Below are 135000 nucleotides of genomic sequence, written 5' to 3'. Positions count from 1 at the left end.
CTCTGTCTCAGGCCGCGCTGGCGTCGGCACCGACCGCGGCCTGCGCTGAATGTGGTTCCTCCCACTCCGCCCAAAACTGGTGCCAAGATAGGGAATCGTGTGAACGCAAGTGTGTTCGGAGGTCAAAGGTCAACCCCTCTCTCTCTCTCTCTTTCTCTCTCTCTCTCCCTGCTCTGTCTCTCTCTCCTCCCTCTCGCGGGCGCTGGCATTGTTTTATGGGGAGTCTGTGTGCGGTGATGGGGTTGGTGGAGGAAGTTGTTGTGGTGGTGGTGGAGGGAGATGTGCTTATAGGCCTGCACAGCCGAGTGCGTTCCCAAGGTGAATGGGTAAGAATGGTGTGTGTGTGTGTTTGTGTGTGTGTGTGTAAGGGGGTTGGGGGGGGGGGGGGGATTCACGTATCGATTATTCCAGAGGAGCTGAGGCGCAGAGAGGTGTCATCATGTAAACAACAACCATACGTTAGCCCCACGGTTAACACACACACACACACACACGTTCCCCCAGGGGAACGTGTGCCTGCAGGCCTTGTGTGTGTGTGTGTGTGTGTGTGTGTGTGTGTGTGTGTGTGTGTGTGTGTGTGTGTGTGTGTGTGTGTGTGTCTGTGTGTGTGTCTGTGTGTGCGCGTGTGCTTTTTTTGTTTCAGCGCGGTTCCTCATGACCTCAAGCAGCCTGCGGGCGGGACCCGGGCGTGTTAGCCTAGCGCCAGCTAGCGGCGGTGGATGGCGGGCCACATGAGTGCGCCGTCGGCGGGGAACACGCAGGAATACATGTATGATTAACGGGCATTACCTCCACCACCGTGGGGGCCAGCTGGTGGTTAGCGCGCCTATTGATTTCAGATCAGCTCCATTGTGTGCGTGAGCGTGTCGGTGAGTGTGTGTGTTCAGCTCGCGTGGGTGTTAGTGTGTGTGTTGGTGTTTAGTGTGGGTTTGTGTGTGTGTGTGTGTGTGTAGCGTGCATGGGTGTTGGTGTGTAGTGTGGGTTGGTGTGTGTTGGTGTGTGTGTTGGTGTGCAGTTTAGCGTGCGTGGGTGTGAGTGTGTTTGTGTGTGTTTAGTGTGGGTTTGTGCGTATTGGTATGCAGGTTAGGTGTGTGTGTGTGTGTGTAACTGTGTGTGACGTGAGTGGGTGTTGGTGTGTAGTATGGGTTTGCGTGTGTGTGATGGTGTTTAGCCTGGGTCTGTGTGCGTTGGTATGCAGGTTAGGTTTGTGTATGTGTGTACCGTGCGTCGGTGTGCAGTGTGCGTTTGTGTGCTTGTTGGGGTTTAGCTTGGGCTTGTTTGTGTTGATATACAGTTTAGGTTTGTGTGTCTTTCTTTGTCAGTGTGCATGTTTCGACAAGCCTCTCTCTCTCCATCTATAGGTCTCTCTATCTAACATCCGAGCCATGACATTGCGTCTGATTATCTAAATGTCGCACACGCTGCTCTACCGTTCATCACTCGGCCAATGATAATCTGATGTCCCAAGACAGGCCGGAGGTTGAAAACACGCTACCTTTGCGCGTGTTGTGTTGAATCAGCATACGGTGGAGATCTCTCTCACACACACACACACACACACACGTAAGGCCAGAGTTGCCACTAACATTAAGATCATCTTTATCTCCCTTCTGGGCGTGCAAGCTTCCCTTCCAGCTCTCTCTCTCTCTCTCGGGAGCTCTCCTCCCTTCGGGACACTAATGGCATTCTCCATGACAACAGCCGCATGACACCGGCGTGCCCTTGAGGTCCAGGTGACCCCTCCTGGGGAGGGCTGCCGCCGTGGCAACCCAACAGCAGGGGTCGGAGGTCGCGTCCCGTCATTCCATCGCATCACCCTTCCGAGAGAGAGAGAGAGATAGAGAGACAGAAAGGATTGGGAGAGAAAAGAGAGAGAGGATTGGAGAGAGAGCGAGACAGAGACAGAGAGAGAGAGACTTGAAGCTTGCCCACCCGGGAAGCCGAGCAGGGTTTTAGCCAGGGGCGGTTTTGGCTCTGGACTCGCGTACCGGCGCTCCGCACCGTGGCTCCCAGGCCAGGGCCAGAAAATCAATACCTAGAAATAATACCGCAGATTTCTTTTGGCACCCTCGAATAGGCCAACTTCCCTAGCATCGCCTCGAGTGTTCCGGTCAGTTAGACGCACACCAGTGTGTGAAACAATATTATAAATAAAGAAGGAATAGTGGAATTTATTCCGAGTGTTGAAATTCATGGACTAAACTTCAAACTTGGCTCATTGTTGTTATATTGGTTTATTTATTTTTTTGCCATCATCACATTTATTCACGTCCACCATGAGGTTTATTAGTTTACATTTATATATGAATATGTATGTGTGAAATCTCTCTGCAATATTGCATGGACATTGAAATGTGCTTTGAAAGGAAATTAGAGTGCATTTTTTACACATTGCATATAATGCTTTACTTAGGCCAACACTGAAAGACGCCGTTATATATATTAAGCCCTAACCAGTGTCTCTGGAAGCTTTCATACAACACATGAGCCCCATGTTCATCAGCAGCCAACACTGCCATCGAGTGGCTGAAAACACACTTGCATTTTATAGCCTTGTAGGTTAAACATGGGTTCACTTCCACTCTATTTTACAGCATAAATAACAAAACGCAAATACATTGTCGAAAGCAACATTTGACCTCAGGTCCACATTGTGATTATCTTGAAACACAAGAAAAGCCCCCGAAACAAAACAAAATAGATACTTTCATGTCACGCACACATTCTCTCAAGAGAAACTGAAACAGGAAGTAAAAGGAGAAAACAGGAAGTGAGGCTCTAACAGGAAGCTATGCGCTCAGCCTCTAGCGTGCCATACCTTTGGTCATGTCGATAACAAAAAGTATTGTTTACGTTCCCCGTGTGAACAAGAGTCACAAACACGGGACGGGACAATCCATAGCGTGCCAAAACTAAAAATGTTAATAAAAGGAAAAACATTTCAAAGATGACAGACATTTTGAATGAAGTCACTCAAGGCTAACCGGGTGAGGCTCTGTCTCCATGGCCACCTGTGGCCCACTTCAGGTCACCCCGGGCAGGAGCCGCTGTTGACCGAAGACTGGGGGAGCCAGGAGGGCACCTGAGAGAGAGAGAGAGAGAGATCTGTAACGTATATAAACATTTTTTTTATTTTATTTTTTTATATCTATCTCAATCCATATAAAAGATATCTAGGCTAAATCATTCCAAATGATATACCATCTTTGAGTGGTGTTGTAAAGTCATGAAATTAAGATATTGACTTATTGCAAGAGTGTGAATTTTGACTTAAAGAGAATATGCCCCAAGAAGTTTTACTCTAATACCAACCTCAACATATACTACCACCAAACTATTAACGTAATGAAAATTCAGTTGGACACTCAAAACATCATGTTCTTTATATCGATCTTAAAAAGTCTTCAACCAACGATAAAAACGGAGGCCCCTTACTGGGTTGGCTCCGGAGCGGCTCCTGAACAGGCTCCCGTAGCCACGCCCCTGGACCTGGGCCGAGCGCGTCCTCTGCACCGCCAGGGCCACCGCCTGGGCGAAGCGGGACGGGGCCGTGCTCACCCTCTTCAGGGGGGACGAGGCGTCCTTCGTTGGGGTCCCCGGACCGCCAGGGGTCTGGGTGGAAGAGGAGGGTGGGGGAGGGGGAGGAAGAGCCGAAGACGACCGGAGCAGGGTGGATCGTTCGTCTGGCACGCCGTCCTGGTCGTCGTAGGCAACGGGCGGAGGAGGCGGAGGGAAATGCTCGTCGTCTTCATCGGGGACTTCGTCGTAGTCCCCCTCCCCCTGGATCTCCTCCTTTTGGACCCCCTTGTCTTTCACCACCACCGCCTCGTGGACCGACACCTTGGCCTCCGTGTCGCGGACCACCTGGTCCTCCTCCACCTGGGCAGCCCGTGTCTCAGGTTCTGGACCGGGCCGGTCCACCTCCGCGCCCCCTTCTTGAGATCCGGAGTCTTGCGGTGCGGGACTGGCCACCTCCGCCTGAGGGACGTCTACCTCTCCCTGGACCCCGTCGGAGTCAGCGCTCAGCGAGGTCTGGGCCCCCCCGTCGGCCACGGGACCCCCGGCGGCCGGAGAAGAGGTCCGGGGCTCCGGGCTCCCTGGGGGGTCACCGTCGGCCCGGCTCTCCCCGTCCTCCGGGTCCCACCTGGTGGTCGATATCCGGTCGTCCGGGACAACCAGGCCCTGATCCACCTCGTAGAGGCGGTGCTTCTTTGCGGGCACCACCTTGAACGTGGTCATCCCCTTCCTCTGCAACGCATCCCCCCACAACTCTGGGTGTGGGGGGATGCCACCTTGCCCACCAATCAGACACCTGGGCCCCAGCAATGGCTCATGGGTAAGGGAGAGATCCTCGTCGCCTTCATCGCCGTGTGGTTTAGAGAAGGAAGCGTCGCCATGACGTCGGTTCGGCAGCTTCCCATTGGACAGGGAGGAGTTGATGATCTGGGAGAGGACGGAGTGACCCTGAGAGAACACTTTGCCCGCACGCTGGGGTTCGGGCAAAGAGCTCGGGCCCGAGTCGCAGCCGTCGTCCTGGGGTGGTGGCAGGAGCTGGGTGGAAGAGGAGGAGATGGTCGAAGAGGAGGAGGTTGATGAAGAGGACGGGAGAGGGGAGCCCGTTCTGCTGCTGTCGGCGGAGTCGCCCTGCGGCCTCAACTCCCATGTGCGATCGGAGTTAGAAATCCCTGAAAGGCAAGGGACAGTTTCAAAACATAACACGGATACAGTTGAGTGTTGGGTTAATATCGCTTAAGAATTGGTTGGATAAACATACCACCTTGACAGTTTTGTTTCATTAAATCAGATTAGATTTCCATTCATGAAACATAAAGACAGATATCAACTTTCATCATAAAGTCTCAAAAAAAGACATGCGATACATCACAATGATATCCATATCCTATAATAGAAATTTGATTTTTTTACTTGCTAAATTACTTTATTACCGAATCAATTTAAACTTGATTCAATTCAAGGCAATTAAAATGTTCATCATTATGGTTCTGTAGGCGTGTCAGTGCCAATAATTAATACATCATCCCATTCCAGTGGAAACACGTTTCAGTGTCATTAAGCTGATTCATAGTTTACTCAGCACCTGAATAGGAAAATGTAAAATGTAGTCTCTTCTGATGAAGACATCAGCTGAATGACTAAATGTAAATTAATTCATGTTTTAAACAGGATCGCCTCGATTTCCAGTCTCTTCTTGTGGTCGTAAAAGAGAGCCTGGAGGAGGAACCTAACCGGGAGGGCTGGCCTATCACTACTTGTGATTGGGCGGATTGTTCTAGACAAAAGTGGAAGGGAGGAATGGGCAGCTGGATGAACCAATTGGTCTGAAGGGCAATGACAGTCAGAGGCTGAACGGTAAAAGCCACACATCGGGTCAGGCGAGAAACTTGACACGTTTTGGATCTGGTTTGTGTCTTGATGTCTTTTTATTTACATTAGATCACCTTAGGGTACATGATTCTAACACTGTTTTATGATGGGAGGTTATTACTTAAACTTATTTCTGAAACACGCACACAACTTTAGAAAGAACAAATGAAAAGAAAAATGGTCAAATGCACAATATTCCCTTGGATGTAAGAAAGCGCAAAAACAAAAGAAGCTATTCTATTGTTGTTCCATGTTGATCCAAAAAAGGCAACAGTCCACCAGAGTGAGAAATGTCGAAGATCTTTTACAAAATAATAAGCAAGCAAAATACATTGAGGAAAAGCAGTTGAAAATCAGTTAGATAAAAAATAGAAAATAAAAAACAGCATGGGGCGCTGACAGTAAACACCACACAATGGTAGAAGCCTCAAAATAAACCACAAAAACAATCATACCTAAACCACACACACACACACACACACAAGAAAGAAAAAGCAGACACAGGAGGAGACCACAGCAGCATGCGAGTGAAGACCGAGAGGAGGAGGAGGAGGAGGAGGTGCTGGAGGAGGAGGAGGTGGTGCTTGGACAGGAGCATCAGAGGAGGTTGGAGGAGGAGAAAAAAAGGAGACAGCAGGAGCAACCCCCCGCCCCTCCTCATTCAACCCCCCCTTAGGGTTACATCTGAGTCTGGAAGGAGAAAAACACCCGATTATGGACGGACACCACCACCACCACCACCTCCAACTCCACCAACACAAATACCAGCCCCCCCTGCCGACCCCCCACAATCACCACAGCAGTCAAGAATGTCTGTGGTTATTGCTGCTGCATGTTCGGCCCTTGTAATTACCTCAATGTTTGTTTTTTGTACGTACTCAAGCACTTAACCATTCTAAAATGTACCTTTTTTTTGTAAGGATTCATGTGCAGTAAAAATGGCCCTTTGTCATCGTCGTTGATTCAACTCGATACTTTTCATGATTTAATAATTTAGCAATGCAATTGAGTGGTATACGTTAGCTTGTGGCTAAAGCCGACACGCCAAACCATGTCCGCAAAAATGTTGCGTTTCCCGCCGGCGCCTAACAGAAGCACGTTCACAAAGCCAGGTCACGCTTGTTGGCTGCGGTACATAGCTGAACCCCGCTTTAATGAAGAAGGCATCCATGGTGGACCGTTTGGGCAAAGTATTCAACAGCGTGTACTCCCAGTCTCAGCGGCTGGTCAGACATGTGTAGGAGTACGAGCTCGTAGGAGCGCTAGGTGAAAGAGTGATCAACAAGTAGGGAGATGGGAGTCGCATTTTCACAATGGATTTGCGCCAACGCAATGGTATAACACACACACACACACACACACACACACACGCACGCACACACGCACGCACACGCACACGCACGCTGGGGCAATTAGAACAAGCGATTGCTGTAGCAATTTGAACAAACTCTATAGGAGAACCAAAATAAAACACATCTAGCTAATTATATTTAACCCAATGGCAAATGGCCTTGCCTTGAGTAGCACAAGGCTATGAATCAATGAATAAAACAGTCAAATGAACAAGGGCGGGGTCAAGTGATGGTGAACCCGGCCGGGGTAAAGAAAAGGCACATCAGATTTATTTAGGCATGAGGATTTACAGCCTCAGACAAAAGACAGATTAATCTTGACCTCGGCTCTCAAACATTTCATGAACCGCCCTCGGTTGGGGGGGGGGGGGGGGGGGGGTTCAATGTGACGGGGTTAAAGGGGTCGACTGACAGAATGCCATGCAGTCAAGTGGATTACAACTCCTTACTCTGCAATTTGGTGCCATTTGGCATGACATTTTAATCTTTATTAAACTTCTGCCCCTCCGCCTTCCTGACCTCATGTAACTCTAGTGTGAGTTGGGGGGGGGGGATGGGCTTTGAAACGCACCACTCCAAATAAACCTTTCCTCAGATTACTGTTAAAACTATCTATAGAGATTAGGCGTTGGCTGCATTTCGTCTGCGATGTTTCCCCTCACCACCAGGGGGCGTGTGGTAAGTGGCAGGCTGCTTGTGTAATAAAACCACACCGTAGTTACCATCAAGTCCTTTAGCAGTTTCACTCATCCATAAAACTTTACGCATATTTGCTTTTGCGAACCTTGTTATTAAAACATATACTTATTGTCGAAACACACACACACACACACACACACACACACACACACACACACACACACACACACACACACACACACACACACACACACACACACACACACACACACACACACACACACACACAATGCCCTCGTGGATGTAGAAAAAGAAAAAGAAAAAAGCTATTCCATCTTTTTCTAAAAAAAGGCAACAGTCCACCAGAGTGAGAGACGTTAACCAACTTCTACAACATAATAACTTTGTTATTACAACTTGGGTACAGCATGTTCTGCGGAGCTTAAACCAACACAAGGCCCCTTTAGAGAAGGCTCCTCCACGGCCGCGGTCAACGGTTTGTTTACCTGCACTCCCTTCAGTATCAGCAGGCAGGCTGGCATGGGAACCGGCACAGGGAGGTAGCGGTGCTTTCCTCTTGGTCCTCCTCAAGGTCGTGTTGGCTGAGCTCTGGACGCACAATAGACAGACAGACAGTCGGAGTGTCACCAAGACTGGCTTGGGGCGGTTTCGGAGCCGTAACAGTCTATTTTAATGTGTTCTTTCAGTTCGGATTGCTAACGTGACATTAATGGCCGACCTTCGGTGGGTGTAGAGATCTTGGCTGACATTTACAGAAACTTATTTTTCTAATTTTAATACTGGAACCGAAGGCGCCATTTTACATGCACGAGACAAAAGTCATGTTCTAACTGTACAAATATTTGAGTACAGTTCAAACACAAAGTTAATATCCAAAGATACATGCTGTTCTCGGCATGGCAACAACAGGTATGAACCCTAACTTGAAGCCATGCATCACAATGTAAGGCCCTTCAAAAAACCCTTACCAACGGGCTTTAGCACTTTTACATTGTCACGTGATTTCTGTGCCCCTCTTCTCCAATTGCCCCACCTGCCATACCCAATTGCCTTTGTATTGCACTGCCCCTTTGCATCTGTGTATAAAACAGTATTTAAAACAAAACAAAAACAATGTCTCTTTCATTTGAAACTTAACATCTCATGAAACCCATTGGAAACTACAAGACGAGCCACAACCAGCATTCATCCTATACCTAGATTTAACCATTACAAATGCATTATGGGAAGTGTACACCCTTAAACATTTAAAATGCAATGACTACATTTAATCGGCTTATCCTAACAACCCATAATCCAACACCTAAACCTAAACGTTTCAAATGAATCATGTGAAATGGACATTTAATAAGTGTTTTGTTTAACACATACTTATGTCCTACACTGTTGTTAGATGACAAATGTACCAAACTTGCCCGACGACCCAACCCAGTTACCTGGGGCTCTGTGACCCGGAGGCCGCTGATGTTGTCGGGCACGCTCCGGGACGCCGTGATTGGCGGGCGCGGGGCGGGCCTCTTCTTGGTCGTGCAGGGCGTGGACGGGTCGGCGGAGCAGAGGCCCGAGGTGCTGGCCCTGACTGATGGAGCCTCCTGGAGATCCTGAGATACAGGCATGTACACCCGGCCGTCCTACAGAGCAGGGAGATCATAGCGCTTAGTCCTGCAGGTAAAACCAACGTACCGTTCAGGTTGCCATGTTGGAGAGAGGCTAGCATGCAAGACGTGTTATGAAGTATTATTATTCTACTGATCATATCATTAGTAAAATCAGTAAAATATAGTTTGGGTCAACTCGGAGACGACTGGTGTTGGTGTCGTTATTATTTGTGGATAGCCTGACATAAAAGTGGGACAAAAGTAAAATGATATGTTCTGAATATTATCAAAGGAAAAATTAGAATCGAACCTCAGAGTCTGAATTCGGTCGCCTACCTTGTCCTTCTTTCTCCGGAACAAACTGAGGAATCCGATGTTTCCCCCCCTTTTCTTCTCGTTTCGGGAAAGCTGCTGGCCTTCCCCACACCCTGTGTCAAACACGTCAACGACTACTAAACGTTTATCCAGCAGCCTTAAAAGACAATGAATAAAACACGCTCACATCAACATGCCCTCGAAACGGTCCCCCGTTCATCCCCACTCTACAGCACAGCCAGTCATCTGGCAACGTATGGCAAGCGTGTGGTACCTGTTGGTGGATCCGTCTTGGGGGTCTCGGATGCGTGGAGGACCTCGAATGACACTTCTGCTGCTGCTGCCGTTTCAGAGCAGAAGGACAACTTGATTAGTATTCAGGTGTGTGTGTATGCATACTATATAGTACTATACACTTGTGTGGAAATATTGCCATGACGTTGCAGGTGTTGGATCAACTGCATTGTCCCCGAAAAAAGAAGGCCATCTGTTTTTTGGGCAACATCCTTAAAATGAAAATACTTTTTGTGAAAAAATAGGTGTATTTTATTTTTTCAACAAGTTGAGAGGTTAAGAAGGGACTGTTTGAAATAGTTTGTTTCAGAGGACATCACCAGTAGCATACACCATCACAAGCCGGTATTCTACTATACGACAGGACTTGTAAATCAGAATTCATCAAAGGGGTTTAGCTAGTGATCTTCCACCATTTTGAGAGCACTCAAGAGAGCTGCATTACTGTAAAAACGTATACCTAAAAATACCATAACCCAGACTAATGAAAACGTAATTGTGCTACCTCTAGCATGAGAAAGGTTTTGGCAGTCCACACAACAATGTCTCTCCATAATGACAAATCATTTAGGATTTAATAATAAAAAATGACTCGCATTTTTTAATACCAAAACAATAACTAACATTCAAATGCTCTTATGCTTCCAAGATGGAGGCGGTCATTGTACAAGCCCTGTACTTCTTAGTGGGCAACATTAGTGTTCAAGCAGCTCACCGGCAGTATCTTTGGCAAACAGTTCCCTGATCCCCAGGTCATTAAGGGACTTCATCAGGTCCAAAGGCTCCTGGGTCAGGGAGTCTCTCAGCAGAGCCGTCGACGCCGGCTGGAACTCGCATTTCTGGCTGATGGCCGACACCAGGTCCTCTAGCGGCACGCGGGGACTCACACGCACCACCGTCTTATGGGACTTCCTGTAGTTCACCAGGAGACGGACTGTCGCCTGTGAACAGTTAGAACTACGTTAGACTTTAAGTTGCATGGGTAAACTTGCTTATAAACTTAAAACTAAACACATATATACACACACACACACACACACACACACACACACACACACACATATATATATATGCATGCATGCATATATGCATGCATGCATGCATGCGCATATGCATACATACATACATACACACACACATATATATATAAATTGATGAAATACATATTTGCCAGTAAGCTCATTTAATCATTATTACAGTGTATGCAAATTCCCTGAACTTTTCCAGTAACTTTCATTAGTAAATAAGTCTTAATTTTCATGATATAGTTTTAGCGAGTGTCCACACAAAGTAAAACGTCAGAGTAATATATATATATATATATATATATATATATATATATATATATATATATATATATATATATATATATATATATATACACACACACACACATACATACACACACACATACATATATATATATATATATATATATATATATATATATATATATATATATTACTCAAGACGTTTTACTTTGTGTGGAACACTCGCTAAAACTATATCATGAAAATTAAGACTTATTTACTAATGAAAGTTACTGGAAAAGTTCAGGGAATTTGCATACACTGTAATAATGATTAAATGAGCTTACTGGCAAATATGTATTTCATCAATTTGTATATATCGATATAAAAATATATAGAAACATATATGCATACACACATGCATATATCTACATAAATGCACACACACACACACACACACTTATTTTGACAGTATTCCTTATTATAAGGTATTTTGGGGTAAAAAGGTTACGGTTGGTTGACCTCCGGCGTATAAGGCCTCCTGGCCTTGTCCTCGGACACTTTAGGTTTCAGTACGATGGTGTCTGCCTCCAGCAAGCCAATCAGAGAGCTAGGTTTGAAGCAGACGTTGTTCTTGTTGTGCGACAGGATCTCCACGGTGTGGTCGGAGGGGTTGAGGTGGTACTTTGCACACAGCGTGACTAGCAGGTCTATCACGGGTTTACTGTGGACACACGATTCATGTCGTCACCTAGCTATTAGCAACGGAGCATTAATGTTGTCACCTGGCTAAAGCAACATGCACATATAGTCAGCTATAGTAGTAGCAAGGCAGATGAACAACTGTTCTTTATCTGGATGATAAGTTGTATGATAACGTGTTAAATTTAATTGAGGTCTAATGTTGAAATGTACGACAGGGTCATATGACAATATTGTGAATATTCATTACTGTGGCCTAATGTCAGGCCATGACATGTGGCCTATAATTATAACCAACTAAACAAAATACTACCCTGCACATCTTACAACAATGACAACCATTATACAATTCATCCTCACATTAAATGGGCACAAAACAGATATTAGCACATTTTGTGAACAAACATTAACATAACATTAACAAAGAGGCGTTGGGGAGCCGAAAGAGCCGGCTCTGGTGAACAGAGGGAGTCAGTTCCGAACTTCCGCCCTCCAACACGTGTTGCTGGCCGGACCTAATTGCTTAACACATTGCAGTCGTAATACTACCGAACTTACCGGACATCCTATCATTACGAGAGAGCATCAAACAACAATTAACATCCACGTGAGCAATTATCGTTTCTCTCTACCGGAGTAGAGGTATGTAAGACAGCCTACCTGCCGTGCACCGTGACGGTCCTCTCCAGCCCCGAGGGCAGCACCACGGACAGATCGTGGTCCCTCTCCGCGGGATCCCCCTGGTCCTCCATAGCGACATGCAGATCGGGCTGCTACCGTCGCGGCCTATCTGGGACACCTGACGGCAGGGGAGTGAGAGGGTCGTCGTGAGCCTACTATGTGTTTTGTTTATATTATTTAAGTACCCGTCCCAGTGGCGGCGCCAGGGGGGGGCTAGGGGGTGCTAGAGCACCCCCTAGATTGGCCATAGCACCCCCATAGCACCCCCAAGAAAATAATGGTAAAATAAGAAAAAAAAAAAAAATCATTCTGAGTTCTTAATAAAATGTATTGTGTGATAATAATATTTTAATCACAAAAGAAAATAACAGATTGAAATAAACAGATTGTTCACGTAGCACGACACAGACACGTGGCGTGGCGTGCCGCGTGCGTGAACGTGATTGTTCAAATGAGTAGTAGGCTAACGGCTAAGTAACAGTAATCCTGGCGATCGGTCAATTAATTTTAAATCAAGTGGTCACAAAATCACGAAAATGGATCGGTATTTGATCCGAAAAAATCCTCGAGTTGAAGGAGACGTTCAAGAGGAAGAAAAAAGGCAGGAGGTAGTGGATGATTCTGATGTAGAACAAGAAGAGGAAAGTCCTGGTCCAAGTAGTCAACCCTTCACCTCTACTGAGGGCGCTGCTGCTAGCCATGATGCTAGCACCCTGGGTGACTTAAGCATGAACGCCCAGGATGGTCCGAAAATACCAACATTACACAAATATCCAACTCGGATGTTTGGAGTCCAGCAAAGAAGTTTCTGCAAGGGCTGGATGGAACCATATCCGTGGTTGGAATACAGTGTATCCCAGGATGCCGTCTTTTGCTTTGCCTGCAGGCATTTTCTCGGTGGAGGAGGGCACGGGTTTCATCGGGAGCCAACGTATACAACCAGTGGCTTTCATAACTGGCGGAAAGCAACAGCATCTTTTAAGGGCCATCACGAAAGTATGGGACACAAATTTGCCATGGAGGCATGGACTGAGTTTAAGCTAAAAGCAAAAAGCGGTTCAAAAATAACAAATATGCTGGATAAAGGACATTCGGTATTGATCCAGGAAAACAGAAGGTACATGATGGGCGTTGTGGAAAGCTTGCGCTATACTGCCTGTCAGGGGATCGCACAGCGAGGCCACATTGAAGATGAGGATTCAGCAAACAGGGGTAATTTCCGCGAGTTGCTGTCTGTAATTGGAAAATTTGACAAAACCGTTCAGAAAAAGTCAGATAACAACCCGTCAAATGCAAAGTATGTGCACCATGACGTGCAGAATGAGATCATCAATGTAATGGCAGAAATGATTAGGAAACAATTAAGGGATGAGGTTAAGGACGCTGAACATTTTGCCATTTTGGTGGATGAAAGCAAAGACATCAGCAAAAAATAGCAAATTTCAGTGATCGTGCGTTATTTGAACACGGAATCAGAGAGAGTGGTGGAGGAATTCTTGCATTTCACCCCAGCTGATGGACTAGACGCAAACTCGCTCTTTGCAAGCATCAAGCAGACGCTCAGTCGGTGCGGTATTGACCTGAATTGTTGTGTTGGCCAGTGCTATGATGGTGCCTCAGTCATGTCTGGATGTAACAACGGAGTCCAAGAACTTTTCAGAAGAGAGGTGCCGCAAGCAGTTTATATACACTGCCATGCTCATAGGCTTAACCTGGTGTTGGTGGACTGTGTGCATAATGTAGATGCTGCCGCTGAGTTTTTTGAGACGTTGCAAACACTGTACAAGTTTTTTTCGGGGTCAGTGGTGCACGATCTCTTTCTGAAGAAACAAAGGGAACTTTCAACGGCACAGCGCATAGAGCTGAAGAGACTGAGTGACACTCGCTGGGCATGCCAGTATGATGCTATCTGTGCAGTCAAGAGAACTCTCCCGGCTATCATCGCTACCCTGCGTGACACTGTTCGCGACAAGAATGCGAAACGGAGGACAGAGGCTAAATCTGTCAGTTCCCTTATGGATGAGCAGTTTGTTCTGCATTTAATTCTTTTTGAGGATGTTTTTAGAACTACCAAATTCATGTCCGATGCGCTACAGTCTCCCAATTTCGATCTCTTGACAGCGGATGACCTGGCCCAATCTGTGATCACGGCCATATCGGAGAAACGTACAGATGACAACTGGGCAGCAATCCGTAAGCAGGCAGGAGACATGTGCGTTAATACCGGGATAGCTACTGTACATCGTGAGAAAAGGCAGACCCAAACAGCTAAACATCTGGAGGGCTTTATTGTGGAGGCCCCGATAGAAAGACCAGGCATGGGCAGCATGGATGAACTGAAAACTCAGTCATTCTATCCTGTCTTAGACAGGTTGTTAATGGAACTCCGGCGACGCTTTTCCATCGAAGCAAATGGTGTACTGGCAGGCTTGCCAGCCCTAAGCCCTAATCACCCATCATTCCTTGACAAGCAAGTTATTCTGCCCATGGCTCGCCATTATGGGGTCAGCGAGGAGAATTTGTGTGCAGAACTCCATCAAGTTCGCCGGCTCCTGAAAAGGAAGGAAGAGCAAGGATGCACCATTAACAGCAACCAGGAGTTCCTATCCCTTATGCGGCCTTACAAAGACGCCTTCGTGGACCTCTACAAATTGATCTCCATATCTCTGACCCTGCCTGTAACATCTGCGAGCTGCGAGCGCAGTTTTTCTTGTCTGCGTCGCTTGAAGAGCTACCTGAGGAATAGCAGTGGGGATGGCCGAACCAGTGACCTTGCACTTCTGGCGATTAACCCTCTGCGAGCACGGGCTTTGGACATCGACAGGATCATAGATGCCTTCGCTCTCAACCACAACAACAGGCGCATTGTCCTGTTATGAAGACGTAGGTAAGTGAACGATTTTTCCGTGTTGTCTGTTGCATTCTGCTGGGTTTTTGCAATTGGGTTTACAATGTGTTTTTCTGTCACATTGTTCTTGTTTAGGTGGAAACTGACACCTGATCTGCTGGCTTGCCTGGATTTTGGTTTTTCTTAAGGATTTTAAGCATAGTTTTGTGTGCACTTTTTGATACACTTTTTGATATCTTATTATTGTGGTTTTGAGTGCCTACTGTTTGGTTTCATGTTTTGATTGTGACCTAAAATAATATAATCTATTTGAAAGCATTTCTGACTCTTTGCCTGTTTAAATTAATTATATCTGACGTTCTAATCTGCCGTCTTTAGTTAGAAGTGTATTGAACTTGGTATGTTTAGTTTAATTTGTCGCTCATGGTAGTGGTGACCTGGTAGTCATCTGGCGCAAACTTTAATCCACACACTGAAGTAAGTGAAGTATTTCGGATTACGTTATCTATAACATGCTGCATCCATTTTGACCGTCGGATGTGAACGCGGCTTTGTGCGCGTCCGTCAGAAGTAGCCTACTGACAATAATAATACGATCGATTTGAATGGCGCTTTTTATGTACCCCAAAGACCCGTTAGAGAGCAAACGTGTAAACATATGTGACGATATGGTGGGGAGGTGTTGTAGTAGAGAAAAATGAGACTCATATGATATCACCCTAATTTCATAGCACCCTCAGTAAAACGCCGAGCACCCCCATAGCACCACCAGAAAAAAATCTCTGGCGCCGCCACTGACCCGTCCGCTTTAGTAGCGTGATAGAAAGGTCCGACCCAGCTGCGGTCTGTGGCGGGTGTGAACGTCAGTGTGAGATGCCCTTTATGAACGAAACTGATTGTGTAGGAGCAAGGCCTGCTCTTTATGGGCTTGTACATCATGAATGCATCATGGGAGTTAACGTAGGAACCGGGAGTTGTAATACTAAGAGCATAAATCAACGTAAATATACCGTCACCAAGGCTACTATGAACTCTGTTTTGCCATGTCTGACATGAGAAACGCATGACCGATCATTTCACATTAATAACTAAACTAAATTACCCAAAAGAAAACATGATCACAATCAAATAACTGCCTGCGTCCAAAATGAAGGCCGCCATTGCGATGTGACGTCATGCTGTACAAGCTCTTTAGCTTGTGTGGAGTTTCTCACTATGGAATAATTCATGGCTAACTACAAAGAGACAGTGACACCCGTTTATATTTATCAATTACAACTTGTACCTTGTTTGTTGCTTCCCTTAAGGCGTTAACTAGAACTGTGCGAACCAGTTGGACTTACAATGCCCGACATTTAATGTCAATGTGAAAGTCAAGCCTTCCTGGGTGAATGCCAATAACCTAGATTACCAGGAGCAACATAAGTTAAACATTTTACTTCAAAAAGTAAGCAAATAATTTATATATTGTAATGCTTTGAGGCTTTGACATAAATGTACAAATGGGATGTGATTCTTACAATGGCCCACATGGTAAGATAAAACAATTCTCTGATCAAATCACTCATCGCTGCTGCCTGTGTGACCGCACCCCGGTGTATCCTAACGTCAGGTTCACTAGAGCATGTTTTCACAGTCAGCTGTTCAAATTAGATCATGTGCACTGTTCATGGCCTAGCACCCTGCAGCCAAGGTGCAGGCATGGCTGAACGCACGCCACTGATAACCCACAACCCGGGGAACTAGAATTGCACCTCCCGTTTGAGTGGGTTGAACAGTTGAATAGGTGGAAAATCCTGTTAACACTTGAGAAAAAAAGTCAAATGTTAACACTTTAGAAGCGATTGTTATTTAATGACTTTAAATAAATATCATATGTTACAACCAGAAGTCACAATAAACACTTAACTAACTTTAACTGTCCACTGACAATTGCCAAATAGTCTACAAGAGAGCCAGTTTGTCTTCAACCATGCTGGCTGAGGACTGTCTAACTCAGGACTCTAGACAAGATTATGGTTCCTCGAGTAAGAAGGATTAGTGTTTTCCTCTTTTTAAATTCACACGTGTCTCTTTCGTTTAGTCTGTGTTGTATAGACAAGACATTGTAGCCCACTTAAAGCACCGTAAATAAAAAAATATAGCTCTTACATGCTTACCTGTATGAGACGATGTTTTCCATTTTCAGTTGACAGCTGTTGGGTGTTACCAAAGTGGTCGGGGCCGGAGAGAAAGAGAGCAAGTGTTCCTTCCCACTAATCCTTGTTTATCCATGCCTTCCACTGAGTCTGCCTCCTCCCACTCATTGGATGACATCACTGACTCTGTGATACACACACACACACACACACACACACACACACACACACACACACACACACACACACACAGAGAGAGAGAAGATAACATGCTGTTATTTACTCCCTTTTGACAATGCCCATTGTAATTTGCCACGATGTATTTAAAGTTGAGCTCTTCTGTGATAATCATTTTATAAATACAAGTGCATAAATGGTTTACAAAGTTTATAAAAAATAATTGAACGAATCGTGAAATTACTCATTTCAGATGAGTGAATGATGATTGCATTTTTTGCTTACATTTTATTTATTCACATTTATGTTTTTTATTTTGTTTCAATACATTTTGGGATGGGTAATGGTTGAACGATAAATAGTTACAATACCAGATGAATAAGCTTTGAAGATGGCTGATCTGAGGAGGAACAGACATATATTTGATTCATATTTGTTCATCGTTCAATGTTATACGTACTTTTCACATTTCCTCTAAAGATAATGAGTTGTAACATAATATATGGGGCACTGAATAATTGTAAACGTGCACGTGCCAATGGCAGTAAATATTTGTCACGTGGCTGTTTCCTACAGCCCTCAAAATACATTACAGAGTTCGTGGCCCCCCGAGCGAGCCGTACATTAGGTTTTAATCATGTTAAGCATATGGAGCACAGGTTCACAAGGTATTTTGATCATATAATCCTATTTCTGTGTGTGTTCAGTGTACAGAGCTAGTCAGGCTAAGCTAACAGATTGCAACGACTGACCAGCTGGTCTCACCAAATACTTCGGTTTAGCCCTACCTATACTAAATCATCAACACTTAACACTTTAGTTATGATTCAAGTGCTCTATTTCTGGTGTTTAGGAAATCAAAGTGGCAGCCAAAGGCCCTTGGTATGTAATATTATTATCCACTAAAAACCTGCTATTGTCTGACAAGGCTCATGTTTACGTTAATCTGCGTCATTCCAGTGCGAGTTCTGCCACCCACATGTAAACTCCGGAAAGATGTTTCCATTCATCTTGAACTGTGTGTCCACTCAGACACACGGCTGTTTGCATCTACAGAAACAACATGGGGTTGTGAGTAGTAGGAGAACATAAAGCCACTTACGTATGCCTTTAGATGTGTGGTGGAAGACTGGCTTTCACACTACTGTCATTTCCATTATTTGTTTGATTTTTATGTGGAGTATGGGTTAAATATTTCTGTATGTCAACAAATGTGCTCACGAAAAGGACAGGGTAAGTGTCGAAGAGTGTCCAAGCCGAAGGTTCAAATCCTAACGTCCACACCCTAAATGAAGTCACCCTTGAGCAAATTAAATAAGCCACTTGGGATAATCGTGTGCCAAAATAAATAGCTAATGGAAACGAGTGGTTTAATTTCAGTTCATATTGTCTTTTAAAAACATAGAATGATTCAATTTGCGTGGGTGTAGTAGCTCCTCTAAATAGCAATAGCAGTGTAAAATGTTAGCCTGCACGCCCTGAACGTGGTTAGCAAATTCCCCGCTCTACTTCTAATTAAACCCTTGCTGGTCACACGCAGGAGCAAAGAGTGTGGAGGACACATAGTTAGAATAGTTTGCCTCAACTTGGCGCACATATTATATATGGAGGGTTATTTTGTGTACTTTATAATAATAATGTTAATAGTTTTTCAAACTGCTTTGTTATAAAACTATAGAGACCTATTGCAATGTTGTATACCACTATGAACTCAACACCTTACTAAGATCTGTTTGGCGGCTAGATATTGGTTTTTACTTTTTTATAAAAAAGAATTGATATAGGCTATCTGTTTATGTATACCTCCGAAACATAATTGTAGGCCTTCAATAGGCTATTGTTTTACATATAAATTATGCTAATATAATGCCTGAAGTATTTGCAAATGCTCACTAAAGTAGGTATTTTTGGAGAATTTCTTTTTGTTAATTGGAGTCAATGATCTCGACAGAACAGTTATTTATTATGTGACACAAATGAAAACAACGGAGTGCTGAATCTCTTCAGTGTATCCACTAGTGGGCGATTGTTGCGCGTGTAATTGAACAACCCAACCACCAGATGGCGTACTTTACAAAAAGAAAGACCAGCTCAACGACGCGCTGGGGCGTGGGCGCTTCATCACCTTTTACTGCTAGCCTTCCGAATTCACCCCGGGTTTTTGCATAGTCTACGCCAATAATTTTGAAATTGCACACGTTTTAATATTCAGTTTTTATTAAAAACATGTATGCTCTCAATCCCCGTGTAATGCAACAAGTGTGTGAACGTATTGGAAAACAACAATCCGTTTAGCTTTTTTTGAGGCAATTTTAGTAATACGGCCTACCAAAGACTAGTAAAATATTGGTGTGTCCAGATTTACAAAAAAAAAAATAGATTTCAATAATTGTATTATAGCCAACGAACATAGGACCCTTTGTTTTGACTTGCGCTGTCCTGAAGTTAGTTGCCATCTACATTTCGTTGGCATTTCAGCTTTAAATGGCTGCAACCTGGTTGCATGAGGATGAGGAATTTATTGATGGCTTTGATTTCAAAGCATGAACTTTAGGTCTGAAGATGAGATGAGATTAACTTTTAGCAGAGGATCCATGGAGGTAATATGCGGGGGGAGGAGTGGACCTGGACATCAAGGGGGAGGACCTGTCCATGCAGGGCGAACCTGGCCATCTTGAACTGGGGCTGTGACATCCCCACCCTGCGTGCGACGCCTTCACAACCGGAAACGCGGATCGATTTTTTCTCTGTTGTTGCTGCTGCTGTATGCTTGGGCATTGGAAAGAGCGCCGAAACAACACGAGTGCACTCGGATGTCGCTGTCATCCGTCCAGTGATAGCGGTGGGGAGAACCGATTCAAACCCCTGATCCGTGGCTCTGAAGGGATTTGTTCTCCCCCCGGGATGGGGTCTACATTGAGGACCGACCTGTTGGGCACCGTGAGGCGGGTGAGTCTCCGGGAACACGACGCTCCCCACCATTCAGGCCATTCAGGGTTTATTTCATGGGGACTGAAGCCTTTTTTATTATTTTAATAAGGATGTCATTTAACGAGGACAAACGTCGAGTAGCCTACACACACACACACACCGACACACCACATTCAGCACCATCATGTCAGGGGTTTCTCGATTGTTCTTCGCAGTTTATAACCTGTAGCGATTCAATCCAGTAGTTTAATATTTTATTTTGTTTGTTAGGTTATAAGATCAACTGACACGTGTTGATGGTGACAACTAGGTCCACGTTTATAAACAGCCTATATATTTGTAATATGGGAGGAGCTGACTGCCAAACTGAGATTTTAACCGACCCAGAGAATACAAAAAGAATTACTTTTAACAGTCGACCTACTTTACACACATGTTGCCCCCTTACAACATGCAAATGTTACTGATGTTACAGCACCCAGGCTGTTACAGATTGAGAACAAATTCCCAGGCTAGCCATTAGCCCAACACACACACACACACACACACACACACACACACACACACACACACACACACACACACACACACACACACACACACACACACACACACACACACACACACACACATAGAGGAGAAAGAAGCCCACAGCCGTTTCATTTTATTGGTTTTGTTTCGGGGATAACTCTAGCGGCTGACACACACACACACACACACACACACACACACACACACACACACACACACACACACACACACACACACACACACACACACACACACACACACTCTCTCTCTCTGCAGGTCACGCCCAGAAGGGCCCATCATTAGGGTCCATTTAGGGGGCTTCAGGAATGACTGGGAGCGGCTGCTGACGCGGTCCCCACCTTCAGTGCCTTCGGTCGGCTACTTTGTGCGATCATCACTGGAGATCGCAGCGTTTGCTTCTCTTATCAGTACATCTGATCCGACTCGGAAGGGCGGTGCTTGTTGTTGTGGTGGAGTAGGAGGGGTGAGAGGGTGGTGGAGACGCTGGGAAAACGCGGAGACATCAACATGGCGACCGCCTGCTCCCCCCCCCGGCACGGCTCCGTTTGAATACAGCGACCATTAAGATATTCTTGTCCCCCTCAACCCTACTGTCCTTACGTCGTGGGTGGGGGTCGTTTTCCCCCCCCCCCGATGTCTCTCGAGGGTTTATCGTTTCTTTCTGATTTCGCGACTTGGCGACGATCGCGTCCTCATCAAGTTTTTGCCGCCACCTTTTGTCCCCCAGCCATGCGTGATTGAACGATTCGATGTAATGCTTGGCTGTCGGTGTTCGGGGTTTACTGCGAGGCGCTGTTCCTGTCTGGTCTGGTCTTTGAGGGAAAAGGGATTGATCCCACAGAACCGGTTTTGCAACGCTCTCTTCTTCAGCACCACGGACAGCGGAGCTGAGTTCTTTCCGGTGCTTTCTCTGTTCACAGCACGACGATGACGTGCTGCCATTCATTAGTCAGGAGGAACCGGGATAAACGTTCTGATAATAGAGTGGCAGCCATCTCGCACGTCTCTGTTGACCACCCCCACCTCCACCAGCCAGAGGGGAACGCTCTTGAGTTGGGTACCCATGCAGTCACAGTGTGTGGATGCTGTTGCTGCAGGCCCTGAGTGGAGTCGATGAGACACACTTCGTGTACACAACCCCCCTCCTCCTCCCCCCTCGCCTCTCCTCCTGCTCCACCGCCTCCATCTATGACCCTAAATATCATGCCAGACACACCGTTACACCACGCACGTCTAAACACTGTGTCCGGGGGCAGGGTGCAGGGATGCAACAGCAGATGCCGGCGTGTCTGTGTGTTCTGTTTATAGAGCGGCTCTGGCCAATGAAATGAGGGCATTAACTCACTGATTGAGCATTGATTGTTTATAGGGAGACTTTGTGGTTTACGGTGGCCAGGCCCAGTGCCTGGCCGTCTTGTTGGTGGAATGATGATAATGATGAAAGTAATAAAAAAATGTTGCACTTTTAGTGTTTAGTGTTTTATACAGAACAGGTTTTAGTTGTTTACTTTTTCAAGCGTAGCAACCAGCAATGTACTGGTTACTAGTGTTTGAACCCAGAACGTGTTGACGGGTAGTCAAACACCCTTTCCTGCCTGTTTATCATTGGATAATTATTATGTAGTTATAGTATAATAGAACTCATGCGTCACAGAGATACCTAATGGAACTTAGTATAAAATCTTCACAATTTGTACAGTGCCCCTCTTGAAGTAGTTCTAGTGTCAACCTTGTCAGCCGAATGAAAACTAGTTCTTACTAGTACAGATAAGATGTAAACGAAATACAAATCGAAAAAACCAAGTTGTGGTGACATGAAGCCTGTTTTGTATCGTGGTCAACTGGTGTCCCCGGTCTCCAACGGAAAAGCATCAGTAACACAGCAGGACACTCTAATGGAACGTCATCATATCATTCAAGTATCCTGTTCAACTGTTGCTTTTTCGATGGAGATCAGAGACAACCTGTTGCTCTCGGTTGGGTTTTCAACCGATTTCAATGGTCCCCTATATCCGCCACCGAATCAGAGCCAGATACCTCCCTAAAGCAATCAACGACGTCATCCGCCAATTGTGGTCTAGCATTGATGTCATCGTCGGTGGGGGTTGTATTGATGTCATCATCATGTCGTCAAAATAAGGCTGGTCAGCATCCAGCTCGCGTTAAACAAATAAGGAGAGACCGACCCAGCCGTGAGATGTTGGAGATATCGGTGGCCCAGGGGGACAGATCGCACCCTAAGGAGAAGCAGCAACAGGGAGAGCGAGAGAGCAGTGGAATGAGAGAACGAGGAGGAGAGAGAGAGAGCGTTAATAATAGGTCTCCGGGGAATGCTTTTTGTTTTTTTGTGGATTAGTGATCTTGTTTGTGTCTTCAGCCGTCTATTGGTGGAACATGCTTGGCCTTTTGGAAGAGAGACACAGACAGACATGGAAAGAGGGCTGTGTTTATGGTGGTGAGGGGAGGCAGGCCGTGCGTCGTGGCGGGGTAACTTGAGACATGAATCGATGTTCAATGCGGCGTATGTCTTCGCAAAGCCCGCTAATGTGTGGGTAATTTACTGCAGACTAGAGTGGAGTAACTACATACCGTACATGTCGTTTACCGAGCCCATCATCGTCGAATTATGGTGTGTGTGTGTGTGTGTGTGTGTGTGTGTGTGTGTGCGTCTGTAGGGTGATTGCATTTAATTTATTTTAAATGCAATGTAGTTTAAATCTCAAGAGTTTATCATTTGACGCTTAGTTTAATCATCCTGGTGTTGAAACGTCTTGAAGTTGAACAATCCTTTCCTTCAAATAGGTCAATTGTCCTGGGACTTGTACACAAATGCACTTGTTGTAGGAATATCTTTACTGTACAGACAGCAATACATTGTTTCACTTTCTTCTGACAGATGTACAACTGTAAGTCACTTTGGATGAAAGCGTCTGCTCACTGCCCTACATCTAATTGTTATATGTAATGTTTTTTACTCAAAGTGTCCTGTACTTGAAGTGTCCTGTAGTAGAAATAGCCTGTCGTGAAAACATTGTGTTGACTGAGTTTCTTGCTGGTTAGGTTTCCTGTCCCCTGCGGTCATGGCTGATGACCGCAGGTGGAGTCTTATTCGTGTTATCGGAGTTCCCTAGTTTCTGTCCCTAGTCCTTAGTTCAGTTTTTTTTTATTTGTGAATTCTCTACCTTGCATTCTCTGTGAAGGACTCTAGCGTTTGCCTTGTGTAGCTTTATATCATCTAAACTCCCAGCAAAGTTCTGTTCATTTTGGTCTAGTATTAGCCCTTATATTGCTAAGTGTAAACAATAGTTTCGTTTCACAGACAGCTCATCTGTCTGTTTATGTGATGGCAGAAATAATTTGGATTATGCATTACGTAAACACGATTTTTGAAGAACATTTATTATCTGAAGTGTTGTGTTTAGTTTTTGTCCACTGGTATTAGAGGTTGTTCTTTGTACATCAGATAATGATGTTCCGTGTCATCCATCCACTATTCCTTTAAAATGGGTGGAGTCTATTGTCTCTCCAGGCTACGAAGCCAAGCGGGTGACCATTTACCGTGGACACGTAGACATGATGTTTCGGGCTTTGAGGATGTACAAACTGCACAAAGCAGCAAGGGGGGGTTGGGGAGGTTCAGACCACACCCAAACTATCTCTCTATGACTGAGTTTATACGCTGACTTTGAAATGCATATTTATTTGTCTTTCTGATACTTGTCAGGTTCTGTAGTGGATACATCCCTTAGTGATATGTAATGGGGGGTTTTATGTTTTGAGATCCCGTTGCTAAGCACTTTAAATACCTACGCTAATTTCGCTAACCTACTCTGATTGACCTCGTTATCTCTTTTCTACTTGACCTCCCTTACCTATGTCCCTCCCTCCTTCCCTCTCTCCCTCTTCCCCTCCCTCCTTCCATCCTTCCCTCCTTCCTTCTTTCCTTCCTTCCTTTCTTACCTTCCCTTCCTCCCCTTTGTGACATCATCATCACTGCCCCCCCTCCCTCCCTCTCTCCCTCTTCCCCTCCCTCCTTCCTTCCTTCCTTCCTTCCATCCTTCCCTCCTTCCTTCTTTCCTTCCTTCCTTTCTTACCTTCCCTCCCTTCCCTTGGTGACATCATCATCACTGCCCCCCCCCCTCCCTCTCTCCCTCCCTCAGCTCTCCACCCCCTGCTAAGACCTCCCCATCCCCCTTGCTAAATCCTCCGCCCACACCACACCACCCTTGACCTCCTGCACCCCCCCCCCGTCCCCCAACACCCCCAACACTCCCGCCCTCTACACCCTCCCCCCTTCTCCCCCGCCCGCCGCCCCAAAGCCAAGCAGCAGGATGTCAAGATGGCCCAGCTGCTTGTACCGACGGGACCCGACAGCTTCCGCCCCTTCGTACCCGAGTCGCTGGCCGCCATCGAGAGGCACATCGCCGAGGAGCTGGCCCGCCGGCCGCGGGCGGAGCGCCGCGGGGCCGACGGCGCCGGAGGAGACGAGGACGACGAGCCGCGGCCCAACGGCGACCTGGAGGCGGGGAAGTCCCTGCCCTTCATCTACGGGGACGTGCCCCCGCGCCTGGTGTCCACGCCGCTGGAGGACCTGGACTCCTTCTACTGCAACCAGAAGGTGGGCGGGCTGACTCGCACATACATGCGTGAGCACACGCACACGCACACACACACGCACACGTACATGCACGTGCACATACACGTATGCCCCGCACAAAGTCCTATTGATCACGTCTGGCCCATCAGAGACCTAGCTCCTCCCACTGAGTACTTCTTTATATGTGTGGGTTGTAATGGCGCCCTGTGTGTCTCTTCTTGTCTCTCTGGCCCTCCCCCTCCCTCCCTCCCTCCCTCCCCCCCTCCCTCCCTCTCTCTCTTTCTCCCCGGCCTCCAGACCTTTATAGTATTGAACCGTGGGAAGGCCCTCTTCCGCTTCAACGCCACGCCTGCATTGTACATCCTCAGCCCCTTCAACCCTCTGCGGCGGATCTCCATCAGAGTCCTGGTCCACTCATATCCTTCCACCGGCAGAGGGGCGGGCCTGGGGAGACAGGGGGCGGGGCTTAACGACACATTGGGAGAAATCGAGCGGGTCTTAAACACCTTGGTAGACAGGGGGCGGGGCTTACAGATTCACATGGGGAGAAAGAGGGCAGGGCTGGCACGCCTGGGGAAACAGGGGGCGGACCAACGCGCTTTGGGCTTGGGGGGCGGGGCCTACACACCTGGGGAGGCACAGGGGATGGGCATCGACGAGGGTGGAGCAGATACACCTGATGAGACACCTGGCAGAAAGCCTATGGGGATTATTATAATATTTATTTTTTATTTCTTTTCCCTAAGAAGTCTGGTAATTGATTATCACACTGTGGGGCACAGTGACTCAGCATTTCTTAGCGTGTGTGTGTGTGTGTGTGTGTGTGTGTGTGTGTGTGTGTGTGTGTGTGTGTGTGTGTGTGTGTGTGTGTGTGTGTGTGTGTGTGTGTGTGTGTGTGTGCGCATGCATCTGTGTGCGTATGTGCTTTGTACATTCCTTTAACGATTATCGTGATTGTGTGACGATCTTGCGTAATGCTTCCTTGACCTGTCGGCCGTGCACGATGTTCAGCGTGTTGATCATGTTCACCATCCTGACCAACTGTGCGTTTATGACCCTCAGCAACCCCCCCGACTGGGCCAAGAATGTGGAGTAAGTTCTCTGCCCTCTCTTCTGCTCTTTTATCTCCGAGCTGCTAACACCAAAGGCCTCAGCCTTATACACAGTTTACATATATATGTATGTAAACTTATAATCTCACGCTGTGTGCTTTTGAGTTAAGGCTGTTTACATGGCTGTCATTCCCAAATGTCCTGTCTGGAATTATTTCAGGTTCTTCTTCAGGTTTTTAGGATTATGATTATTAAGGTTTTTCACCGTGCACACCTTTTAATAAATGGGACATATTCACACTTTGCCTATTCATATCATGGTAAATGTATCACTGAAGTCAAAGATTAGGCCAAATGGTTTATTAAGATGGGATTTAAGTTTAGCCAGCCAAAAACAAGCTAAAGTAGACTACTCACTGATAGCATATGATTGGCCATTTCTGCTTATGCTCTATAGTCAGGAAATAGGCACTGTTCCTGGAAAGCAGGAGCGTGCAGTCACCCTAATATATAATATATATAATATAAAGGAATCGAGTTGATGGTGACTGTGTCTGCCTGTTTTCTCTAAGTGTCTGGCAGAGTGTCTGGGTCAAAGCTGACTCACACTCCTTTTCTCTCTGTCTCTCGTCTTCTCCCTTCTCAACCTCTCACTCTCACTCTCTCCCTTGCCCTTCTCCGTCAGATACACTTTCACAGGGATCTACACCTTTGAGTCACTCATCAAGATCCTGGCCAGGGGCTTCTGTGTGGGCAAGTTCACGTTCTTGCGCGACCCCTGGAACTGGCTGGACTTCAGTGTTATCCTCATGGCGTAAGTATCACTCACCGCCTTAGCACCCTGCTAGCGTCCACGTTGGTATCTTAGCTCTCCCCTATGCGTCTGCTCGTACCTGCGTTAGCAGCCGTTAGCTTTTGAATTACTTATTAGCATCCTGCTAGCATCCACATTAGCATCCTGTTAGCCCCTATGCGTCTGCTCGTGCCCACGTTATCATCTGCCAGCACTCATCAGCATCCTGCCCGGGCTCATGGGTGAGGCAACCACTGGCGCCTGTGTTGGCATTTGTTAGCATCCACTCGCGTATGCACTGTCATCCGTTAGCTTCCACAAGCACTTATTAGCAACCTGCTTGCGTCCATGGGTGTAGCATCCACTAGTTGGTATCCGTTAGCATTCAAGCTTAAGTGCCTTCTAGCGCTCAATAGCATCCCGTTGGCACCGCGGTAGCGTACTGCTAGCGCCCTGTTGGCATCTATTGTCCAGCTGTATCCTCTGAGATATCTCTCAGATAAATCGCCTCCAAGTAAAGGATAACATACAGCGAGATCATTATTTCATAATAATAATCATACAATAATACATGTAATGATTACATGACATAATCTCCTGTATTGGACCCCAAACCCATATATGGGTTGGTTGCTGTCGACGGGTACACCCTCCGGTCATCAATTTATTCAAAGGTATTATGATATGAAAATATGCCATGTCAAATATGAGCATCTGAAAACACAAGAATATCTGACCCTGCAGGCATATATAATGTATACTGTACACTATTTGATGTATTGTGTGTCTGACACTGCATATATATATATATATATATATATATACACACACACACACACACACACACACACACGCACACGCACACACGCATAAATATTCTGTTGTGTTTGATGAATGTATACTGTACACAATGGCAGTATTTGATGTACTTTGTGTATCTGCCCCTGCATGAATACATATACAATATGTGTGTTTACCGTATTTCATATATTGATGGTATATATACAGTATATGATGACACTATTTGATATACTGAGTATCTGACCCTGCAGTATACCATGTGGGCATTTAATGTATTGACAGTATATATACTGTACATAATGACAGTATTTGATGTACTGTTTGTATCTAACCCTGCAGGTATATATACTGTACACAATGACGGTATTTGATTTAATGTGTGTATCTGACCCTGCAGGTATACGTATATACAGTATATAACGTGTGTGTTTACCGTATTTAACCTATTGACGGTATATATTCTGTACATAATGATGCACTATATATATATTGATGTCCTGTGTGTATCTGACCCTGCAGGTATGTAACAGAGTTTGTAAACCTAGGCAATGTTTCCGCTCTGCGTACGTTCAGAGTGTTGCGAGCTTTGAAAACTATCTCAGTCATTCCAGGTAAGGCTGACCTCCGCTCGCCCTCCTGTTCGTTTGTGACGGTTTGTCGTTACCACCTCTCCCTCCCTCCCTCCCTCCCTCCCTCCCTCCCTCCCCCCTCTCTGTCTCGTCACTGCCTGTGTGTGTGTGTGTGCGTGTGCGTGCGTGCACATGTGTGAACCCCAACCCCACCCACGCCCCGCCTACCGGACACTTACCTCTTCCTCCTACCCCCTTGCTACCTTACCCTTTCGTCCGACTCCCCCCTCCGACTCCCTCACCCTGCTACCTCACCCAAACCTCTCCCATACCTGTCCCAACCCCCTCCTCCTCCCCCTCCCCCTGCTACTTCAACCATACCCCCCCCCCCCCCCCCCCCCCCCTCCCTCCTCCTCCTCCCCCCTACCCCCTGCAGATATGTCACAGAGTTTGTGGACCTGGGCAATGTCTCAGCACTGCGAACCTTCAGGGTTCTGAGGGCCCTGAAAACTATTTCTGTCATCCCAGGTGAGAGGGAGCTTGACTGAGCCCACCCCCCCCCCCCCCCCATTACCAGGGGTTCAGAAGGTCAAAAGGGCTCATGAAATGCTAACGGCTAACCGCTAGCATTTTGGTGTTTCGCTAACATCTGAGCAAAACCACCTTTGCCCCCCCCCCCCCAAACCACCTCCATCTACTCCTGCCTACTCCTGCCTACTCCTGTCTCTCTGTCTCCTCCTATCTCTCTGTCTCACTATTGCAAACCCGTCTCTCTCTCTCTCTCTCTCTCTCTCTCTCTCTCTCTCTCTCTCTCTCTCTCTCTCTCTCTCTCTCTCTCTCTCTCTCTCTCTCTCTCTCTCTCTCTCTCTCTCTCTCTCTCTCTCTCCCTCTCCCTCCTCTATCCCAAGGTCAGTAAAAGCTGGAATCTAGCTCTAATCTACACGGATTGGCTGATTCGTAGCTTTTAGGTTTACATTCGCTACCAACCAAATTCCCTGTAGAGGAAATCTGCTCTTGCCTTGGGACTCTCACTTAGAGTTGTAGTTTAAAGTTTTATTTTGCGTCCATTTTCTGCATGAGACATTGCAAAAGGCTATCATCTTTTGGCAAAAGCTCCTCCTCTCCTCGTTTCCATGTGGCCGTTTCCTTGAATGTCGTGTGGTTTTGTGTGTTTTTGGGGACATTTGGGTGGTGACATGACGACACATTGTGAACATCAACAAATCATTTAGCAAACTGCTATGTAACTGTTTGTTTGTTTAAAAGTGTAACTGGACTGAATTGGATCTGTATAATTATTTCTTTATTTTCACCATTGTTAAATATGTGGAAAATAAGACCAACATGCTATATATATATATATATATTTATATATATGACATGTTGAAGAGCACAATGCACCACTATAATGAAAAGGAAATGTATTTATATCTATAATAGATATAGATAAGTATAGATATAGGTATATCTATAGATATATTGAATTTCATTGTCATTGCATCAGAAACGTACAATTTAAGTTAAATTTAATATATTTATAGATATAGTAGATTTCTATCTTAGTCATTGTTAGAATACAATCCGTATCTGTATTAGAAAATAAGCTTTATCAATGTTACCATTAACATATTTAGCATCAGCAAATTTTGCATTAGCAAATTGTTCATTACCAAATTTTGCATTAGCAAAAGGCAAAATGTATCTTTTGCCAACACACATCTGGCAATATTTCATCATCAAAGGATCATCAGCGCTAGCATTTGGCTAGTGCTAGCCACCAACAGCAGTACTAAGCAGCCAGTAATGTCCCTGTGTTCCCATCCTTTCCCCCCCCCGGCCCCGGCCCCAGGCCTGAAGACCATCGTGGGGGCTCTGATCCAGTCGGTCAAGAAGCTGTCGGACGTCATGATCCTGACTGTCTTCTGCCTCAGTGTGTTCGCCCTCATCGGCCTGCAGCTCTTCATGGGCAACCTGCGCCAGAAGTGCGTGCGTTTCCCGCTCTGGTACAACTCCTCTGTCAACGACACCCTCGACAGCCTGAGCGATAGCCTGCTGCTGAACCACAGCCTAGCGCTCAGCGATAGCCTAGCATTGAACGGGACCTTCAACTGGACCGAGTACATGAACAACGACAGTGAGTAGCAAAAGCTTTCGGTGCGCATCCCTCCACTTGACCCCTCCCCCCCCTTATTATTCTCTTCCCTCCCCTTACTATTCTCTCCCCCCCCCCCCCCCTCGGGCAGGCGGGGTCGGGTTTCAGCGAGTTAGTCTCTAATTTGTATCGCGGCGAGAGGTGTTAGGGCGCTGAGGCCCCGGGCAAGGGGGATGGAGGAGGAGGAGGAGGGGGGGAAAGGGTCTTGGTACTTGGCCGTCGCAGCTGACCTGTTATGGGGAGTGACGGCGGCCGCCCGGAGCTGTGGGTCATTGCTCGCTAGTGAATGGCTGGTTGGTAATGTGGTAAATGTGGCGGATAATCGCCCGCACAGTGTGTGTGTGTGTGTGTGTGTGTGTGTGTGTGTGTGTGTGTGTGTGTGTGTGTGTGTGTGTGTCAGAGAGAGATGGAAAGGAGGTGATGAAGGGTGAGGTGAAGAGGAGAGAGTGAGGGGGGATAATAGGAGAGAGGGAGAAGTTGAGACTGATTCTAAAACATAAACTCTTTCGGTAATCCTTCCGTGACATAGCAACAGTGTGTCAGCTGATCAGTCCAGAAATCCCATTGAGGCGAGATCTGGAGAAACGCCCCAGTTGGCCATTAATCCATATCCTCATCAAAGCATCATCACAACGAGCATAATTGCAAAACACTGTACCAGCCCCAAGTGGCGTTGCGTGATCTCAACTGACACACCGTTGCTATGGTAACGGAGAGGAGGGGGGGTTACCAGGCACCGGTTGAGGCTGACGTTAAGAGCCTACAGCGCAATAGCCATTAAAAGACCCTCCATGTTGCTTATTCCGCTGTTAGTGTTGACAACCAGACGGAGTGACTCACGACCACAGCTAATGCTAAGAGAGCCCGACCCGCCGCAACAGCTCCCCATTATAACCACAATCAGTTTTTTCTTTTTTCTAATCTGTCCGTCTACTCCACCGCCTACTCCCCCATCCCACGCACAGGTTTTAAAGCTTAAACCTTTTCAAAGGACTGCCGGGGAACACCTGCAAATCTGTATTGTTCTGATGAATATAATCGGAAAATCTGGTTGCACTTAAGTCGGCTTAGTGGAATAAGGGAGTTGCTTTATCGTTGCCAGTCGCACGCATTACAACCTGGCAAAAACATGTGTCTGTTGGTGGACCACAATGTCAGTGTTGCCAGATCTGGCGAGTAAAAAACAAGTTTTGTCATCTCCCGAAAAAGATCTGAATTTTCTGTAGCTTGTTGCAAAAAAAGGAACTTTTTCTTTCCCTTTTTGTCTCCTCTGTCTGTCTGTCTGTCCGTCCGTCCGTCTGTCTGTCCGTGATTCCCCGTCCAGGTAATTACTACAGCCTCCCCAACCGTCGGGACCCGCTGCTCTGCGGAAACGGCACTGGCGCCGGGTAAGCCTCAGCGTCCTTTATCTGACCGCTCAGACACAACCTCAGATCTCTCAGGCGCCATGAAGAGATAAAAAAAACATAAAACGCCTTTGAATTCAAAATGGCGGATTAAAGATTTCCATTACGGCCGTGTGCTACTTTGTCTTTGTGTTTGCTTTATGGGCAAGTACGGGATTTATTTGTCCTTATTTTTCACTTGACGTTATTGTAACTGTTTACTTTCGCCCCCCCCCCCATCTAATGGGTCTAAACCGGTTATGGCCGGCTTAATGTGGTTATTCAGAGAGAAGGGTATCAAGTGGGCCACTCGTGGCAGCACTAGAAAGATTTTGACTGAGCCGTAATGAGCATGGTCTTTACACCCGGAGCAGCACTGCTCGCTCAACAATGGGCTTCTGCGCCCCACAACTTCATCACTCAGTCCCGCAGACTAAAACAGAAACGCATCCCATACAACGATCACATTTCCCACCACAGATCTTTCCTAGAAACTCAAATGACATTCTAACATTATAGAACGTGATCTATTGAGGATATTGCAATAAACGTGTGTCATTTGGGCCACTTTATTTATTGCTAATGGCGCTGGGCCACTTTATAATTTATACTGTTGATAATGTTTGACCTGTTTGTTCTGTTTGTCCTTACTTTTGCATTGACTTTAGCCCTACTTAGTATTTTAATTGTATTGTATTATAGCCTGTGTCTTCCACTGCTGCTGTGCTGTAACACAGGAATTTTTTCATAAAGTTTTATTTGATCTTATCTTATTTCCCCGTGGCAGGTTGTGTCCCGAGGGCTACATCTGCCTGAAGGTGGGCCGTAACCCAGACTACGGCTACACCAGCTTCGACTCCTTCAGCTGGGCCTTCCTCTCATTGTTCCGCCTGATGACCCAGGACTACTGGGAGAACCTGTACCAACAGGTAGGCAGGGACCCCCACTGCCCCCCCCAAAACCGGCCTCCCGACCCCCGACCCACAGCCTGGGCTCACTAATCAGACCTCATTTGTGTCTTAAAGGTGACATATTACACCACCAGGTGTGAGTGGGATTAGCCGTTAGAAGCCGTTTTGAAAATCTGCCTCTTCTGACATGTGCCAACATAGACGTGTGCTGCATAGATCAGTGTACCAGCCTACCAACTCGACTGTAGCAAGCGTTGCTCATCTATCCGTCATACGTCTAGGTGGACACGCCCACTTCTGATGTTGCTAGAGGCCGATTTTCAAAACGGCTTGTAACTGCAAATCACACTCACCTGGTGGTATAATACATCACCTTATTGTCGACAGCAGACAAGCTCCACTCTGGGAATTTCTTTAGTTTTTTCAAATTTGTTCTGACCAATCTTGTTGCTGGAGGTGGCTAGGATCTGTATCTGTATCCTTAGTGGTCTGTATCTGTCTGTCTGTATCTGTAACTATCTGTATTCCTATCTGTAACTATCTGTGTCTGCATCTGTATCCCTATCTGTATCTGTATTTCTATCCTCATCTGTATCTGTATCCCTATCTGTATCTGTTTTCCTATCCTCATCTGTATCCCTATCTGTATCCCTATCTGTATCTGAATCCGTAGTGCGTCATAATCTTCTCTGGGGGCCTCCTCCTCTTTTTTTAAAATTTTTAAACCTTTATTTAACCAGTCCGATCATTAAGAACAAGTCCTTATTTACAGTGATGGCCCGACAAAAAGCCTGTCTCCTCTCCCCCCCACAGACGCTGCGGGCGGCCGGTAAGCCCTACATGATCTTCTTCGTCCTGGTCATCTTCCTGGGCTCCTTCTACCTGGTCAACCTGATCCTGGCCGTGGTGGCCATGGCCTACGACGAGCAGAACCAGGCCACCATCGAGGAGAACCAGCAGAAGGAGGAGGAGTTCCAGGCCATGCTGGAGCAGCTGAAGAGACAGCAGGAGGAGGCGCAGGTAAGGCATCCCCTGAGTCCCGTCGCTCTGCTCCATCCGTACGTCGAATCTCTGGCCTCTCACTCAACGTCATACCCTGGAAGCGTGGTGTCTTTTTTTTTGGGAGCTAATTTTGGACCTTTTTATGTGCACCATGCTTAAATATTTTACACCTTTTCTAAAGTACCTGTTCTACTCTAGTCTGGGGTTTCATTCATTATCACTGCTGTGCGTGCATTCCTTTTCACTATGTAGTCGACTCTCATGTTCTCATGAGAATTCATTTGCATTTATATTTACATTTAAGGCATTTAGCAGACGCTTTCATCCAAAGCGTCATACAACGGTTAATGCACACATTCACACACTGACGGCGGAGTCAACAACGCAGGGCGTCAGCCAGCTCATCAGGAGCAGTTAGGTCGAGGCGTCTTTGCTTAGGGACACCTCAACACTCAGCTAGGAGGAGCCGGGGATCAAACTAGCAACCTTTCCCGTTACCAGCCAACCCGCTCTACCTCCTGAGCTAAGCCACCCCAATACCTGAATACCAGTCAGAAAGACCAGGTTATACCGCACATTATATGACTGGAAAACACTTAATAACGGCCTCCATGATTTAGCCCTTGAATCCACGGTGGGTCTTAGGTCTGCAGCCCCTAATCCGTCTCCGCCGGAGCCCTCCTCCTTTAACCCTTTAACGAGACCCTCTGGCCCCGAGGCACCGCGAGGGTCTGCTTCAGGTAGCCGTGACAACCGTTGCATCTCGATGACAGTGTGCGTCCCGATTGGCCAGCAGGTTGCCGCGGCAGCAGCAGCGGCAGGGCCTGAGGAGGAGAGCGGGGAGTACAGCGAGCGAGGTGAAGGGGGAGGAGGAGGAGGAGGAGGAGGAGGAGGGAGAGGAGGAGCCGCCGTCACCTCAGAGTCCTCGTCCCTGGCGTCCAAGCTCAGCTCCAAGAGCGCCAAGGAGCGGCGGAACCGGCGCAAGAAGCGCCGGCAGCGGGAGGAGGAGGAGGAGCGGGGCCGGCGGGGCACGGTCCGCAAGTCCGAGTCCGAGGACAGCATCAAGAGGTCAAGCTTCCGCTTCTCCATCGACGCCAACCGCCTCACGTACGAGAAGAGGTGCTCCTCGCCCAATCAGGTACGGAACAACCAAAACCCTAGCAAAGCCGGTGTCGGCGGAGAACTGAGGGGTGTTCCACGAACTGAGGTTTAACAAACACTGAGTTAACGCTGAACTCTAGGTTGATTGACCCTGTGCCGACCAACCCAGAGTTTTCGGTTCCACAGCAGCGGTTATGCATTAGTTCAATCAACTCGGAGTTGGTTAACACAGGGTTGTGCGCGTCCACGCCAAACCTAAAAAGACGTGATGTATGGATCATGGAAACCCTGATCGATATGGCGGAACGGGCCACTTATTTCAATGAAATGGCACTCCAGGTTGTCCTGGAGAGCCATGACGAGGAGAAGGACATTATCACAAGAAAAGGGAACGCTAAAGCCTCTGCAACCCGGAGAACCAAAGCCTGGCAGTGGATCGCTGACCGCGTAAATGCGTTAGTTACACGTCAAAAGCATGATCTTTAATATTTGAGCCATGAATATATAAATATCCCAGTTAAGCATTCTTAAAGTATAAAAAACATACAAACTGGAAAGCTTTTCCCACCATCGTATTGGTATAAATTTAAATAAGCCATTTTTTTAAGCCAATCGTGAAAAGGCAGACAGTCGGCAGACTGGATCTGGCCCTCAAATTGTCTTGACCCCGGTGGGCGCCCTGGCATGGAGGGGTTACCTGGAGGTCTACCTCCTCAGAGAGTCAGGGGCCATACCCCACTGGTTGAATGTAGGTTTTTGTGTTTTCTTGTATTTTAGATTTTTTTTGCCTTCGAAGTAACACATGCAAACCGTGTGCGTTCCACAGCGCATACTATTCCAAATGAATCTTTTTTTTTTGGTAACTGGGTAGAAAACCTAAAAGTGACAATTCATTAACTTCACAGATCAAGATGGATCAGTGCTTGTAATGAAGCCGCCGGCTACGATCGAACATTCTCCAGTGAATGCACTTCCGTTAGGACTATTTTATACTTTATGTTGTAAATGCCTCTCGGCATAGTACTCAGACAATATTGCTCTTTGTATGATAGGAGGCCGATACAAATCTTGGATGGGTCATCTGAAAGGACTGAGATGTGCTCAGCATCTCCAACATTATAGCCTAGATAAAACTACCTTTTGCAAAAAACGGAGGTCTACGCAAATAGTCTGCAGTGAACTGAGGCCTCGATTGGTAGTGATGGCTATGTAAGGCTATTTAAATATATTAAAGATTTGCGCGAGAGTCTATATCTCTCCACTCCAGCAAAAAGTCATCCGATATGCCAAGATGTCGAGCCGTGGTCTTATCAATCGCTCCCGGTGGATTGCACGTATAATTTGCGCTCCGATATAAGCAGTTCTCTCATCAAAAGGGCATGCCATTGTGAACACATGAAATCTGCGATGAACGCCGGTTTAAATACCCAAAACCGGATTATGTTTCAAACTTAACCTGCGCAAGACCAGGGCCCCGTTTCCCGAAAGCGTCGTTAGCCTAAGTGGATCGTGAAGTGCGTCGAAAGGGCATCGTAGAGTTTTCACCGCGTTTCCCGAAAGCATCGTTGATCACGAACGTCTTGAAAACGCTCGTAGCTAACGAGTACTCCAGGGGTGCTCGTAGGTAGCCTACTCGTAGGACGCTAAGAGCATCGTCAGCTATAGCCTCAGTGGCGTCACCATCGGACATTCCGTATATTGGATGCGTTTTATTAAAACGCATTGCGCCTTTATGTTCTTAGTTTGGTAATTAATAAAGATTATTAATTAATTTATTAATAAAGATGTTAAAATGGCCAAAATAAAACGGGACAGTCCAGAAAATGTTTGCGCAGGCAGGGCACTCAAAATGTGTGAGAGAAAGTGGGGGGATTTGTGCAGACTGACATAGGCTACTCATAAAACGTAGCATACAATAATGTAAAAAAATATATAAATTGAAGAAATTAAAAAAAATAAAAAATAACGAAATTAAAGAAATTAAAAAAAATTAAAAATAAAGAAATACATTTTTTTTATAAAAAACAAGCAAAGAAGCAGGCAAAAGGCTGGGATATGGTGGGGATTGGTCACGTTGACGGGAATGTTTAGTGACATGAGGGAGGGTGGAGGGGGTTAAAAAAAAGTCTCAATCACTATTCGACGCGCATGAAAACCAGCCGCGTAGTTATGAGGGAGGCCGTCCTCACACCGATCTTCCTCATCGTCATCGTCCTCAACGTCCTCCGGTTCAAGCAATGCCACCCCAGCCTTAGCTGCAATGTTGTGCAACATAGCCGTCACACATATCACGGCGCATGACTTGGCCGGCGAAAACTGGAGCCCTCCGCCTGACTTCTGAAGGCATCTAAAGCGCAACTTCCACCTCCCGATCGTGCGCTCAACGATGCACCGGGCCAGACGGTGGGCTTCGTTGTATTCCTCATCATGGACGTCTCCCGGGTTATTCACAGGTGTGAAGAGGAATTATTTCAGGGGGGAAAATGCCGTGAAACGCACAGTGCATTCAGGATTAGGACTGATATATGTCGGCAGGGCTGTAGTGGAGGGTAAACGCACGTAAACGCCGTTTACGCACCTCTGGAATTTAGGAAATAGCGTTTACGCACCTCTAAATAGCGTTTACGCACCTCAAAGTTCCCTGTGCCTTGTATTCTGCCGTTGGAATAATCGGAAATAAATTCAGCATCATTTTAAAACACCTAAGACAAGGTTTCATATTGTTGAACAAATAAAAGCTGTAATCTGAATCATTTTCATCTGCGCTGTAGGCCTATGCTATTATGGTCTGTGACCCTCCAATCAGTGTCTTGCGGCTGCGGCAGCGACACCAATCAGGATCCAGGAAAATATGTAAACAGGAAGTATGTAAACGCATGGCCCTACGCGTTGTGGATTATCATGCTGCCAGTGCCTACCTGTCATTAATTAGCCATGGATATCAGGCGATTTTTGAAGAGACCTTCGAGTGCTCCCACGCCAACAGATGCCCGAAAAAGGCCTCAAGTACAAAGTAAGACTGAAGATGATCAATTCACAGTTGTTGTTTTTGTGATTTTATAAATCAATTTTACTTGACGAACTATTAAAGCTATACTGTACGATGTGAGAGAGCTAGCATGATTTGAAATTAGCTACTCTTCGGAGTTCCGTTTAACTCCTCCCCCACCCTTCAGGACTCCCTGCCCCCACCCTTCGACACAGAGCCGTGCACGAGCGCTGCTGCTGCTTACGGCTTACTTCAACGGCAACCATTGCGTCACTTTTCAGGCCATTCAACTCCCTCAGCTGTCGCCATCGCTGAAAAGCTAATCCAATATTTATTCTCGTTTTTCCTCGAGCAGTCTCCAACTTCTTTTTTGTTGCTGCCTTTTCAGTTTCTGTCTTTCTTTTTCTTGCCTTTTTAAAAGGATGAACCGGGGCAAGTAACGGTGGTAGTGGTAACTTCTGTTTTTTTTCTTCCATCGTGTTGACGTTGTAGGCTCACTAGGTCTAGTCCACTGTCATGAACTACTATGACAACAACGCTTTCTTTGCCCTCCGTGAACGCGCTCAGTTCGGCTCAGTCTCGTACACAGAGGGGAGAGAACACGCAGGCTTGTGATTGGTTCTTTAGATTCGGGTACAATGTCTCCGATTGGTAAGCATTTTAACAGGTTTATAGCCGATACAGATTTCGTTTTTTTTTTCGCTTCTTTTTCATTGCCCATAAGTTATTTATTGCTGTCAGGATGTAAGAACCAATTTCAACAACATATTAAAAAGTGCATATCACTGGAAATCGTACAGTATGCCTTTAAGTGACTACGAGCATTCAGATTGGCCAATGCGTAGTCATGCTATCCGTGTACTGCCCACGACAAAATGAGTGAAAGTCAGTCAGAGTTTTACTATCCATATTAAACTCCGGTTTCGGCGTATCAACTTCACTATAGCTTGGTCGCTAATATGTTAAAGCCTCAATTTGGAGATGCGAGGTTGGCGGTTGCAGCCGTGGACTCCGCGGCTGAACCGTGGATCGGGCGGATGACGCGACAAAAAAATATATTTTAATTAAATTCGGGCGGTTGGCGGTTAAACCAATAAAAATAAAAATATTTATAAATATTTGTATTTTATATATTATAAATATTTTTATTTTATCATTTATTTTCTTTAACATTATTTTCCCAGCAAACTGGCCTGTTCCCTAGAGGAGCAGTATGGGGAATCCAAGTTGAAACAACTTGCCCAAAGGTTCAGACTTGATGACAGAAAAATTCTTGAAGGCTATTGGGATTTTAAGGATAACTCAAGCATCATTCCAGAAAACCTTGCACCACTCCTGAGTATCGACCATCTCATTCCAGTTAGCACTGCTGAGTGGGAGAGGGGGTTCAGCTTAATGAACATCATAGTGTGCCCCCTGAGATGCAGTCTGCACTTGGTCACAGTGTCGTCCTTGATGTTTATTCAACTGAATGGCCCACCACTCAGCCACCACAAAGTTCAATCCAACACGTATGTGAAGTCCTGGCTGGTGAAGCACAGGGGAGCCATGAACTCCAGAACACGCCCCTGCAAGGCAGGACCTGACGTGGAGGACAAGGAGGCCCTCTGGGTACTACTGTGAAAAGCATGCATACTAATACACACACATACACACATGCCATAGATAGATAGTTCTTAATCTACACATACTTTTCTTTACTGTTGAAATTTGAATAACTTGAATAAACTACAAACACATTCATTGACTGTCATTGATTGATTTAATATGACTTTAATTGATAACATAATGGAATATAGCCAGGCTAGCCTTACAGAGTCGCAACACTTTGCGTTGCGTTGCATTGTGTCGAGGTCGGTCTGATCAAAAAAATCATAGTTTACCCACCTCTAATTTGACCACTACAGCCCTGTATGTCGGTTTAAGCCTAATCAATTGTGTTTTAATGTCTTTAGCATTCATATAATTGCAGTCTATTTTTTTTGTAGGCTACTCTGCTGTTGTCCTTGATGGGGATATATTTTAACCCTTTTTAACACAATTTTCCTGCGACATTCCTGCGTCTCCCCCTCCTACGGAGCCCATTTCAGCACCGTGTCAGTAGACAGTTACAATCCTACGACGTCGTGAGTGCAGCGAATGCGCGTTCACGTTAAGAGGAGTTTCGGGAAACGCTCCAAAGAAATTGACGATGGATCGCAAGATCCATCGGGAGAATGATCGTACGAGCGAAGATCCATCGTTATCGGGAAACGGGGCCCAGGTTTGATTCAGAGCATATGTTTCTATAGCAACTAACATACCGTGATCCTTTTGGAACGGAAAACCTAGGGTTACCGCAAACCCTGGGTTAACTTACCCGGTTATGTGATAAAACCGGCTTTGTGGAATACCCCTCTGGTAATAGCCGTTGAGGCTGCGGTTGTTGTTGTTGATGTTGTTTGGATGAACTACCTTTCTACACTACACCTCACTTTCACATCAAAAAAAAAAAATTGAGTTATTCTCCTGATTCGGCAATTTTTCTTCAGCAAAGTTAACTCACTCACTCACTCACTCACTCACTCACTCACTCACTCACTCACTATTTTACAACCTATAACCTCCCCACCCTTTCTGTGTACCTCTCCCCCACCCACCACAATCACCACTTCCACCGCCCACAGTCCCTGCTCAGCATCCGGGGCTCGCTCTTCTCGCCGCGCCGCAACAGCCGCGCCAGCCTCTTCAGCTTCCGGGGGCGGGCCCGCGACGCCGGCTCGGAGAACGACTTCGCCGACGACGAGCACAGCACGCTGGAGGAGGGGCCGTGCGGGGACGACAGCCGGCGCGGATCGCTCTTCGTGCCGCGGCGGGCCGAGCGCCGCTACAGCACGGCCAGCCAGGGCAGCGTGTGCAGCGGCACCGTGCCGCGCGACAGGCGTCTGCCCGCCAACGGGAAGATGCACTGCGCCGTCGACTGCAACGGCGTGGTGTCGCTGGTGGCCGGCGCCGCGGGGGGGCTGCCTCTGCCACCGCCCACTCCCCCGACCGGCCGTCTCCTGCTCCCCCATGAGGTGATGACTCCCCCTCCCTCGCGTTCTGGAGTCCTCACTGTGGGAGTTTCCCCCAACATCATGAGGTGTAGAGAGACAGATAGTGGGAGGGGCTTGAATGTTTGGCCCCGCCCCCGTCCCTACCCCATGTTCCCCGTGCTGCTTGGAGGTTGGAGAGCTCAAAATGGCCGCCCCTCGAAGAGTAATCGGTTGACAATGTCAAAATACAATTCTCAAATACAATATTTGTTGAGATGTAGGCACCCCTAGTGCTCTCTCAATTTATCATTTAATATCAGGCTGGATCGTTACTTAAATCGTCAATATCAACCAAATCAAATAGCCGCAAAATGGACCTTAATTGAACTCCATTGGGTAAATTTTTCGGTTATTTCACTTGGTTGATTTTGCGATTGAAGCTTACCCTTGTTATTCCCAACAAAAAGGGTCACTCAGTCTCGATCTCTGGTCCTGAACTCGTCCTATCTCTTCAGGGGACCATGACGATGGACACGGAGCTCAAGAAGAGGTGCTCCAGCTTCCGCAAGGCGTCCATGGACTTCCTGGAGGAGCCCGGCGCCCGGCAGAGAGCCCTGAGCATCGCCAGCATCCTCACCAACACCATGGAAGGTAAGGGAGGACTCTCAGGACAAGAATTGGTATCAAGGATATTAAACAATTATTCGCGGAAGGCGAAGTGAATAGTGGGGAATAGCCCCCGAGACCGAAGAGGGGGCTATTCCCCACTATTCACAGAGCCCGAGGTGAATAATTGGTTTAATATACTGCACATGAATACTCCAAAAATATACAAGATAACACGTTTTGCCGGGATTTATTTGTTATTAGTAGCGGTTTTATTTGTTTTTATTAGTGTGAGGAGACGACCGTCACGCAATATCCCGAGTTTGAGGTCTCAATCATGGGATATTGGCCAATATCCAGAGATAGCGAACCAATCACATGGCGCCATCTTAGGAGGTTCACGTGTAGCATATACTAATAGGATTTATACGTCCTGGCAATTAATGTAAGCACTTATTATGTGTTGTACATCCTGGCAGTAGCATCTTATCCTAGCTAACTTTGTTGTATATGTGGAATGAGTTAACCTCGCAATTGTAAGTGCTTGGCACTTGTTTCTGTGAACATCTTTACTGTACCGACAGCAATATATTGACAAATGTAGTTATTGTAAGTCGCTTTGGATAAGAGCATCTGCTAAATGCCCTGAATGTAAATGTACATGTGAATGTGAAAGCATAAAGTGGGTTTCTTATTGGTGTTCCTTACATCCCCTCACAAAATATTTAGCTAAAACAAGTGTTTTACTTGCCTTTAAGGCCATGTTTGGCGCTTCCGCAGGAGTTTCATTGTACAGAATCATGTTTGACTGCACCTTTATCAGTGGATATACCTTGAACTCCTTGGTTGTCTCAAAGAGCTGTAGCATTTCAACACAACTCACTTACGCAATCACTCACTCATCCTCGTTGCACCGGCTGGGGCATAGGGCATTCAACAACAACACACAACGTCCAAATTTCGCCACAATCAATTTTGAAACATATATTTATTATCCAATACATAATATTATCACATGAATACTATATATTGATACATGTTATATTACATATATTTACGTCTATCCTCCTCTTTACCCAGAACTGGAAGAGTCCAGACAGAAGTGCCCCCCCTGCTGGTACAAGTTCGCCAACTCCTACCTGATCTGGGACTGCCACCCCACCTGGCTGCGGTTCAAGGAGGTGATGAACATGGTGGTGATGGACCCCTTCGTGGACCTGGCCATCACAATCTGCATCGTCCTCAACACGCTCTTCATGGCCATGGAGCACTACCCAATGACCATCGAGTTCAACAACGTGTTGTCTGTGGGGAACCTGGTGAGTGGAGGGCCGATGACAAACTATCGCAGAGCTTAAAAGGGGAAGTATTATACCACCAGTTGATTGATTGATTGATTGATTAATACTTTAATAATCCCAGGGGGAAATTATTTTTGTCACGAACTCCAGATATACATTATAAATATTAAGAATAATATATAATATAATATTTATATATATATATTTATACAACGGGGGGCCTAAATCCAGCGATCTGATTGGTTCCTAACTGTTGTATAATGAGCGTATACATAACTGCTATGACGCCCGATCATTTTGTGAAAGTTTGCATATCACTCCGCGCCTGGAAGTAGAAACAGTTACAAAGTAAAACATATGTTGGATGATGGAGAGGGTGTAAATGTTGCTACTCCGGGAGTGAGCAAGGCGATGGAGAGACTAACGAAAGCTTAGGCACACAGCGAGTGAACTGCTCCATAGGATAAATTGCCGGCGAACCGCTCTAGCCGAGCCTTCTCTCGGAGGGACGCTAAAGTGTGTTGCATAGCGACCGTCGTGCATTTTGAAGGCAGCCAGGAGGGACTACTTTTTTGTATTCTTTAATAAAACGGCTACTTTGACTTTCTTGGTTTCTTTTTAAAAGTGGTGTGTCTATGACTTTCGTTTTGCCATAATAGTAACCGTTGTATAAAAGCAATAGATCACTTCAGTCAGTGGTATGTGCTCATTATACCACTGGCCCTCCGCTGCGCAGCCAACTATTGCTGAGTCATCAGAAAACTTCTGAAGGTGGCAGGACTCAGTGCAATAGTTAAAGTGTGAGTGTGATTAGCCGTTACAAGCCGTTTTGAAAAATCTGCCACCTAGATGTGTGCTGGATAGATCAGTCTACCAGCCTACCCAGTGGACTGTAGCAAACGTTGCTTATCTATCCGTCATACATCTAGGTGGACAGGCCCACTTGTGATGTCAGAAGAGGCAGATTTTAAAAACAGCTAATCAAACTCACACCTGGTGGTATAAATATCACCTTTAAATTCTTGCTAGCGCAAACTCGACCCTTTTACAAAGAAATTACGACCGCCGTTAATGCTCGATTGTTTTATGATGTTCAAAGACACGGTTTGTGGCACTTCCTGTGGAGTGTCGTAACCGGTAGTTTGTGTGACGCTGATGGTTACGTGACCTTTGAGGCAGAGCCTTGGGGTTCGTCTTTTAGCACAGCGATTTCCAAATTGTGGGGGTACCGATCATGGTTTGGTCGCACCAGGGGAGCGAGTGAGACTCGGGTCTAGCGCAGTAAACGTTTTGTAAAGTAGGGGGTGAGCAACAAGGAAAATAGGACTCAAAAGCATGACTCGGAGGCAAAAGTCTGTGTAGAAAGAATGGTATTTATTAGAAGATAGGTTATCAGTTGTTGATCAGGCAAACAATCCGGAACGGAGAAGGCAAAGGTATAGGCGGGAGTAAACGGGCAGGATCCGAAAAATGGGAACTGTAATAATCACTTGGAAAATGCTGGGCCGCTTGGAACAAAGACGAACTGGCATAGAGGTGCATGTTCGTGACAGGTGAAAACAATCGGTGAGTGAGGACAATCAGAGATGCGGGAAACACAGGGACAGGGCAAGGTATAATTCATTTAAACATAAAAAAGACAGAGAACACACCAGAAACAAACATGCATACCTACATCCCTACGTCTGTTTAGTTTACATTTAATTTGAATGCTTGAGCACTGAAAAGAGGAGAGACAATACAAAATTATTTTGATACGGCAATGACAACGTTTCCGTTTTAAGGTACTGCCCGAGATGTGTGGTGGGTCCTGGGCCTGCTGTACCTCCATAGCTGGGTCAGGGCATGAACGCGTTTTGAAACCCCTTAATTAATGAGCAGATTGGGGGTTAGGGCATCTTGAGGAAGGATGTCTTCAGGATATGATTTGGAAGAAAAAAAAGAGCCTTGCTTTAAAAAACTCTTGCCTTACATTTTTTATAAATGGGCCTTTCGAGACTTGAGCCAAACGTCTGCGATGAAGCCAAGTATATTTCTTTGTTTTAATTTTCGATCTTCCCTTTCTAGGTTTTCTAGTCCCCCCCTGCAGTCCGTCAGTCGTTACAAATCAATCAATGCTTATTTTTTCTCTCTGTGGGTGGTGTCAAAAACTCCTTCTCAAGATTGGTTTGTCAACGCATGGTGCATGACACTTTCTTTTCCAACCCGTTCCTTTTTCATTTTCACTTTCACTTTGTAATTATCGGTTTCCAAAGCACATCCTCCTTCAATTGATTTCATTCATCTCTGTACACCAATTAGGTCGGTGTAAGGGGGAAAAATGTGAGAAAAATCCACATTGTTAACAAGTGTCGACTTCAGTCAATGAAAAAGAGGCGAGGTTTTGAACAAACGCTGGATTTGAAACCTGACACCAGTGGGGATGCTGATGGCTCCCTGTCCCCCCGCTCTTTGCAGGTGTTCACGGTCATCTTCACGGCCGAGATGTGCTTCAAGATCATTGCTCTGGACCCCTACTACTACTTCCAGCAAGGCTGGAACATCTTCGACAGCATCATCGTCAGCCTCAGTCTGATGGAGCTCGGCCTGGCCAACGTAGAGGGGTTGTCTGTGCTGAGGTCCTTCCGATTGGTGAGTCTGAACCCGACAGTTGAATGATTAATCTAATTCAAATCGACATTGCGTTGCAAAACAACGCGATTTGCAAATCGCAATGGCTGCGATTAAAAAATTATAATGGGTGTGGGGGAGATTTGTTACTGTTACTGTCTGGAGATCAGTAAGATTAGTATTTATTTAATCTTAATAGTTAAATGTATGAACTTTAATAGTTAAATAAAGATGTTATAATTTGAATTCATGCATCAATTCTTGTCAACACATAGGCCTGGCCTAAAGGAAAGAGCAGTTTATATGTTGACTACTTCCAATGTTGTGTTGGTCATACTATAGAACGATTTATTGCTTGTTTAGTGAATAATACAGAACATAAGGAATTAAAAAAATAAAAATATCATGCTAAATCGTAATCGCAATATTGGTCGTAAAAATCACAGTTTGATTGTTTCCCCAAATCGTTCAGCCCTACCAACACTTGGGAAATATCTGAATGTCCGACACCAGGGACATACGTCGAACATGGCTGATGGTGAAGGTCCCTTTGGCATGCTACTTTATGGATGCTTTAGTGGGCCCTTAACACAGTATTTTAAGCCGTTCCCATTGAGCTTTCCCCAAATTCGCTGTTTCTGTGTCTGTAGCTTTAATGCAAATGAGGAGGAGCGAGGCGGGTTAAGGAGGAGGGTGGGGGTGTGGCCTTGAGCAGCTTGCGGCCGCGGTACCATGTGCTTTGTTTACAGTGGATGTATGCAATGGTGAGGCGCACACAGCCTTTGGCCGTGTTCTGTAAATATTCTAGAACACTCCGGTTGCTCCGGCGGGAGTCCTGGAGCTCTATATCTAAATAATATCATATTATGCATAGATATCTACATCATATAATATTTATTATCACGGCCAAAAGCTGTGTGCGCCTCCAGACGATATTATGAATCTCAAACGACTGCGTCGGGTTCTCCGACGTCTCTGGCTCTTCCACTTCCACATCAATCTGAAGTAGACAGAACCACGATATGTAGGAGAAAGGGATTGTTGCCCACGGTTGTTCACCGCGATTGTCTCCTGCCGGAGCATCGCTGCCCGCTGCCGAGGGACCACCGCCTCGGCAGCGGGCAGCGGGGCTCCAGCGGGAGACAATCGCGGGCAACAACCCCTTTCTCCTCCATGTTATGGTTCATGTACTTCAGGGAGTCAAAGCCAAGGGAGTCCCTTTCCCCCAATTCCTTCTCAACCATGGCTGAGATAACCCCCACTACGAGTCTCGTTGTGGAAATACCAGAGACGTCAGAGGGTCCAACGTGTTATGCGCCATAACATCAACAGCAGAACGGTTATCCAAATAACGAAGAAGTGTACAACACTTGTGATAAAGTCCTGGAGCTCTGTATCTAAATATTTCCATATAATACATAGATATCTATATAATATAAAACATATTCTGGCTAAAAGCTGTGTGCGCCTCCAGACGATATTATGAATCTCAAACGTTGGGTGCGTTGGGTTCTCCGACGTCTCTGGTTCTTCCACTTCCTCATCAATCTCAATTAGACTGAACCGCGACATGGAGGAGAAAGGGATTGTTGACCGCGATTGCCTCCCGCTGGAGAGACAATCGCGTCGGCAGCGGGCAGTGAGACAATCGCGGGCAACAATTCCTTTCTCTTCCATGTCGCGGTTCATGTACTTCAGGGAGTCAAAGCCAAAGTTCCTTTTCCCCCAATTCCTTCTCAACCATGGCTGAGATAACCCCCACTGCTGTCTCGTTCTGGAAATACCAGAGACGTCAGCGAACCTGACGTGTTATGGGCTTTAACACCAAACAGCAAAACGGTTATCCAAATAACAAAGAAGTGTACAACACTTGCGTTACAGTGTGTATATTCACACACACGCACACACACATGTGGCCATGCAAGGTCTTAGCTCATTGGGCAAAGCAGAGAAAGGGGAGGTAACATTTCCCCGTATGACGACGTACGGGGAAAAATTCCAAATCAGCGTGTCTGAGCTTTGTTTTTTCAAATAGCTAGTGCTCGTTTTGCACCTAACGCCATTTCTAGCTACTGGGGGACCATAGGCAGGCTACAGGAACTCATATGAAGGTCAGAAAACCTCATAAAGTGAGGTGGGACCTTTAAAGAGTAACCAATTGAGACCTTTTGGAAGTGTTAAATGGACGAGATGTATTTTAACTTAGTTAATTTGTTAGTTAATGTGTTACCCCCCCGTGGGGGGGGGTGGGAGCTTGTTTGCGCGATAGACTAGACTCTGTAGTACATTCAACAATACAAGATACAAGATCGTTTATTGTCATATACACAATGGAAACATAGTTTGCACTGGGCAATGAAATTCTTAATTTGCTAGTTCCCTTCACACAAAATATGCTTAAAATAAAGTAGATAAATAAACTAAACTACTAAAAATATCTGTACAAAGAGCAGAATTTAGTTAAACAAAAACAGTTCAATATAAGGTTCTGTTTAGCATGTGCAATGTTCGCATACAGCAGAAGGCCCTGAAAGACATTGAAATATAGAAGTTTTGGAATATATACATTGGATATTGAATATTATTAGTAGATAAGTACACAGTGCAAATGAAGCTCACAGTATTGAATATTGTGCAAATACAGGGTGTCATCAGTGTTTCAGAGACATTCAGCAGCCTGATGGCCTGTGGATAAAAACTGTTTTTAAGTCTGGTCGTTCTGGCTTTCATGCTCCTGTAGTGTCTGCCAGATGGTAGCAGTGTGAACAGTGTGTGCTGGGGTGTGTAGTGTCCTTGGTGATATTGTGTGCCCTCTTTGTAACCCGGGTGTTGTAAATGTCTTGAAGTGATGGAAAGGCTGCTCCACAGATGTATTGCACAGTTTAATCACACGTTGGAGAGCCTTCCTTTCCTGTACCGTGCAGTTTCCAAACCATACTGTGATGGAGTTGCTCAGGAGGCTCTCCACTGTACACCTGTAGAAGTTGCTGAGGAGTTTGGATGACAGTGCAAATGTCCTCAGCTTTCTTAAAGGAGCATTTCACCGGTGGAGGCATGAATATGTATTGAAATTGGTTCCTATCTGTAGTCGAATAATAAAATAATATTCTACTTTGGTGCCGTCTTGACAGAGAAAAGGCAGAAAGTGCCTTTTTTGCGCTTGTGGATTGAAGACAACAACTCCCACCATGCACCATGCTACACAGCTTCGCTGGCCACTCCCGCTGATCTAGATCTCCACATATCTTCTGCCTCGGCTGTAGCAGCCGCACCCGCCTCCTGTTCCTCTATCAGCTTCAGCTGCTCGTCGCTATATTGCGGCTCGAGGTAGCCACGAACATCTGATTCGAGCATCAGATCTTCAAAATCCCCATCTTCTATGTCAGATCCAGATCCACCTTCCACCATTGTACTTCAGTTTTATCAACAGCCTCTGTTAGCTTAGCTTCAGACGCTGTGGATGTTAGTTTCTGCTGATGAAGTCCCACCCACTGGCACTGCTCTAATAGGTCTGTAGCGTCAGTGGGTCCCACCCCCTATAGGGTGGTGGGACTAGTGCTTGTAGTCTTAAGAGAATCTTCCCCTCTTACACTTCCTATTTACTTCTACGCAAAAATCGTCATATTGCGTCATCTTAAACAGGAAGTGTTGGAGATCGATACGGATCTCTCCAGTCTCTCCAGAAAATAAGGGATTGATTGAACGATACAAAGCTTAATGGAAATGGGTGAAGTTTCCCTTTAAGAAGCCACTGCTGAGACTTCTTGGCAATGTGCTGGGTGTTGTGAGACGAGGAGAGGTCCTAGCTGATGTAGGTGCCGAGGAATTTAATGGTTTTCACCCTCTCTACCTGAGTCTCGCCGATGTGTAATGGACTGTGCTGATCTTCCTTGGGTCGATTATCAACTCCTTAGTCTTCTCTGTGTTGGCACCAGGACACCAGCTGAGCCACCTCCTCCCTGTAGTCTGTCTCCACCCCACCAGTGATCAGTCCGTTGACTGTTGTGTCATCCGCAAACTTGATGATGGTGGTGTTGCGCTGGGTGGGGGGGCAGTCGTAGGTGAAGAGGGTGTACAGCAGCGGACTCAGCACACAGCCCTGGGGGGTCCCTGTGCTCACGTGCTTGTGCCTGATGTCCAGGTACCAACTCTGACTGTCTGGGGTCTGTCTGTGAGGAAATCCAGAACCCAGCTGCAGAGGGAAGGTGACAGGCCGAGGATGAGGAGCTTCTCTGCCAGTCTGGTTGGGAGGACCGTGTTGAATGCTGAGCTGTAGTCGATAAACAGCATTCGAAGCTACGTGTCCAGATGTGTGAGAGCTGTGTGGATGGCGTTGTTTACTGCGTCGTCAGTGGACCGGTTCCGGCGGTACGCAAACTGTAGGGGGTCCAGGGTGTCCGGGATGGTCTTTTTAATGTGGGACATGATTATCCTCTCAAAACACTTCATCACAATTGAAGTGAGTGTGATGGGACGGTAGTCATTTAAGCAGGTTATGGTGTTTTTCTTTTCCGTACATCACAGCTAATCCAGGGGTTTTGGTTAGGGTATGTTTTGCAGCACTTGGTGGGGATAATGTTGTCTATGCATGTGCTGATGTAGCCAGTAACCACTGAAGCATATTCCTCTAGGTCCACAGTACAGTCCTCTCTCACAGCAGCAGTCCCAAACACATCCCAGTCAGTACTGTCAAAGCAGTCCTGCAGCACAAGATCAGTCTCTTCGTTCCATACTTCAACAGTTTTACTTACTGGAGGGGCCTGTTTGAGGAGCTGCCTGTAAGATGGGTAGAGGAACACAGAGATGTGGTCCGACTGTCCGAAGTGGGGGCGGGGGGCAGCTTGTAGGCGCCCTTGACGTTGGTGTAGACGTGGTCTAGAATGTTGTCGTCGGGAGGCTCACTAGCTGGTGGGATTTGGGGAGGACAGTCTGAAGATTGCAGTGGTTAAAATCCCCTGCAACAACAAACACAGCGTCCGGGTGTGTAGTCTCGTGTTTGCGGATGGTGTCGTGCAGTAGTCTGAGCGCTGCGGTCCGGTCCGCCCGCGGCGGAATGTAAACAGCCAGAATAAAGACAGCACTGAACTCCCTCGGTAAATAAAAGGGTCTGCACTTAACCATCAGCGCCTCTATGTCCACTGAACAATGTTTATCCACCACCTGAACTTCCGAACATCATCTGTTGTTGATGTAAACACAGACGCCGCCGCCTTTGTTCTTTTGTAAAAATCTGACGGCTTTCTGCAAAAATCATCACTCCCTGATCTCACGTTGTGTTGTTGTCCTGGCTCTCAGCTCGTCCATTTTATTTTCGAGGGAGCGGACATTAGCTAGCAGTAGGCTAGGTAGCGGTGGACGTGTAGCTGTAGCCTTTAGCCTAGCATCTAGCCCGCCTCTCTTGCCTCGTCTCCGCCGTGCCCGCGCTGGCCGGGTGTAGTTGGTGTTCAGGTGTGGTAGAAAGTTTAAAGGGTCAGATTTAAGCTTTGGGTGAGCTTTTTCAATGTTCAAAAGTGTTTCCCTGCTGTACACAATCCTTTCGTGCCAGCACCCTACATTAACTATACACAATGACACTAAAATAAATACTAAAAGAAATTGGTGTCGGGAGCACTTCAACGTCTTCCACGCTGGGCACCATGATACATCATGATACATTATTTATTAAACACTAAATATTGAATGATATATAGTTAATAAATAAGCAGCTTTTCAAAAAAACACCTGAAACAAGAACAGTCAAAGAATTTGTGCATTTTTAATTTAAAAATATAAAAAAATTGAAAGATTTTTATTTTTCCTTTGTATTATTTTTTTTTTTAAAAAATACAAGGTAGTTAAGGCGGCAGGCATGTGTTGCCTAGCTGTAAAGTGCTGTGGGAAACCAGGACCCCAAACCAGTATGCTGAGCAGTAGAAGTCACACGTGTTCGAATCTGACATCCGCATCTGAATCCAACTAGGCTATCCCTGAATCTGAGCTATCATTTAGCCACAGTCTACTGTTCAAGCAAAGAAGAATGCATCGCGAAAAACGGAAGAAGTCTAATTGCTCGATAAGGTTGCTTTCATTTATTGCCCGTGGGGTGTCATTGGCTATTTTTTACCAGGACTGCTGAGTAGTTGCTATTGGCCACTTAGCTCTGCCCCTCCAATGTTTGGTCCTTTAAAACCAGAGGCATTCATCCGGGTGAAAAAAAAAAATACTGTATTGCAACATACGTACAAATGAAACATTTGAAACATTAACACCTATTTAACATTTATTTAATGTAATGTTGTATGACGTTGTTGATTTCACAAACTTTTGGACTGTGTTAATGACCATAATAATGATATTGTCAAAAATGTAACTCATCGATAGTCAGTACCGTCAGCAATATTGGTTTTACATTGGGCAGTGAAAGCCATTATTAAGCGGCGCCATTAAAGTTTATCGTTTTACATTAAACACTCCCCAGGGCCCCGTTTCCCGATAACGATGGATCTTCGCTCGTACGATCATTCTCCCGATGGATCTTGCGATCCATCGATAATTTCTTTGGAGCGTTTCCCGAAACTCCTCTTAACGTGAACGCGCATTCGCTGCACTCACGACGTCGTAGGATTGTAACTGTCTACTGACACGGTGCTTAAATGGGCTCTGTAGGAGGGGGAGACGCAGGAATGTCGCAGGAAAATTGTGTTAAAAAGGGTTAAAATATATCCCCATCAAGGACAACAGCAGAGTAGCCTACGAAAAAAATAGACTGCAATTATATGAATGCTAAAGACATTAAAACACAATTGATTAGGCTTAAACCGACATATATCAGTCCTAATCCTGAATGCACTGTGCGTTTCACGGCATTTTCCCCCCTGAAATAATTCCATATGACAAAAAATTAAAAATAGCTTGTGTGACAACTACATTTATCTTAATGGGCTGATTTCTGAAACATGCTTTGCGCAGCAAAGAGAGCCGACTTAATCTGATTTCCTTGATTGATAATTTGATTGGCTATAAAAGCCCCTCCGGAAATAGGGTAAGGTATGTATTGATGAGGAATACAACGAAGCCCACCGTCTGGCCCCGTGCATCGTTGAGCGCACGATCGGGAGGTGGAAGTTGCGCTTTAGATGCCTTCACAAGTCAGGCGGAGGGCTCCAGTTTTCGCCGGCCAAGTCATGCGCCGTGATATGTGTGACGGCTATGTTGCACAACATTGCAGCTAAGGCTGGGGTGGCATTGCTTGAACCGGAGGACGCTGAGGACGATGACGACGAGGAAGATCGGTGTGAGGACGGCCTCCCTCATAACTACGCGGCTGGTTTTCATGCGCGTCGAAGAGTGATTGAGACTTTTTTTTAACCCCCTCCACCCTCCCACATGTCACTAAACATTCCCGTCAACGTGACCAATCCCCACCATATCCCAGCCTTTTGCCTGCTCCTTTGCTTGTTTTTTATAATTTATTTTATTTCTTTATTTTTAATTTTTTTAATTGTATTTTATTTTGTACATTATTTTATGCTACGTTTTATGAGTAGCCTATGTCAGTCTGCACAAATCCCCCCACTTTCTCTCACACATTTTGAGTGCCCTGCCTGCGCAAACATTTTCTGGACTGTCCCGTTTTATTTTGGCCATTTTAACATCTTTATTAATAAATTAATTAATAATCTTTATTAATTACCAAACTAAGAACATAAAGGCGCAATGCGTTTTACTAAAACGCATCCAATAGACGGAATGTCCGATGGTGTCGCCACTGAGGCTATAGCTGACGATTCTCTTAGAGTCCTACGAGTACCTACGAGCACCCCTGGAGTACTCGTTAGCTACGAGCGTTTTCAAGACGTTCGTTCCCCACGATGCTTTCGGGAAACGCGGTGAAAACTCTACGATGCCCTTTCGACGCACTTCACGATCCACTTAGGCTAACGACGCTTTCGGGAAACGGGGCCCAGGTTAGTCCTAGCCCCTATTATTGAACTCATGGGTATCACTACAATAAGAGTTCATTATAAGCCTTTAATTATAATAAGTTAAGCATTATTATAGAGATGAGTTACAGACAAAATACATCGGGACACGGATGTGAATCGTCATGAAGGCGGGACAGAGCAGGATTTGTTACAGACCTCGTCTTTATTATTATTATTATTATTATTATTATTATTATTATTATTATTATTATTATTATTATTATTATTATTATATCCTTTATTTAACCAGGTTAGTCTCATTGAGTTTAAAATCTATTTTACAAGAGAGACCTGGCCAAGTACAGCAGTACACAGTTACAACATAAAACACAAGAAAAAATACAAGGTCAATATTAAGTGCAATTGTGAAAATACATTATGATTATTGACATTTGCATTTCCAATGGAGTCCAATGCGGTCTTTATGTAAAGTATTACCAAAGCATGTTGATCTGATATTCAAACGCATCGTTGACTCTCTTTCGTCGAATAACAGCTGAGGGTGTTCAAGCTGGCCAAGTCGTGGCCAACCCTCAACATGCTGATCAAGATCATCGGCAACTCGGTGGGTGCCTTGGGCAACCTCACCCTGGTCCTCGCCATCATCGTCTTCATCTTCGCGGTGGTGGGCATGCAGCTCTTCGGCAAGAGCTACAAGGAGTGCGTGTGCAAGATCCACGCCGACTGCAAGCTGCCGCGCTGGCACATGCACGACTTCTTCCACTCGTTCCTCATCGTGTTCCGTGTGCTGTGCGGCGAGTGGATCGAGACCATGTGGGACTGCATGGAGGTGGACGGCCAGAGCGTGTGCCTAATCGTCTTCATGATGGTCATGGTCATCGGCAACCTGGTGGTAGGTCTCCAGTTCGTTGGTTCCTCCGTTGGTAAGACAAACAGAAGAACCAAAATTGAATTTGCTCTGACCCGTGGTGCATTAGGTATAAAGGATCAAATTTGGTACAATTAAATGAAATTATTTATTTAATTTAGGTAAGTGTGTTGTTTTATTGCAGTTGGGTTGAGATGTAAAGTACCTGTTCCCCCCCTTATCACAACTGTCTTTCACTACACCAGTGGCGGCTGGTGGTTTTTAAAGTGAGGGAGGAAGGACTGCGCGCTTGGTTGCCATTGGCCTGCTTGCACTGTTAGTGGTGTATGGTGGCATAAGTATGTGAAACTTAAGTTCTTTCAGGGTGTTTTGGTCAAACTAAAAAATAGCAGGGAGGGATAATTATGTGAAATGATACAAATGCACCAGTGGCAGCATTGCACTTTGAAAGCTGGTGGGCAGCATGATTTGGACTTCAAGGGCAGAAGGAAAGGATGCAAAGCCAATTATTCAAATCAGCCCTACTCTTGATTTGTAAAAGTAAGTAAAATATTCAGGGCCTATCATTTGGCCAATTTTTGCCCTCAATGACTGAAGCTATTGGTTGTATATGGCCATGTTTATTTTCTGCTACAATTGTTTTAAGATAAGTGAAGACACAAGACCAAAAGTGATGCCATTTAAAATGCATCATGCTCTGAATAATTCACTCACAACCTTTCCACAATATCAAACAGAATGGTCAGAGTAACAAACAATTAAAAGAACAACAAGAACATTATTTCACAACTATTTACATCGGCTACAGGGCTCCCGGGCAGGGCTGCCCAGCCGCGGGCTACGGAAACGCCAATATAAGCGAACAGAGCCACACTGTAACACGACGAACAGTAGCGCACCGCTCGGTGGAAAAGAGGCATATGCCTGAGAGGGTTCGTTCCTCGTAGCCTAGACTTGAGGGGATAACCCCTTTATCCAAGCTGCTCCACATCCAGGGCTCCTGCTTATTGGTTCATAGCGCAGCCATGCGCTATGAGCTATGCGCTATATAAATTTCATTTATTATTATTATTATTATTATTATGAACAGACGTAGACGGGATCCAGATCCCTTAGCTAGTCACACCCACTCAGAGGAGGACTTTCCTCCTCTCTCCCATTGAACCCCATGTTATCCGACGGCCTTCAACACTTTCCGGGAAATGAACGGTAGTCAATTGAGGCTGAGGGAGGAACGTCTTCCCTGAAGAAATTGTCAACAGGCAATAGGGGGTGCTAATGTCCCTTTACCGAGGGAAACAAACATTATATATACAAAGGCATTAAAGTAGTCATATTTAAGGGCATTCATTCATTTCAGTTGTATGGGCAATCTACATTTTTTATTCTCGACAATGTCAAGGAGCATCTTCACCTCACTGCAGAAGCCTCCACTGCAATACATTTCAAGGAGCCAAGTAGCCAAGGAAAATCTGAAAAATGGCAGCCGTTTGAAGAAAAGCCTCAAAGACTGGGCTTTCAAGACACTTGTCTTTGAGACTTTTGGTCAAACGAATGCCCTCTTTCAATTCTACTTGGTTTGTTGTTTGGAACTGGAGTAGGGCTAAACGATTAATCGAATTCAAACTGACATTGCGATGTAATAGAACGCGATTTGCAAATCGCAACGGCTGCGATTAAAAATTAAAATTCAGTAGTTAAATAAAGATGTTATGTTCCCGTCCCCCAGGTTCTGAACCTCTTCCTGGCCCTGCTGCTGAGCTCCTTCAGCGCCGATAACCTGGCCGCCACGGACGAGGACAGCGAGATGAACAACCTGCAGATTGCTGTGGGCCGCATCCAGCGCGGCATCGCCTTCTTCAAGGCCGCCATGCGCAAGTTCCTGCGGAGGATCTGCTTCGACGGGGTCGCCGGCAGAGGCAAGGACCAGGCCATGCCCCTGGAGAGCAAGACCGTGGAGGAGTTGCAGAGCAACGGCAAGGGCAACTGCATCTCCTCCAACCACACAGCGGTGGAAGTCATCACCAAGGAGCCCAGCCCGGCGGGGGAGTACCTGAAGGAGGGCAATGGGCGCCCGGGGTGGGGGGGGGTCCTGGGGGTGAGGGTGAGTGACGGCGGGGACAACAGCCCGATGGAGAAATACCCTGTGGAGGACTGCGACTACATGTCCTTCATCCACAACCCCGTCCTGACGGTCACGGTGCCGATCGCCGTGGTGGAGTCGGACTTTGAGAACCCCAACACGGAGGAGTTCAGCAGCGACTCGTCGGATGTGGAAGGCAGCACTGAGGTAGGAGCAGGGTGGGCTTTGTGTGATGGCTGGGTTATTTCTGGTCACACTCTTGTGAAATGTGTAATTGCTGACATTTAACGCAAGCCAGCCTACGTACGACAGGCGACTCGCATAAATGATACGAAAGGGCAGGGACGTTTTGCGCGATTTCAGTCCCAACAGTTTACTCTTGATATATGTTGATGAATTCCTTGACCTATATCCTGAAGCAATTTGAAGCCCTTTTTTTGTTTTTCCAACATTTGGCAGCAAAACGCACATTTTGAAATCTAAATCAAAAATGGGAATTCTGTAAGAAATGCATTTCAATAACATGCAGTAGGAAATATCTGTCAATATCTGACCATATTTTTTTATGCTGATTGCCAGCTCCATGCTAGCCAGAACACGATCAGACTTCAGAATTGGGGAGCAAGCTACCGCAACGATATAAACCGGCCTCTGGGTAGCCTCAGTTAAAAACCAACGCCCCAGAGACTCATTGTAGCGATAGCCCCACGAACTCAGAATACCACTCAGTGCTTTCAATGATTTTGTCTAGCATTCGTTGTAGCACTGAGCATTACGATAAATGCGCTGGATGATCCTTTTTAGATTTTCAATAATTTTTTCTATTTTTCTTGTATCCGTGCTAGTGCTGTCGTGCCTCAAATGAACCGTAACATACTCAAACTTGAGTGGTAGCATACAACGCTACACGCGCTGTTTTCTTTGTATCTGATACAAAAATCTTTGCTATGTGGCCAGGATTTCTACCTTATGATTTGTGGTCCTATGTGTGTAGCTAACCCCTCCTCACCCCCACCCCTTTCCCCCCCCCCCCTCCAACCCCCACCCCCTATTCTGTGGCTCTGTTGATAAAAGTGAAAGTGAAAGCAGGAAATGAATCAGGTTGTATACTGGCTTTCAGTGTGTCTGACTTACCCTGTTTAACCCCCCCCTCCCCCCTCCTCATTTTTTATTGCAGCAGTTTCACAGACGCTCTCAAGGTTTTCAATGAGAGGACGATTGTAAGAGCACCTTATTGCACCTTGCCATAAACTATGAGGACTGCCTATGCCTTTTTATCACAGACAACCGTCTGACTTATCGATTTTTGTTTTAGTACTCATTTTCTTTCCCGTTCTTTGCTTGGTCTGCCCTCCGACAATCCCTCTCCCTCCTACATCCTCTTGCCTATGACTTTCCCCCACCCCCTTCCCGTCCAACCCTACCGTTCACAGCAGCACACCCAGTGCTGTGCTCTTCTACACTTCATGGTTGAGCATCAGACTGCATAGCGGTTCTAGACCGTTGGAATGAGCAACCACCTCTCTCTCTCTCTCTCTCTCTCCCTCTCTCCCTTTCTCTCCATGTCCATGTTTTTATCATTCATTTCAGTTCATTTTTGAGTCCATTGCTCTTTTTTTTATGAATTAAAAAAAATAAAAATAATTACGAGTTCAGATGGGAGAAGCGTTGAGGGGAATGAAGGGGTATTAAACTAAGGGGACGTAATTGACGGAAGAGGAATGAATTCGGCTGTAATCAGACAAATTCTTTGTTCTGGTACCATGTGCAATGCATATCTTGTACTCGTACTGTTTCTGTGATGCTTAAGACATAATGGAATGATGAAGGATTCTGATGAAAAAGATAAATGATTCCCGATTTGCTATTTCGAAAGGATAAACAAGGTTTCACGGCATTTTATCTTCTGATAATGTTGGTACTTTTAAAGGATGGGCATTTTTATAAAGAGGACATTTCGATATTATTCGGGAATAAATGGAAATAAAATGCCCTCAATGATTCAATACTTTGTTTTAATCATATAGTCATCTGTTATTCTAAGCCTGTGTTATCCATTTTGTGTTGTTCAAACTGAAAATAAGTTTGCATTTTTTAAAGTTGAATGCACCAAAACACAGCTGCAACAAATGAACAACGTATTATACCTGGTCATCGGTTTTTATGATGCGATATGTGGATAGGTAGCTAAGAAGCAGTTTAAAGTACTGACACAGAGCTAAATATTAAAGGGGTACCATCACGCTCTTATTTTCTAATACAAGGGAGTACTGCTTCATTTGCTGCCATACAATTTTTTTGCAGTTAAAAACGGGTTGATATTGCAAGGCAGTACGCTCTAATATTAAGAAAATTGCTGAGCGTGACAGTATCCCTTAAAGAGAAGCAGAGTTGGTAGTGGTGGTAGATGGAGTATTTATTGCTGAGCAGCATGCTTCCATCATCCTCATGCCGTATTAGCTGGGTCCCACCGCAATCAGGGCTGCTGCACTGTCTAGGATTACATGTTCCACAACTTTGCCTGCTAGCATAATGACCCCATAGTTTAGCATTGTGAGGAAGTTTATTTTTGGAAATAACTTTGGAAAACACTCAAACAGACTAGATACAGGTATTGATAAGTATATATTTTGGTGTGACCATATGCTGATGATGGCATAATATACCAACTCAAAAATATTATTTTGAAAGATGAGCTGTGAGTGATGTCAGTTAATTTTCAGAGATTGCAATGAAGCCCTTTGCGCCCAAAAAACTGTTTGTAGTTTTTATTAATTATCCATACTGAGGAAATAGTACAGCGCTTTGATTTCTTTAAAGCTCATGTATTATCAAGTGCTAATCAAACATATTTTACCCACGAGGCAAAATAGCGCCACATCACATGCGGTCTTATTAACAGTGCACAGAACTATTTTTTGCTGGTAAGCTAATGTGGTCACCGTCCACGTAAACACAAACGGATGAAGCCTGTAAAATGCTTTGAGGAATGTAAAAAAGGAACGCGTCTTTTCATGTCATTGTGGAGAATGTTCAGTGTGTATTCCTTCTGGCGGGAAGGGTCATAGGTTATGTTGACTGGAATGATTCGCTGTGATCACAAATTTGGAAACAGGCTAAATTCTGGAAAAACCTGGGTATTTTCTCCATGGACATGAAAAGACTTGGGCACATGTTATGCTTTGTACTATTTCAGCCTTGGATTGTTAATGCATTGGAAAACTGCATGCAACTCCTCAAATAGAGGTCTCCTCAGAAGTACCAACAGCGCTTTATCTGCAAGGCCTGCATCCCCATCACGCATGACCACAGAGGTAGCGCCTTAATCCGATTTGACCCAGAAAAACCAAACTAAATTACCATCAAAGCCTGTAGGTACTTTTGATTGATGCTGCATGTGATTAAGATGAAACATGAGAATAATGATGAGAATCCGACCGAAGAGACCAACTCTATGAGCTAGTGCTGTTTCTAACATGCAGATTAAGATGTCAAGTGGCACTGTAAATGACGGGACATGGCATAAATGACCAGTGACACTTAAGCTCAGAAGGTTGGCTCCGATGTGGCCTGGATTTATGATTTTGTATTTTTTTGTGTTTTCCTTCCCCCTTCCCTTCCCCTTTACCCCCCCGGCCCGGATCAGAAAATAGACATCGAGCCCAGACCCCCGAGCTCCTCTGAGGGGAGCACAGTGGACATCCGACCCCCCGGGGAGGGGTGCGAGTCAGAGGAGATGGAGCCTGAGGAGTCCATGGACCCGGCGGCCTGCTTCACCGATGGTGAGATGGAAGGGGAGACAAGGGGGAGGTGGATGGCTGGGAGTGTGGGTGTACTGCAAAGAGGAACAGTGCGGATGATTCGTCTCACTCACGGCTGCATACTTTGTTTATTTCCCTTACTGAGTAAACATAGATTTGAAGGAGACTATCCAATGAAGGCAGCGGTGTACAGAATTTCCTACACTATGTGTTCGGTGTTCAATATAATTGAATGTTTTTTGGCCAAAAAATTAAAATGATCAGTTGAGACTATGCAAGAATCTTTGGTTATATTTGTTGAAATTCTCTTAACATCTTGACAGTAATAAATATTCAAATTCTCTGACAAAAAGGGAAAAAAATTCTCTATCAGTGGATGTCGCATGCTGGTAATAAACCCGTCACTCATTGCGTACTACCTGAGACGTCCAGCATTGCTTAAACTATAGAGCTAATAGCTAACTTGTTTTGGGGGCATGGCTGTAGAGGAAGGCATGAAGGGAGGGTTTGGATTTTTTTTCGGTTGGATACTCTAAAAACCTAGCTCACTCAGGCCAGTTTCTCCAAATTGCCCTTCCTAGATTTAAGAACCTGCAGTTTTACAGTTTTTATTTTTCTCACCGACAGGCTGCGTGCGCAGGTTCCAGTGTTGCCAGGTGAGTGTGGAGGAAGGCTGGTGGAAGAGCTGGTGGACGCTGAGGAAGACCTGCTTCATCATAGTGGAGCACAACTGGTTTGAGTCATTCATCATCTTCATGATCCTGCTCAGCAGTGGAGCCCTGGTAAGCTGGTGTGCATATTCAAGTGTCTTTGATTTGTGTGCATTTCCAATGGCTATTCATCCACACTTATCTGTACAAATATCTGAAAAAGTTGACGGTGGTAATAGTCTCCTTTGAGGACAACATACTTCCTTAACTCCTATTGTGTCATTCGTAGTGAATTCAGACACATGTCTTTTATTATTTATGCCCATAAACAAGCCTTCAGACTGCGGACATTGGGGTGTTTGACTTCAATCTGGGGGTTCTGGGTTCAAACACCAAAATAATCCCTTCTGACTGAAGACTGCTTGTTTTGGCAGGCCTTTGAGGACATTTACATTGAGCAGCGGCGGACAGTGAAGACCATGCTGGAGTACGCAGACAAGGTGTTCACGTACGTCTTCATCCTGGAGATGCTGTTGAAGTGGGTGGCGTATGGTTTCGTCAAGTACTTCACCAACGCCTGGTGCTGGCTGGACTTTCTTATTGTTGATGTATGTATTCAGCCAACCAATCACATTTGATTTTGCCTGTTAGCCCGTTTGATTATTATTATTAGAAGGCATTTAATGCCAATTGTATGTTTTGTTATTCTTTTTGTAATTATTTATTGCCCTGATTTCCCCTCTTGGATCAATAAAGTATTATCACGTATCATTTAAGTTAAGCTTATATTATCTTAGCAGAGCTTAGCTACATTGGTTTTGGTCAAATTTAATGCTGGAATAGTTTATTTTTAGCTTAGCTCAATTGTTCATCTCTATAGTTTAGCTTGGCTTAGTTTAGCTTAACATAGCTACAAACAATTATAGCTGATTGAATCTGAGCATCGGCAGTTTGCTAATATCGCTAAAATGAATGTCCTTGATGAAGTACACTATCTTCTTAAGTTGTGTTGATTGAATTTCCTCACTCTGTGGGCTGCAGGTTTTTTAAAGGCTGGTTTATACTTACCAAAGCCGTAATACTGCATATCTATGAACTTCTGGTAAAAAAAGCAAAGAAAAACATATTTTGTCTGTTTTCATAAAGGTCACTTGATCCACAACTTGGTTTTGGCTAAAAAACACTGTTTACACCCTTTTGGTGCTGTTATGAATATTATGAACATAATTATTTTTTTGAGTTTAAACTATATTGGAACACTATAGGACCGTACTTTATATCAGGTTTTATTCAGTCTCCCCTTGCACATCTCCCCTTTCTTCAAACAGGTCTCTATTGTTAGCTTGGTGGCTAATGCACTGGGCTATTCTGAGCTGAGCGCCATTAAATCTCTGCGAACACTGCGGGCCCTTCGACCCCTGAGGGCCCTTTCCCGGTTCGAGGGCATGAGGGTAAGTAGTACGGCGGGAGGTACGGGGAGGTCAGCCTACTAGCTAAATAGAATGGCCTCTATACGAGTAGAGATGCATCAGTTCCAATGTTGATAAGGATTCAGTGTAAATGCTTTTAGTTGACGCAAATGATCTGCGGTAACAATTCTGTAGATTGAGACCATTGATTTGGCGTTATTAGAGCATAATGATTGACATAATTTTTTTAATCTTTTTATATTTGCTATATATTAATAGTTAATAGATACTTTAAGGATTGATAGGATTAATCTATGATTAATGATGAGTCTATTAGCAGATGCAGCTATTTAGTCGATTTACTCATGCAGGTTTAGGGCGAGGGTCGAGGGCTCCGAAAACATTTATTTGCATATTCTGAGGAGAATCCTACAGAGCTCAACGCACTGCAAAAAGAATACATGCAAATATGCAAAACACAGGCAAATAGCCAACGTCTTCATCAATTTGACAACACAACAAATTACAGAAACGAGTGCAAATACCCCCAAAAATACGATAACGGAAATATGTCCAGAGGACACTAAAAGTGTTGAACACAGGCAGAACAGGCTTGTTCAGGCAACCACGCTTTGTGACTAATGACGTTATGAAGTCGGCTATGCGTCAATGGTGTTGAAAATGAGCTCAAATGTAAGTGTTTTTTGGTTTATTTTAACACTGTGATCGCATGATTCAGATATGATTGCAGGGTCCAGGCGTGTTCATCACTTAAGTGTTCTCTGGAAGCACCTCCGCTATTGTTCGGTGTAATTGCACGAGTTTCTGTAATGTGTGTCTGAATTGGGTTGCGTCGTCTGAATTTGAAGTGCGCTTTCTAAATGCTGAACATATGAAGATCTTCTCTTCATGTTCGCTTGTTTGATCTATTTGCATGTTTTCTTAAGTTGCACTGACTTGTCAAATTAATTTAGTTATTTCCTTATTTGCTTGTTTGGTCTGTTCGCATCTTTTCTTAGGTTGTAGTGTGTTGTGGTCAAAATAATTAAAATGTTTTCCTTTTCTGTTTTGTGCATTTGCATGTTTCCTAAGATGCAGTGCTGTGAGCCTTGAAGGCTCCTGTAGGATACCTAGATCGCATGCCTTGCAGCTCTGTCAATTATTCTTCCCTCTCTGGTTTAAATGCTTTTTTCCCTCTCTCTGCATGCGTTTCTCCACATTGTGTCAATGGAATAATTTATGACTGTATATAGTTGTTGTAGTTTTTTCTAACTCTGCTTTTGTGGTGCTCTTGGATCTGTAATTGATTTCTTTGTTGTTCTGTCTTCTTTCATTTACAGTCAAACAAAATGTTGTGACTTCATCCCGCCTCTAAGGTTTTTTTCTGTTTTTGCTTTTTTATCTCTCAAATGTGATGTCATCTTCCTTTCCGACTGTCTCTTTTGATTGAACTCTCCTTATTTAGGAACATATTAATGCTAAGACATTGTTTAAGTGTATGCAATCTAATTAGGACATACAGAACGAATAACAATAGATTTTCTAAAGCTTCACAGGGCTTACACTTTTAAATGGTGAAAATGTAACTGCCATTTTTAACAACTGTAATTCAGAATTCAAAAACTATTAACACAACCCCTTAGTTTAAGTTGTATTTTCAACTTCTACAGAAATGCTGGTTGTGAAAAAATGTAATTAAATATAATCTAAACCAGAATTTTGGGAAAAATATCAACAAAGCTATCAAACCATGGCAGCTGAAGAAGGTTTGAGAGGACGATGACGACGTCACATGACCATTAAACTGCTGTTTCCCTGCGTGGGGGCGGACCCTCTCCCAGGTGGTGGTGAACGCTCTGCTGGGTGCCATCCCGTCCATCATGAACGTGCTACTGGTGTGCCTCATCTTCTGGCTCATCTTCAGCATCATGGGCGTAAACCTGTTCGCCGGCAAGTACTACTACTGCGTCAACACCACCAACGACGAGGTGTTCCCCATTGACGTGGTCAACAACCGCAGCGAGTGCCTGGCGCTGGTCAACGACAGCGCGCGCTGGAAGAACGTCAAGATCAACTTCGACAACGTGGGCGCAGGCTATCTGGCGCTGCTGCAGGTGGTGAGTCTCTGTTGCGGCATGCACGAGTGTAATACGCTATGTGTATTTTCTTTTTGTCCTTGCTTGCATTGCCATGTGTAACTGATGGCCTGATTAAACATCATTAGTTAATTTTTTCTAGATGATTAGTTAACTCTTAAAGGTCCCATGACATACAGCAAGGTGTGAGTGTGATTAGCTGTTACAAGCCGTTTTGAAAATCTGGCTCTTATGACATCACAAGTGGGCGTGTCCAGCTAGATGTATGACGGATAGATCAGTCTACCAGCCTACCCAGTGGACTGTAGCAAACGTTGCTCATCTATCCGTCACACATCTAGGTTCATTCATAAGAGCCATATTTTCAAAACTGCTAATCACACTCACACCTGGTGGCATGTCATGGGACCTTTGAGGAACATGTCCATGCTTATGTTAGTCAATGCTTATTACTGCATTAACCAATGTTTTTTTAACGGTTAATAAACAAGACCTTATTGTAAAGTTCACCAAGAGGTTTCTCCAAAGTGACAATTAGTGTCCATAATGCTGTATATCTTTTTATTTTGGTCCTTGCTTGCATTGCTATGTGTAACTATATATATTCGTATGTCACAAAGTACATCTCAATACTGTTAAATTACTAAGCTTGTGTCCTCTAGCCATGCCAGTGCTTCGCTGTTCAGGGTAGACAGTGCCTGGAGACCAGGGCACTGGTACTGGGGCAGTCGTTTATGATGTGATCAGCCGTTTGCTCTGGGGCTCCACAGGGGCAGTCAGGGGCATCACAAAGGTTCATCCTGTGCATGTTGGCTCTGAGGCGTCCATGTCCTGTCCGGCATCTGTTAAGTCGTACCCTGGATTTTCGGTTGAGGTTGTGTCCTGCAGGCCTTGTGGACGGTGTTTCGATGTAGCCATGTAGCTTAGTGTTGGCTTGGCTCCACTGTTTGGTCCATTGTGTGATGGTCCAGGACCCAGGTGGCTGGCCATTTGCCTCATGCAGCAGGCCCCGGAGTCTTGCAGAGATTGGTTCCCTCGACGGTAGGCGTGGTGGTGGGTCGTTTGAGTTGATGTCGTGGTGGAGTAGGTGGCTGGCTCTGCGTTGAGCTCTCTGTGCAAGGTTAAGGCAGGCTGCTTCACGACGGATGGCTGGTGGTGGGATTCCGCTGAGGATTGGTAAGTATGAGGTTGGTGTAGATTTTATGCATCCTGAAACTATCCACATGCTGTGGTTGAGGGCTGTGTCAAGCTTGGAGGTGTGAGTGGATTTGCACCAAATAGGTGCACAGTATTCTGCTGTTGAGTAGGCCAGTGCCAGAGTAGCAGTCCGGAGTACAGGGAAACTTGCTCCCCACGAGGTTCCGCAGAGACGGTGAATGAGGCAGTTTCTTGCTTCCACCTTGGCTCTGACTTGCTGGAGGTGTTGTTTATAGGTTAGGGTTCTATCCAGAGTAACACCCAAGTATTTTGGTGACTTTTCAAATGGGATGATGTTTCCTGCACATTTGACTTCTAGTTGGATGTTGGCAAAATGGAAGGTGCTGCTGACAGTTTTGGTTTCTTCATTTTCAGTCGCCAGTTGATAAAGTATTTGTTCAGATTAGTAAGATCATCAGTTAAGGTGTCATTTAGTGAGCTAAAGGAAGTTCCGGTAGTTAGGAGTGCGATGTCGTCTGCATCGCACTATGTGTAACTGAAGACATTAGTAAACATGAACACCATTAGTTAACATTTGCTAGACGATTAGTTAACTCTTAATTAACTAAGTCAACGCTTATTACTGCATTAACTACTACTTCAATTACGGGGGTTTCTCTTAAGTAACATTAAGTGTGTTACACGCTATATCCTTTCATTTTTGTCCTTGCATGCATTGCCGTGTGTAAATTAAGGCTTTTTTATCGGTGCACATGGTTTGGTAACATTTTACAACCATTAACTAACATGACTAACATGCAGTAATAAGCAGTATTATATAGCATTAGCATAGGGGATAGCTTTAGGGGTAGTGGGTAGGGTTAAGGTGTTACACCTAAATAATGTATAATGAAGCTAAATATTTATTTAGCTTCCTTATTGTAAAGTTCAACCAGAGGTTTCTCCGAAGTGATTTACTCTAGAAAATACAATTTCTTTGGGAATAGAATCCGTAGCCCCCTAATGGGTTGAGATGAGGTCGGCAAGAACAATTCTGCTAAATGAGGAAGGATAAAGTCCCTGAAGGTAATCACTAGAGGACAAACCACACTCTCCCGCTCACTTCCTCCCTCTCTCTCCCCCTTTATTCCTCTCTCTGCTCCTAGGCAACGTTTAAGGGTTGGATGGACATCATGTATGCTGCCGTGGACTCTCGCAACGTAAGCTCACTCTCTCTCTCTCTCTCTCTCACTCTCGCTCTCGCTCTCCGAGATTTGGTGAGGGAAACAAAAGGCATGAAGCGGACTCTGCTTAAGCTTCTGCTCAGAGGCATGAAGAGCGATATCACACCTGACCTCTCCGTAGATTATCAGCTCCTCTGTGACATTGGCTCAATGGCCTGCTGCTTGGACAATAAATAAAATGATAAAATAAATTATTTGCGTAAAATGAACCTTCAAGGTGTTATAAATACTTAAGCAATGTGATATGTTGATATTTGTTGAACGAATTATGTCATTTTTTAACGTGTTTCTCTAAATTAGTTTGTAAAAAAAAAAAAAAATTAAACAATTTTACATTTCACTTACATTTGAATGTATCTATGCATAAAATGTATAATTTCAGTTAATTTCAACATTTGCCCCGGCTTTAGTTGGAGGATCAACCGGAGTATGAGGTGAACCTCTACATGTACCTCTATTTCGTCATCTTCATCATCTTCGGCTCCTTCTTCACCCTCAACCTCTTCATCGGTGTCATCATCGACAACTTCAACCAGCAGAAGAAAAAGATGAGTTTATTTGAAAGATATATAAATATATATTTTTTAATCGCCACGGATGTCACACTTCGGTCGACACTTTTTTGAGTCTGAATTCAAAAGTTTCAGTTAATATACATTTGGGCTACGCCAAAATAAAAAATCTAAATGTGTGTCACCGAAAATAAGTAGAACGAGCACTGCTGTTGCTAGCGGCAACATTATTGCTAACGATCCATCTGCTGTCGACAACGACGCCTTTCAGGGCAGTTGTTGGCGAAACCGCACGGGTGACAAAGGTCCGGTCATTATATATAATCACACAGTACATTAAATACACATCATATATATGGCATAAGGGCTAGCGCCAGGCTAGAACAAAGTGGGCCCCCCCCGCTGTTGGCCGTGAGGGTAACACGTCAGCCTTCTTCAGGAGCCATCATTATTTCTTTCCTGGAGGAGAAAAACTGCGGTTGCCACAGACGTTTTAGAACACTGTCGCCATATGAGTCACCGGCACAAACTTGACACACTCATGCACACACACGCGAGGTTGCAGACATACACATACAGGCGCGCACACACACACACACACGCACGCACACATGCACACTGTGTGTGCACATAGACTCAAGACACAGGCATGAGTCCACACACACACACACACACACACACACACACACACACACACACACACACACACACACACACACACACACACACACACACACACACGAGTAAACAACACACACACAAACGAGTATAGAAGAACCCAAAAACTAGTACACACACACACACACACACACACACACACACACACACACACACAATGTCACAGCGGTTACTAACAATGATGAAGGGGAGGTAATGGGGTCCACACGAGGAGACTGTAAAATGGGCTGTGTGTGGGTGGGTGTGTACGTGGGTGTGTGTGGAGCACTGAGGGGCCTACTGACATCGGTTTTTCTCATAGTGTATAGAGTGCACATATAGTTTTGTATTCTTGTCATGTCTTTCTGGACTATTTTGTACCTTTTTGCAACAATCCTTTCATTGGTGAAATGTTCCTAATGGCGAAGAGGGATGTTGTTTTTGTCTTCTTCAAAGTAAAGTCTATATATTTCGTAATGGATCATTTGCATTATTGAGCAAGTGTGGTTTCCTGCGGCGTATCTACTCCAAAGTCCCCACGGTCTCATCTCAGCCACATCAGAATCAAATTAAAACTGTTCATACATAGTGCTTTAATAGTTTACTGTTAACAGCGTTTCAGAGGTTTTGGGTTCATGGTTCTGACCAGACTGTGTTTTCTTTTCGCGCCTTTACTTTGGAGGTCAGGATATCTTCATGACGGAGGAGCAGAAGAAATACTACAATGCCATGAAGAAGCTGGGATCCAAGAAGCCCCAGAAGCCCATACCCAGACCTACGGTAAACTTGGAAGACTCCAACAAAGATGAATGGAGTATTAAAGGTGACATATTATACCACCAGGTGTGAGTGTGGTTAGCCATTACAAGACGTTTGGAAAATCTGCCTCTCCTGACATCACAAGTGGGCGTGTCCACCGAGATGAAGGTTTGTATGATAGTTTGCTGGAGTCCACTGGGTAGGCTGGTAGACTGATCTATCCCGCATACATCTAGGTTGACACGCCCACTTGTGATGTCAGAAGAGGCCGATTTTCAAAACGGCTTGTAATGTCTAATCACACTCACACCTAGTGGTATAATATGTCAGCTTTAACCTAAAGTGTATTTGTTGCACAACTCGCATCTTGAAAAAGTATATAATTTTACATGTTTGTTGCACTCAGTTGATTCTAAAAAACACGCTTCCCTATAGTGTCAGAAATCACACTTGAGTGTAAAATCTAAATACCTAAGATTCTTATCTTAAGTCTTTAGATTCATATCTTTAGTAGGATGGCAGATGAGCTGTAATCTGGGCGAACGGGGCGTTTCACTTTGTCATTTCATATTTGTTTCGACCAATCACGTCGCTGGAGGCAGGGATCTGTGAGCGCGTGCTGGCGAACACAAACTCGGCCAGCGGTAGTACACTGTAAAAGTGTCTGTCAAGGTTTCAAATCAACACTGTGTAGAAATACACTGAGTAGAATACTCTTCTGCAAGCCTCATCGACACTGCTGTAACATAGTTGGTCTGCTGAGATTACTTCGACTATAAATGCTAGTTGGATGGCTAATTTACATACATAAATTACACAGTCATTGTAAGTACATTGTTAGTATCGTTGCTAAAATGCAGTTCACTACTTTGGCATTTAGCAAAAATAGGCTTTCAACCAAAGCAGTTGGGTTTTGTTCATACATTTTGAGATTGAGACGATATAGAGCATCTTGGTCAAGGTTGTTATAGTTCGGCTGCAGACAACGGGGTGTGAACCCGGTACCTTTTAGGCCAAAAACAAACAGAGCTCATATTTGTAGCGCCATCCAAGGCCAGTATTTTTCCGCTTGCATTAAAATACCCAAGAATCTCCATGACAAAAAAAAAATTGGGCCAATAACGTAACACCTCAAAACTCTCTTTATCCCCCAACCTGAGCTACTGCCGACTATTTCAGGAGGTAGAGCGGGTTGCCTGGTAACCACAAGGTTGCTAGTTCGATCCCCGGCTGAGCAAGCCACATCAACCATTTTTTTGGGCCAATAACATAACCCTTCAACCCTCCCTTTCGCTGCCCTCCCCGCCCCCCTTCAGAACGCGTTCCAAGGCTTTGTGTTCGACTGCATCACCAAGCAGGCCTTTGACATCGTCATCATGATCCTCATCTGCCTCAACATGGTCACCATGATGGTGGAGACGGACGACCAGGGTGTGGACATGGACTGGGTGCTCTACTGGATCAACCTGGTGTTCATCGTGCTGTTCACGGGCGAGTGCGTGCTCAAGATGGTCTCCCTGCGCCACTACTACTTCACCATCGGCTGGAACGTCTTCGACTTTGTGGTGGTCATCCTGTCCATTGTTGGTGAGCGGGAGGAGGGGGCCATTTTGTTTTTGCCTGTGAAGGGGAAACTCTTGAACATACCCCATAATCTCTACATTTTATCCATTTATTTTATTTCAATTTTCAGTATATATATATATGTATGAATTCTTTTTGTGTGTGCAAATTATTTTTTGGCCATTTTAGTGCTTTATGATGGAGTAAGATAGACAGGAAGGTATATGAGAGAGGGGAGGACATGCAGCAAAGAACAGGGGCAGGAATCAAACCCTGGTCGCTGCAGTCAGGACTAAGCCTTCATTTTAAATTAAGGCGCATTTTGAAAGAATCAAGTTGAAAAAAACCTAGCCTATACGCTGGTTAAAGGATAGCTTACTGCTTAGAGACAGCAAAATATTTGTTGGTATGGTCATTCTTTTTTTTGTCTACTAGCTTCTAGGGTGGCTTATTGCATTGCTGTTTACTATTGATTTAGTCGTTCAGCCGATCCTTTTATCCCGAGTGACTTTCCAGCTCATGGATGGCTAGAGGCTGTGGAATGGGAGATTGATCTAATTACCTTTTTGCGGGAAGTCAAACAACACTATTTGTTCATTGGAACAGTGACCTCGAAGTGAATAGTCAGAGCTAGGGATGGGTTAGCTTTTAGATAATCATAAGGTATCTAAACTAATATTAACATAAAAATGAGATTAAATATAATTATCGTAAGTACACCCTGTTTGTTTATGTCAGTCTCTGTCAAACTTGCCAATTCTCACACTGGACTGCAGGCATCATGTGCTAGCCAAGCATTCGAATAGTGTTCTTATATCCAAATGCACAACTAGCGGAGGAAATGTCCAGTAATCGATTATTGTGGACCAGCCATAGTGACAGAGGCCTCTGGTACTGTCTGAACAGGCTCATCCTGTCGTTGAACTGCTGCATTTGATTCCTCCGCAGGTATGTTTCTGTCAAAAGTCTTCGAGAAGTACTTGGTCTCTCCGACGCTATTCCGCGTCATCCGCCTGGCGCGAATCGGCCGCATCCTGCGCCTGATCAAGGGCGCCAAGGGCATCCGCACACTCCTCTTCGCCCTGATGATGTCCCTGCCGGCTCTCTTCAACATCGGGCTCCTCCTCTTCCTCGTCATGTTCATCTACGCCATCTTTGGCATGTCCAACTTCGCCTACGTCAAGCACGAGTCGGGCATCGACGACATGTTCAACTTCGAGACCTTCGGCAACAGCATGATCTGCCTGTTCCAGATCACCACCTCGGGCGGGTGGGACACCCTGCTGGCGCCCATCCTGAACAAGCGCGAGCCCGACTGCGACAGCCAACTGGAGCACCCGGGCAACCCCAACAAGGGCAACTGCGGCAACCCTTCGGTGGGCATCCTGTTCTTCGTCAGCTACGTCATCATCTGCTTCCTGATCGTGGTCAACATGTACATCGCCGTCATCCTGGAGAACTTTAGCGTGGCCACAGAGGAGAGCGCCGAGCCGCTGAGCGAGGACGACTTTGAGATGTTCTACGAGGTGTGGGAGCGCTTCGACCCCGACGCCACCCAGTTCATCGAGTACGCCCGGCTGTCGGAGTTTGCCGACGCCCTGGACCCGCCGCTGCGGATGCCCAAGCCCAACAAGATCCAGCTGATTGGCATGGACCTGCCCATGGTGAGCGGCGAACGCATCCACTGCCTGGACATCCTCTTCGCGTTCACAAAGCGCGTGCTTGGCGAGGGCGGCGAGATGGACGTGCTGCGCGGGCAGATGGAGGAGCGCTTCATGGCATCCAACCCGTCCAAAGTGTCCTATGAGCCCATCACCTCCACGCTGCGGCGCAAGCAGGAGGACACGTCGGCGCGGATGATCCAGCGGGCGTTCCGGTGCCACCGTGTCCGCCTGGCCATGAAGCGGGCGTCCAAGCTGTACAAGGAGCAGTTGGCGGTGGGCGTGCGGGACCCGGACAAGGACGTGGTGGTCTTTGGCTTGCCCGAGGAGAGCTCGGAGAGGTCGAACAAAACGGATCTCACGCTGTCGACGGCGTCGCCTCCCTCCTACAACAGCGTGACCAAGTCGGCGAAATACGAGCAGGGGGACTCGGAGAAGGAGAACATGGGAATGGACTCACGAGGCAGGAGGCAATAGACAATGTATCCGCCTGGGGGGAAACTAATGAGAATAACTTTTTATGAAGGGGGTGAGTTTGTTTATGTTGCTTGGAAAGACTTATCGACTATCAACTGAAATCTGGACGTTTCGATTTGAATCCGTGACACCGACGGCTATGTGGCACCACGTAAACGATGGAAACTTTGACGGTGAATCAACATAAAAGGAAAGACCCCCAGACAGAGTGGGATTATTATGGGGGTATCAGGGGTTGCTGGGATGGGCTTTGTCTGCAAAACGCTTGTAATCTTTCTCCTTCTGGTTGATGTTCATATTTCAGACACCTGAGTGTGCTACCGTTAAGTTGTCTGTAGCTAGTGCCGCTGCTACTAATCTAGAAATCCAGTGTGTCTTGAATCTAACAATCTCTTTTTATCTGTTAGTATGAATATTTTTTTTAATCATTGTTTCGCAATTGTGAGAATGTGAGCATACTTTGCATTTTAATCACATCCCCAAGGGAAGAAATCAGCCAGTTATTGTCCGAATTTTAACATCAACAACTGAGGCAACCACCTCAACGAATGCTTTCGTGGTTGCTCTTTCGTTTCGTTACGTGTTTTGTTTTTATTTTAATATATTCAATATATATATCAATATAAAAGCAACGTCAAAATCACAAGCGCCATTCTGAAGTACCATGGATATGTACCGTGTGTTGGGTCAGCAAGCCTTCCGTTGATTGTGCGTGAATCTCTCTGCTGTACTCTCGTTGTCGCCCGGTCACCTCCCGCTCAAAGCCGCAGTGTCAGAGAAATAGAAGGACTCGGACGACCCGAGTTTGGAATCAGTAGGACGCCATTTTTTTTATTACCCCAATCTTCATGTTGACTTCTCCCGCCATACACACGCCTACAACAGTTGTACTGAAGTCTCCTCTTCCTCTTGAAAAAAAGAAGAAAGAAAAACGTCGTCCCTCTCTCTTTCTCTCTCGCGCTTCTTTTCGTACGCACTCGTGACTATAACTCTCATTCTGGGGCAATTGACATATGTGCGGAAAAAGGGTTGCCGAATGTTGATATTTGTAACATGCTGGCCAATTATAAACACACCATATGACACATTGGGTATTTGGAGTTTTTGAAAATGTCTGTAAGCCATCATCACTGTTGTTCTCGTTTTCTGTTGATAAAGCGAGTGGTTGTGGTGCAGTGGTTTAGATTGTATGAAGCATAGTGTTTAGACAGCATTGCACTTGCATTTGACCTACTGGCACTTTTCATTCCTCATATGGATCCATGCGTGGCAGCGGTGGTGATGGTGGTGCGTGTGCGTATGTGCGGGTTCGTCCATGTGAGTGTCAGGTCTTCATATGTCTGTTCCATGTCTTTGTAAAAAATGTACATGTGTGTGTTGAAGTGCGACTGAGAGAATGTAAAGTTACTATATTATCGTTTCTCTCTATAGGGAGTGTGTATCTCTGCGTGCGTGTGTGTGTGTGTGTGTGTGAGTATTGTCCAAACTGGACACTGTTCAGATTGCAGACTGATTGATTATAAATAAAATTTATACTGTATATAAGAGTGAATTCACATTTAGACTTTCCTTTTTCTAGAACAGGTTTTTGAGTCCTCTTTCCTTTTCCTTAAAGGTTGGGTATGGGATATGCGAAAGGCCAGCAGATTTTGAAAATACACAACTCAAATGGTCCTACCCCCTCTCCTTCAACGCTGACTCTGACTCCACCCATTCCAAGTTCCTGGACGCGCAATCATGCACGAGCACGAACACAGATGCGCGAGAGCGAGCCAGGCTAGCGTAGGTTTTCGTTAAACAACATGGCAACATTAAAAAAAAAACATGGGGATGGTGGCGTCTTGTCTGCCATGGAAATTGTCTTCTACTGCTAGGTCCAAATGTGGATTAACTAGTTCCAGTAGCTACCGCAGGATAACAACAAACAGGAGCTTGCTCTGGGTCACGAGCTCTGGGTCACGAGTACTGCACGAAGGGGTCGCGCGCGGGGCGCGGGGGAGGGGGAGTGCAGTACGACCGTTTGATTGACGTACTTACTGTCCAATGCAACTCGGTGGCTCTGGAAATCATTGGCTGGAGTTTTTCGAGCCCTGCCCGTTCCACAGATGATTGACTTGTTTAATTTTCATGTCAGTACTTCTAACTCAGTGGCTGTAAGTGGGTTATGATAAGGATTTCAAGTAATTCTGCAAAAATGGCCAAAAAAGCGAATTCCATACCCAACCTTTAAGCTCTTTTCCACCACACCACAGTCCGACTCACATGTTCTTCCGTCGTTAGTGTACACAGGATCCCTGAGGCCAGCCATGGATACGTGCGTCAGCCCGCTTGCTTTATCTTGGTGAACTGAATGCACCATGATGTGACCACTCCCTGACCCCCTGGTAGGCCTGTTGTCATCTGAAAAAAAACTAATCAGGAGCATTTTCTTTTTCTGTAAATACATGGTTATTTTTCCCGTTTGGTTTTCTGTTTCATATGTTTTTTTTAAACTTAATTAACTGTATTTATTGCTTTAACGTGGAGGAAGAGACACACAAAAAGGATCATTAATGTGCTCCATTCATTACAATATAGGCTACTATCAGTTTGATAAACGTAGGACCAGTTTGGTTTGATTTTGTTATAACCAAAGATGTAGTAACTAAACACAAAATATAGACTCCCCCAAATAAAACCTATTCTCGGAACGCCTCGGCCCGGTCCCTCGTAACGCCTTTAACAGGTGTTTTGTCGTTGCCATCAGTGGTAAACCAGCGTTTTTGTGCGCCGCTTTGCGTTTGTGTCTCGCTTCTTTATGCCCTGAGCACCTCACTTTTTTCTTTGCAACAGTTCTATGTGTGGCTATTGAATGTGTTACTTTAGGCAACACGCACAAGCGCGCACACACACACACACACACACACACACACACACACACACACACACACACACACACACACACACACACACACACACACACACACACACACACACACACACACACACACACACGTACAAGTCAATCCGGCAGATCAAGAAATACTAATTAAGAAATAACAAAAAGGTTATTTCTGTGGCCCTACCTTGAGCCTGTGCTTTGTTTGCTCCGTCGGCTCACTGCTGTAGACCAGGCATTCCAGCTCAAACCACAGGACACGGACGCCATTGACCCCCGGCTGTCGCCCAGTATAGTGATGGATGAGATTAGATTACATTTCAGGCTGAATCAAATCACGTACAATGCAACTATTCATGTCTTGTGTTTAACTCCTACAGAATAATACTAGCCATGCAGAATATAGTGCTGCTATCATTATACATTATGGGATATATATTTACTAAGGGGGGATTTCTCTTGAGTGAGCAGGCACACAGTGAAGTCTTTGAAGAGAAAAGGCAACCAGCACATGACCATGAGAAATAACAATAAATAATACATACATATCGCCTACCTGTGGTGGCCTATTGTTATTTTATAAACCATAAATATTGAAATATTGATACTCTTAAGGTGAGTGTCTCAAATAGTATCCACAAAATGTACTGTGTACATAGGCCAGCGATGTGTCTTGAAAATTATATTCTAAATGATCAAGTACCACAGGCAATCAAGCTGCAGCAATAAATAGGCCTACCGAATCCCACCTCAAGTCTTCACCTTTTGCTGATCGCTGGAGGCTGGGAAAACATACTATTCAACCTCGTCTGAATGGAGAACCTAAAGGTACGTTATTAAAAATAAATGAATGAAATGGGTCAAATATGTAAATAGGAAAATAACGGAGTTAATGTCAACTAAATTAAAAAATTTAAATATTTCCATGCTTATCTGATTATTTATCATTGTTTATACATATATATTTTGTCATGTATATATTTATTTAGGCCTATTCCTATTTTTTTTGTTGGCTCAAAGGGAACTGCTTCCAGAACGGATCACGTCGCTAACGGAGTAGGCCTATAGGGAAACCTATAGGGTTAACATCAGGTGGTTTACACCCTTCTTTACAGGTCCATGGTCTACACGCACACGTAAGGCAGTCTAATAATTGCATTTTTTCCCCCGACATTGAACTGCATAGCCCGATTGACCTTCCGACACCGCCATGCGTACATACAGACATTAAAATGCTTTTTAAATGTACATAAATACGCTTCCTAATCCATAACTCTGATGCGACAATTTCGACGCCATATTGGTGAGGCCAAGTAACCAAAACAAGTAAACCGAGGAGCGGCGAATTTAGAGATAAAAAGCAATATAAGGTTTCCCTTTCTGAACCAATTAGACGTTCATATTCATTCCGATTGTATAAAGTACTTTTTCTTTTTATTTCTTTGGTCTGTTGGTAGTCGACAATATCGCGAACGTCTGGTAGCGCGAGACTTGACACAACATCGCGCGCTTACAAAAACAATGCAACGACTCATTTAGGCCCATATAGCCTATATATAAATATTATCATATTTTTGGATAAATATATAAATAAAGTATACCAGAGACGGTTTGTTTATGTGTTTCTATTTTAAATAATCATATTTGCCTCGCGTAAAAGACGCTAATCGCGGAAGGATTTTCCCAATGCATGTATGGTAATGCAAACTTTCTTATTGTCATATGCCATATATATTTAAGCAATAGATCACGACAGGCTGTGGTATGTGCTCATTATACCACTGTTAAGGGGCGTTGTCCGGCCCCGACGCGCAGCGGAGGGCCGGCGACCCCCTTCACAGTGGTAGGCCTATAATGAGCACATACCACTGACTGAAGTGATCTATTGCTTTTATACAACGGTTACTATTATGGCAAAACGAAAGTCATAGACACACTACATTTGAAAAGAAACCAAGAAAGTCAAAGTAGCCGTTTTATTAAATAATACAAAAAAGTAGTCCCTCCTGGCTGCCTTCAAAATGCACGACGGTCGCTATGAAACACACTTTAGCGTCCCTCCGAGAGAAGGCTCGGCTATATATATATATATATATATATATATATATATATATATATATGTATATATATATATATATATATATATATATATAATATGAATGGCTTACGTTCTTTTTCATTTGTAGTTAATGTCAAAAGCTAGATATGAAACTTATTGTTAATACTATTTTATTAATAACAACATGCGGTTCTGGAGCCTGTGAGAGCGACACTTAATTAAAAAAGGGATTTTCATAAGAAAACCTCCCTGGGCAAATGAGAACATATGAAACAAAGTGTTATTTGCCTAGTGTATAACGCATTTGATACATTTATTCATTTGTTAATGTACATTTCAGACCTTTATTCATTTCATTTAGTTTTCATTATGTCCTCCTACATAGGTTCAGCTCCATCGTTGCAGTTATCATCGTCCTATCCAAGAAGAAGGTTGGTGGTTTAAATTACATTTCATGCTTCAAGATGCAATTGCTCATACATTTAATGTGAATATACCGTAGCGTTGTTGATTACTTGAAACTTGATAGTTTAATTACATTTCGAGGGGTGCATTCGTTTTCAATAGACTAACCAGACACCTCTGTCTTTTAATAGTTGATAAATAAATTCACTACAAATCCAACATTAAAAACAACGGTCAAGTATTGTGGACCAGATGTTTGCTTGACAATAGAAAAACAATAGGATCGCATAGTAGAAGAATACTACATTTTCCGCTGGTTAAGTCGATACAAACGATATATCTTAATCTATCAACATGAACTTGTCATGTCAATAACGGGGAAATTATTCTGGCACGTAAATATGAGAAATAACAATACATACGTTTTCCTTGTGGTGGCTTCCCCAGGCTGCCAGGGCTTGCTTCAGGGTCCTGAGTGAGGTTGAAAGCCGTATACCCAAGTTAATTAAGTCATTAACTCATAATAGCTGACGATATATCCAGAAGATTATACATTTGGTTGGCATCCCGCCCGGATGTTCATGGACTTTGGTAGCATATGCAGGGTCGTAACACCAACTTCTGGGCACTATATATATATATTATCTATATATATATATATATATATATATATATATATCTCAACAAAACCCTGATTGTTTGTTGTCCTGGCTCTGAAAAGCTATCCACTTTCTAATTTGTTTAGACTGCATCTTGCCCAAAAAGTACACAAGAGGATCTGTATTTTTTTCTTTAAAGTAGCACTCAAAGCTGCTTGCCTATTTGTTTGATTGTTTTTAGCTTGCACCTTAATTGTAGAATGCACTTATTCTAAGCTGCCTTGGCAAAAGCGCCAGCTAAATAAATGTAATGCAGCGCAATATATAGCGCATAACTTTTCATAGCACGTAAACACACAAACCATGTTGATATTAGCTGTATTAACGATAATGGTACGTTGAATTTAATTGTTAGAATATAAGAGAATAAGGTTTATCATAAATACTTTATTACCTGTGGTGGGACGGGGTAACAACACCCAATCGGTAGCCCGTAGATGGCGCTCTTTGGCAGATAGCGGCAGCGAGGGCATAAGTAATACGCTTTGTTCCATATCAAGTTATTGATCGTCCGCCCATCCAGCTTGTCTTGGCGAACCCCAAGTTGCGAGTTCGACTCCATTTTCTCCAGCTTCTTTCGGAAACCTTCACTTTTCAAATCAACCCTTTATTTCCGACTCTAATGCCGTCCAGCGCTATAAACTTTTGAAAAATGCGGTTGGCCTTAGAGTTCTGGGAAGGAGTCATTATCGCCATGGTTACGGCCTTAGGGCAACTTTGTGAGGATCTCTTTCAAACTAGTACATGTCGTTGAGTTAGTTGGTTATGAGTGAGTAAAATTAATAATTACAAACAAAGACAAATCTTTTATAGATCAATGAGATAAACAAATATAAATAATTCTGAAAACATCTCAGTTCTGGTCCATGCAGAGGTCAGCTGAGACCCAATTCTCCTGAGGTCAACGACCATCTCTTTTGTCTTCTTTAAAGAATAGCTCTTGGTTAAACATACCTACAGCAACTTTAAAGCAAACCTTTGCTCCTCCCACCCCACACAGTTGTATTCATGGAAGTGAAAACGAAAAAACTAACGCAATTGTTTTTTGTTCCTCTGGTGTTAATGAGAAAAAAGATTCAAACAAAGGTACACAGATTGAACACAAAACGCTTTCAATCATGAATAGTTGTGAGTGACTCGTGCACTAATTAGGTAGGATATGTTTTCCACTTAACATTTGGAAATCAATTGAATTCTCTGTCCCACCTGCTAAAATATGTAACGCATATTCATACAAAAAACAACTATATAACAAGCTAATGTCAGCCCTTATGGCAAATATATTGTAACGCATATTTATACCAAAAACAGCTATATAACAAGCTAATGTCAGCCCTTATGGCAAATATATTACATTTTTGTAATGATGTGAGCATCCCCCACCTTGCATGGGTTTGGATGAGTCTTTATATATTTGATTGTCAATGCTGGAGAGCAATGCAAAGGAAATACACAAGTGAGGAAGGTAACCACCGCATTGTGTGGTGCAAATTACACAGTGCCGACTTTAAGGCCCTCTTGCTGCCATTAGATATATAAATATCTGGAGACTGGAATACATGTTCCAGTCCGGAACGAATGTTCCTCCTTGTAACATGGTAATGGTCTTATAAATAATGAAAATAATTAATAATAATGAAATATAAAAATGTAATGAGAACCGAAAGGAAGAGAGTATTTCTGTCACACGGTCTCCGCCTCTATCTTTTTTTCTTTCTTTATCTCTATCCATCTATGTGTCTGTCTGTCTGTCTATCTATCTATCACTATGCTAAATATCTTTATATCTATTCATCACTATGTATACATCCATCTATTTATCTCAATATACATAGAATTATAAATATACTGTAGGCTATTTCTGCCTGTTTTAACAGTCAGTGTATACGACAGCACCCTGGCAAGACTCCATGATGCGTCTGTCTTTAGCTGTCTCCATCGTAAGAGAGGTTTACCCTCTCACCCTCCCCATATGGTCGTTCCCAGTTTGCGTCTGGCCCCTCTCTCTCTGTTGCCTGGCAACCTGACATCACAGCTCTTGTGCCTGTGATGGATCAGCAGTCTCTCTCTCTCTCTCTCTCTCTCTCTCTCTCTCTCTCTCTCTCTCTCTCTCTCTCTCTCTCTCTCTCTCTCTCTCTCTCTCTCTCTCTCTGTGCTGCTTACCGCCATACCTTGTGGGAAAACACAAGCAGGCTTTCTCTTTCCCCTTGATTCAAATCAGGACAAAGTATGAAAAAATCCAGACAGCATAAATAACTGATACCCCATTTTTGCATCAAGGTTCACAGATGTTATAGATGAATATATGAGTCGATAAAATATTGGAATAAGAATATGACAAATCATGGCAGTTTGTCATCCTTCATTCTAAAATAACAGTTTTCTGTTGTGTATAACCTTTTCGCCTACAATGTTGTATAATTGTCTGCTATTTCTACATTGAAACTGATTTTAGATTTAAAACAATGTAATCTTAGCTGTAATCGGTGCCTGACAGGTCAAACACCATCATTTCTTACTGTTTATTTTGTTTACATATATATTAGTTGTTTATTATATATTTTTTCCAACAAACGTGTGTCCTTTAGTCTTTCACTAAAACACTATTAAGTTAGCAAATTCTGCCACCTTCTGGCAATACATAGAATTCAATATATTACAGGATCTTTTACATTTTAAGGTCTATTTCTGTAAGTGTTCTGAAAGTGCTTTATATTTTTCACCATGCCCATCTGTCGGAAATAAATCAGGAATGTCCCATAATTATTTTTTTGCAGATCTTGCCTTCAGATGATAAAAAAAACATAAATATTAACCACACCAGAGAGGTACAAAAAATATTAACTTTATTGATGTGTGGGGAATTTTTATTTTTAAAAAGCAAACATGAAATACATTTGGCTCCCATGTCTTGGCAGTTTCGATTTATTTAATAGTCTCTGGAACAGACTGCCATTTTGTCTAAAATCTAAGTGTGTTTGTTTTTACAATGCACCTCAACACTATAAAATGGCTCCTCAACTGAAATACTTACGTTTTCACATTTGTTATGTGTCCACCGTTTGGTTGAGTTTAATACAAAGATACGGTTGGCAATACTATCGAAGGAGATAATGGATAATACCAAAGGAACCGGCCATTAATGTCAAAGGGGCATCAGAATTGAAACAATCAGAATCAAGAATCATATGAAATACATTCACGTTATTACGTAAGTCAACAGGATAGTTGAGATGAAATCTAGTTGTGACAGGACGTAATTCCAGCAAAGTATGTCAGTAGAACCTCAGATCCACTACATTTTGCCTTTTTTCTTAAAACATCCATGTTGTAATTGTGAGTCAAAACTCATACTGTATCTTGGAGGAAAGAAAAGTAAGAAATCTATACAAAACTATACAAACCAAATGTGTATTCATCGCCCATACCTTCTTCATTTTCTATTTTATTCATTTTGGAGAATTAAACCCGGAGTTATGTTACGTCTGTCAACTAAATGCAACGACATGCGATACAGAACGGCAAGTTAAGAACCGTTTCACAGCAGCATAACGGAACAGCACATCAAAACATAAACAAGAGGGCATGTTTGTTTGTCAGCCAGAACCTCCAAATCAAATGGATTCTTCACAGACGCCAGCTACGCCCGTAAAACCCATAAAACATGCTGTAATATCAAACACTGAATGATTAATAGAACGGAGCAACTTAAATAGTTACACTTCATTTACAGCAACACTTATGTACTTCATTGACGCGGTGTCATTTATGTAACATTGTTGTCTTTGCATTGAGACGAAAAGAACCGATTCCAAAAGGTGGTACACATGAGTTTAAATCGGTTCTTGGGCCGAAGCTTCGGGGCCCTTTTATGTCATTAAATGTCAGAGAAAGGGGCCCCCTCTTTGAAACCATTTTCCTTTTTTTTGTATTTTGTAGAAGTGCACTTTAAGGAATAGATACAACACTGATGGTTCACGGTCGTTATTGAAAGACCTTATACTGTTATTTTATTATAGTATTTTTTCTTGTATTCGTTTTCGTGTCACTTTTTGGTCTGGCTAATCAGATGCGTCGCGCTGGGCGCTCAAAGACCCAAGATGTGCTACTGTGACTTTTGTATTTTTGGCCCCTCGGCCGTCCTTCCCGTGTCTCCGCCACCTCATTCCGTCCCTGATGCCGTCGGCTCCGCCCACTCACAGGAAACGTCAGTTTGCGACAATTTGGCGATGATTCGATCCTCGGTCTCGCCCGCCACCAGGGGCTGCTGTACCTTCATCCTGCCGATGGGAGTGCCCTTTTCACCACCACCTCCATCTCCGTGGCCCCCGAAACCAGCACCGGTTTGGGGCACCGGTGTCAGCGGCTCCAGGGTGGCGAGGGAGAGGTCTCGGCCACCGGGTGGCGTGTCCTTGGTACCCGCGCTACATACAGCGGTCGTCTTCGAGGGCTCAGGCGCCGGTAATGACAGGGAGGGGTTCATGTGTGGTGGGGCGGCGGCGGCGGCGGCGGCGGTGGCGGCGGTGGCGGTGGCGGTGGCGGTGGCGGTGGCGGCGGCGGCAATCTCGCTCCCCGAGGCGTCCGTTTGACGGAGGTCAGACGGTGGGGCTTGGAGCGAAAAAGGGTCGTTGCCGTGGTTACCGAGAGGCGAGTTTCTGGAGAAGCCAAGCACGGAGGAGAGCGGGACCACCTCGGTGTGCGAGAAGGGCGGCGGGCTGGCCGAGTCCAGCGAGCACTCCCATTCCTCGTTGTTCTCCCGTTCCTCGTCGTCGTAGTTGTCGTCGTCCTCCTCGTCTTCCTCGTAGTCCTCCTCTTCGTCCTCCTCGTCAGGATCGATTGTCTCCAGGCTGTGCGTGCTGCAGTCTGACAGCCCGCTGCACAGACTGCTGTCCTCCTCGTCCTCGTAGGCCTCATCCTCCTCCTCCTCCTCTTCCTCCTCCTCGTCCTCCTCGCTGTCCTCCTCCTCGTCCTCCTCCTCTTCCTCCTCCTCCTCCTCCTCCTCCTCCACCTCGTCCTGCAGGCGCACGTCCGCGGCCTCGCCCGCCTCGTGCAGATGCATGATGGGAACGTGCGGCACGCCGCCATTGGCCAGCGTTGTGAACACTGGCTGGTGCTGCTGTGCCAGAGGGGAGGGGTCTCCATGGTAACCGTTGCCATTGGTTACCGGCTGCTGCTGCTGCTGCTGCATCTGCTGCATCTCGCGGCTCCTCTCCAGCTCCAGCTTCATGATGGTGTGCAGGAAGTGGGTCCGCACGCGAACCGGGTTGAACTCCAGCCGGCCCGTGGCGTTGCCGCAGCCGTCCTTGGTGCATCCGCACGGGAAGGACATGCGGTCCACCTGTACGGGGGGGGGGGGGGGGGGGGGGGGGGGGGGGGGGGGGGGGGGGGGAAGGGAGACGTCAGACGGAGGTGATAGCGAGACGAGAAGAAGGAGGTGAGGGAAAGAAAAAAGAGAGAGAGGTGAGGGAGCGGGGTTGAGGCCATCGTCCGGTGCCCTTGGAGAAAAGAAGTCGCCGGGCGGAGCGAGAGTGAGATGTGTGGCGTGGTGTTGGAACAAGACGTGGAACCTTCCTTTACCCAGATCACTGTCGGTTACTGGCACCGGCCGCCTCAGTCTGCTGAGAACGACACTGTTTAAGCCCCACCAGAGCCCCCGTATCAAAGACAGCCTGCTGGCCACCAGCGCCCCACTCCTGGCCCAACAGCTCCCAAACCATTGAAACAGCATCCTCTGTATACTGTTCCATGAAGTTATACCTCAGTTTAGTGGAGCCTAGTGGTTACAGCGAAGTGTTGTTGAATGTAGCACGGAATATAGTACAGTTTAGTCGATTATAGTAGTAAGTGTAGTTGAATGTAGTACGGTATATACTACAGTATTTTTGAGTATAGTACAGCATGAGATATTATAGTATAGTCTAGTACATAAAAATTCAGTATAGTTGAATATAGTATTGCTTAATATCAGAGTGCAGAGTATAAGAGTATATCATATTATAGTAATATGATAGTGTTGTTGAGTCACCATGTATCTAGTCTAGTCTATAGTCCACACTGTAGTAGTGTATTGGAGAGTTTGGCAGCATATACTACAGTATAGTGGAGTATAGCACAGTATAGCGGTGTATAAGTACAGTAGAGTGGAGTATAGTATAGATATGCCTCACAACTGCTCGTTCTACCTGGCCACTGATGCTGGCCAGTATAGTGCAGTTATGTCACAGTATGGTACATTATATCGATGAATGGTGCAGTTTAGTGGAGTACGGTACAGTATAGTGGAGTATAGTATAGATGTGCCACACCACGGGTCCATTTACCTGCTCTTTCTCCTTGGCCCTTAAGGCCAGTAAGGAGCAGTACATCAGTGTATGGTACAGTATAGCAGCGTACGGTACAGTGTAGTGGAGTATAGTATAGATGTGCCTCACCACTGCTCCATTTACCTGGCACTTAATGCCGGCCAGGCTGCAGGCGCAGGTCTCCGGGTCGCAGGCCCCGCGGCAGCGACAGCCGCACTCCTCCCGAGACCCGCGCAGCGCCCTCAGCTGGTGGCGCTCCTCGCCGTCGATGCGCCGCACGCCCGACGCCCGCAGCAGGGCGCGGCGCCGCCGGGTGCTCAGCGGCTGCAGGAAGAAGTACTCATCCACCTCCACGCCGGCGCCCGCACCGACGCCACTGACGCCGCCGACCACGCCCCCACCGCCGTGCTCCGGGGGCATGTCGTCCTCGGAGACGTCATCCAGCGTCAGCGCATTGGACGCCGCCGCGCCGCTATTGGCCAGCTGGGGGTGGAAGGGGGGAGGGGTTCATGTTGGCACCTTGTTTGGCGGTTTGCTTTGGTATCGCTAAAGCGATGATATTATCGTAGGACACTTGAAACATAAGGATACTTGTATAGGAGCTGATTCAGGTGGACAGGGAGGTATTGGGTGTTTGACTCCCAGACGGAATGTTTTTGGTTCGAACCCCAATGTCTGTCCACAGTCTAGATGCATATTAATCAGCAGCTAGGAATAATCGGACGGAACTAATGTTGGACACCTCGAAGGGCATTATCCCGCTTATACCACGGTCACTTGCCAAAGAAAATAAATGAAGACCATTCATTTATATTTTCATGCGTGTTACATTCCAAATATTAAGTTTTTCATGCATGACTTTGTTTCCCTGGTAACGCCTGAGGGTTTGACTAATACCTGGAACACTCATTACCCTCCCGTAAGGTTCTTCTGCAACAGAAACGTTGTTCACAAATAGGACGGACCTTAGCTACGACTTGGCAACGGGAGGTATTCTAGTCCGCTCAGCCAAGAGCCAGAGAGCTAACGTTATGCATTATACATATTTATGATTAAAAATTTGTCCCAGCCTTTATACCATAGAAACTATAGGGTCTATAGCATGTAACCGCGTTGTCTGATTACAGTTTAATTCATTTTTGACAATTTACCAGCTCTTGTTTTGAAAGCTGAACAGACAATTTGACTGGAACTACTTAGCAGGTATGCACACATTCACACACAGACGGCGGAGTCAACCATGCAAGATGACAGCAAGCTTGTCGGGAGCAGTTCGGATTAGGAGCCTTGCTCAGGGACACCTCGACACTCCGGGTAGCCGGGGATCGAACTAGCAGCCTTGCGGTTACCAGCCCACCCGCTCTACCTCCTGAGCTACTACCGCCCAAAAATGGGCGTGGGTGTCCCCACGCCAATTTTTCGCCCCGGTCTCACCTTGAGCTTGACGGCGTTAAGCTTCTCCTGTCTGAGGTGGTGCCTTAGCATCCGGCGGTGGCTGCGCTCCTGCTCCAGGGCGAACTCCCGCAGGGTGAAGCGGTGTACCCAGCAGTGGCGCGGCGACATGCCCAGCGTGCTGCCACCCTGCGTGGGCACGCTGGTGAAGCCCTGCCGCCGGCTGAAGTAGTACACCGTGACGCTCTCGAAGCGCACGCCGCGGCCCGGCCGCGCCCGCTTCGGGGCGAGGTGCAGGGCCTGGGGCTGGCCGCTGTCGTCGTCGTGGCGCTGGGCCGGGGGCGGGGGCGGGGTGTCGCCGTCGTGGAGGGGGTGGGGCCGGTGGTCGTCGTTGATGCCATTGTTGGCGTCGTGGGGGAGCTGGAGTTGGGGGGGTAAGGCTGCAGGAGAGGGAGGGAGCGAGGGAGGGACAGAGAGTTTGTATTTGGGAGTGGGGAGACAAAGAGTGTGTGGGGGTGAGGGAAAAATAGAGTGAAAGGAAAAGGTAAAGGGGGTGAGAGAAGTGGAGGTAGAGAATTAGAGTGAAAAGAGATGCATAGTGTGAGGGAAATAGAGTGAGCCAGGAAGAAAGACATGCATAGTGAGAGGGAGACCCATTTTGTGCGAAGCAGATATATCGCGTGCAAAGGAGAGAAATTGACTCTTTTACGATATTTGCTTTTGACCAAGCTCATGTTGGCAAACCAGCTTGTTTGCCAACAAGTCGGCAGCTCGGAGCCATGGCTCTGAAAGCCTGCCTGTCTTCCCAATTGGCCTAGCCTGCATGCTATCCAGACATAGGGTGACCAGACCTCCAGAAACAGAGACTGAAACAGGAACTGTTTCAGTCTCTGTTTCTGGAGGTCTGACAGAGACTGAAACAGTTCCTGTTTCTGGTGGCCTGTTCCCGGAAGTGTCTCCATTGAAAATCAATAAATAAAGAATTTATTAATACATGAATAGGTTTTGTAATGGCAAAGGTTCTAGCTTGCTCATGAATATTCATTTTAAGACGGCTGGTAATTAGTCTCGTCTACCTGTGATGCGACCTCTATCTATCAACTTAATACTCTAAGCATTCATGAGGATAACAAACAATAGGCTATTAATACAATATAGAGTAGCCTTACAGTAGCCTACATTGGCTTAATTTTTTGCTGGTTTACCAAAGCCTCAAAACATATTATAGCAAACCCTTGATTATGTAGGCTAATGCCCAATATTTACTACAGTTCTACATTTTCCATGATAAGAATAGCAAAATAAAAATGTGTCACCTTAGCATTAGATATTTAGTAGATGGACCGCCGAACTACATATGTCCCTGTTTGTATCGCAGAAATCTGGTCACGTTAGCCTTGCCTGCATGTCATTCCAAATAGCCCGACCTGCATGTCTTTCCAAATAGGCGTAACCTGCATGTCTTTCCAAATACGCGCAACCCGCATATTGTTACTTGTAGCCAAGCCTGCATTTGTTTCCAATTAGCCCAGCCTGCATGTCTATCCAATAGGCCTAACCCACATGTCTTTCCAATTAGCCTAGCCGCCTGCATGGCTGTCCAATTAGGCTAGCCTGCATGTCTTTTAAATTAGCCTGGCCTGCATTTCTTCCACGGCCGCGTTCCAGGAAGCGGCTAGGGGTACCCCATCTACACCTGACGTGTGATGCGAGGCTGCGCTCCCCTTCAACCCATCTCTGGCAATGACGATATCCCATCGCCTTGGCAGTGCGCAGTGTCGTGCGAGAGGGGTTGTCATGGCAATCGTTACCGAATGACGTACTGTATTTATAGCCGATATATTTTTTCATTTTTAAGCAATTGGAAATGTCAAAAGGAGAAGTGGAGATGGAGTTTGCTGCGTTTAAAAGATGTGGCTCGAGGGGGTATGAGAGGGACTAGGTTGGTTCATCTTATGAATATTGGGATATTCATAAGATGTGTCTTTTTTAAGATATATCATCATCATCATCATCACAGGTCTTATCTTGGAGGGCCAACACTCCCACTGCAGATCTGACAATGCCTCTACCTCCTGTGTATAAATAGCGTTAAGGCTTTTCCCGGGCTGGGGATGATGAGATGCGCTCTCCTCACCAAATATTGTGATTCTCTGGTTGGGTTAACATTTCACACTGGAAAGCACACGAACAGGGATCAGAAAGTTAAAAAGACCAGCGTCTCAATCAAATAAATAACTTGTTTAAAGATAGGACGATTAACAAAGATTTTGTGCTTGTATCTCATACTGTTGCTGATAGAAAACCGATTGTCATTTTATGTTGTCTATTATATGTGTGTGTGTGTGTGTGTGTGTGTGTGTGTGTGTGTGTGTGTGTGTGTGTGTGTGTGTGTGCATATATTTCTATCAAGTTGTCCATCAATTGAACAAACAAGAGACTTTTGTGTTTCTTGTTCCCTTTACACATTCATCTTTTGAACATTAGCGGAGGTAGCTGGCGAGCGCCCTTACAGTCATGGCCGACGGCAGGGACCGGGTGGTTGAGGCTGTCGCTGCTGTTACCGCTGTCGCTGCAGGACACCTCGTTGTCATGGCAGCCCTGCAGGGACAGGTAAGGGGAGGTATCCTCCTCATGCCTCCTCTTCAGGATTCCACTCATCCTCTGGCTCAGCCCACCAGACCCACCTGGACACACAAGTAAGAGTAAATAACAGCAACAAAAGAAAACACCTTTGTGATATATACCCCTGTTGGTTTTCCATACACTACTGGGAGTATTAGGGCGGGGTTTAGCGTTGCCGGTACCAGGGGTTGGTCGCTTCAGGTTTTGACCAATGACAGCGGGAATACCGAGATGACGCCTTAACTGTGTTTAAAATGTTACTCGTGGTTTGAATGTGATGTAGCAATACTGTTTAAGCCTATTATTGACCACTGGTTCTATGATAGCCTCAATTGTAGCCGACTATTTGCTGAAGCAAAATACATCCTCAAACCAACCTCAAAACCTTCCCAACATAAAAACACATCAGAACACACCAAAACACTCAATAAAACTCAATATGGACACAATTATTATGGTCTGGAGAAACCATCCAAATCACGAGGTGTTGCATGGCGACCAGCAAGCTAAGTTTCAATCCGATGCGTCGACCGACGTTGTGCGTTCCCACGAGATACCCCGGGCCTCTGTGATGTTTTAGATTACCCAACGGAAAAACACTGACTCCCCCCCCCCCCCCCCCCCCCCCCTTCGCTCCTCGCCGATGCCTTTTCATTAGCTGATCATTTGTGCCACGGATTCAAACATGGCCATTATTTATAAAACACGCGCACATGTCCAAGGCGACACATATTCACGCCGTGGCATGCACGTACAGACACACTCACACACGTCCGGTGAAAAGCACTATAGTTAATGGGCAGGTGATTGGACGCTGTGACTTTCGCTGGACGACCAACCTCAGTTTCTTTTGGTCAAATAATGAACTGTCAGGCTTGTCATTGTTGTGAATGGAGCTGGTGTTGGATTACATCAGATGCAGCAAAGCACCATGCTTGGCCAGCCTCTCTCTATCTCTCTCTCTCCCTGCTCTCTCTCTCTGTGTGCCAAAGTCTTTGTCTAGCTCTCTCTCTCTCTTTGCAAAGTCTCTCATTTTTTTTCTCTCCGCCACTTTCAGTCCTGCTCTCTCTCTCTCTGCCTCATCTATTGTCGCTCACTGCTAGTCTTTCTGTTTCTTCCCCTGTTTTACAGTAACAATCTCTCTCTCTCTCTCTCTCTCTCTCTCTCTCTCTCTCTCTCTCTCTCTCTCTCTCTCTCTCTCTCTCTCTCTCTCTCTCTCTCTCTCTCTCTCTCTCTCTCTCTCTCTGTGTCTCTCTCTCTCTCTCTCTCTCTCTCTCTCTCTCTCATGCTTAGCTATACCTCAGCCACCCCCAGTTCCCAGGTCTGCAATGAATCCATTAGGCTATTAGCATGCGATACCTTCAGCGAGTAAGAGCAAAGACATCATGTACAACATTGTGGTCATAAACATCAACAGACATGAGGCACAACTATCAATATAAGAAGGCAAGTTCACTTAATACATTGAAAATAACAGTCACACTTTGTCGTGCAAATTAAACCAAGATAACCGATTAAAATAAGTATATTATTTAAATCCTTCCTCAATAATCTGAATGGCAATTTTCTCTCCAAGCCAAACACAAACACACACAGATACACATAAAGACACACACACACACACACACACACACACACACACACACACACACACACACACACACACACACACACACACACACACACACACACACACACACACACACATACACACACACACACACACACACACACAGATGCCACACAAATCATACACACACATGACACACATACAGATGCCACACAAAATACACACACACACACACACACACACACACACACACACACACACACACACACACACACACACACACGACACACAAACATGACACAAACACATACACACGACATACACACAGATGCCACACAAATCACGCACACATGACACAAACACACACGACAAACACACACACAAACAATCACACTCATAACCTCTGCTACACCAGGAAGGTGTTGCCATTTTGGATCTGGAACCAGTCGGGTTCGCTGATGACGCCACGTTCACCGCCGCCAAACGTCCGTCAACACCATCCCCCCCCCCCTCCTCCGCTCCCCCCATTCATCCTGTGGTCGTTTCAAAAAGAGAGGGGGTGTGCGACCAAACAAGCATGCTCAAACACATGCACATGCATACACACACGCAGCAACACACACAGCAACAGCCGGCTGCAAACCTCACAAACGTGCTGCGCTCGCTTCATGTGTGTCTGTGTGGCCGCACATTATTTTAATCAAATCACACACGCAGACGCACACACATACACACACACAGAGAAACGAGGCAACCTAACGAGGGGAGAAAAATCTGCCCCGTGATTCGTCATGCACACGCACACACACACTGCGGCGATTAGCATTGGTATTATTCTGACAGTACGACCGGACTGTGAACCAAAAGACTGACCTGTTTTTTTTCACGCTGTTGGGATTCCAGGAAGTGCCCGTCACTTCACTCTCTCTCTCTCTCTCTCTCTCTCTCTCTCTCTCTCTCTCTCTCTCTCTCTCTCTCTCTCTTACCCTCTTTCTCTCGCTGTCTCTCTTTGTCTCTCTCCCTCTCTCTCTCTCTCTCTCTCTCTCTCTCTCTCTCTCGCTCACTCCCCTCTCTGCATCGCCGTGATTACCGGCGTTCTCCAAACATCCCCATGTGTCGTGGTGCTGCGATGTGCGCTGCCATGATGGCTCTCTCTCTCTCTCTCTCTCTCTCTCTCTCTCTCTCTCTCTCTCTCTCTCTCTCACTGCACCTTTTCCTTGTTCGCTGCTCAGCCCGGTGCTTCCGCTCTCCGTGTCTGACACTCCTCTAGTCCCTTCTCTGTGTCTCCTTCTTCAGTGCATTCTCTTCCTCTCTCTCTCCCTCTCCCTCTCTCTCTCTCTCTCTCTCTTTTTCTCTCAGACTCTCGCTCTCTTTGTCGATGCCTCTTCTCGGGCTTGCTTGCTCCACGCTCTCTCTCTCTGTGTCTCTGTCTCTGTCTCTCTCTCTCTCTCTCTCTCACTTCACAAAGGCTCGTTAGCTAGATGCTGCTGCTTGCCGGGGCGATCGAGCCTGACTGAGGGAAAGCCAGAGCCTGCTCGGAGATCACACAAGAGAGGGAGAGAGCGAGAGAGGGATAGGGAGAGAGAAAGAGAGACGTACACACACAGATGGGAGGAGGGGGAGTGGAATGGTAGGGATGGAGGGAGGGGAGTGTAAGAGGGTGGGGGTGTAGGTAGTAGATGTCAGGGTGGGGGTGCCTGGGTGTGTAGGTAGTATATATTAGGGTTAGGGTGACTGTGGTTGTGTAGGTAATAGATGTCAGGGTGGGGGTGCCTGTGTAGGTAGTACATGTCCGGGTGGTGGTGACTGTGGTTCTGTATATCTAGCCCATTTAACACAGTTCTTGATCAATTATCGGTTTAACAGTTCAGCCATCGCTGCTGATTTTCACCATCCAAAATGCAGCTACTTTCTGGTAAATTTCCGTTTTGCACCCTTTCACAAATGGCACAGTAATGTGGGTATAGATGGGCCAAGGTGTAGTCCAGCAGATGGCGGTAGTGCAACAATTGTGCGTGCCAGCCGTCATAACCCTTTATTCCGGAACCTGACCAGTTTCTTGAAAAAAGGAGGTTGTTTGGATATTGTTATCGGATCACCTGCTAACAGAGTCTTGTGATTGGTTTTCTCGCTCTAAGTGTAAGCGTCTACGAACTTAAGACTTTATTTCCCAGCTATGTAACAGCTTTCGTGGGCTACACATCCTGCTATGATCCAGAAATCATACTAGATCTTGACCAGGCATATTTCCGGTTCGGATTTATCCAGAATATCTATCCACGTTAGCATTCACACATGAACCCATGCCTGGAATCTTCTGGAACATAATGTTCTTTGTATGTCAATGGCAACAGTGTTTGTTGTAGTCGTAGTAATAGTATTATTAATAACAGTATACTTATGAGTGTTAGTATTATTAATAACAGTATGAGTATTAGTGTTAGTATTATTAATAACAGTATGAGTATTAGTGTTAGTATTATTACAAACAGTATGTGTATGTGTTGGAATAATTAATTACAGTCCACTTATTAGTGTTAGTATTATTAATATCATTATGAGTATTAGTGTTAGTATCATCAACAACATTTTTAATGTTAATATTATTAATTACACTGTGAGTATAGGCATCAGTATTATTTAAGTGTTATTATTCTCACCAACAGTATGAGTATTAGTGTTAGTATTATTAGCAACAAGTTTGGTTTTAGTGTTAGTTGTATTAATTAGAGCATAAGTGCTAGTATAATTAACAACAGTATGAGTATTAGTGTTGGTATTTTCGACAACAGCATTAGTGTAAGTGTTAGTTATCCATATTAGTGATCCTACGACACATCTGCGGCTATGTTTCAGCATTTTCTTTCCTCCTCTCGCTCCTTTTCTTAAATGATTCTCCTGTTCCTAAATTAGAACACCAAAATGTGTTGGGTTCTGTCTCGCCCCCTTCTGTGTGCATGGGAGAGATGTTGAGAGAGAGAGAGAGGGGGGAGGAGGAGCGAGGGAGGGAGGGAGGGGAGGGGAGGGGACGAGAGAGAAGGGAAGGAGGAGGGGGGAGGGAAGAAAATCTTGGAGTTGAGTTAAGGAAAAGGGGGCCGGGAGAGAGCTTCAGGAGAGGGCGGGGGGAGGTGGGAGATGGGGGGGGGGGGGGCTGGGAGAAGCAGAGAGGAGGAGGAGGAGGAGAGAGAGAGGGAGTTGAGATGAGGTAAGAGAGGAGAGGCAGAGGGGAGAAACAGGGGTTGTGAGGATAGGAGAGGGGAGAATGAGAAGAGGTAGGATTGGGAGAGCAATAACAGGAAGGCGAGAGAGGAGAGTGAGAGAGGGAAGAGGAGAGCCGAGACGCATCCCGAATGAGTCATTCTTCTGTGTTCAGAAAAACCTTTGGACTGCAGCATGTGTGCGTGTTGGTGCGTTTTCTGTGTGTGTGTGCGCACCAACACAAAGCTTCCTGACAGACAGACAGGCAGACAGACTTTTTCATGCTCAAGACCATCCCCGCGACCAATTATAAAACCTTTTAAAACAGCTTTTACTTGTGGACCCAGGTAAGCATGTCCTGTTACCATGGGCTACCATCTCCTACCATCTCTATTCCGTCACCAGGTCGGTTCACAGTTGTGGTTCACATCCACACTGGGGGGGGTGGGGAGGGGGCACCGGGTGGGGAAGAGCTGCTGGCATGACGGTCGCAAGCACACAGTTCTGTCCAAGCAACTAGGGACATAATAAATCCAGTATACTTATTTTTGGAGACACTCTTACCAAAATGCGATTGACAGTATTTTAGAAATTTCGTTAAGGAGGATGTAAGTGGCTTTGGGCTATTTACAAATACCCTTTTTTAGTTTATGAGTGCATATTGCATTGTCGGATGCACCTTGAATACGTCCAAGATCGGCCCTTTGTGTTCAACGTTGTTAGCGTGACCTTTGTCGTTATTACGTGTAAAAAGAAACATTGAGTTGGTGTTACGATGCAGTCCAACGCTTACCCCCGACCGAGGCTCTACCCGCTAGTTATCAGTCGAAATGTCAGTCATTAGATCATAGATCCATGCGTTAAGCCGGGGTCATTGTTTCTTCGTTCGTTATTTATTTTCAAAAATAAAGCCATCACAATGAGTTCTCTCAATAATATCATGTCAATTCGTCACTCTATTTTCCTCCACTGTGTGTGTGTGTGTGTTTATCTATTTTTTTTCTTCTGCGGTGGCTCCCTCACAGCCTCCAACTGCTGCAGCAGAGTGGAGCAGACTGAGCCTACGTTCCAATCAGCTTCCATGGCAACGGGCGGTGGGGGCGGTGGGGGAGGCTGGGGGAGGGGGGGGGGGGGGGGGGGGGGGTGCTGGGGAAGGAGGGGCGGGGGGCGATACTGGGGGAGGAGAGGGAGGAGGGGGTGCATTGTCAGGGGTGGGGGCGGGGATTTTCTTTGCAGAGAGAGAGAGAGAGAGTGAGAGTGAGAGAGAGTGAGAGAGAGTGAGAGAGAGTGAGAGACCGAGAGAGAGCCAGAGAGAGAGAGGGAGAGAGAGTGAGAGAGAGTGAGAGACCGAGAGAGAGGCAGAGAGAGAGAGAGAGAGAGGGAGAGTGAGCCACACACAGACAGAGCGAGAGAGAGAGACAGTGAGAGAGAGACAGCGTGAGAGAGACAGGGAGACAGAGAGACAGAGACAGGGAGACAGAGAGAGAGAGAGAGACTTTACCTAATAGTAGTGGTTGTAATACCTTGTATGTTTACTATTTAGAGTTGTGGCATTTAGTATGTATACGCTATTTAGTTATTTCTCGTTATGTGTGTGTGTGTGTGGTGGTGAACGGCCTTTGTGTTGGAGGAGGGTGCTGTTTAAATATATATAATTAACTTGGCTTGCCTGGGGTTTTATTGGACCAAAATGTGTATAACTGCAAGATTAATCCCCCACACCCAGCACTCAGCACCCTCCCCACCCACCGGCCACCCCCGTATTCTCCAGCAGAACTCCAAAACCGTGAGCGTTTTCCATCTCCAGCCCTGGTCGTCACGTCTGTGGCGACGCAGCCCAGAAGCCATCAGAGCTCTCCCAGCGTTGCTGCTGCTGCTGTAACGGCCATCTGGGCGAGTTGATTGGCTTGTAAATACGGACGCGTGATGTCTGGACAGCTACAACACGACGGCGTCCTCCTTCTGCACGCGCCGACATCCGTCGCCGTAAATAATGTGGCCCCGCCTTCTGGGTCTTTGTTGGCGTAGGGCTCGCATGGGAAAACACATCTGTCAGTGGTGGAGACAGGAGACAAGGAAAAACAGATTTTTCTTTTTGGGGGTTCACCAGTGAAGCGTTGGTGATGATGAAGCTGCAATGTCGAAACAATGATGAATACGATTTATTATGTATTTCTTTGATTCTTTTTGTCACATCTTTTTTCAAATTGACCATATATGGAATTTCGTCCTGATCGTGAAGATCAAGCAAACCAACTGAAAATGTGCTGCATGTCCCCCAAATACACGTGACTGCTGTTGATCGGACAAAAACATCTGAAGCTCATTCATGGAGAATTAATGGCAGTCTGGTCCATTATTGGCGACTCCAGAAGACTAGGACAGTGATGAAGAAGATGATGAAGTCGATATATAGGGGGTGATGAAGATGACGATGATAATTTTGATGGTAAAGAAGATGGTGATGTAGATGAAAACTAAGTGGCGCTGATGATAAAACCATGATGGGGATGGCAGTGAAGATGATAACAAAGGTGGCAAGGATAATTAAGACAATGAAAATGATCATAAGGTAGGGGACGAAGTTGATCATATAGACAGGGGGGACGTTGATAATGAGGATGGAGATGAAGATGATAATAAAGACCTGAAAGTACCAATAAAGATGGTGTTGAAGATGATAATGGTGGTGATGATGATAAAGGCTGTGAAGATGATGAAGAAGAAGAAGGTGATTAAGATAACAAAGAGGATCAGGGGATCAGGACGATGATGATGATGTTGATGATTGTGATGAAGACCACATTGAAGATGGTGATGAAGAACACTGAGGTTCCAGCCCGGCGTGGAAGAAAAGAAGCCCACATCGGGGCTATCTAGTGGGGCTCCGGTGGCTGCTCCAGGGCCTAATTGGGCCCCCGGGGACCTGGACAAAAGACCCAGCTGGTGCAGATTCTCCCCTCCTTAAAACCCACTCGGAGCTGCCTGTTTCCCCCGCTCTCTAATGCCCTCCCTATGTCTCTCTACCTCTGGGGGGGGGAGGGAGGGAGGGAGGGAGGGAGGGAGGGAGGGAGGGAGGGAGAGAGAGAGAGAGAGAGAGAGAGAGAGAGAGAGAGAGAGAGAGAGAGAGAGAGAGAGAGAGAGAGAGAGAGAGAGAGAGAGAGAGAGAGAGAGAGAGAGAGAGAGAGAGAGAGACAGAGAGAGAACTATCTCTCCTAAATTATATCTCTTTGGTTCTCAATATCTCTCTATTTCTCCCTGTTTCCATCTCTATAGTTCTCTATATCGCTCTGCCTCAAGAGCGAGAACCAGTGAGGGGCTCTCTCTATTTCACCTCCTCCCTCACTCTCTTTTGCTCCCTCTCTCACTCTCTGTTTTTCTTTCTCTAATTCATTGCCTCACCCACCCACTGTCTCCTTCTCTCTGTCTCCTCCTCACTGTCTCTCTCTGTAGTTCTCACTCTCTCGTTCTCTCTGAATCCATCCCTCTCACCATCTCTTACTCTCTATGCCAGTCCTTGGAGAGAGAGAGAGAGAGAGAGAGAATTTGCTGATAAAAAAAACGGATGACCACCCAGAGATACATTTATCTCATATTAATTCATGAATATCCCTAAACGACACTTACCACTGTTATTAACCAATATGACCTGCACATATGTCTTTTTACAGTAGGCTATATTTGAAGTACCAAGACACAGTGACTCAATGTATTGTCTTTGAAGATGAGCTTGCTTGTTTAGGGTGAAATTGTATGTAATTATTCTGATTTTCATACCATGTTTTAATTAAAAAGAGCATGGTTCCTATCGGTGCAGAACCTGCAACCCAGTTTGGGTCAGTAACATCGCGAACAACCTCACTGGGAGGGTTTGGGTTGTTGGTTCCACTTCCTGCTTCCCGCAGTGTGTGGCGTGGTCCCTGGCCAAGATAAATTGCTAAGTGGTTTGAAGTGGCTTGTTTGTTGACACAGCTGCGATTGAATGCCAGGCATTCATTGAAAAAATGTGATTTAAGTGGCCATAATGGACAGCAAAGCGCGGCATAAAAGCCTATGTAAAAGTCTATTTTCCATCAACCATCAGTTCATTATGTTGTCACCCAACGTGGAATACTAGGCCATTAAAGTTTACAATGCAAATATTTATTTGCTCCACTGCCACCCGAAGGCAGTGTCGTAGCCTGCTGTTCGTTATTAGCAGTTGATGAAAGAAAGAAATACGTATAGCAGAGGCAGGAAAAACGATAGTAGGGAAGTCAATTCTTTTTTATAAGCTGATAAACACATTTTTTATGAGAAAAAAGAGCGAAATCTTTGTCAAAGTCATTTAATTTCCTTGCGCTCTCCTCCAGTCCCAATTTAAAGTAGTACTTCCTAGATTAAATGTGATTTTATTGGAATCTGTCAAAATATATTAAATAAAGGTATTTGCCTGTAGGTTAAATAGAACTTAGGTTTTCTGTTGAAAACCTTGCTGGATGTAGTTGTGGATGGCAAAAACAGAATGTATTAATCTATAATTAATTTATAGCTAAACAATTCAACATCTCAAAATATGTTTCTATATATATTTAAACACTATATGCATTTTTATCAAATCTATCCTAAGCTGCAACTACACATCACAAACAGCAGAGGGTAGCGTGTCCATTTTAAAGGAAATGCGTCAAGTCATTGGTGCTACACGAAAAGGCCTGAAAGAGGCGCTGGTGATGCGACCGAGAAAGAATAAGGCGTATAATTCAGTCAATGCTGCACATTTAGCACAGGCCTATAACAATATTTCCTTTAAAAAAACAAGACTTTGTTATGATTTAGCAATTGCTTATCCGTTCAAGATGGAGTAAACATGTACCCTTTCATTGAATACCCCTTTTCATTCATGTTAATTAATATGCTGTGCGAGCAGTTAAAAGTTAAATTAATTGACTTGCCTAATTCTTACTACTTTAAGTTTAAACATTCCGGTTTTTAAGTGTCTGTAGTGTTTTTAGGCCTACTGCCTCTACAATAAATAATATATTTTTTCATAACACATTACATTTATTTGATTTACTGCTAGTGGATTATTAATGAGATACAAAATCTACGTTCCAAACAAACCTTCGTATTGTTCAAAAGATCTTTTAAAAAAAAAAGTATTTTAACTGATTGAATAATATTTTACCTTTAAATTAATTTTGAAATTGAAAACAATCTAATAAATGTAAAATCCTCGTTTTTGGGACCACTTGTGGAAACTTTGGGCCAATGGTGCAACGTGTCTAGTTGAGTGTACTCTATACAGCAACATGTAAAAATACATGATGCTCAGTCTGTTGCAGTTGCTGCTGTTGAGTATATAATTAGCTTTGTTTTTGTCATTCAAAATAGTAGCACGATATGCTTCTGAATAGGAGGTAATCCTCCTATTCATAATCCTTATTTTTCTGAGGTTAGGAGGGAAATGCTCAGAAGCATAGAAGCCCTTTTGGACCAAATGGAAATAGCCTACATGGAAATAAGTGACCAGAAATCAGAAACTCTTCGCAGATTTCAACCTTTGGACGAATGTTACCCTGACTATGACCTTGAACATAAAATCAACCAGGGTATCCCCACTAGGACCTAGTACGCCCTAACGACCAGGGAACCCCACTAGCAACTTGTACACCCTAACGATTAGGGTACCCCTATGACCTAGAACCCCCTTACACCCAGGATACCCTACTATGACCTGGTACCCCAATATGAAACAGTTATCCCATTAGCTGTAGTCTGATTTAAACAAACAAACAGGTGTAAACCGCTAGTGCCTGAAGCAAACTCGTTACCATGATTGGATCCACCTGTCCTAATTACTTAACTGTGTTTTCTGCATGGTTTTCTTCCTGTTTCACTTTACTTGTTTTCATCTTGACAGACTCCATCCAGAAAGACCATATGTTGCTGCTACTGCCATGGTTATTACTCTGATTAATTTGTCAAGTTGTTCAGGCCGTGAGTGTGGGCTATAGTGGTCTAGGCATGTGCGTGAGAGAAGGCAGGCACCGAATTTGTGAACACAGCATTTTACTGTTGATTGAGAATTTAAATGACAACGGTGTGTTTTTTTGTTCAGTCTAGTGTTGCCTTAGCTTAAATCATGCGTGTGTGTGTTTGTGCGTCTGTTTGTGTGTGTGTGTTTGTGTGTGTATGCGCGTACGCTAACTGTATGCCTATCCGGCTGCCATATGTGCATATCAAGGTGCATTAATATGTTTCGCTAAATATAGAGCCAAAGAACCTCAGAGACATTCTAATTAGAACCGGGAGAGAGACGCGGTTGTGAATCTCATTAGCAGAACAGGATGCAGGTCCGCGAGGTGTTGTGTAACGGAGCGAACATCGGATCCGCAGGCGAGTTACCTCACCCCTCGGATCCGATAAAATAAGCATTGACCCAAACACTAGAGCCAACTGAAAGTGACTCTCTCGCAGGTGTACTGTAACCATGGCGCCCTCTTAATTATGCATCCACCGCCGTGTCCACTGCCCCGGCCTTCGGAGTGGGCTCCTATCAGCAGGCCATTCATTAGGACCCGCTCGTTTCGGATTTACAGCCATCCAAGAAACCAATTGCTGTTGAATAGCGATCCGTCAACGCCTCTGTTTCAGGCCCTGTTTCCCTGTCCTTCTCGCTCTCTCGCTCTTGTTTTTTTTCTTTTCTCCTCATTCTGTCATTCATGGCTGCGAGGCTCGCAGTAAGTATCTATCAATGCTCGATCTCAGCTCTCAGCGCTGTCTTTTCCAGACACCAATATATCTCTCTGTCTCTCTCTCTCTTTCCTTTCTCTCAGCTTCTCTCTCGTCTCTCTCTCTCTCTCTCTCCCTCCGTCTCTCTCTCACTCTCCTTTCTCTCTGTCTCTCTCTTTCTGTCTCTCTCTCTCTCTTTCTGCTAACTCTCTCTCTCTCTCTCTCTCTCTCTCTCTCTCTCTCTCTCTCTCTCTCTCTCTCTCTCTCTCTCTCTCTCTCTCACTGCTTATTCTCTCTCTCTCGCTCTCTCTCTCTCTCTCTGTCTGCTAACTGTTACTCTCTCTATCTCTGCTCACTCTCTCTCTCTGCTCACTCTCTCTACCGTGGTTTGGCACATCTTTGTTTTCCCCTCAAACTTGTTAAAAAAGCACAAACTCACACACAAACAAACACATACCCACATAAACAAACACACAGACACACACGCATAAAAACAAATAAAAACACAAACACAGGGAAAACTCAAGGACATTCTCACCGTGAGAGAATGCCACACACTGTGAGAACAAGCAGTCAAACGGCGACAGGAAGATGGAAAGCGAGAGTGTGTGGATACCCAAACAGGAAACCAGCATAATTAATGTGCCAATTCAAACCAACTTCCTGTCCTTCCTCGTTGGCACACAGAGCGGGGGGGAAAAAAACGATCGCCAGGGAATTCGCTGTCTGCGGGCGGTGACAGCGGCGGTTCACCGGTGAACAATACGAAAAATTATGGATCTGTAGTCATGGCGACTCCCCAAGCCGGCAGGGATCAGCGTTCGTTAGGCCCGTGGTGATTCACAGGCTTTATTGGATAATGAGATTCTCCCTAAACAAGTCTGAAAGTGACTGCGAGCGACGGAGTGATTGCAGAACAGGCGATGTGGGAGTGGGGGAGGGGGTTTCAAATCAGACTCCGCTCCCCTTCCCGGACGGCATCAGGGCTTTTGTCTGGCTTCCTGCGCTGGGAATTGCACTGTTAGCCGGTGGCTCCGAAACTGACTCAGACCTGCCTCGGCTGGGCTGGTGTGGTTCTTGTTTATTCAGTTTTCCTTCTCCCTTCCGCTTTTTTGTCTTTGTTAAGTGTCTTTATTTGTCCGTTCCTCTCTTTCTCTTTGAGAGTGAGTGGATATTGAGGAGGCATGTGTCAGTTGTTTATATGTGTGTGTGTGTGTGTGTGTGTGTGTGTGTGTGTGTGTGTGTGTGTGTGTGTGTGTGTGTGTGTGTGTGTGCAAAGGGAGGGCTAAAGCTTATTTTCCCTCCTCCAGCTTTCCTTCTCTTCTCCTCCTCTTCCCATGTCTGCACACAGAGAGCGTGAGAGAGCACTCTTCTCTGACCACTTTCTTACCATTACTCTTTCCATTCCTTCTTTCTCTCTTTCTTGAATTCTCTTTAACCACCTGTGAATCTTTTAGATTCGAGCCTTCTGAGCTGAGAGAGAGAGAGAGAGAGAGAGAGAGAGAGAGAGAGAGAGAGAGAGAGAGAGAGAGAGAGAGAGAGAGAGAGAGAGAGAGAGAGAGAGAGAGAGAGAGAGAGAGAGAGAGAGAGAGAGAGAGAGGGGGGAGACTGCTGAGTTAACTGCTTGTGTGTGTAAAGACCACAAGAAGGAGAGACAGGAGGTAACAAGGGGTGAGAGAGAGAGTTGGCTGATTTAACTGCTTGTGTAATCACAAGAGACGGAGAGAGAGAAAGGGAGAGAGGGCAAGACGAGGGTAGAGAGACACCAGAATTAAGTGAGAGAGAGAGAGAGAGAGAGACAGGGTGAGCTAAGGGGAGCGAGAAGCGAACGTGGAGGGAAAGGAGATACGCGTCCCGACAACAATGGAAACTCAATCAGGAAACGGAGACGAGGCGGAGGCCGGGGGGGGAAGCGGCGTGTCACTGACCCCGCGCTCCACTTCCTGTCGCCCCCCTGGACCCGGAGCCGCAGCCACGGCAACGGAGGCCAAAAGCAGCGAGCGCTTCGACGTGCGACTGAAAGACCTGCGCAGGGTGTTCGAGACGCCGGCCTCCTCCGCAGTGAGTAGGGCGCCCGCTCCCACGGGACTTTTACTTTGCTGAGTCGGCTCCTTGGTTCTCCGCTGGAAGGCTGGAAAGGTGGTTGTGTAAGGTCAGGTTTATTTTACTGTTATTATTGATTTATGTAGTGTTTTAGAGTGCTTTAAGAGTTGCTGTTTGATCCGGCCCGACTGGCACCGGCTCTGCAGATGAGACAGAATGGAATTTTGATGAATTGCTTGTGAACTTTTATTTTCTTAAAATGAGGTTGAAGGGAAGGTTTACTTTCCTAAACGACATGTCAGAGAACTCTCTTTTTCGTTTCTTCGATGACGTGTCACAGAACATTTATTTTCTCATGTGTCGCAGAACCTTTTTTTTCTTAGACCGAGGTGTCAGTGTAGTGTCTTCAAGGAAATGTCACCGTTTTTAGTATTCGGACATTGAATAGTGCAGAATCTTTCTTTTCTTAAGACGAGATAAGAATACAACTTTTATTTTCTTAAATTACGTGTCACCGAATGTTTACAACGTTTATTTTCTTAAATGACATGTCACAAATGTTTATCATGTTTATTTTCTTAAATAATATGTCACCAAATGTTTATTTCCTGAGCTTTCATTTCAGGAACTTTTAATTTTCTCATGAGCTCTCACACAACATCTATGCATCAGCTGAGATGGCACACATTTCATTTTGAACTTTCACATTTCCAATGAGCTGGAACACAGCCATGGCACCACCTGGGTCAAAATAAACTGTCAATGTAGCTAACCGATCGTTAACTACACCTCTCTGGTGGTATATTTTCCACTGGCTGAGGTTTGACTGCATTTTTAACACTGTTGGGGCATTTATCAGATTTTCAATATATTGAAATATTCATGAACTGCTGGACCTTTACCTTCAGTTCATTCAATGGCTTGTGTGTGTGTGGGGGGGGGGGGGGGAGGGGATTGTGTATGTGTGTGTGTGTGTGTGTGTTCGTGTGTGGGTGGTGATCTCAACTTTCCTATGCAATGCGACACTGTGAGGCTGTGCCTGTGTGTGTGTGCGTGTGCATGTCTATGTGTGTGTGTGCAATACATTTGTGAATATGAAACCTTTTGAATCCCTATACCGTAGGCAATGGGTGCTGGACCTTGAAGCTAAGAAATAGTTTTGTGTGCAAAATCAGTTTTCAATTTTTTTCCGAAAGACGCAGGTTAAACTGCCTGTGGTGTTGCCGTGGATACGGTAGCGTGTTTGTAACTCGGTCGGCAGCAGAGCTATGATTACAGCTCCCGGTTTGTTTCTTTTTTAGTTTTCCGGTTGGGTTCAAATCGCTGACTTGGCCCTTTTCTCTTGCTGGTGGCTGAAGGTCACAGTCAAACTCCTCCTCTCCTTGGCTTTTTGCCTTGTTACTTTTTTTTCAACTGGGTTTTTCCTTTTTTCCGGTTGGGAATTGGCCTCTCCAGAAGGAAAATGTAAGCCTGTCGGAGTCGGTAATGGGGTCGTTCCAGAGAGATATTCTGCTCTCTCCTATTGAACCAGAAGCCTGTGATGGGGAGCTGAGTCTGGCGCTACATCAGCAGGAGACACTCAAAAAGTTTACCAGGAATCACTGGAATACTCTCTTTCTTTCTCTCTGCTCTCTCTATCTTGCTCTCTCTCTCTCTCTCTCTCTCTCTCTCTCTCTCTCTCTCTCTCTCTCTCTCTCTCTCTCTCATTCTCCCTCTCTCTCATTCTCCCTCTCTATCAATATCCCTCTCCCGCTCTCTATATCAGTATATTTTGTTTCTCTCTCTCTCTCTCTCTCTCTCTCTCTCTCTCTCTCTCTCTCTCTCTCTCTCTCTCTCTCTCTCTCTCTCTCTCTGTCTCTAGCCATGGAAGAAAAATCTATTTCAGGGTTTTGAACTAGTTCCCAAGTTCCTCCCCGGATAGAGGGGTCAACGGTCAAACCAGCTGAACTCTACTCAACTCAGATCAACTGCCCGCTCGGTTTTTCAGTGTCAGGGGCCAAGCTGATTATTAATTAATTGTTAAATAGCTGAATTGCTAATGCTAAAAAAATGCACAATAGCAATCTGGGATTCACTTTTAATTATGTTAATTGAGGTTATCAAGGTGTGCATTAAGCATCGGGAAATTATGTTCAATCAAGTCCATTGCAACCTCATGTCAATCGATTTCCTTCTCACTTCAGTGATGATTGGAGTCTGCTTTCCCTCTTTCCCACTTAGCGAATTACTTAAGTACACTCACATGGACAGTGCAGGTGAATGAAGCAACGTTGTTTCAGTCCTGTTGTCCACGACTTTAATGAGTATTATAAGTAGCAGAAGTAGGACAAATGACTGAACTGCGAGTTAAGTAGATCATGAATAAACTATTTACCTACTACTGCTAGTAGGTGAATTGCGGATGCATTGTGGGATCTGTAGTTTTTTGTTGTCAGAGCGTCGGCCACAGCCATACACACATTTGAGTGGCGGTGCACTGACTGGCAGATGTGGACACTGGACAACCCGTTATTTCAGGATTATTTGGAGGAACTACACTGCATGGTTGAGTGTAATGTTATAAATATCCCTGTAATTGGCACATAGGCCATGTTTGGCAGCCCTGGGAGAGAGAGAGAGAGAGAGAGAGAGAGAGAGAGAGAGAGAGAGAGAGAGAGAGAGAGAGAGAGAGAGAGAGTTGGACAGGGGATGTGGAAAGAAAGAGGGAGTGGAGAGAGCGAAACATTTTGTGCATAGAAAGAGAAAGGAAGAGGAAAAGAGTGATGGAAAAATTAAGCATAGAGGGAGTGGGAGAGAAAGGGTGGATAGGAAAAGAGTGGGAGGGAGAGAAAGCGTGGAGAGGGAGAGTGGGAGAGAGAGCAGGGCGAGAGAGAGAGAGTTGGAGAGAAAGTGTAGAGAGAGAGTGAGAGTGGGAGAGAAAGAGAAGAGAGAGAGAGTGGGAGGGAGAGAGAGAGAGTGGAGTGGGAGAGATAGAGAGAGAGAGAGTGGAGGGAGTGAAAGAGTGGAAAGAGAGAGAGAGAGAGAGAGAGAGAGAGAGAGAGAGAGAGAGAGTGGGAGGGAGAGCAATAAACAGAACACGTGGACAAATGCGAGCTGCGTGCCTTTTCATTCCTCAGCAGAGGGATATGAGAAGGAACCCAACGCTATTACGCCACCAAACCGTCATCCTCATCCGGCTGTGTTATTATTCAGCTAGCTGCTGACCGCGATGGACCCCTGACCCCCGAGAGAGTCGAGACTGCAGCTGGCTGCTCCTCTCAGCAGATCCTTCGGAATAAACGCATCGCCAAAGCACTAGACACACAAGCGCCGCCATTAGGGCCTCCGCGCCGTGGCGTTTGATGGGAGTAGATGTGAAGTAGATGGGAGGCAGGGAGGTACTTGTGGTAATGGGCTTTTTCTCGCTCACGCTTGAACAGGGGGTTTCAAACAACTCTGTTTCGCTTTCCCGAAATGTCATGCCTTTTCGAGCAGAACAGGATGTAAGCACCGGGGGGCAAACCAGGGAACTCTGTGCTCATGGTCCCTCTTGTGATTGGCTGGTTGATAGTTGACTTGAGATTTTGTGTGGTGGTACAGCTATTTTGAACTTTGTTCAAAATACCGCACAATGTCGTAATGAGACTACACAAGGGTGTGTTAAGACCTTAGGTTTACCAACATGATTGAGTCACCCTAAGGACTGTATTAATGTGTGAATCTGATTGGGGGATTTTATTTTGGCGGAGGGCTCTTCTTCCCTCTTAACTTCCCAGCTGCTGGGTGCCGCTCGCCATTTTTTATTAGCTGAAATTGATACTTGGCCGTGTCATTTAGTCCGACCTTTTCCTTTGACATTTTCATTCCTTTTTTTCCGCAAAAGCTAATCAACGTTGCCATTTGTCACGGCTTTTTGTCACTCGTAACTGTCATGTCGCCAGCCTCAAATTACCCCAGAGTATATTACTTTTTTTTCTTCTGCTATCGTCGTGGTCATCCAAGCCAAGGTCATGTACATGACATCGACGAGTAGGACTACACTACATGAAATGGGCTTGTAGGGCTACACTACATGAAAAGGGGAAGAGTTGGCCTAACCCACATCATAGGGATTCAGTAGGCCTACACCAGTGGAAAAGGGAGAGTAGACCTACACTCCATGAAAAGGCCTGGCAGCCCACGTTACATCAAAGGGGATGAGTTGGCCTATGCCACATCATAGGGGTTGAGTAGGCCTAAGCTACCAGTCAAGGCTGAGTAGACCCACATTGCGGGACAACGACGAGTAGGGGCAAGGATGAGTACACCAACGTTACAGGAAAAGGGTGACTAGGCCTATGTTACAGAACAAGGCTGAGTAGGCCTACATTACTGGACAAGGACGAGTCATCTATGTAATTGAACAAGCGTGAGTTGGCCTACATTACAGGCCAAGGGAGAGATGCGGGGTGATATATAGTGTGGGCGGGGGGGGGGGGGGGTTCAACTGTAAATGTTGCCGTAAACATGGCCGTTCCGACACACACCTTTTTCACCCCCGGCTTTATGCGCCTCAGGTTTTTACGAGAGCCCGTAGCGCATGCAGGGGTTAATAGAGCGCGGGCGGCATTCCCAGAATGCCACAGAGGAGACGGGAGTGACACGTGGACGGACGGGGGGGCCGCACGCGGAGTGCTCTGGCTGTTAAACATGACCTTCTATCTCTGCCAACCTTGTGTTTAATACTTGTTGGCGCGCTGCACGTTTCTTTTCTTTCTTTCTCGCAAGGATTACATTGCGGTAATAATATTAAGAGCTGACAATGGGGGGGGGGGGGGGGGGGGTTGTCATGGAGACGTGGTTGACCGCGGGCTCCGGAGAGATTCCCCCCTTTAGCGAGGGCAAGAGAGAGGAAGGGGGAGGAAGAAGGGAGGGGGTCCTGTGATGCGAGCGCGTTGCCGGGCGGCCCCCAGATGTTGGCTGACACGACAGTTTATCTGGAGTGTGCAGCGCGTGTTGCGTGTTGTTCACCCAGCTGCTCCGGGAGGAGGTCCTCCCGGGCTGGCTGGGGTGCACATCATCTGCCTGACCCACCCTCCGGTCACGGGCTCACGCACACACACACACAGCTCACACACACATACACAAACACACACACACACACACAGGCGCACATGTACATTCATTTACATAGAAAACGTACTACATTAGATTCTACATTCCACTGCTCAACGGAGTCTTTCAGTATTGTTGTAATGACACTCTCTGGCCAGCGGGGGCCAGTAGAGTATTCATGGGAACGCACGTGAATCACTTCTCCGATGTGTTGCCACAGAGGCCTTAGGTACTGTAGTATGTGAGGCAATATTGAGAACGCCTAGTTACTACGGTGACTTATAAATACTAATTACTTTAATTTCGGCAGACTTCCCTCCCATTCAGGGGCAGTGACAATCTGATACTAAAAAGGCTTTGCATAATTACACCGATGTCATTTACTTTGCCGGACAATTCCACACCCAAAGTCACATTGTATGATCAAAGGGGGGCCATAAAGACCGTTTTATTAGTTATAATGGGTTTACAATTCTAAAGGATGTAATATCATCCGAGCTAATCTATTCGAGGGTAGAGGAGGAGTACAGGGGGAAGGAAGGAGAGGAGAATGAGATGAGGAGAGCGGCGGGGGAGAGTGAGAAGGCGGGAGGAGGCAAGGAGAGAAAGGAGGAAGTGAGAGCGATCAACAGCAGGTGTTGACCGCTTCTACCCCCATCTCCAACCTCAACCATTTCTGCTTTTAGTGCCCATTCAACTCTTTTTTAACGTTTGTTTACCGAGCGATTGAACTGCCCTTCACACACTGAAGACACATCAGAGTCCCTCCATCAAACAGAAGTTTGATTTATATTATTGAACTCGGCCTCCTTGTTGTAAATAACCCCATCTCAGTCCAGTTCTCCGCCGTAATGTACTTCTAAGCGTCGGATAACGGCAAACAGAACTATTATCACTCCCCCCGTTTGGCTTATTTGAGGACAATGGGGATCGGAGAATGCTTAATCAATACGCGATAAGCCATACCTCAGCGCACCGCTGAGAGAAAACGACTGAAGTGTTGAGTAAACGCTGAAACAAACACCGGCCACCTTAGATTGATCCAGGGCGCCGGGAGAGAAAGGCCACATTAGTCATAAAAAATTAATAAAGGTGAAAAAAAACTGACAAATTCCATTAGCGTCTTTCCAGACATCTATTATGCCTTCCCACCCTTTTACGGATTAAAATCTTTGAACGGCGCTGGCTGGCATCACGACTGGAGGGCATCTGACGTCGGCCCCTATAACGAAGTCATTTCAATCCATCTTTCTTTTGGTGTTGCTCCTGAGCGGTATCGATCGTCGGATTAATTAAAAACTTTATCCTTCGCCTCTCACTGCGATACAAATCACTCGCAGTTCTGGATTTGTGTGTCTGGTTTCCATCTCAGTGAAACGCACAGAAACACACGTCTGCCTCTGCATGCAACTTGTTTAATGAATTAGAAACTTAACCTGCTAACCCTGATTAAAACCACCTGCTTTACCACCGACTCATTTCCATGGCAACTGTTCTAATTGCGAGTAAAAATACACGTTTGTAGCCTAGTACAGCAAACCTTGAAGTATAATAGTCTGTTTAATCATACTAAAGTTTTGGCCTAACCCTGATTAACCCCCCCCCCTCCCCCGCAATCATTTAAAACAGTACACATTTCCATGGCAACGGACGTTATCGTAGTCTTTCGCCGTTCCGTGTGGCCATCCAAGTGAACGTCTCACCGTCAAACGCACATCCACAACCTCGGGAAAGGAACTGTCTTTTATTCTCTTACTCCCAATTTGACCCCTGCAAACTCCCCCGCCCCCCTCCTCCCCCCCAACACACAAACACACACACACACACTCTCCTCTCTAGCGCGCGGCTGCGCTAACTTAGTAGCGGGTCAACCCCTGGGCCGCAGGCTGCCAGTTTGAATCATTCATGTCCATATTGCTTTCACAGGAAGCATTGCCCGCCCCCCTGGCATGGCTGCCAAAGCAAAATATATAGGAGGTAATAATTGATAACGGCGGTCAAATGCAAATGCTTTTGCGTGGGCGTCCGTTTAAATCCTTCCAGCTCGTGAGCAGTTCATGTTTTTGGTCACTGGAATTGATCGATGATTTGTTCTGTAAATTGTTACTAAATTGTGTTCATGGATTACTTCCCTTTCTCTACTTCCTGATTGCCAAACAACAGGTGATTGCAAAGTAGTTGTTAGCCGTCAAGCAATCGATAGCCGAAGCTGTCCATGAGACTGCAGAAAAATAGCTTGTGCTTGTGTATGTGTGTCCGTTTGTGTGTATAGAGACGGACACACAGGCACACACACAAGCAACAGTATGTAGGCTAAAGTACACGTAATCCCAAGAATCCCGGGGAGGTATGGAAGCTGTCGTCACGGCAACAGACAGGTGATGGTTCGGATGCCAGACTGTATATGCAATGGAAGGATCTGGAGAGAAGGGGGGGGGGGGGGGGGGGGGGGGGGGGAGGTAGAGTGAGGTGCATGGTGAGTGGAGGAGAGCGAAGGGCTGACGAAAGGGGGTGAAAGGTGTGTGTGTGTGTGTTGGGGGGGGGGGGGGATTAAAGAGAGCTAGAGAGGGACGCATGGAGACAGAGTGACGCGGGTGCAGACAGGGCGAGAGAGAAAGAGGTGGAAGGAGAGAGGGGGAGGGAGGGAGGGAGTGAGGGAGGGAGGGAGGGAAGAGAGACTGAGAGGTGGAGGGAGGGAGGGAGAAAGGCGTATGGAGAGGTGGAGGGATGGAGGGAGACCTACTGAGAGGGAGGGAGGGAGAGACACAGAGAGAGGTGGATGGGGGAGGGAAGGAGAGAGACAGAGAGAGAGAGGCGGAAGGAGGGAGAGAAAGAAAAAGGTGGAGGGAGGAGGGGAGGGGAGAGAGTCAGAGAGTGAGAAGGACAGAGAGGTGGAGGGAGGCAGAGAGACAGTCAGAGAGAGAGAGGGAGGGAGGGAGAGAGAGAGAGAGGGAGAGAGAGACAGAGAGATTGGTGGAGGGAGGGGGAGAGACGAAGAGGGAGGGGGAGCGAGGCAGAGACAGACTGAGAGCATTTGAGGAGCGTAACAAAGTGGGAGAGGTTGAGTCAGAGACAGCTGCAGATGGATGGATGTGGGAGAGAAAGAGAGAGAGAGAGAGAGAGAGTTTGTGTGGAGGGGGGGGGGGGTCGACAGAGCGGGTGATGCATAGATAAGGGGGTGAAGGGTTGGGGGTGTTTAAGTGTGAAGTCTAAGAAGCAAATCTTCCCTGGTTCTAAGGACGACACTCAGGGGCCTAATAGCTGCCGCTTAACAAGGTGACGGCGACCCACACTTCAGTGTGGCTAATGGACCCCCTGGCCCCCCCACCCCCAGCCCCCGCCCCCTGTATGCACTCCACACACACAGCCGCAGCGCAATCATATTCTTATTTCTCAACCGTCTCGGCCCCATCTCAGCCCTCCTCACCCCTCGTCACCCCCTCACCCCCTCACCCCCTCACCTCAGGGCAGGTGGTGGATGACTGACAGTCTTAAGTCCTCATTAATCCACCTGCTGCTTAATCAGGCAGGAATACAGAATGAGGGTGTGTGTGTGTGTGTGTGTGTGTGTGTGTGTGTGTGTGTGTGTGTGTGTGTGTGTGTGTGTGTGTGTGTGTGTGTGTGTGTGTGTGTGTGTGTGTGTGTGTGAGGTGGTGGGTTTAAGCCATTTGTGTTTGAATCCCGTGTTCATGATGAACAAGCAGAGTTTGAGAACGCATCGTTTCTGCATTTCCTCCTGGTTTCCTACCTCCTCTCTCTTTTCTTTCATCTTTCCTTTATTGCTGCTCTTCCATCCTTCCATTTTTCCTTATTTCCTTTAATCCTTCCCTCCCTTTCTTCTCCTCCATCCTTCTTACTGTCTGTCCCTCCTTCGGTAGATTTTTTTTTTGCTTTTTTAGCTTTTATCCTTTCATTTTCATCTCTTCTGCTCTTGCCTTTTAAAGCCTTATGCGCTCGTACACGTTGAGAATTTCCACCACCGAATGAATGGCGGAAAAAAACACTGTTTGAGCTAAAACGTATTTTGAAAAGCCCTCCTTCTTTTGGAATCAATGCGGTCTGAGATGACTTCTTCATGGTCGATCGAAACCGAATCCAACCGCCTCTTTCCTACTCAATGTTTCATCTCCTTCTCTTTGCAGTCTCCGCACCACTGTGCGAATGTGTCTCTAATCGGTCTTCTGATAGTGTGTATAGATTGGTTCAGCAACGACCGCACCGTCAAATATTTACACCAACACCTTTAACACCATGAATAATACAGACGTTTACCGTTACCCGCGGGCCAAAATCATTTCCAAGATGGATTTGAGAGATCTTCCCTACTCTAGTTGTTGCAACAACTTTCTTTGTCAGTATGATATTGCAGACAGTGTTAAGATAGGAGTTAACATTGAATAATATGTAATACAAAGAAATACAAAGGAGGAGTTGGAATGACGGCCTTAAATTCAAATGCTTGCTTGGCAAAAACAGTCCAGAAGCAACCAAATCAGCAATGAGACCAATCTTGAAGATTGGTCTCATTGCGGATCCGTTCGTGCCAGCTGAATCAACGAACAAAAACAAACAAAAAATGACATGCATGTTTGATCTGTCTTGCGTACTTCTGGGAATTGTAGTCTTTTCAAGAATTTTTTTTATTAAAAGAAGCCCAACCACTCTGATTTCCTTTGAGATAGTTCCAAAGATTGCACCTTGATGGAAGCGTAACCGTTAAACAAATAACATAGTATAAAACGTTTTCCCACACTATGAAACGTCTGACATTTTAGCTGTTATTTTGAAATGAGAACGCACTTTGTTGATGTACTATCTCTTTCACTTACTTAAACACAAACCAAACAAATCAACCATGGCACTCTACTGGTTAAACGTTGAAAACAGCGTTAGTCTTAACACTGTTTAGTAGACTTAGTAGTCTTCTGTGAACGGATGTAACGGCCTCATCGAAACAGTGAGAGGAAGATGCCCTGTGTGTACCAGGTGTCTAGTTCCTCTTCCTCAAGTTCCTCTTACTGTCCATCAATTATCAACGAACAAAGCCTTACAGGAAACAACACACATTGTCTATAACTTCCTTATCGGGCTGGAGGGATGGAATAATGTCAGTGACTTTTATTAATATGTTCTTTCGGGGCGACGATGCAGTCCTCATTGTTAACTGAACGTAAGTTCGAGACGGGAGAAATCATGAAGTCTTCGTTTTGCTGACCCCTCGTAGACGCCATCCCTCCTGCGGTCCAGTGAGTTATACAACGTTCAATGTGTGATAGATCTCCGGCTAACGGCAGAGACAGAGCAGGGAACCACCAGCGATATATATTAAATACAGTGGCGATATATCTGGTGTGCGCTAGACAGCCCATCGTTTTTTGATTGATTCACAGTGGTGATTCAAACGATAGACGCAACGGAATTGCCTTGAACTTGGTTTTAATAATACTGTCATGCTTCTGCAGATAATCTGAGATAAGCTAGGATATGTGTGTCAGTGTGTGTTTCTGTCTGTCTGTCGGTCTGCGTATCTGTCTGTCTGTGTGTGTCGCTGTTCAAAGTCAATCCATGGCTTTTCCTGACTTCTTGCCCTGCAGACACACACACTCGCGCACACGCGCATGCGCGCACAGACACACACACACACGCGACTATGTTTCTCTACCCCCTCAAACCCTCTCTGTCCCTTTGATCTTTTAAACTCAGCTTTGCTATATTTATTCTGTGTCCTCAGCATCACACTCTCTCTCTGTCTCTCTGCCCCTTTCTCTCTCTCTCTCTCTCTCTCTCTCTCTCTCTCTCTCTCACTCACTCACTCACTCACTCACTCACTCACTCACTCACTCACTCACACACACATGCATACTCACATACATACACACTCGCACACATACACACTCGCACACATACAAACTCATACACACACACAAACAGACAAACAAACACAATTGCTAGATTGCATTTCATGTTCTTCTGATCCAGCCATCCAGGAGCTGGTCTTTGGAAGTGCAGTTTAGGCATTTTCATAAACAACCAACAACCAATCTGCTGCCACTGGTGTGTCATGCATTTCAACGCTCTGATTGGTTGTAGATCCGTCCTATTGCCTCCAGAGGCATTTCGGTCTGTGCCCATCGGTACCACACCTTGGAAATCTAAAATTAAGTGAAAATTCAAGACTTCTAAGCGTTTGTTTGCGAATTAGTACGGCAAAGTTCCGGCTAAGTGAAACACCCCGTTCCTCCAGATTTGAGCCCATCTCCCATCAGACCTTAAGATATTCATCTAAACACCTGAGGATTATTCCTCTCCACATCGTTTTTTTTCCTTGTGCCTTCAGTCCCATTCTTTTCACAATAAAATCCCCCAAACACGCGCGTTGATAACACTTTCCCCTGATATCAAATCTCTTCACCGGGGGAGACGGAGCGAAGCAGATGGTGGGACGGCTTGCCCAAAACAAACCCAAACAACTCCGTGAATACGATGCCTCGCTTCTGAGTTCCGTCCAAATATGATTCATTCGATTTCTGGGTGTGTTTATGATCGACTTCTGCCGTTTATAGATTTCAGATAGCCGGGATTAGGTTTTCGCTTCGGGACGCTTTTGTAGGGGGGAATTACTTTTCTTTTTGCCCGCCGCGCAGAAGACAATGGGTTGATATATATCAGTAAAGCGACGTGATGGAACTGTAGGAACTGTTTTTGTTGTTCAGTGGATGAAATCGGGGCACTCTGGACTCAACCAAGAGGGATAACTGAACAGAAGGCCCACAGGTGTTACCCGATAGTCTGCTTGAGAGGAGAGGAGACAGTGAGAGGAGGACAGGGAGAGAGAGAGTGATGGAGAGAGGGAGGGAAGGAGGGACTGAGGGAGAGAGAGAGAGAGAGAGAGAGAGAGAGAGAGAGAGAGAGAGAGAGAGAGAGAGAGAGAGAGAGAGAGAGAGAGAGAGAGAGAGAGAGAGAGAGAGAGAGGGAGAGAGGGGGAGAGAGAGAGAGAGAGAGAGAGAGATGATACATGCATTTAGATAGAGAGGGTGGGAGAGAGGAGGAGAGAGTGATAGAGAGCTAGGGAGAGAGAAAGAGTTAGATAGATAGAGAAATAGAGATGGAAAGGGATATAGATAGATGGATGGATAGAGATAGATATGGAGACAGAGCTAGAGAGAGAGATGTATAAATATGGATGAATAGAGAATTCAGATAAAGTGAGAGAGGGAGAGGCAGAGAAAGAAGGAGAGAGTCGTTTGACACAAGCTCGGGAGATGTGTCATTTCATCTCAGCCCCATAATACACTCACTCTCCATAATGGCAGATCTGGTGTCATGAACCCCCCCCCCAAAAAAGCACTAGACTTGAAGCATATCCTCAAACCTTGTTCTGCTGTGTAAACTCTTTACAAGCTGAAATCTCTCAAATCGTTTTCTGAAGTGCTGACTGCAGTCAACATTTCGTTTCGGGGACAAAGTGACATCGGCTATGAATTATTTGTCGCGTTGTCCCGACTGAGCCACTTGACGTGCTTGAGGAGGTGTGATGTCATCTGAAGATATGATCATATGATGTACCGTCCCTTGACACGGTATGAGGTACGTGGTGTGATGTCACGTGACGTCTCAAGTATCAATGACCTGATCTGATTTCAGTCTGATGTCTTGTGATGGCATGTCACTTCACTTGGCGACGTTCGATGCCCTGCTACACGAGCAACTACCACAACGCAAAAATATATCATACATTTATATTTTATGTTTATGCATGTAACTTTTCAAATCATATTTAGAGCCTGCGAAGATTTCTCGTAACAAGACCATAGTTAGGTGAAAAGGTTTTTTGTCAGAGCAATTTCTTAAAGTGTCACTGGCATTTCCTCTATTCAACGCTTTTATTTGCTTCACAACTCTGACAATTCTATGATGTCAGTGAGTTTAATTCTGAGTCCAATTCAGAGTCCAACCAAAAACACACACAGCTGTCCTAAACCCAACCGTGAACCTAAATACAAACACACACACATAGACACTCACACCGGTCTCCTAGCCTTAACCCTAAACCTAAATACACACACACACACACAGACACACAGGGGGCCGCCTGGGACAGAATTCATACTTGGTCTTAGACACACTATTATAATCTCGCATATACACCAGTATACTCATACACCAGTGGAGAATCGTGAGTACTACAGCCGGGCCTTGACCTCAGCCCTAACTGCTGAGAAAAGAAATCATTGCGGAAAAAAAATCCTTTAATTAACGATGACAAGGATGTAGCCTAAACAAATAGCCCATAACATCCATAACATTCTCCGCAACAAGAAACATACTCTAATGAAAAATCTGGAAATATAAAATGAGGTCAGGCTTGAAATGTAATTCTTGCATTTAACCTGTAGGGGTCTGTATGCGGGTTTTGCACCGCCCAGGTAATATAAGGCCAGGTTTGTGTTAGTCAGACACTGAATGTCAAGGGAAGAGGCGGAGGCCGTCGCTTGCAGGTGTGCCGCAGAATCTTGATGTTGGTGGGCTGACTTTGTCCGATTTGTAAGGCTGACACATCCGCGGCTGACCCAAGTGGATGACTTGTCTGTTGTAAAAAGTAGACAACTCCAGCCTCCTTCTTACAGCCTGTCATCCATTGATATCTCTGATAATTTTTGGTTTTGAAATGCCTTTCCACTGTCTTAACCTTTTCTTTTAATTCCAGTTCTAGAGTTGGTCTTCCGTTTTTTATTAAAGGTTGGGTATGGGATTTGCGAAACGCCAGCAGATTTTGAAAATGCCCAACTCAAATGGTCCTACCCCCTCTCCTTCAACGCTCACTCTGACTCCGACTCCACCCATTCCAAGTACATGGACGCGCAATCATGCACATGCAATCATGTCAGCTAGCTCCAGTAGTAGGGATGAGCCGATAGTCGATTCTATCGACTATCGACGATGGATTCCATCGTCGATCGTTTCAAGTTGCCGATAAAAAGGCGATAATTCTTTTTTAATAATTAATTTTGTAATTATCATTATTTTATTTTTTGGGGAAAAACAGCGCTGTGGTAGCTATTTTTACAACTTAAAAAGCCCCCCCCGCAAATTGAAATTAACTGGCGCATGTGGAAAACATACTATGTAGCGCTGACCTGCCGTATTCACTCACTGCTGCGAGAGGAGAGGGGAGGGGCTCGAAACCTACCGGTCTGCTCGCACGGCGAAATGATATCACACCCCGCTGCACCATTTCCGGGTTACAGCTGTGGTACATGAGCTGTGTTCGAAATCGTTCCCTATTCACTCACTCACTATTCCCTATAGTGTTCATGATATAGTGCACTACATAGGGAATGAACAAACGAGAATTCGGACACTACGCTGAACATTTCTAAACGTCATTTGCGTCAGTAAATGCCCCGGGTATTTGTGTGACGCAGACAGATGCGCCCACATCATGTAGTCAAACCGGGCACTCCCGAGGAAAGCTGGAGGTTGTATCGATGTTGAATGTTACATTTCCTTGAACAAGGTTTTTCTTATTCATTTTGAATGTTAAATTTTCTATGTTAAATCCCAAATAAATTGTTGACATTTCTAAACAAAAGCCGGAGACTCCATCATTAAATGTATTCGTTTTCGCGGTTATTCAGCTTCTTCTCCTACGTAAAAACGCGACCGCATTGCATTGTGGTATACGGGAGTTACACGTAGGAAACATCATATGTGTACACTCAAATTTTGGTATTTTAAGTGCACTATATAGTGCATGAAATTAACCTGTGAGAATTCTAACAACACTACAAAATGGCGAGCACCCTATATAGTGCACTATAGCCGTGATAGGGAACGATTTCGAACACAGCTACCAGCTGTGTGTCATCAGCGTGTGTCATTATGACAGTGCCGCCGGCACAGACGTATCGAAACTTAAATCAGCGGAGGCTCGCGCTGGTACAATTTGAAGACCATCGTTATCGTTTTTAAGAAAAAAATTGAAAAATAAAACTGAGATTTTTTTCAAATTGATAAATCATTATAAATAATAATTATTATTAAATTATTATAAAGTTAGCCGCCCCGATTTAATCGACTATCGGCGATCGCTAGGGGGGGCGCTATCAGACGATGGAAGCTTGTAGACGATTGCCCAACCCTATCCAGTAGCTACCGCAGGATAACCTCAAACAGAAGCTTGCTTTGGGTCACGAGCTTTGAGTACGTGCACGAAGGGGTCGCGCGGGAAGCGGGGGAGGGGGAGGGAGAGGGAGAGTGCAGCACGACCGTTTGATTGACGTACTTATTGTCCAATGCCACTCGTGGGTCTGGAAATCATTGGCTGGAGTTTTTCGAGCCCTGCCCGTTCCACAGATGATTGACTTGTTTAATTGTCATGTCAGTACTTCTAACTCAGTGGCTGTAAGTGGTTTATGATTTCAAGTAATTTTGCAAAAATGGCCAACTTGAGAATTCCATACCCAACCTTTAATTTAAGCTTTTCTGTGAAAGGCCGCCTTGAAAAAGGCGATGGTATCAAGTTAGACACAACGTTGCTCTCGTCTTCCGCCATCGCTCTCGCCACTCTGCCCCGCCTGCTGTTCGGACTTCACGAAGGCCTACGATCTTTTGTTTTTGTCCCGCCCACTGAAAATCAAACAGTGATTGGTCAATTTGACCATCACTCTGCAAACCAAAACACGTAGCTTGGCCTTCCCCGAGATTTGTGAAGTCCTAACCAATTAATGAGCAAGCTAACCGGGCTTCGATAGAGACAGACTATTCTGATTGGATAACATGTTTCAGGACAGTAACCCTTTCATTGCTGATGTGAACTTGACAGTAAACTTAACTTTAGAACATAGATGAGAGAAAATGTATTTAATGTATTGTATTAAATTAAATTAGTTTAAAAAAATATATATATATACATATATTATTTAATACAAATGTTCTGGTTCAGAAATTTGTAAGGCCTTCTCTGAAGGCGTAGAAGGCCCTGAGGGTTCCCCTCTGTCATACACACTATTATACTCCTTTTATATTAATGTACGAGAGTGTATAGTAGTGTATGTGAGAGAGTATAGTAGTGTATGTGAGAGAGAATAGTAGTGTATGTGAGAGAGTATAGTAGTGTGTGAGAGAGCATATACAGTAGTAGTATATGTGTGAGAGAATAGTAGTGTATGTGAGAGAGTATAGTAGTGTATGTGAGAGAGTATAGTTGTTTATGCAGAATATAGTAGTGAGTGTGAGCAAAAAAATATTTGGTCGTTTGTTTGCGTTAGTGATGGGAATTTCGGCTCTTTTTAGGGATCATTTGGAACAGCTCACCAACAAGAGCAGGCTTGTTTGGCTCCCAAACGGCTCTTCATATTACCCCTTATACCTTTTATAATTCAGCCAAATGTAGCCCGGAGTTCTTCATATAATTCTGCCTAGGCAAACTTTATATATATATATTATATATATATATATTTATACAACGGGTGGCTTGAATCCAGCGATCTGATTGGTTCCTAACTGTTGTATAATGAGCGTATACACAACTTCTATGACGCCCAATCATTTTGTGAAAGTTTGCATATCACTCCGCGCCTGGAAGTAGAAACAGTTACAAAGTAAAAAATATGTTGAATGATGGAGAGGGTGTAAATGTTGTTACTCTGGGAGGGAGCAAGGCGATGGAGAGACTAACGAAAGCTTAGGCACACGGCGAGTGAACTGCTCCATAGGATAAATTGCCGGCGAACCGCTCTATCGGAGCCTTCTCTCGGAGGGACGCTAAAGTGTGTTGCATAGCGACCGTCGTGCATTTTGAAGGCAGCCAGGAGGGACTACTTTTTTGTATTCTTTAATAAAGCGGCTACTTTGACTTTCTTGGTTTCTTTTTAAATGTAGTGTGTCTATGACTTTCGTTTTGCCATAATAGTAACCATTGTATAAAAGCAATAGATGACTTCAGTCAGTGGTATATGCTCATTATACCACTGTGAAGGGGGTCGCCGGCCCTCCGCTGCGCGTCGGGGCCGGACAACGCCCCTTAACAGTGGTATAATGAGCACATACCACAGCCTGTAGTGATCTACTGCTTAAATATATATATAAAATAAAATAAAATAAACGGCTCGCGGTAGGGAGCCGACTACCAGGTTCACTTAAAAGAGCTGGCTCTTTAAACCGGCTCGTTCGCGACCGACACATCACTAGTTCGCATGATCGCCTGAGTTTGAGAGAGGCTTCCTCGTGTGACCACCAATTCATTCTAAATCTTGGCCAGTCTGTACGTGTTGTGGAAGTACCAGAGTTGTCAGAAAAACCGACGCAGTCGTTTAGGATTCATAATATCATTGAGCTTCCCCGCTAAGGCCCACCCCCATCACCCAAACCCTGTGACGCTACAATATTATATTATAAAGATATCTATACATTATATTATCTTCTATTATTTAGATATAAAGCTCCTGGACTCGCGCCGGAGCTCCCAGAGGTTTCTAGACTTGAATATTTTATAGAATGGGTGATATAATGAATCCTAAACGACTGCGTTGTTTTTTCTGACGTCTCTGGTACTTCAACTACACGTAGAGACCGGCCATGGTTGAGAATGAATTGGCGGTCACAAGATGAAGCCTCTCTCAAACTCAGGCAGCCACGCAAACAAGTGACCAAATCATTTTTTGGTGCGAACGCAGCATAACAACATCGCTGGAGATTCAAGAGTGAAATGAAGCTACTGCCTCTTCTGTCAGCCAATCAGGAACTGTTGAATCAAACTCACTTACACACACTACTATACTCTCAAACACAATACTACTCTCTCTCACACACACAACTATATTCTCTTGCATAAACAACTATACTCTCTCAATTGCACTACTATACTCTCACATACACTACTATACTCTCTCACATACACTACTATACTCTCTCACATACACTACTATACTCTCTCACATACACTACTATACTATCTCACATACACGACTAAACACTCTCATACATACATGTCAAAGGAGTATAATAGTGTGTGTGTATGAGTATAGTAGTGTATATGCAAGATTATAATAGTGTGTGTAAGAACAAGTATGAATTCTGTCCCAGGCGGCCCCTCATACACACACACACACACACACACACACACACACACACACACACACACACACACACACACACACACACACACACACACACACACACACACACACACACACACACACACACACACACACACAACACACACACACACACACACACACACACACCTCTCTTAAACCTAACCCTATACCTAAATACTCAAACACAGACAGTCACACACACATAGCTCCCATGCCGTCTACACCTAAATACACACCCATGCACACATTAACACACACACAGACACAAACACAAGCACACATAGCTCTCCTGCTGTCTAGACTTAAATACACACATACAAACACACAACTCTCCTGTTGGCTAAACTATATACATACCTATATACACACCCACACACACCACGCACACATACATACAGCTGTCTATGCGGGACAGGTGCGTTTGTTAGTATGTGTCTTTCTCTGTTTGTGTCTCATTCTCATACATACAAACAAAGTGTTTGTCCATGCAGTGAGAAACATTTGAATATGTGTATTATGGTCAATTATTGTGGTCTGTAATAGTTTGCATTTTGAGTTTATGTGAGTTTAGGTTGCTCTTGGTTAGATATCATGAGAAAAGCTTATTTAGTTAATGTCAGTTACTGATTCACTAGGTCAAAGCTTCAGTACACACATTTACACAAGCAAATGCATGCACACTAACAAACACGCATGCACGCACACACACACAAATGCACGCATACGCATGCACACACACACACACACACACACACACACACACACACACAAGCGCGCACATTGACATACACACACATAAATACAAACACATATGCTAATTCATAAACACACACACATATTCACTCTCTCTCTCTCTCTCTCTCTCTCTCTCTCTCTCACACATGCACACACACACACAAACACACTCATACACACAAACACACACACACACACACACACACACACACACACACACACACACACACACACACTCAAACACAGATGCCCACGACTGACACACACAGACAGCCAGACACATCCAACGCAAGGTACACAGAAAATACACACATACACCCATCATACATATACACAACACCAAAACGATTCCACTTTCCCTGTTTTAGTGCTTCAGTCCTCCTCAGTTCAGCAGAGAACAAAAATGGAGAGAGTGATGGAGAGACAATGACAGAGAACGGTACAGAGAGAGTGATAGAGTGACAGTGGCAGAATAGTAGAGAGAGAGGGATAGAGAGAAGATGACAGAGAATGGTAGAGAGAGAGTCAGTGTTTCCCCCAGCACTATGTTGTTAAGGCGGCCACCTTAATAACAATAGGGCCCCCGCCTTGACTACCAATCTATATTATATGGTTTTTTTTTAATTATTATGCATTAACAAAGTAGAAAACTCTCGTAGGGAAAGAAAACGTACTTCCATCAGGTGTAAAAAATAAAGATCAATAATGCATCGGTAATACTGTTCACAACAATAGTCGTGCCATAAAGCTTTTTGAATTGAATTGACCATCTTGCCTAAGACATTTACTGGGGGAAACAAGAGTGATAGAGAGACTATGACAGAGAATGATAGAGAGAAGTGATATAGAGACGGTGGCAGAGAGTGGTAGAGAGAGAGGGATAGGGGGACACTGCCAGTGCCCGGGAGTGAGAGAATGATAGAGAGAGGGCGACAGAGAATGGGAGCGTGAGAGTGACAAATGGAGTGAGTTAACTCGAATCGGCCGCTGGCAGGCCAAAAAGGATATCTGGCACGTAGATAAACGCAGACTCACACACATATCCTTGAGTGTGTGTCTGTGTGCGTTGCTCTTGGGCACATTGGGGACTGAACACAGAACCTTTGGTCTGAGAGTCAAACAGCCTAGCCACCAGATTATCCCCATTTTTATATTTTTCTCATTTAACTTCATTGGTGCATACCGAATGTCTCGAGGTTATTTAATGTGTGTTGTTGTATGTCATCTTGTATTAGGTCAGAGAGAGAGAGAGAGAAAGAGTGTGTGTTCATCAAAAGACTGTCACTGTTGTCCTTGCAGCTTGAAGATCAACTACAAGAAACTGCTACAGGGAATATATTTGGTTTGCAAATATTACTTAATTACACACGCAAACTCCAAACACACACACAACCACACTGGGCTTCACACATACACACACACACTGAGCTACACACACACGCACACACGGTTGTTTCCCTTTTGTAATGACGTGCACCAGCTTGGCACAGATTTAACAAAGTGGTTCGGAAGAGACGACAGAAAAACATGTTATCTTCAAACAATCAATTGATCCAGTAACGCATAGAGAATAAGACGTGAAGGTGGGAAAGACAGTGTAGGGGGGGTAGGGGTTCCGACTCCCAGCCCAAAGGTTGTGGGATCGGTCCCCCAATGTACGCCGCCTCACAATTGGCGTCCTTGAGCAAGCTGCCCCCTGATAATAACCATAATGTACCTGAATCACTGTTAGTCGCTTTAGATAAAAACACTTGTCAAACACCTCTAGATCAATGAATGCGGCTAGCTATTGGGGCTTGCCTTTCATGACGCCACATCAAAATGACCGCCGCCATTTCGGACGCATATGAGCAGCGGTGTAATGTTAGTTATTATGTCGGTAGTTATGTTTTTTTGTTGTTTAGTCTTTCATTGTGAAAGGATTTTTCCTTATCCTTATGGGAAGGCATTGTTTGATTTGAGTGTGTGTGTGTGTGTGTGTGCCTTTTCTGGGAACACAATTTCAGCCTCAATGCCACTGAAACCTTGACTGTGTCATTGTTCAACTTTATAAAAACCTGTTATGTAACGTTATCTGTGTGTGTCTGTGTGTGTGAGAGTGAGTGTGCGTGTATGTGTCTTTGTTTGTTGTGTGTGTGTGATTGTGTGTGTGTGTGTGTGTGTGTGTGTGTACATGAGAGAGAGTAGTTGTGTGTATTTGCGTGTGTGCGAGTGTGTGTTTTTGAGTGTGTGTGTTTTTGTGTGTGTGAATTTGCATTAGAGAGTTCAGGGCAGTTGGGCAGTTCCAAATAGTGATAATGACGCCCTAAACCGCTCCTCCCACCACACACACTCACACACACACAAACACACACGTACACACACACACACACACACACACACACACACACACACACACACACGTACACACGTGCACACACACACACACACACACACACACACACATACACACACACACATACACACACACACACACATACACACACACAGTGGGGAGAAGTACAGGTGTTTCCTCTGAACTTTCTCTCTCTCTCTCTCTCTCGCTCTCCCTAACTCTGCCTCTTTGTCTCTCTCTCCAGGAAGTCAGAGACGTCCAGCCATCGCCGCCACAGCGGGGGCTGACCAGTCCCAGCCGGTTTGACCAGAGAGCAGACCTCTCTAACAACAAGATGGCCTCCGTGTCGCCAGAAACCTGTGAGTACATCACTCCTTCTACTTCCTGTTTTGTTCAGAGCTCGGCTTTTTCAAAAGGGAACTTTTTCTGCCTGTTTTGCTTTTTGTGTTATCTTGTTCTTTCCTCTCCTACTCCCTTAGTTCAACGTTTCTTTTCTCCCTATTTTCCATCGGGACTTCCTTATTTTGCAGTTTTGTAGCCTCACCTTTTTCCAAAGTCTGTTTTTTTAAACATTCTTTTTTGTGCGTGTTTGCTCGATTCGCATTCTGCAATCGTCTTGTGTTTTTTTTCTCCCATTTTCCCACGGGATTCTCCTCTTTTCTCTCCCTTTCCTTCCCCGTTTTTGGATGACCTCTTTTCTAAGTGCCCCCTTCTGGAGCGCTCTGCCCCGTTGTACGGCAAAGTGTCCCAAAGTAAGGTCATTATCGCAATCAGCCCCTTGGAGGTGCATAACGCTGCCAGATAATGTGTGCCTGCCTCCCTGGCTGCTGAGCCCTCTATGATAAACGTGCACTGAGCTAACGCCGCGCCGCCAGGGCTAGCCTCCCAAGATCCCTCTCTGCCAGATAAGGCTCCCTCACCGACGTGGCAGGTTTTTAATGGAAAGGCAGGGGGAGGAGGGGGGGGGGGGGGGGGGGGGGGGGGGGGGGGGGGTTGGTTGCCAGATAGTGGGGCTTCCATTACGGCGATAGCGGGGCGCTAACTGCGGCTAACTTTTTGGGTTTGTTCTCCTAGCACTGCTGATAGCGTTGTGCTAGGAGATATGGGCTTGCAGGGTGAGAGACACTCTCTTTTTATGAGAGAAACGGAGAGAGAGAGAGAGAGAGAGAATGAGAGAGAGAGAGAGAGAATGAGAGAGAGAGAGTGGAGAGGAAACACACATTGATACAGTGTCGCTGTGGGAGTCAGTACGCATAAATTAGTGGATTGTTTGGTATTTCTGTGTGTGGGTGTGTGTGATGTGTGTGGGTCTGTATGTGTGTGTGTGGGTCTGTGTGTGTGTGATTGGGTCTGTGTAGGTGTCTGTGTGTGTGTGTTTGGGTGACTGTGTATGTGTGTGGGTCTGTGTGTGTGTGTGGGTCTGTGTGTGTTTGTCTGTGTAGGTCGGAGAGACTGTGAGAGAGAGATAGGGGGCAACGAGAGAACGAGAGTATGTCAGGGTAGTCAGGAAGTACACATTCTTGGAATGTGTGTGTGTGTGTCAGAGAGTGTCTGGGGTAATCATTACGCACCAATTCTTGGGTTTTTTGGTGTGTGTATGTGTGTGAGACAGATAGACAGCTAGAGAAGATAGATTGAGTACGGGGGAGGCAGGGAGGGTATTTGTGTGAGAGAGAGAGGGTGCGAAAGTGAGAGGGAGTTGGGGTGAAAGTTAGATGGAGTGTAAGAGATAAAGTGTGAGCAAGATAAAGGAGAGCTGGGCGAGACGAGAGAAGTGAAAGAGAGAGAGAGAGGATGTGTTGATAAGAGAGAGAGAGAGGTAGGGAGATGGAAGGGCAGAGAGAAAGAGGATGTGTTGATAAGAAAGAGAGAGGTATGGAGAGGGAAGGGGAGAGGAAAGGGGGGAGAGGGAGAGAGAGGGCATTGTGTTGATGATAGAGAGACTACAGTGATGGATGTGTTGACAGGAAGTAGCCTCAGGGTGGCAAAGCGGAGATTTAAGAAACCAAAGCCTGCAGAAACTTCTAAATATACACACACAGACGCGCACACACACACACACAGACAGACACCCATACAGACGCAGACAGACACGCACATACACACACACAGACGCACATAGACTCACCCACAGACACTCACACACAGACGCACACACACAGACGCACACACACACGCACACACATACACACACACAGACGCACGCACATAAAGACAGACGCACAAGAAGACGCACACACACTCACATATACACACACACATACACACACACAAACACACACACACAGCAGACACACACGCATACACATGCACACACGCACACACACGCACGCACGCACGCACGCACGCACGCACGCACACACACACACACACACACACACACACACACACACACCTGTATAAATGTCGCTGGCGTCTCTGGTAGTGTCGGGTTGTCAGGCAGGCCAACAAGCGCCCGGCAGGCCAACCATTCTGGAAATGAGTCAAAGGCCGTCTCCGTTCGCCCCCCACTCCCCCCAACCCTCCCTCACCACCCCCAGCCCCCACCAGCCTCACCTCGACCCCCCGCCCCCACCTCCAACCCGCCACCACCTCACTGTTTAAATAAAGCATGGGCTGGTGACTAACCGGGCTTTAAAAAGATTGACAGGCTCACCTTCAAGCGTATCTCAGCCCCTGCGCTCCATTTTAAACAGGAGACCCCGTCTGCTCTGTGGCGTCTCGCAGGGCAAAGAACATGAGACCCGCCGCCTATTGTTAAAGTTATAGTGGGGTATATACAGGGCCGTAGCACCAAATCCTGGGCCCCTATACTATCGGTACTGATGGACCCCCTGCGCCAGATTGTTGACGGGGGGGGGGGGGGGGGGGGGGGGGGGGAGGAAAGGTAAGAAATTTTTTTTTTTTTTTTTTTTTTTTTTTGGTCATGGGCCCCCCCTCGGCCTTGGGCCCCCCCACAACTGTCCCCTTTGTCCCCGCAGTCCGACGGCCCTGGGTATATATATATATACAGCTGTAGTATGACGGAGTTAGATACGATTTGGGACATTTAGGGGGTTTTCCATAGGTATATTCAAAGTTATTTAAAGAAAATATGAAAAATGTAAAGAACATGAATACAATTTGAATTAAATGTTAGCTTTTTTTTCTATACAGTATGAGGGATGAACCGCTCAGGTATTTTTAGGCTGATAACAATCATCTATTTGTTAGTGTGTGATCAGCCGATACTATGTAAGGGATAATGCCCGACGAGGTGTCCATTATCAGGAATTAATGGACGACGTGGAGGCGTGAACCTCCACGGTTGCCTCCGCGAAGTCCATTAATTCCTGATAATGGACACCTCGAAGGGCATTATCCCGCTTATACCACGGTCACTTACCAACGGTGACCAAATTAAGACCATTCATTTATATTTTCATGCGTTTTACAATCTGAATATAAAGTTTTCCACAAAAAAAAAAAACCCGTTGGGTTCTCATGCAACGGAAACGTTGTTCACTCCTCCAGTAATTAGGACGGACCATAGCTACGACTTTAGAACGGGAGGTAGCGGGAGGTAATATAGTCCGCTGAGCTTTGTTTTGTTTCCCGTTGCTATGGTTACTACTATTTTAGAGACGATACGCCAGCTAGCGCATTAATTGAGAACGGTAAACAGACAATTTGACGGAACTACTTGTCCAGGTGTCCGTATATCAGGAGTTAATGCACACCCTGCATCCAATCAGAATCAAGTATTCCCGCAGACCGTGGTATAAAATGTACTATACTATACACCGGTTTTATTTACATCTAAAGATTGTCCAGATTTTCAAGTTTCCTCTCTGTAAAACCGGGGCAGCCAGGGTTATAAACCCATTGCTGCCACACACTCTAAGGAAACCTAGTACTATATTATGAAAGATTATCAGGATCATTTTCATTAAGATATAATACATTCCAGTAAATAATTGTAGAATAATTTAGCCTATAGCATTCTTTGAACAAAACGTAACATAGATGGAACTCTAAGAGATTTATTCTCTGTTTAATTAACAGACTTGAGCAAATGATGATTAAAAAGACTTAAAAAGGCTGGCGGCTGCGACAGATGATATAGACTTCTCTCTTCAGTTGCATCCTATTTTCTATTTTCAAAAGACTCATGAATGTCTTGCTGTTTTAAACCTTGACCAAAATAACTGTTAATCATTGGTAGCATTTACCTTTCGTTCATTATTGATTGGGATTTATTGAAGGAGTTTTGCACCCAGGGAAACAGTCAAAACGACCATTCAGATAGGAATCAACATCAATAACCGGTATGCTGAGGAGGTCTTTACAGTTTCACATAGATTAAAGATGCATTGGGCAGAATTGAGTGACATCTAGCATAATGGACTAAGGATTAATGGAAGACAATATTCATAAAAAGGTTTAAATGAGTGTTTAATCCCATGAACATTCATTACCTTGGAATGAGGCCTTTATATTTACATAGTGAGCGGGTCATCTTCCATGGACCCAGGCCCCAAGGAGCTGTGCATACTTCCGCAATCCACCAGTGCTCAGCGGTCAAACCTGGTATTGCACCTGTTTTAGCGGGCTGTGGACGGGTCCCTTGATTCATGGAGGTCCGGAAGTAGATATCGCCGTTCAGTCCAATACAAGGGAGGAACAAGAATGTGTGTCCGCAAAAATGTCTGGATACCGAGCAAACGCTCAGTATTATCTTGATACCATGTACTAATAAAATGTACGTTTTCTCTTTTCAAAACGCCTCCTCAAGCATTTTATTAGCAGTTGTTTGCAGGAGAAGGAGGGGTGGGCAGCTGAAAGGAGTCGTAGTGAAACAAACAAACAAAATGTTATTCCGGCCCGGCCTCCGAGAGGGCTCAGTGCACGGCTCCGTTAACTTCTCATGTTAGTCTCGAGTGGTAATTAATTCCGCTGTCCTTTCTTTAATAGATCCATGGCTCAGACCTCTCGCTTATGATGCTATAATGCCAACAGCGGTAGAAAATGAGTATTTCTGCATCTGGCACGTCATGCACTAGGGCGTGGCTTGAGACCTCCTTGATGCGGAAGCAAATCTCTCCTTTATGTTGCCCTGCGCCATTGAGCAGTTTTCATAGGAATGACTGGGCGGCCATGTTTCAGTCCACTGTCCTTTCTTTAATAGGTCCATGATGGAGCCCGACGTCTTGCACTGCCATGTTTCTACAGTAGCCAAAAATGGTTACATACTAAATAACTAAATACTTATGTAACTTTATCTTAATAATAAATCAAAATCTATGAAGGAACCTCATGACTTGACACTTGGCTACTCAATGCTGTCACAGACGATCAAATCATTTTGGAATATCTACTGGCGTCTTACAGGCCACCATAGCTTCTCCTATGTTGTTCGACACGGAAGAGTGAGGCGAGGGTATTCAGTTTAAGTCGAGGGTATAGGCTGCCTATGCCAGTTCTTCAAAATAAAAGTGGAACTGTAATAAATACATAGAGTATGATGGATGACTCTTTGTTCACTCTTTGGTAGTCCAGCTACAGCAGCCAGCACTTTTATATAGTCTCACTTTCAAGAAAGCATTGTTTTGTTTTCCCATTATAGGAAATACGTTGACATGTAATTGCTATGGTTGTTATAATTTGCTGCGTAGCGCTTTAGTTATGCCGCTTCAGTTATGGACAATTATTTTTGAAATCGCTCTATCTCATTTTCTATTGAAGTGGCGGATTCGCCAGTAAGTTTCACATATAGCAGAAGGAATTATCTGGGGCCAGCTTTGTCCTCTGAGGTTATTAATACTCTTATAGTTTGAACTAACATGGGGATGTGTTAATAATGACAAGGGAAGTACTACTCTCTATTGCACATCCAAACCGGGAGACTGAAGCCCATATCCTCAAAAGAAGGGATCGGCAGTTGAGAGGGTGCTCCAGAAACAGAAGGCTTCCAGGCTCCTCGGCTCACCCAGCCGCAAGCCCAGAATGGAGGGCCAAACCTGGGCAGAGGAAGGAGAAGACAGGGGGAACGGTGTTGGAGGCCAGCTCCAGCAATGTGCGCCAGGCCTCAATGGGACCCCTGGCATCAAATGACAGCCCGTTATTGCATCCTTTAACCAAAATCAATGAACTGGGCTGCATGTCAATGGTCAAGTGTAACCTACCTTTATTGAAAGTCAGGGCCTTTTAAAGAGGAATTTTGTTAACTGGAGCCTGAATTATCTCAGTGATGACTGACATAAAGACGGCATGTCTTGTCGCCAATTTATCATGTGCGCAATATTATGTTTTTTGCAATTTGTTTTTGGCACATTTTAAAGTCGACCGGCCGGTCACAGACTCCATTACAGTGGTAGACATTAAATAACCATTCCTAAGGGGCTCAGTGGCATTGTTTACCAGCGACGAAAGGTCAGCCGTTCAGGCAATGAACCCTGAGTTTGTGGGTCAACCCCTCTCATCTGGTGAGGGTGTTAATCGACTCTTTATGTTTCAGAATTCCCCCGGGGATGAATAAGCTACAGTTACAATCACGGCTACGAGTCATTACAGGGACAAAAGCTATTGAATGTCGATTGGAAATGGTTAAAAAACAACCCAATAGTATTGAGAGGTGGTTAAGCTAGGGTTAATAACATTGAATAATGTCTATTTTCTCTGCAGGCGTCAATTCAATCTTCGATTCCCTAAATAAATGAGTGACTTGTTAAAGGGAAGTGGATTCCGCCTGCTCCTTTTAATTAACTTTTTACACTTTTAGTTTACTTTTTCCCTCCAACCCCCGCAAAATAAAGTTTTCCCCATAGCGTGGAACATGACTATTTGTCTTCAGCTTCAGTGCAATTGAACTCTGATTGCGACATAGGCATTTATATCGTATCACCGGGGCTTTCTCTCGCTTTAATCTGACGGTGAAATCTGGAGACAAATTACACCCAGCCACCACAACCCCTTTAATTTCCTGAACCGTTGTATCTGGTTCAAGCTCTCTGTTCTGTTCCAGAATGCTCTCCGGCCTCACCACCACCCAACCACCCACCCACCAACCTCCACCTCCACCTCCGTCCGTCCCCCATCCACTCCCCTGGCCTGGTCGTTGTGTATTCCACCACGGTTTGCGGTGGGTTTGCCTTCTCACATACGGAACAGGAAATCCATGAGCAATTTCGACACAGGATTATCAGCCCTGGTGCAGCCTCCTCCCCCGAAGCTTGATGCAAAAAAAAAACACTGGCCCTTTCCACCCGGGCCCCACACCACCGCCAACACCCCGGACTGAGCAGCCTGGAAGGGCACATAAATCAACACCATGTGGGGTGGTGGTGCTGGTGGTGGTTGGTAGTGGTGGTGGTGGTGCTGGTGGTCGAATTGGAAACCATCCAAAAACAAATGTTGTAAGAGGAAGTGGACCCACAGTAGTGAAGTTTACAAGTAGCAGAGGGATTAGAGTAAGGATTTGGATGGTGTAGCGGTTGAGGTGTTGAAAGTAGTTTTTGGGTTCGAAAACAACAAATATATGCGGTCTAACCTTTGGGCATTCTTCATCAAGACCCCCCTTAGCTGCTCAGAAATAACCACAAATTCAAAGAGTACTTTGCCTACAAGCCGTGGGTCTCCTAATATTGTTTTTTCATTATTATGAACTATCATTATCAAGTCTCTTGAATTATATTCAACAATTTAACAAAAATTTTACTCATTTTTTTTAAGTCACTCGTAACTTCGTGTCAAACGTACCATACTATTTTCCTGCATTGCTACATTGTGTCACTGAGTTCACCCAGGTTTCTTACTGTCACACAGTCAACAAACCTCACACAACCTGCCATCTATTTGTCTATCTCCACACCCATCCGTCTATCCATCTATCTCCCCATCCATCCATCTATCCGTCTATCTCCCCATCAATCCATCAGTCTATCTGCCTCCATGTCCCAGTAGACGTGGAATCGTGTCACATGACAGGCTGGGCTCCGAACCGCCAGGGAGCGTCGGGATTTGGCACTCCCCCGACAGACAAAGAAATGAAAGTGAAAGCAAAAGCAAAGAACGAATTCCGAATACAACGACAGCAGCAGCAACCTGTCCTTTGGGGAGGCGTCCTTCTGGTAGGCTGGTGGCGTTTGGGGACCACCCAGCCGTACACCCTGACATACTGTGGGTCAAATAGGAGAGAATAAGCCAGAGGAAGTGATCCAGAGATGTGTGTTCTCCTGGCAGAGACGCCAGCTGATGCTTCAGTACACACCAGAGAGAGAGAGAGAGAGAGAGAGAGAGAGAGAGAGAGAGAGAGAGAGAGAGAGAGAGAGAGAGAGAGACAGAGAGAGAGAGAGAGAGAGAGAGAGAGATTCAGTGGTTCATCCCACAGTGATGTTATCCTGGAATACATGAATATCTTTGAGACGTTCAGATGATCCCCAGCCCTTGGTTTCTTTTCTTTTTCTCTTATTTTTTTTGGAAGGAATGGTTTGGGATATTTGGCTGTGATTCAAAGGGAGAGGCCCATGTTTGTATCATTTCTTCCTACAAAAATAGCCATTTATTTAGTTTGGTTTGTTTGCTTGTGTTTATGTGTTTGCCCAAATGCAATTCTACCTGATCAAATATTGTGTTTCATATATTCAACGTGTCAGACTTAAATCCTTCTCAGAACATGCTTTATCAGATAATACTTTCTCACTGGGACTTCCAATCAGATATGCTTACAAATATGGGATATTAATACTAACTGTCACATAATTTATCCCCCCTAATACTATTCCTGATCAGCCCCTATTTTGGTCATTAAAATGTAAGTGAACCAACTGTTTCAGCTCAATGTCGAATACTATGGGATTTAAAACAATGTGTTTTTGTGCTTTGAGTTCTAGGAGGCAGTGGGATGTGTTATCCCCATGGTTACGACCCATGGCATTTTTTAAGCACAGTCGTTGTGTATGGGTGTTATAATGAGAGCTGTTGTATCTGAAATGATTTGCCGTGATTTACACCGTGACCTGGTCGGAGCAGAGTAGAACGTTCACTAAATGTTTGACGGGGACTGGCGGAAAACGCAGGATTGTATTTATGTGTTCTCCAAATTAAGGTCCTATTTTAGTTATGGTGACAAAATGGCCTAGATAATGTTGAACTTCATATAAGATATTTAACTACCTTTAAAACAATAAAATAGTGTTTTGGGTTCACCGTTTCTTTATAGGGGGACCAGCACACTCTGCTGTTTTGTAGGTTGATACATTACAGCCTCATACACATTCTGTAAAGAAGTCACTATATGCAACATAATATCCGTTTTGCAAAAGAGTTGCAGAGAAAATGACATGATGTCGTTTTTTCAAATCAGAACAATAGAGAATGCAAACCGCTTTTTATATTTGTCTAATAGAAGTACTCTGTGACATTAGAGAATAGTGAGCGTTTCGTTCCCCGTATACGGTTTGAATATAGCAGTACATATAAAATAATTGCTATGTAGAAATCACATGTAAGGCGCCCTGCTGTATGTCTCAAAGCCTGGGTAAATCCAAGAAAGGTTCTTTTAAATAGGCCATCGCGACCATCAGCAGGCATCTAAAGTAAAGTGGCCTCAATCATTAAACACTATCCTCAATTATTTAACCACATGGCTGCAAATTAGCCACATGCTCTACTGTGAAATGTATTTGGCTAATTTGAACACAGCTTCAAGTGTTTCATACAATCCCCCATATCCTCCGCAAATCAAACAAGTAGATGTTTTCCTGTCTGCCATCCACACACACGCACACACACTCACACACACACACACAAACACACGCACACAAACTCACACTGTATCTCACACTCAAACACACACAAAGACACACAGACACTATGTCAAACAAACACACACACACAATCTCCAATCACGCTCACACACACAGACACACACACAATCTCACGCAGTCACACACACATACACACAATCTATATCACACTCACACACACACACACACACACACACTCTATCTCACACACACTATCTCACACTCACACACACACCCCAAAATGGTGAATTACTTAGCGTAGTATGCAGCAAGTCCTACAGAAGACAGAGCGGGGCCATTAGCCAGTAGATCTGCTGCCTCCAAACAAAAAACGAGCAAATCAGCATTAGCCTCAAAAACGCCTTTCGGTACATCGATCGGATATGCAAAAGAAAAGGTTACCTTTCAATTTAAAGTCTCACTCAAATTGGATGATTCAATTTTCAAGCAATTTTCGCAGCCTGACACTTCCGAGCTATTTTAAATCGTAGTCGTTTGGGGATGAGCGATGATGACCGCTATAACGCTAACAATCCAATAAACCCCACCCGACACTTCCCTCGTTAAGTCATCAATTGCGCCATACGCATGAGGACAGGTCTATAAGACCGGCATGACGGAAGGTTAAGGACATGTTGGGTGCCTCTTCTAAAAAAAGACCCAAAACCCCATCCCGTTAACCCTACTCACCCCACTGCCCCCCCCCCCACCACAACCACCCAAATCCAGGCAGGGGACGGGGACGGTGGTGGTGGTGGTGGAGGGCTGGGGGGGTGGGGGGGTCTAAAATAAAATCAGCTGTCATCGGACGCCAGGGCCCCATTGAGTCGTGGCGCACATAGCTGGAGCTGGCCTCCAACGCTCTCCCCCCTGTCTTCTCCTTCCTCTACCCAGGTTTGGGTGTCCGTTCTGGGCCGGTGGCTGGGTTGAACCGAGGTGGCTGATCGCCTTCCGTTTTTCTGGAGCCCCCCCTTCTCAACTGTCGATCACTTTGGGATTTATATTGTATTTTCATTGTACTTTTTTTTCCGGCTGAGTTTTTGGTTGAAGCGACACATAAAAGGAAGCCGCTTCAGTACAGTTCAGTAAGGTGAGCGTCGAGAGAGTGAGCTGTGTGTTTGATGAGTTGGGTTTGTTTGCTACGATCCAAAGGGGGCATTTCCGGGGCACTACATTGGGAACACTAGAGTGTTCCCAATGACTGGCATGGAATGCTTTCTGAGGGGCTGGGTAACGTGTGTGTGTGCCTTTTCTGTGGTGTTTGCTTTGAAAACTGTTGTTCTCCATCAGGGGTGACCCAGATGAGAGAAAACAAGGGCAGGGAAGGCAAAAGAAGTCGACAGGGTAGTACGTCTACGTCAAGTGTGTTGGGTTCTTAGTCGGCGGGTTCTTTGTTCGAGGCCAGGGGGTAGTCTTAAGTCTCCTTCTGAGAAGCCTTCGCCCCCCTACTGGCTCCGTAATGCCCTGTAGCTGTGCTCGCTGCAATGCAGTCTCTTCGGATGAGTGTGTCTTCACTTATTACTGCGAGACAGTAACGCGTAGCTATGTATTATGGAGGT

The 135000-nt window shown here is 45.4% G+C and overlaps 5 protein-coding genes and 1 long non-coding RNA gene across 19 annotated transcripts in view; 3 read left to right on the top strand and 3 right to left on the bottom strand.

Moving 5' to 3' along the window:
* Positions 1–2210: 2210 nt before the first annotated feature.
* cobll1a (cordon-bleu WH2 repeat protein-like 1a) lies at positions 2211–17397 on the bottom strand. 5 transcript variants are annotated; one of them, XM_030354889.1, is made up of 10 exons: positions 17245–17397; positions 12217–12355; positions 11377–11578; positions 10320–10545; positions 9585–9650; positions 9332–9444; positions 8834–9028; positions 7883–7985; positions 3436–4685; positions 2211–3082 (listed from the first exon to the last, which is right to left on the bottom strand). In XM_030354889.1, the coding sequence occupies exons 2-10, from the start codon at positions 12306–12308 to the stop codon at positions 3029–3031; spliced, it is 2301 nt and encodes a 766-aa protein (XP_030210749.1). In that variant the 5' UTR covers positions 12309–12355; positions 17245–17397; the 3' UTR covers positions 2211–3028. The 5 variants fall into 5 exon arrangements, with proteins under 5 accessions (XP_030210749.1, XP_030210752.1, XP_030210751.1 ...); XM_030354892.1 differs by having other exon boundaries at positions 9332–9423; XM_030354891.1 differs by having other exon boundaries at positions 9585–9647.
* On the top strand, positions 12934–15403 carry LOC115542585 (zinc finger MYM-type protein 1-like). The gene is made up of 2 exons (XM_030354894.1): positions 12934–15124; positions 15221–15403. Exon 1 carries the CDS (start codon positions 13860–13862, stop codon positions 15114–15116), a length of 1257 nt encoding a protein of 418 aa, XP_030210754.1. The 5' UTR covers positions 12934–13859; the 3' UTR covers positions 15117–15124; positions 15221–15403.
* Positions 17398–25174: 7777 nt separating the features above from the next.
* Positions 25175–74120, top strand: scn1lab (sodium channel, voltage-gated, type I like, alpha b). 3 transcript variants are annotated; one of them, XM_030354874.1, is made up of 27 exons: positions 25175–25501; positions 25778–25896; positions 26483–26572; positions 27218–27346; positions 29132–29223; positions 30545–30829; positions 32172–32235; positions 33020–33161; positions 33957–34163; positions 34939–34988; positions 35043–35283; positions 40902–41291; positions 41765–41900; positions 42936–43174; positions 45614–45787; positions 54227–54583; positions 56289–56849; positions 60289–60424; positions 61031–61185; positions 61488–61661; positions 62382–62504; positions 64304–64579; positions 66862–66915; positions 67350–67487; positions 68784–68888; positions 70184–70454; positions 71379–72568. In XM_030354874.1, exons 1-27 carry the CDS (start codon positions 25223–25225, stop codon positions 72566–72568), a joined length of 6177 nt encoding a protein of 2058 aa, XP_030210734.1. In that variant the 5' UTR covers positions 25175–25222. The 3 variants fall into 3 exon arrangements, with proteins under 3 accessions (XP_030210734.1, XP_030210732.1, XP_030210733.1); XM_030354872.1 differs by having other exon boundaries at positions 25176–25501; positions 34942–35283; positions 71379–74120; XM_030354873.1 differs by lacking the exon at positions 29132–29223 and adding an exon at positions 28646–28737 and having other exon boundaries at positions 25177–25501; positions 34942–35283; positions 71379–74120.
* Positions 74121–77835: 3715 nt separating this feature from the next.
* LOC115541347 (uncharacterized) lies at positions 77836–79228 on the bottom strand. The gene is made up of 3 exons (XR_003976339.1): positions 78964–79228; positions 78333–78381; positions 77836–77921 (listed from the first exon to the last, which is right to left on the bottom strand). It is a non-coding gene; the product is annotated as an uncharacterized LOC115541347 (long non-coding RNA).
* Positions 79229–81398: 2170 nt separating this feature from the next.
* LOC115543015 (cysteine/serine-rich nuclear protein 3) lies at positions 81399–92011 on the bottom strand. 2 transcript variants are annotated; one of them, XM_030355547.1, is made up of 5 exons: positions 91332–92011; positions 88777–88950; positions 86306–86703; positions 85001–85354; positions 81399–83907 (listed from the first exon to the last, which is right to left on the bottom strand). In XM_030355547.1, exons 2-5 carry the CDS (start codon positions 88922–88924, stop codon positions 82732–82734), a joined length of 2076 nt encoding a protein of 691 aa, XP_030211407.1. In that variant the 5' UTR covers positions 88925–88950; positions 91332–92011; the 3' UTR covers positions 81399–82731. The 2 variants fall into 2 exon arrangements, with proteins under 2 accessions (XP_030211407.1, XP_030211408.1); XM_030355548.1 differs by having other exon boundaries at positions 85016–85354.
* A 9943-nt stretch (positions 92012–101954) lies between these two features.
* The window catches only part of xirp2a (xin actin binding repeat containing 2a), a 64515-nt gene continuing 31469 nt past the window's right edge, over positions 101955–135000 (top strand). For 2 of the 7 annotated variants that reach the window (XM_030353403.1, XM_030353405.1), the window contains exons 1-2: positions 101955–102431; positions 123901–124015. In XM_030353403.1, the coding sequence (XP_030209263.1) occupies positions 102234–102431; positions 123901–124015 (313 nt within the window). In that variant the 5' untranslated portion in view covers positions 101955–102233. Of the gene's footprint in view, positions 102523–111062; positions 112733–122126; positions 122664–123900; positions 124016–133588; positions 134532–135000 lie in introns of those variants that run through there. The other 5 variants (XM_030353408.1, XM_030353406.1, XM_030353407.1 and 2 more) reach the window with 5 other exon arrangements.

The sequence above is a fragment of the Gadus morhua genome, chromosome 4 (assembly GCF_902167405.1).
Source record: "Gadus morhua chromosome 4, gadMor3.0, whole genome shotgun sequence".
NCBI lineage: Eukaryota > Metazoa > Chordata > Actinopteri > Gadiformes > Gadidae > Gadus > Gadus morhua.
Note: the sequence above shows the minus strand (reverse complement) of the source record. Positions and strands in the feature narration are given on the sequence as shown.

Bases quoted from the DNA above. Each gene is read 5' to 3' on its own strand.
- cobll1a (XM_030354889.1), bottom strand. From the start codon at position 12,308: ATGGAGGACCAGGGGGATCCCGCGGAGAGGGACCACGATCTGTCCGTG. The intron at 9,445-9,584 runs GTACCACACGCT...AACGTTTAGTAG, and splicing joins CAAGACGGATCCACCAACAG to TCGTTGACGTGTTTGACACA. The intron at 7,986-8,833 runs GTAACTGGGTTG...TTGTGCGTCCAG, and splicing joins TCCGGGTCACAGAGCCCCAG to AGCTCAGCCAACACGACCTT.
- LOC115542585 (XM_030354894.1), top strand. From the start codon at position 13,860: ATGTCTGGATGTAACAACGGAGTCCAAGAACTTTTCAGAAGAGAGGTG.
- scn1lab (XM_030354872.1), top strand. From the start codon at position 25,223: ATGGCCCAGCTGCTTGTACCGACGGGACCCGACAGCTTCCGCCCCTTC. The intron at 41,292-41,764 runs GTGATGACTCCC...CTATCTCTTCAG, and splicing joins GTCTCCTGCTCCCCCATGAG to GGGACCATGACGATGGACAC. The intron at 45,788-54,226 runs GTGAGTCTGAAC...GTCGAATAACAG, and splicing joins TGCTGAGGTCCTTCCGATTG to CTGAGGGTGTTCAAGCTGGC.
- LOC115543015 (XM_030355547.1), bottom strand. From the start codon at position 88,924: ATGAGTGGAATCCTGAAGAGGAGGCATGAGGAGGATACCTCCCCTTAC. The intron at 86,704-88,776 runs GTAAGGGCGCTC...CCTCTCCTGCAG, and splicing joins CCCTGCCGTCGGCCATGACT to CCTTACCCCCCCAACTCCAG. The intron at 83,908-85,000 runs GTGAGGCACATC...CCCCCCGTACAG, and splicing joins GCCAGGTAAATGGAGCAGTG to GTGGACCGCATGTCCTTCCC.